The following is a 144,179-nucleotide window of genomic DNA, read 5'->3' on the forward strand; positions in this document are numbered from 1 at the left end:
TTGAGCCAATTCGTGACAATACTTATCCATTCTTGAAGAATAGAACTTACAAATGCCTCATGAGTTCAGTTCAACTGTCGTACTGCATCAGAACCCAAAATATAAGCGTGTTTTACTCCAATGTTTGTAAACAATCACCGTAGCCTTAAAACATGGTTAAAACTGTAATTTAACGTTGATATAATGTCTGGTCAGTCCTTGCATCCATAGCTTCGTCTATGAATCCGTCGATATCGCCCTTCCGCATCTGCGGTTGAAGATGGCAGAGCTTCAACGGTGTTTGTCAGACCACGAGACATCCCGAAAATCGTTTTTCTCACAAAATCTTATGTAGCGTCTGAATGGTTTGTCCTACAAACTATTATGGCCTACAAACTATTATGACCTATAAACTATTATGACCATATTATATTGTATTTATAATAACAATAACATATAACATGTATTTTCGATAGGCAATGAGTTGAAAAACTACAAACCTCAGATTTCCAACTTCCTGGTAGGATTTTTCTCAGGTTTTCGCCTGCCATATGAGTTCTGTTATACTCACAGACATCATTCAAACAGTTTTAGAAACTTCAGATTGTTTTCTATCCAATACAACTAATAATATGCATATATTAGCTTCTGGGCCTGAGTAGCAGGATGTTTACTCTGGGCACGCTTTTCATCCAAACATGAAAATGCTGCCCCCTATCCCAAACAGGTTTTAAACCTGACCTTAACCACACTGCTAACCTTGTGCCTAACCATTACCTCAGATTAAGGATAATTAACGTGGCAGGTTAGGATGACTAATGTGGCAGGTTAGGATTATTAACGTCGTAGGTTAGGATAATTAACGTGGCAGGTTAGGATAATTAACGTGGCAGGTTAGGATAATTAATGTGGTAGGAGAGCAAAATGTTTCAACAACGAGAGTTTCTATTGGACAAATTCAGGTAGTTCCCTCTCCTTATCATTTAGTGCAGGGATGGAGAATATTGATAAGGTGGGGGCCACAAAAAAATGTCAGTCATCATGAGGGGCCTCAGTGTCTCGTGGGTCTGCATACCCACATCCATACACCCCCATGGGTCAGGAGAAAACATTTTCAGATTTACAGATAATCCTACTCATGTTGCCATGGGGACATGTTGCCATAGAGTGGAGGTAAATGTTAACAGTTTTTAATATGTTAACTGATGATCAATGGGACCCACCCCGGTTGGTAATTCAACCATGCTTACTACAAGTTTAGCCGCTAGACTAATTTACCAATCTAAAAACATGCAGCTAACATGGGCTAATAGACTGACTGCTGATGCTCAACCACATTTACAAACTGCACCATGTGTTTTCTATTAATCTAACGGTCAACAGGAAGTTGAGACCCAGACTGAGTTCCAAAACAATGTTTTTATTATTATTATTGGTTGCGGGCCGCCAGTTGCACATCCCTGGTTTAGTGAAGAGACTCATGTTCTGCTTGAGTTCACTTGAGGTGCGATCAGTTTATCTCGCCCGGCGCACCGGGGTTTTCATTCTGAGAAAAGTTGTTGTGATGATTCAGCCCGGGGTTCAAAACGCGCATAGATGAGCCGGTGACGTATTTCGAGCGCATCTGCAGTTCGTCAAACAGACCACTGCCTTCCTCATCTGTCACCAGAAAGCTTTAAAGTTGACATGTGATTTAGCCCTACACTTAAATAGTTCCTACGCACATTGTTGAACGTCACATTTACTTGACGAGGCAGACTATTTTACTTATTGACAGCTATACATAATATACATAATTCCGATGTCTTCTTTCGGGAAGTGAAAGTGAGCCAGTTTCCTCAGATAATAATCACCTTAATGTGCTGTCAATCACCGATAACAATAATACCATACCTCATAGCCCTGTAGCCTATAACAATAATACCATACCTCATAGCCCTGTAGCCTATAACAATAATACCATACCTCATAGCCCTGTAGCCTATAACAATAAAACCATACCTCATAGCCCTGTAGCCTATAACAACAATACCATACCTCATAGCCCTGTAGCCTTTCTCACATCACATTGGATCTTATTGATTAGGCTAATCACTATGAATCAATACCAACGTAAATAAACCTAAAATAATCATTCTTGAACGTTTAAATAAATATTGTATTAACTTGGCGGATGTCCTAAACCCTAAATCATCTCTCTCTTTATGATGAACTAACTTCTCAAAAATACTTTTCTACATTACATTGTAAAAGAAAGCTACAAACCTCTGAAACATGTTTCTTCGACGATAACGTCCGTTACTTCCTCTACTTCCTTATACAAATATTTCCCGTTTCAACTAGTGATGGGTCGTTCGATAACGACAGGTTGTTTTTGAACGGATCTTTTTGGTGAACGTCGGTAACCGAATTGCATCGGTGAAAGAGCTGCTCATTTCGCTCCCTGGTTTACATACAGCTACGAGGTGCTTTTTGAGCTCAAAACAACGATTACCTGCAGATAAGTTACACAATAATTCTCTGAAGAGGGTGAATCCTTACTGCAGAAACAATAAATAGTGGGCCGAGCGCGTCATTCTTGTCAAGGCTTTGTAGTGCGTAAAAAACAAACAGTTGATCTAATCATTTAAATACTAGTTATTGAAAAAAAGAAAAACGCCCACTTAATTCTTTGGCCAAAACGTTTGTATTTTCCAGATGTTATGAATTTTAGTGACGTTGCCAGTTCTTGTTCCTGAATGTGTTTCGTTATTTGGTCCTCAAAACTTGAACTCGAGATTTACCCATTTGGAGATTGCAGCGTTTCCCGCAACCATATGATTGGTCGGGTAAGCTATTGCGTCATCACACTCCCTCATCTGATTGGTCGGGTAGGCGGACCTTCTTACTTTGTGGATGTGGTAACTAGTGAGCAAAGCAGATCACCACCTTTCTGAGTTTATCAACTTAATGTCGCATTCAAAACCACAGGGATCTCGGTAAAAAACTAAATCTGACTGGGAAAAATCGATTTGAACCGTCCTCTTTCTCGAGAGCTGACATCGTATTTTTCAGAGCTCCCAGTTGTTCCCAGTTGTTGTGATGGCGGCAAAAACTTTTCACATGAGCCCTTCATTTAGTTTCAATACCCATTGCCGCACGTCACTTTTACTTGCCCGAATTGACGAGAATTACTTTTATTTTTCAAAGAAACTAGTTTACGTGAAGTGAAAGAGCGCAAAGGCAATAATCACGATCATGTGCAGTCAATCTCCCACACCCTACCTACCTCATGGCCCTGTAGACTATAATATAACATTGATTCATATTGACTAGGCTGATCAATATGAATCAGCATCAATGAAAGGAAGCCTAAAATAATCATTATTGAAAGTTGAAATTAGTATTGTAATAATTTAACAATTTTGTGGATGTCTTACCCCTCTCTGCGATGGCCTAACTTCTCCGAACCACTTTTCTCCATAAAATTGTAAAAGAACGGTACAGTACAAACCTTAGAAACATTTTTCTTCTACTGATATTGTCCATTTCTTCCTTCACTTCCTTATAAATGTACTTCCTATTTCAACACAGTGGGCTGGTTCAACATGTATCAGTTTATGTTATATATTCACATTCATGTCATGTAACGTTTTCATACACTTAATGCCAGAATTCAGCCCATAAATTCATATTCTATCTGGTAAAAGTGCATTTTGTATTATTTTATATCAGGATTTGATTAAGTGATGTTTTGCAGTGCTACCAGCAGAGGGCAGTGTGACAACAACCAGGTTCGGTAGAAGGACGCAAGACGGTCATATCTGTGTTGTTATGGTAACATGATAGGATGGGTAACCAATGATAGACAATGATTCTGCAAACTCCCCCAAAATATTGATTATAATGTATAGCATATGAAGTTAAAAATATACTATTTATAATGTGAAGTTACATTGAACTAATCACACTAATCAAAGACACATTCACACACAGAGACCAACACACATTCAGAGATAGACATGCACAGACAAATACATTCCATTCCTTTTCCTGTCATTTATTGAAAATGTATTTGACAGAGGTACTTCACATCAGTCATCATTTCTGTAAATGTGACAGATTTAGCCAGCTAGCTAGTTTAACTGTAGTTCCTGGGCAGGTAGATCAACGTAGGTTGAACAGCTCCTTATATGTCATTCAGACACTCTCAAGTCATTGGTAAAGGAGTGACAGGTCACACAGCTCCTTATATGTCCTTCAGACACTCTCAAGTCATTGGTAAAGGAGTGACAGGTCACACAGCTCCTTATATGTCCTTCAGACACTCTCAAGTCATTGGTAAAGGAGTGACAGGTCACACATCTCCTTATATGTCCTTCAACCACTCAAGTCATTGGTAAAGGAGTGACAGGTCACACAGCTCCTTATATGTCCTTCAGACACTCTCAAGTCATTGGTAAAGGAGTGACAGGTTAACAGCTCCTTATATGTCCTTCAGACACTCTCAAGTCATTGGGAAAGGAGTGACAGGTTAACAGCTCCTTATTTGTCCTTCAACCACTCTCAAGTCATTGGTAAAGGGGTGACAGGTTAACAGCTCCTTATTTGTCCTTCAACCACTCTCAAGTCATTGGTAAAGGGGTGACAGGTTACACAGCTCCGTATGTCTGTCAATGGTCAATGTGTTCCAGACGTGAGGCTCTCACTGAGAAAACTGCTGATAGACTGAGATGGTTGTGTTGATATTCAGCCTCTCTCATTAACCTCTAACAGGCCAACACTGTACAATATATTCATCAAATACATTTCTGTGGTTTTAAGTTGAATGCCAAATTCTCAGAGCCAGTTTCCCAGACACATTCACAGTGAGTATGCAAATACAGTAAGTACATTCCAATAACATCACAATACATGTTTACAATATATATACAATACATGTTTACAATCTCCTCCAATAGGGTGTCATTTCAGATGGTAGTCCTCGACCCCCTCATCTCCTCCAATAGGGTGTCAGTTCAGATGGTAATCCTAGACTCTCCTCATCTCCTCCAATAGGGTGTCATTTCAGATGGTAATCTTAGTCTCCCCTCATCTCCTCCAATAGGGTGTCATTTCAGATGGTAGTCCTAGACTCTCCTCATCTCCTCCAATAGGGTGTCATTTCAGATGGTAATCTTAGTCTCCCCTCATCTCCTCCTATAGGGTGTCATTTCAGATGGAAGTTCGTTTTCTAATACTCATACTAACCACACTAACCGTACTATTTGTGACGTGATTTGAGTATATAGTATGCTTATTGGTCATAGTATGATATAGTTTAGTTTGCCAAAAGTTCCCGGATCTCGTACGTATTCGCCAAAATATTAAATTTACAAGCAGAGCACACTAATTCCGTAATTGGGCCCATAATGCAATTCTTCATGAAGTGGGCGGGGCTTCACATCGTTTTCAGATTTGAAGAAAATAGTGGAAAATATGTTGCTGAAGTCCAACGACAGCGGATACAAATTAATTGCTTTAACAAATTTTGACAAATGTTAAGAAAATGTTGAGCAATGTAAGAAAGTAATTACTTTTCAAATAAGTTACCTTACACGTAATGTTGGCTGATAATTTGCTAGCTACGCTGTCCTTACGAACCACACATCATATCATTACAGCTGTATGTACCGGTATGTTAGCTACCTACCTAACGCTACAGTAGTTGGCTACTTATACATCAAACGTGCCAGTATATTAACTACAGGCTAACTAACTACTCAACGTTTATTGACTTGATTATTCCCGTCATTCTTAGCTTAGCTAAATGGTATAGTCGTTGTGTTTTCGTAAATTCTCTCTGTTTCTACTCCGATTTCAGAGCATCTCGCCTGAGAGACCAGAGCGCAGAATAATGAATTTACGAGGCGACCAGTGTCAGACCAGTGTCAGTAAACATCGGGGGGAAAACACGTAATTAAATTGTTTCCAGCAGCACCAGAAAGCTCAAATCAACCCTACTCCTCTGTCTGAGCGTCCAGCACTCCAGATTGAATTTAATAACACACCAAAAGTCTAACAATGTGTAACTAGTAATTTGTTACGCTAACTAGCTAGCAAGAGGTTGCATAGCAACAGCATCAACTTCCGGTAGAGAAGGCAACGAGCTGGTCGGTTACAGTATACTAAAATGAACTAATAGTATGTAGTATATCCTCATTAAGTATGTAGTATACAGTATACTAAAATGAACTAATAGTATGTAGTATATAATCAATAAGTATGTAGTATACAGTATACTAAAATTAACTAATAGTATGTAGTATATAAATCATTAAGTATGTAGTATACAGTATACTAAAATGAACTAATAGTATGTAGTATATACTCATTAAGTATGTAGTATACAGTATACTAAAATTAACTAATAGTATGTAGTATACAGTATGCTAAAATGCTGAAGCAAAAGCCTGCAGACCCAGTAGCTCTCTGGGAGGAGGGTTGATATCACCAAGACCACTTTAGGTTCATACGGCATCAACTAGCATTCTGATTGGTTTACCGGCCATCAACTAGCTTTCTGATTGGTTTACCGACCATCAACAAGCTTTCTGATTGGTTACCTCACATATAAAGCAAATTTATTGGATCTTGGTCACTCCTTTTATATTCTTTATATGGTATTTCTGAACAGGTGTATTATGATCCTAGCAGACATGTGTATGAATGATCATGTATGTAACAGGTGTGTGTACAGTAAACTACCCAGAAACAGAATACATTCTCTTTAAAACTCAAACAAGAGCACTATGGAACCATTTTAGGAACCAAAAACTATATTTAATTGCTTAGAAAAATGTATAGAATTTTATTTGGAAGGCTAAGCCAGACAAAATTAAACGTGCCCATTTAAATAATGAATATGAGTTTGGGGGGCTTTAAATATTAAAGCCTTTAAACCTCTCACTAAAATCTTCACTCATACATAAATTATAATTAATTAAACCCAAAATGGTTCTCCAGTAGATTAAGAAAATCTCATCCTTTGTTTAAAAATAGCTTTTTGCCTTTATACAAATTACAACTTCTCATGTCTGACTAATTGAAAATTACATTTTGTTTAAAGTACCGCCCTTTCTTCAACAAGCCATACAAAGCTGGTTACAATTTCAGTTTTATACTCCGTAAAAGGTAGAAAAAAATAGTTCAACAAATGTAATGGTTAAACTCAAATATATTTAAGATTAATAAAAAATAAAAAAAAAAGAAATGGTATTATATTTATTTATGATATTATGAATAGAAATTGAGTTGTCACATATGCAGTTATTGAAAATATATCAGAATGTCTGTTCAATCCACATTTACAACCCACTTACTGCAGCACTACTTTAAAATGGAGGAGGCAAGTGGAAAAGGGAGAAGGTACTTGTTTGTCTGCCATATAGGGGGCAGCGTTTTCACTTTAAATGAGTGCCCAAAGTGAACTGCCTCCTACTCTGTCCCAGATGCTAATATGTGCATATGATTATTACTATTGGATAGAAAACACTCTAAAGTTTCTAAAACTGTTTGAACGATGTCTGTGAATATAACAGAACTCATATGGCAGGCAAAGCCCAAACAGGAAGTGGGAATTCTGAGGCTGGTCGATTTTCAACTCATCGCCTATTGAAATCCCAGTGGGATATGGATCTGTTTGCACTTCCTACGCCTTCCACTAGATGTCAACAGTCTGTAGATCATTGAATGAAGCTTCTACTGTCATGTTGAGTCGGATAAGAGCTGTTTGAGTCAGTGGTCTGGCAGAGTGCCAGGTCCTGGTCACGCGCATTCCAAATTATATCGACTTGCGTTCCATTATTTCTATAGACACAAAGGAATTCTCTGGTTGGAACGTTATTGAATATTTAGGATAACAACATCCTAAAGATTGATTCTATAGTTAGTTTGACAAGTTTATTCGACCTGTAATATAATTTTTTTTTTAGTTTTCGTCCGACGTTCGCCTGGACCTGCACGAGCGTTTGGATGTGTGTACTAAACGCGCTAACAAAAGTAGCTACTTGGACATAAATAATGGACATTATCAAACAAAACAACAATTTATTGTGGAACTAGGATTCCTGGGAGTGCATTCTGATGAAGATCATCAAAGGTAAGGGAATATTTATCATGTAGTTTCGTATTTCTGTTGACTCCAACGTGGCGGATAATTTTTTTTTCTGGGTATTTTTTGGACTTGGCAGTGATCTAACATAATCATATGTTGTGTTTTAGCTATAAAACATGTTTTAAATCGGACATGATGGGTAGATTAACAAGATGTTTATCTTTCATTTGCTCTATTGGACTTGTTAATGTGTGAAAGTTACATATTTTGAAAAAATATTTTTGAATTTTCCGCGCTGCCTTTTCAGCGGAAATTGTCGAGGGGTTCCGCTAGCGGAACGTGTGTCCTAGACTTAAAGATACAAATTGGCTGAAAGGAACTGGCATAATTGGAAAAATATACCAGTTTCATCTGAGGGCAAACATGTTGACAGCTGCGACAAAAAATAAATGGGAGGAGATTTTCGATTTACCAATTCCATGGCACATGGTTTATGAACTGGTACAAAAAAAACAACAACACTTAATTCAACGAGTTTTTCAATTTAAATGATTATATAAAATTATTGCCGCTTACAGAATGCTATATATATGGGGCAACAATACAACAATCTCAGCTCTGTAGATATTGTTGCGAAGAGACAGAATAAATAGATAATTTATTCTGGTATTGCCCTGATGTAGCTAGTTTCTGGTCATAGGTTCAGGAATGGTTAGAAAATCACATGCACTTAAAATGAACCTTACAAATAGCAGTGTTGGGCGATCTGGAAAACCATAGTCAATAAATAATATAATAATATAATAATACTATATAATATATACTATATAATAATATATAATATAAAATAATACTATATAATATATACTATATAATATATAATAATACTATATAATAATATATAATATAATATATAATAATACTATATAATAATATATAATATAATAATACTATATAATATATACTATATAATAATATATAATAATACTATATAATATATACTATATAATACTATATAATATATACAATATAATAATATATAATATAATATATAATAATACTATATAATATATACTATATAATAATATATAATATAATATATAATAATACTATATAATAATATATAATAACAATATATAATATATACTATATAATAATATATAATATAATATATAATAATACTATATAATATATACTATATAATAATATATAATATAATATATAATAATACTATCTAATAATATATAATAATACTCGCAGGAAAGGTTTTCATCTTCAGCTCACAATATGTGGATACTATACGATTAGAAAGATTCAAACATTGAGTAAAACATCACAGCTCAATAAAGAATATATATGGCAAATGTGTGTGTATACATGTATATGTATGTATGTGTAGTAAAAAAGCTGTGGAAAAAAACTAAGAGATGTGTCCTCTGAAGAGGGTGGTGGAGGTTGCTGCATTTTTTTGACAAAGATTTACAGCCCAGTCAGATCAGGGGTGTATTCATTAGTCACCCACAGTAGCACAGCGTTTTGAAAACAAAATAGTTGTTGCAAATAGTTGGATTTTTTTATATTTTGGACAAATTCAGGTAGGTCCCTACCCTGTTTTGGGGGGGGGGGGAAGCATTCAGGGTAATCCTAAACATTGAATAGGCGTGTTGATCTAGGAGCAGGTCTCCCCAGTCCAAATGATTCCAATTATTATTCTTATATTCAATGTTTTTACACAACACTGTGTCTCCATAACATTTGTACAGTTATTTTTGTATTTGGTACCCCAACACTGTTACTATCCATTCTACCATTAGGTTGGTACCCTAACACTGTAACTATCTATTCTACCATTAGGTTGGTACCCTAACACTGTAACTATCTATTCTACCATTAGGTTGGTACCCTAACATTGATCTGAAGCTGTGAACAAAGACAGGGATCCAGCTCCCCAAGAAGGTTAATCATCCTGGAACACAACTCAGTTCCTTTTCTCAACACCATGTCGATGATGTCACGTGCCTTCTCTGCCCTCTCAGCTATCACCTTCACTGACTCCATTTCCTCCTGGTTGATGACTGTGTGTTGCAGGAGTCTTTCCAGCAGAACATCCAGGACAGGTCCTGATACTCGTTTCACAAACTCTGTCCGTACAGAACGCAGCTGCTGCTCTGCAGAACCAGTCAGACTGATCTCAGCCGGATGCCCTGCCCCCAACACAGCACCTGAGAGAGTCAGGTTACAAAATAACTACATTTGTTCATTCACATTTCAGTCACTTAGAAACAGACTTCCTTCAAAGTGACCTACAATAAAAGCCTAAATTATATTATTGAATCTTGCATTGAGAACCTATTCTCGAACAATAACGACCTGCATCAATGAACACATCACACCACTACTGTTTCAATCATATTCGGTTCCACAGACATAGACAAAGAGGCTGGGGCATTCAGAACCAGGCTAATCTACATCAAGTCCTGGAGGAGATGTCATTGGGGCATTCAGAACCAGGCTAATCTACATCAGGTCCTGGAGGAGATGTCATTGGGGCATTCAGAACCAGGCGAATCTACATCAGGTCCTGGAGGAGATGTCTTTGGGGCATTCAGAACCAGGCTAATCTACATCAGGTCCTGGAGGAGATGTCATTGGGGCATTCAGAACCAGGCTAATCTACATCAGGTCCTGGAGGAGATGTCATTGGGGCATTCAGAATCAGGCGAATCTACATCAGGTCCTGGAGGAGATGTCATTGGGGCATTCAGAACCAGGCTAATCTACATCAGGTCCTGGAGGAGATGTCATTGGGGCATTCAGAACCAGGCTAATCTACATCAGGTCCTGGAGGAGATGTCTTTGGGGCATTCAGAACCAGGCTAATCTACATCAAGTCCTGGAGGAGATGCCATTGGGGTATTCAGAACCTAGCTAATCTACATCAAGTCCTGGAGGAGATGTCATTGGGGTATTCAGAACCAGGCTAATCTACATTAAAGTCCTGGAGGAGATGTCATTGGGGCATTCAGAACCAGGCTAATCTACATCAAGTCCTGGAGGAGATGTCATTGTTCTTGAAGACAGTCTTTTATAATCAGGACTAGTCCAGGTCCTACAGTAAACCATGTTGACTGACCCTCAAGTCATTGGTTTGTATCTCTCATGTTTACTTACTAGTTGAATGGGTGTCAGTGATGTATTGATCTGAAAGAAACAGAAATAGGTTATATCACTCTAAATAGCATCGGTCAGAAAATAACAGTTATGATTGACATATTCTCCCACCTGCTTGTAGCATATCTCTCCACGCTGTCTTCTCATCATCCCCAATTAACTCCATCTCAATGTCAACCCCTGTGTTTCCCATTATCATCTTACAACAGCTTGGTGTGGTGTCTGCAGGTAACAGCTGAATCTTCTGTAGGAGGCCATATGGTGCAACGATTGAGACAACAGAGGGAAATAGAACGATATTCTAGTTATTCACATTGTCTCTCCTGGCTGAGGATCCAAGGCCTCAGATCAGCTTGGCAAATGGCTGACAGATAGCCAGACCTCTTTCCCAGAGGAAGGCCGGGGTTTGACACCTTAGCACCCGATCATGAATTAGTCAGGAGGGAAATCTCCCGCTCTTCATTAACCTGTTAGATCTCTAGGGGCGCTATTTCATTTTTGGATAAAAAACGTTCCCGTTTTAAGCGCGATATTTTGTCACGAAAAGATGCTCGACTATACAGTTTTGGAAAGAAAACACTCTGAAGTTTCAGAATCTGCAAAGATTTTGTCTGTAAGTGCCCCAGAACTCATTCTACAGGCAAAACCAAGATGATGCATCAACCAGGAATTAGCAGAATTTCTGAAGCTCTGTTTTCCATTGTCTCCTTATATGGCTGTGATTGCGCAAGGAATGAGCCTACACTTTCTGTCGTTCGCCCAAGGTCTTAGCAGCATTGTGACGTATTTGTAGGCATATCATTGGAAGATTGACCATAAGAGACTACATTTTCCAAGTGTCCGCCTGGTGTCCTGCGTCGAATTCGGTGCGCAATTGCCAGCTGCTTCTACTTTACCATTTGATTCAGGGGAGAAAGCATGTGTCCAAGAATGATGTATCAATGAAGAGATATGTGAAAAACACCTTGATGATTGATTCTAAACAACGTTTGCCATGTTTTCAGTCGATATTATGGAGTTAATTTGGATAAAAGTTTGCGTTTTGAGGACTGAATTTTCGGATTTTTTTTGGTAGCCAAATGTGATGTATAAAACGGAGCTATTTCTAATACACAAGGAATCTTTTTGGAAAAACTGAGCATCTGCTATCTAACTGAGAGTATCCTCATTGAAAACATCAGAAGTTCTTCAAAGGTAAATTATTTTATTTGAAGGCTTTTATGTTTTTGTTAATGTTGCGTGCTGGATGCTAACGCTAAATGCTAACGCTAAATGCTAACGCTAAATGCTAACGCTAAATGCTAACGCTAAATGCTAACGCTAAATGCTAACGCTAATGCGCTAAATGCTAACGCTAGCTAGCTACTTTTACACAAATGATTGTTTTCCTATGGTTGAGAAGCATATTTTGAAAATCTGAGATGACAGTGTTGTTTACAAAAGGCTAAGCTTGAGAGATGGCATATTTATTTCATTTCATTTGCGATTTTCATAAATAGTTAACGTTGTGTTATGCTAATGAGCTTGCTGATAGATTTACACAATCCTGGATACAGGGGTTTTTTCATAGCTAAACGTGACGCAGAAAACGAAGCGATTTGTCCTAAACAAATAATCTTTCAGGAAAAACTGAACATTTGCTATCTGAGAATCTCCTCATTGAAAACATCTGAAGTTCTTCAAAGGTAAATGATTTTATTTGAATGCTTTTCTGTTTTTTTGTGTAAATGTTGCCAGCTGAATGCTAATGCTAAATGCTACGTTAGCCATCAATACTGTTACACAAATGCTTGTTTTGCAATGGTTGAGAAGCATATTTTGAAAATCTGAGATGACAGTGTTGTTAACAAAAGGCTAAGCTTGAGAGCTAGCATATTTATTTCATTTCATTTGCGATTTTCATGAATAGTTAACGTTGCGTTATGGTAATGAGCTTGAGTCTGTATTCACGATCCCGGATCCGGGATGGGGAGATCAGAAAGGTTAACAAACAAATTAATATCTTTATCTTTGTCGAAAACTATTGGAACAATATTTAAATGATAGAAATGTGAGGAATGGTCGGTGGGGATCTAAAGAATAATCATGTCATATTGTTTATTATTTTGTGATGTCAATAAAAACTTCATTATCTTTCACACTGTCAGGTTTACATCCATTACATTGTGTAGGAAATATGAAGAACAATGAAACTATTTTTGTTAAGATAGGAATGTTATATTAGTTTTCTAAGGAGATCATAGTTGTTCGTGTCCGTTGCACATAAAACTAAGCGACGCCCCCAAATGAGGTCAGAAGAGTGTGTCATTGTGATGGAACCGCCCCTTTCTGGACAGAGTGCTTAAAAGGACTGACTAAGAATTAACATATGGGACCAGCAGACGGACAGCGTGAGCTGAACGTTCCCGAAAATGGTTGGAAACTCTGAAAAAAATCAACACGAGGTGAGAAGATAACCTCCACTACGAGTCCAGAAACATTCAGTCTGCAGCTGTAACATGTGGTCCTAGAACTTTGACTAAAAGACACGAGGTGGGAAGGAAGAAATCCCATCTCAGACAATCACTGGTGCATCTCAGTCTGCTCTATTTGAACCCTCCATTACCAGAGAAGTTCTACAACTAAGAAGGACATTGTGACCTCTGGTGGACAAGCTGAGCCTTACACCGAAGCGTGAACTACAACGACCCCGCCCCTATAGAGTTGATTGGTTAAAACAGAGATACGACAAACAAAGACATCTACACCTAAATATATACATTGCATTACATTGCTTGGGGTGCTACGTACTCTGATTACTGTGAGCGTAGTTTCCAAATGTATCCAAGTGTTGACTCTCTTTTGTCTCTCCCTCTATCTTTCTCCATCCCCTTTCCTTTCCATTGTGTAAAAAGCCGTCATATCGTTTCAGTCCACTAGGGACTTTCATCTCATGTAAGTGTATTCTGTGTTATTATTTAGTTAGTTAGTAAAATAAATTAAATTAAATAAATTGGTGAATGATCAGAAAGGGTTCTTGCAGATTCAAGAGGTCTGCAACGTTCAGAATGAGACTGATATGAGGTAATGATTGATAAGTGACTTATCGAGAGACATATATCTTCTTGAGTTTAATTCAGGAGATGGTAACTCTTTAAACATCTTCCGTGGTGCCCCAATTTCCTAATGAGTTAATTGCTACATGATTCATCTTCTTTTTTTAATTTTTTTTAAATCGGGTAACAAATAAACATAGTTGATTCAATAAATAACAGTCATCACATTAATGATGATGTCACGCCATGACATATACAAAATGACAGATTCATGTCCTCAGCCTGCTAAAACTGTACCTCTGGATTGATGGAGGTGGAGAGGGGATTCTTGAGTGCAAACCAATTGTTCAGCTTTAAGGACCCGTTTGGACTTGACAGGAGAAATTCAGAATATCCTTGGGACAGCTGATTTTTCTCCCGGTCCTGAACAGCCTACAAAATGAGCAATGTAGTAGTCAGTCAGAAGAATTCACACAATTTGCAGCTAACTGAGATAAATGTTGCTCATAGTTTCTATTGTATTACACATTTTAATGTTAGTGCCTCACCTCTTTTTGACTGGAGTTTCTGAGGAGCAGGTACAGCCTTGAAATTACTGTTGACCTTTTTACTGCCAAATAGAGGATCACGTCACAGTGGACATCTACGTTCCAACAGGCGATTTTGTTCAGTACAACAGAGACCGATGAGGACTTGGGATGGAGAATCTTAGCATGGAATCTGGTGACCTCATGCACTTCCTCTAAAGACACTCCATGTTCCTCTACATGAAGAATCTTCATCTCATTCCTCAGGGAAGGTTTGGTCCCTGAACAACACAATACAAAGGAGACAGAAAGACAAAGTAAACTCAAACTCCCAGAATAGTTCAGGAAGTGAAACTCAGTTACATAGAAATAGTATTCAGAAAGACATTTCCATGTGGTTTTACCTAAACAGACAAAGTGTGGCAGATGAACTTCCTCCAGTTCACCTAACTCCATGGTGATGTCCAGCAATGGACCACCTTGTGTGTACTGCATGTCTTTCAGAAGTTGACTGTAGGGTTCCCAGTTCCTGAGGTGATACTTCAGAATGACATCTCTCTCACACAGCCAGCGGAGCCCAGACATTGTGCACTCATAACTCCCTTTGGGTGTCCTGTGCCTGAGGGCAACAACAAGATATGGTAGAGAGGGTCAATGGTCAAATGGAGAGGTTGGATTAGAAGACTATTCCCAAAGGTAATGGGGAAATACACTAGCAAGTGGAATGAAATGTTAAAAGTAGTTATTTTACCTGAACATTGTCCCTCCCTGGACAGTGGAAGTCAAGGGTTCAATCTGAAGCCAGTGTGTGGAGTCCTGAACAAGGACAAGCATGTCAGTAATACATATGGGGCGTTCTTTGGTATCTTTGGTATTTTTCTCCGGTAAAGACAATAACGATTCTCCGTCTTAAATGGTATAATTTATTTACGTATTACTAAAGTTTGATTATAAACGTTGTTTGACTTGTTTGGATAAGAATATTAGTAACGTTTGGGATTCGTTTTTGTATGCATTTTGATGGAGGGAAACTGGGTGGATTATTGACTGAAGCGCGCCAGCTAAACTGAGTTTTTATGGATATAAAGAAGGACATTATTGAACAAAAGGAACATTTTTGTGACAGAAGAAGATCATCGAAGGCATTTTTATATCGCTATTTCTGACTTTCACCTGCCTGGTTGAAATATGTTTTTCATGTGTTTGTATGCGGGGCGCTGTCCTCAGATAATCGCATGTGTGCTTTCGCCGTAAAGCCTTTTTGAAATCTGACACAGCGGCTGGATTAACAAGAAGGTTAAGCTTCATTTTTATGTATTACACTTGTGATTTTATGATTTTTTATGTTAAATATTTATAATTCTGTAGTTTGAATTTCGCGCGCTGAAATTTCACCGGCTGTTGGCCAGGTGGGACACTACCGTTTTAAACAGTCTAATGACAAAATATGAAAACAGCTACAAATCCTGCATGTCTACAAGCAGAACACAGGACTGTCTATATCCCAGTATGAATGTTTGGTCAGTACACAACCTGGCTTTGAGACTGTGTTTATATTACTAAAGCAGAACACAGGACTGTCTATATCCCAGCATGAATGGTTGGTCAGTACACAACCTGGCTTTGAGACTGTGCCTGACTCCTGCGGGTATGTAAAAGTAAGAATTGACCATATGACTTACCTCAACATGGTCACAAGTCTTACAGCTCTGAGGAATCCCTGAAGTCAAAAGTAGTTATTTAAAATGGACAATCTCATGTGATAATGAATTAATAATGATTAAATAGACTTGTAATAAAAATGAATATAAGTGAGCAACAGTCTCAGAATGTACACTCATTAAATCAAATTGTATCTGCATTGAATAAAACAGATGTAGACCTTACTGTGAAATGCTTACTTACAAGCCCTTAACCAACAGTGCAGTTTAAGGAAATAGAGTTTAGTATATTTAGTAAATATTTTCTTAAGTAAAAAATAAAGTAACATAACAATAACGAGGCCCGGTACAGGTTAGTCAAGGTCACTTGTGCATGTAGGGGTAAAGTGACTATGCATAGACGATGAATAGAGAGTAGCAGCAGTGTAAAAATAAACAGGGGGGGGTCAATGTAAATAGACCGGGTGGCCATTTGATTAATTGTTCAGCAGTCTTATAGCTTGGGGGTAGAAGCTGTTAAGGAGCCTCTTGGACGTAGACTTGGCGCTCCGGTACCGCTTGCCGTGCGGTAGCAGAGAGAAGAGTCTATGACTGGGGTGACTTGAGTCTGAACATTTTTGGGGCCTTCCTCTGACACCGCCTGGTATAGAGGTCCTGGATGGCAGGAAACTTGGCCCCAGTGATGTACTGGGCCGTATGCACAACCCTCTGTAGTGCCTTATGGTCAGACACCGAGCAGTTGCCATATCAGGCGGTGATGCAACCGATCAGGATGCTCGATGGTGCAGCTGTAAAACTTTTTGAGGATCTGAAGACCCACGCCAAATCGTTTCAGTCTCCTGAGGGGGAAAAGGTGTTGTCGTGCCCTCTTCACAACTGTCTTGGTGTGTTTGGACCATGATAGTTTGTTGGTGATGTGGACACCAAGGAACTTGAAGCTCTCAACCTGCTCCATTACAGCCCTGTCGATGAGAATGGAGGCGTGCTCGGTCCTCTTTTTCCTGTAGTCCACAATCATCTCCTTTGTCTTGATCACGTTGAGGGAGAGGTTGTTGGCCTGGCACCACACTGACAGGTCTTTGACCTCCTCCTTTATAGGCTGTCTCATCGTTGTCTCAGATCAGGCCTACCACTGTTGTATCGTCAGCAAACTTAATGATGGTGTTGGAGTTGTGCTTGGCCACGCAGTCATGGGTGAACAGGGAATACAGGAGGGGAATAAGCACGCACCCCTTAGGGGAACCGGTGTTGAGGATCAGCGGGTTGGATGTGTTGTTGTCTACCCTCACCACCTGCGGGAGGCCGTCAGGAAGTCCAGCATCCAGTTGTGGAGGGAGGCGTTTAGTCCCAGGGTCCGTAACTTAGTGATGAGCTTTGAGGGCACTATGGTATTGAACGCTGAGCTGTAGTCAATGAATAGCATTCTCACATAGGTTTTCCTTTTGTCCAGGTGGGAAAAGGCAGTGTGGAGTGCAATAGAGATTGCATCATCTGTGGATCTGCTGGGGCGGTATGCAGACTGGAGTGGGTCTAGGGTTTCTGGGATAATGGTGTTGATGTGAGCCATGACCAGCCTTTCAAAGCACTTCATGGATACCGACATGAATGCTAAGGGGCAGTAGTCATTTAGGCAGGTTACTTTCACCTTCTTGGGCACAGGGACAATGGTGGTCTGCTTGAAACATGTGGGTCTTACAGACTCAGTCAGGGAGAGGTTGAAAATGTCAGTGCAGACATTTGCCATTTGGTCTGCACGTGCTGAGTAGACGCTCTGGTAATTTGTCTGGCACCGCGGCCTTGTGAATGTTGACCTGTTTAAAGGTCTTGCTCACGTCGGCTACGGAGAGCGTGATCACACAGTCATCCGGAACAGCTGGTGCTCTCATGCATGCTTCAGTGTTGCTTGCCTCGAAGCGAGCATAAAAGGCATGTAGCTTGTCTGGTAGGCTTGCGTCACTGGGCAGCTCGCAGCTGGGTTTCCCTTTGTAGTCCGTAAGAGTTTGCAAGCCCCGTCACATACGACGAACGTCAGAGCCGGTGTAGTAGGATTCAATCTTAGTCCTGTATTGACGCTTTGCCTGTTTGATGGTTAGTCTGAGGCCATAGCGGGATTTCTTATAAACTTCCCGGGTTAGTGTCCTGCTCCTTGAAAGCGGCAGCTCTAGCCTTTAGCTCGGTGCGGATGTTGCCTGTAATCCATGGCTTCTGGTTGGGGTATGTACGTACAGTTACTGTGGGGATGACGTCCTCAATGCACTTATTGATAAAGCCAGTGACTGATGTGGTGTAGTACTCAACGCCATTGGATGAAACACGGAACATATTAGCATATAATTATCTGACATTAGTGTCACATTAATTAATGTGTGTGGAAGCAGGAAACAACATCGTTCTGGTCCATGTTTTGTAGATGTTGGGGCCTGATTTCTGGTAGATCCTAGGATGAGAGCTTAAAGGTAGAGTCAGCTAAATGATGATATACGAGCAGCACCACAGATATTGCGATGAGCAAGATGCCCGACTTCTCTCTCACACAGTCACACACAGTATCTGCCCATGTGCAAGTGTTCTCTTCACTCTCTTACAGAATGTTTGTCACGGGACCAAAACAGCAGAGAAGTTTAGCATCGTGTTACAATGTTCTTAGTTGTTGGAGAAATTCACCCACTATGCTGTTTACTTAGTGCATCTACGTCATATCGCTGACTCTACCTTTAAGTTTGTTTTCACCAAATAGATCATGATTGTGTTCCTTGCCTGGGATTCAAGTATAATGAACGCATTAAAAATATTTTCATTTTAAAACAATTAAAATCAGTTAACACTCACATTTCTCAGGTCCAGGCTTGATACAACTCTCTCCACCATGGTCTCTGGTGTTCTCAGGTCCAGACTTGATACAACTCTCTCCACCAGGGTCTCTGGTGTTCTCAGGGCCAGGCTTGATACAACTCTCTCCACCATGGTCTCTGGTGTTCTCAGGTCCAGGCTTGATACAACTCTCTCCACCATGGTCTCTGGTGTTCTCAGGTCCAGGCTTGATACAACTCTCTCCACCATGGTCTCTGGTGTCCTCAGGTCCAGGCTCGATACAACTCTCTCCACCATGGTCTCTGGTGTTCTCAGGTCCAGGCTTGATCCAACTCTCTCCACCATGGTCTCTGGTGTCCTCAGGTCCAGGCTTGGTCCAACTCTCTCCACCATGGTCTCTGGTGTTCTCAGGTCCAGGCTTGGTCCAACTCTCTCCACCATGGTCTCTGGTGTCCTCAGGTCCAGGCTTGGTCCAACTCTCTCCACCATGGTCTCTGGTGTCCTCAGGTCCAGGCTTGGTCCAACTCTCTCCACCATGGTCTCTGGTGTCCTCAGGTCCAGGCTTGGTCCAACTCTCTCCACCATGGTCTCTGGTGTCCTCAGGTCCAGGCTTGGTCCAACTCTCTCCACCATGGTCTCTGGTGTTCTCACGTCCAGGCTTGGTCCAACTCTCTCCACCATGGTCTCTGGTTTTCTCAGGTCCAGGCTTGGTCCAACTCTCTCCACCATGGTCTCTGGTGTTGGTAAAGCAGAAGGATAGACTGATTCAACTAAATACAACTTATTAAGGCTTTATAAAGCATACATTACATTTTTTTATTTTACCTTTATTTAACTAGGCAAGTCAGTTAAGAACAAATCCTTATTTTCAATGACGGCCTAGGAACAGTGGGTTAACTGCCTGTTCAGGGGCAGAACCACAGATTTGTACCTTGTCAGCTAGGGGGTTTGAACTTGCAACCTTCTGGTTACTAGTCCAACGCTCTCACCACTACGCATACAGTCTTCATAAGCAATACAACAAGAGTATAAAGGGTGATTGGACAGCTCCCTATGTAGGATGCATTACCTAAATGTGACATAACCCACCATGTCAACTTCCATAAAGTCAATACTGATGTTACAGTTCTTTAAATGTATTATTCAACCTTTATTTAACTAGGCAAGTCAATAAGATGAGAACAATAAGAAAAATATATTGTTTAAAATGGCGGCATACACCAGCCAGAACCTCCACTAACCCAGAACCTCCCCTACCCCGGAACATCCCCTACCCCGGAACATCCCCTACCCCGGAACATCCCCTACCCCGGAACATCCCCTCCAGAACCTCCCCTACCCCAGCCAGACCCTCCCCTACCCCAGAACCTCTCCTACACCAGCCAAACCCTCCCATACCTCAGACCCTCCGCTACACCAGCCAAACCCTCCCCTACCCCAGACCCTCCCCTAATCCGGACAGCGCTAGGCCAATTGTGCGCCGCCCTCACGGCCGGTTGCGATACAGCCCGGGATCGAACCCTGGTCTGCGACACTCAGGATCCCTCAGGTGGACATTGCTTATAGATGTGAAGTCACCAGGTATCATGAGTTACATTCCCGCCTAGAGATGAAGTCACCAGGTATCATGAGTTACATACCCCCCTAGAGATGACGTCACCAGGTATCATGAGTTACATTCCCCCCTAGAGATGTGAAGTCACCAGATATCATGAGTTACATTCCCCCCTAGAGATGAAGTCACCAGGTATCATGAGTTACATTCCCCCCTAGAGATGAAGTCACCAGGTATCATGAGTTACATTCCCCCCTAGAGATGTGAAGTCACCAGATATCATGAGTTACATTCCCCCCTAGAGATGTGAAGTCACCAGATATCATGAGTTACATTCCCCCCTAGAGATGTGAAGTCACCAGGTATCATGAGTTACATTCCCCCCTAGAGATGTGAAGTCACCAGATATCATGAGTTACATACCCCCCTAGAGATGTGACGTCACCAGATATCATGAGTTACATACCCCCTAGAGATGTGACGTCACCAGATATCATGAGTTACATACCCCCCTAGAGATGTGACGTCACGTGCTATGTGAGACTAGATAAAATAAATGCTTCAAAATCATCATGTTGCTCCTCAGTCCTCACCTGTAAACACATCACTAATCTAACTGTCTGTGGGTCCAACAGAACCCATTAAAACACACCACTACCACTAATCTAACTGTCTGTAGGTCCAACAGAACCCATTAAAACACACCACTAATCTAACTGTCTGTGGGTCCAACAGAACGCATTAAAACACACCACTACTACTAATCTAACTGTCTGTAGGTCCAACAGAACCCATTAAAACACACCACTACCACTAATCTAACTGTCTGTAGGTCCAACAGAACCCATTAAAACACACCACTACTACTAATCTAATTGTAGGAATGATTCCAGAGGAAACAAATGATGAAACATTGCTATGACTCACCTCTGAATGTGTTGGTCATCTATCTGACACAGGGTCACTGAGGAGGAGGAGTAAACCCCAAACCCAGGATAGAGGGGTTCAGTGAATGTGGTGTGTTCTGTGTGAAGGTGTGTCAGTGTACCAGAGGAAGACACACTATAGAAGGACAAAGTACCAGCTGACCAGTCCAGATACACTCCAACTCTGTCAGAATCAGGACCAGAGATGGATCTGCAGAATGCAGTATGGTTAAATTCATAACCACTATGAGAGCAGTATAAACACCAGGATTCCCTATTGGATCCAATCCAACTGTCATCCTCCCTTCCCTTCCTCTTCATTCCTTTGTACACCACACCAATGTCAGCCCCGGTACCATCCCTCTCCACCTCCCAGTAATAACGACCTCCAGATAAGCCTTCTCTGCAGAGAACTTGGTACAGAGAGTCAAATCTGTCTGGATGGTCTTCATAAGGCTGCTTCTCCACCACCCGTGTCACCTTTCTGTTCCCCTCAGACAGTATCAGGTTTGGGTTTTCTGTATTTGGGTCCATAGTGAGATGACAGGCATCTGTAGACAAAATGAGAGTTTAATCAAACCACATCTTCATATAAAATGTTGTTTTGTAGGTACAGAACAAGTATTGATTGGTTACTATGTTACTATAGTTCTGAATATGCAGTTAATTAGGATTGAAGAGACTTACATTTCCTCAGTCCTGATTTCAGCCAGCACTCTCCACCATGATCCACACTGTAGGAGAAACAGGTTATTGACTGACAAAGACCTAATGAAGCAGTCAACATTTAAACCATATTGTTGTGTTCTGGTGCACTATCCCAGTTCATTACTATCCTACCTACTGCATACAGAACAGAGTAAAATTCATTACTAGAGACATACAGGCATTCTATCCTACCTACTGCATACAGAACGGAGTACAATTCATTACTAGAGACATACAGGTATTATAACCTACCTACTGCATACAGAACAGAGTACAATTCATTACTAGAGACATACAGGTATTATAACCTACCTACTGCATACAGAACAGAGTACAATTCATTACTAGAGACATACAGGTATTCTATCCTACCTACTGCATACAGAACAGAGTACAATTCCAACAGGATATCAGAGATGCAGAAGAAGAGTATTCATGTGGTGATGATGTATGCTGTGTTGGAGTGCTCAGCCTGCTGAGTAAACTTCCCCTTAATTCTACCATCATGTCCTCATGTTACTGACCCTACTACACTACATACAGTATGACACAACCACTGCTCACACTATTAGGACATCTATTCTGACTTACTTCAGCTTCATCAGTTTAAATGTGGGATCCACCAGAGCAGCTGAAAGCAGTCCCCCTGCAGAGTCTCCTGGGTGATTGTAGCTCAGGTCCAGCTTTTTCAGGTGGGAGGGGTTTGACCTCAGAGCTGAAGACAGAGCAGTACAGCCCTCCTCTGAGACCAGACAGCCAGACAGCCTACAAAGAGACACACAACAGCTGTCTAGGTTGGTGTACGGGTGTCAATCATCTTGTAGGACACCAATTCATTTGTACATGACACAAATATTGTGATGAAACATCAGATTTTGAGAGTTTTTGTTTTACTAAGCTCAGTACCGATCTGAATGTAACAGCTGTACTTACCCAAGTGTGTGTAGTTTACAGTCTGGATCCTCCAGTCCAGCAGACAGCAATGTAACTCCTGAGTCCTGCAGGTCATTGTCTCTCAGCTCCAGTTGGTTCAGTTGTGAGTTGGGTGAACTCAGGACTGAGGCCAGATCTGAACAGCAACCCTCTGTCAGACCACACTGACCTAGACTAGAGGGCAGAAGAACACAAGATTAACACATGTTTAAAACATCCACATAATAACTCATACTGAAGATAATTAATTCACACTAGTGTCTGTATGTTGCAGAGTGGACTGGTTAGTCCAATACAGAGCAGCTTCACTCCTCTGTCTCCCAGGTCATTGTAGCTGAGGTCCAGTTCTCTCAGGGGGGAGGTTGGTGTCTGCAGAGCTGAGGCCAGAGTCTCACAAGATTCATATGCGAGTTTACAGCCATGCAGTCTGGAGAGAGGAGATCATCTGTTAGATATACAAGTCCTTCATTATAATGATACTGTAAACATCAACTCAATAACAGAACTTACAGTGCTCTCTTGCAGGTTCTCACTACCGGCAGCAACCTCTGATAACCTTCCTTTGACGTGTTGTATGTCTTCATGTCAAACTCCTCCAGCACCTCCTCTGACATCAGTAACAGGTAAGCCAGGGCTGAACATTGGTCAGGTTCAAGCTCTGTTTCAGAAAGAGTTCCTGAACGCAGGGAGGTCTGCATGTCTTCAACAAGAGAATTGGCACCAAGTTCATTCAGACAGTGGAACAAGTTGATGATCCTTTCTGGTGAGGATTCCTGGTTGATCTTGTCTGAAAGGTACCTGACTGTTCTGTTAACTGTTTCCTCATTGGTCTGTGTTGTACTTCCTGTCTGTGTCAGAAGGCCTCGTAACAGATTCTGATTGGACTCCAGTGAAAGACCCAGAAGGAAGCGGAGGAACAGGTCCAGGTGTCCATTCTTACTCTTCAAGGCCTGGTCCACTGCTCTCCTGTGTAAGTCCGACAACTGGATTGACTCCTTCTCTTCATCATCACTAGTGGGGGAGAAAACATTTTCCTTCTTGTCCAGACATGATTCTAAAGCATGCACTGCTGCTAGAAACTCCTGAATGCTCAGATGCACAAAGCTGTAGACCTTGTCTTGGTACACCCCAGATTCTTCTTTAAAGATCTCTGTACACAATGCTGAGTACTCTGATGCCTCTGTGACATCAAGGCCACACTCTCTCAGGTCCTCCTCATAGAAGATCAGGTTGCCCTTCTGCAGCTGTTGGAAAGCCAGCTTTGCCAGTTTCAGGATCATCTCTTTGTCTGACTGAGACAGTTCCTCGGGGTTTGTCTCTGTGGCTTTGTTGTACTTCTTGTTCTTCACAATGATTTGGATGAGAATGAAGTGTGAGTACATCTGGGTCAGAGTTTTGGGGATGTCATCCTTCTCTGCCTCTTTCAGCATCATCTCAAGGACAGTGGCTGATAACCAACAGAACACTGGCATGTGGCACATGATGTGGAGGCTCCTTGATGTCTTCATGTGCTTGATGATTTCATTGGCCAGGTTCTGATCTGTGATTTTCTTCCTGAAATACTCCTCCTTCTGTGGATCATTGAACCCTCGTACCTCTGTCACCTGGTCAACACACTCAGGAGGGATCTGATTGGCTGCTGCAGGCCTTGAGGTAATCCAGAGGAGAGCAGAAGGAAGCAGATTCCCCTTAATGAGGTTTGTCAGCAGCACGTCCACTGAGGTTGGTTTCGTGACATCACAGCATTTCTCATTGTTTTTGAAGTCTAGAGGAAGTCGACACTCATCCAGACCATCAAAAATGAAAACAGTTTTGGTTTCACCATCTTCAATGCTGTCAATCTCTTTCAGCTCTGAGAAGTAGTGGGCAAGAAGTTGCATCAGACTGTATTGGTCCTTTTTCAGGTTCAGATCACGGAAAGGAAGAGGAAACATGAAATGAACGTCCTGATTTGCTTTTCCTTCTGCCCAGTCAAGGATGACCTTCTGCACAGAGACTGTTTTTCCAATGCCAGCGATTCCTTTGGTCAGCACAGTTTTGATAGGTTTGTCTTGTCCAGGTAAAGGCTTGAAGATGTCGTTGCATTTGATTGGTGTCTCTTGTGTGGTTAGTTTCTTGGATGCCATCTCGATCTGTCTAATCTCATGTTCATTATTGAGCCCTCCACTTCCACCCTCTGTGATGTAGAGGTCTGTGTAGATGTCCTTGAACAAACTTTGATTTCCATGGTGTCCAATTCCTTCAGATATGTGTTGATACTTGTGTTTCAGTTTAGCCTTAACGTCTTGTTGGACTGTCAGCAGAGTTTGACCTGTGGGAAAACAATGAGAGTTGGGACTCATAAGTTGGTGTGTTTTATAATGGCCTTTGTACCGTTCTTTGTGATATTGTATGAAACACAGTCTTACTTCTTCTGTCCAGAAGGTTGTGTGTGATCTTTAATACATCCTCACTGTCCAAACTCTCCACTTCCTTATTGTCATCTGGCAATGGTTCCTGGCTGAAAGCAGGTGGCTGATCACTCTTCATTGATAGCAGGCTGGTTGTAGGGGACTCTGCTCTGGGCTTCTGGACACTGAACAAAACAGGGAGGCAGATCACCTCATCAATATCACATTAATACCTCATCTACTTCATTTTAACAACTATATAGTGGAACTTCTAGAAGTCCTGATGTTTCTTTTAAAGCTACAGTCTGCAATTGGTAAATCCATGTTTGGCATTTTAAATTAATTATGTAGATCTACATTCCATGTCATTTGGGAACACTTTTCATTAGTTTTCATTAGTTTGATTTTTTAAATAGTAATGTATATTTTGCAATTCATCTCTTACCTCTTTGAACTGGTGTCTTGAGTCATTTTAGAGGCAGTGGTCCCCTCCTCTCTCCCCCCAGAGAGACTCATTTTAGAGGCAGTGGTCTCCTCCTCTCTCTCCCCAGAGAGACTCATTTTAGAGGCAGTGGTCTCCTCCTCTCTCTCCCCAGAGAGACTCATTTTAGAGGCAGTGGTCTCCTCCTTTCTCTCCCCAGAGAGACTCGTTTTTGATGTAAGTCACAGCTCACTCAGCTACAATAAGAAATAACAGAACAGTATGTCTGAACATTGAAGAACCATTAACAATGACAACACTTTTATTGTCGGCTAGTCTACCTGATCTGTCTCCATAACAACAGCTAGTCTACCTGGTTGGATCCCCTGACTCCATAACAGCAGCTAGTCTACCTGGTTGGATCCCCTGACTCCATAACAACAGCTAGTCTACCTGGTTGGATCCCCTGACTCCATAACAACAGCTAGTCTACCTGGTTGGATCCCCTGACTCCATAACAACAGCTAGTCTACCTGGTTGGATCCCCTGACTCCATAACAACAGCTAGTCTACCTGGTTGGATCCCCTGACTCCATAACAACAGCTAGTCTACCTGGTTGGATCCCCTGACTCCATAACAACAGCTAGTCTACCTGGTTGGATCCCCTGACTACATAACAACAGCTAGTCTACCTGGTTGGATCCCCTGACTCCATAACAACAGCTAGTCTACCTGGTTGGATCCCCTGACTCCATAACAACAGCTAGTCTACCTGGTTGGATCCCCTGACTCCATAACAACAGCTAGTCTACCTGGTTGGATCCCCTGACTCCATAACAACAGCTAGTCTACCTGGTTGGATCCCCTGACTCCATAACAACAGCTAGTCTACCTGGTTGGATCCCCTGACTCCATAACAACAGCTAGTCTACCTGGTTGGATCCCCTGACTCCATAACAACAGCTAGTCTACCTGGTTGGATCCCATGACTCCATAACAACAGCTAGTCTACCTGGTTAGATCCCCTGACTCCATAACAACAGCTAGTCTACCTGGTTAGAGCCCCTGACTCCATAACAACAGCTAGTCTACCTGGTTAGATCCTCTGACTCCATAACAACAGCTAGTCTACCTGGTTGGATCCCCTGACTCCATAACAAGAGCTAGTCTACCTGGTTGGATCCCCTGACTCCATAACAACAGCTAGTCTACCTGGTTAGATCCCCTGACTCCATAACAACAGCTAGTCTACCTGGTTAGAGCCCCTGACTCCATAACAACAGCTAGTCTACCTGGTTGGATCCCCTGACTCCATAACAACAGCTAGTCTACCTGGTTGGATCCCCTGACTCCATAACAACAGCTAGTCTACCTGGTTGGATCCCCTGACTCCATAACAACAGCTAGTCTACCTGGTTGGATCCCCTGACTCCATAACAACAGCTAGTCTACCTGGTTGGATCCCCTGACTCCATAACAACAGCTAGTCTACCTGGTTGGATCCCCTGACTCCATAACAACAGCTAGTCTACCTGGTTGGATCCCCTGACTCCATAACAACAGCTAGTCTACCTGGTTAGATCCCCTGACTCCATAACAACAGCTAGTCTACCTGGTTAGAGCCCCTGACTCCATAACAACAGCTAGTCTACCTGGTTGGATCCCCTGACTCCATAACAACAGCTAGTCTACCTGGTTGGATCCCCTGACTCCATAACAACAGCTAGTCTACCAGGTTGGATCCCCATTAGCTGACTCAATAACACCTGGGGTCCAAACACAACTAACTAAAAGACATTATGGCACAACGCCATACGTTGTTGCTACTTTAAAAAAAGTATCCTGCTGCTCAGCCACTTTACCTATACTGATTGTATACATGTAACTAACTACCTCATCTATCACCAGTATCACTGATATGGTTATTGATATTGTTCTTCTACATACTATAGAACTACCTTATCTATCACCAGTATCACTGATATGGTTATTGATATTGTTCTACTACATATTTCTATCACATGACCCATCCACGTTGCTAGATGTGGCTGGGGGGTATGACCCTCATCTATCACCAGTATCACTGATATGGTTATTGATATTGTTCTTCTACATACTACATAACTACCTCATCTATCACCAGTATCACTGATATGGTTATTGATATTGTTCTTCTACATACTACATAACTACCTCATCTATCACCAGTATCACTGATATGGTTATTGATATTGTTCTTCTACATACTACATAACTACCTCATCTATCACCAGTATCACTGATATGGTTATTGATATTGTTCTTCTACATACTACATAACTACCTCATCTATCACCAGTATCACTGATATGGTTATTGATATTGTTCTACTACATACTACATAACTACCTCATCTATCACCAGTATCACTGATATGGTTATTGATATTGTTCTTCTACATACTATAGAACTACCTCATCTATCACCAGTATCACTGATATGGTTATTGATATTGTTCTTCTACATACTATAGAACTACCTCATCTATCACCAGTATCACTGATATGGTTATTGATATTGTTCTTCTACATACTATAGAACTACCTTATCTATCACCAGTATCACTGATATGGTTATTGATATTGTTCTACTACATATTTCTATCACTTGACCCATCCACGTTGCTAGATGTGGCTGGGGGGTATGACCCTCATCTATCACCAGTATCACTGATATGGTTATTGATATTGTTCTTTGTCAGGGTAGGTTCCTTGTTCCTTGTCAATCATTGGTTTACTGGTGAAATCAGCAATCAGACAATAACTTCTTTGAGTAAATCAATCAAACCTTTACTAATGCAACTGCAGACAGAATTTGACAATGGAAACATAGCATGTATGTTTCTGCAACCAACCAAAGGGCTGGTTAACTATATAGACTATATACCCATGATCACTCCCTAGCGGTATGATCACCTACGTCAATGTGTGTGTGTTTCCATGAGCTGACTACAGTAGCTTCTGTGAATTCATTAGCATTGTCCACTGTCACACAAGATCAACATGTCAAAACCAGACAGTGTTTACTTCTCTTTATCTAGTTTCAGTCTGACTCAGACCCAGCCTGCAAGCCCACTCTCACAACAGCCAGGGCTTATATAGACTCAGACCCAGCCTACAAGCCCACTCTCACAACAGCCAGGGCTTATATAGACTCAGACCCAGCCTACAAGCCCACTCTCACAACAGCCAGGACTTATATAGACTCAGACCCAGCCTACAAGCCCACTCTCACAACAGCCAGGGCTTATATAGACTCAGACCCAGCCTACAAGCCCACTCTCACAACAGCCAGGGCTTATATAGACTCAGACCCAGCCTACAAGCCCACTCTCACAACAGCCAGGACTTATATAGACTCAGACCCAGCCTACAAGCCCACTCTCACAACAGCCAGGACTTATATAGACTCAGACCCGGCCTGCAAGCCCACTCTCACAACAGCCAGAGCTTAACCACAAAGACTAATATAGACTCAGACCCAGCCTACAAGCCCACTCTCACAACAGCCAGGACTTATATAGACTCAGACCCAGCCTACAAGCCCACTCTCACAACAGCCAGGGCTTATATAGACTCAGACCCAGCCTACAAGCCCACTCTCACAACAGCCAGGACTTATATAGACTCAGACCCAGCCTACAAGCCCACTCTCACAACAGCCAGGACTTATATAGACTCAGACCCAGCCTACAAGCCCACTCTCACAACAGCCAGGACTTATATAGACTCAGACCCAGCCTACAAGCCCACTCTCACAACAGCCAGGACTTATATAGACTCAGACCCAGCCTACAAGCCCACTCTCACAACAGCCAGGACTTATATAGACTCAGACCCAGCCTACAAGCCCACTCTCACAACAGCCAGGGCTTATATAGACTCAGACCCAGCCTACAAGCCCACTCTCACAACAGCCAGGGCTTATATAGACTCAGACCCAGCCTACAAGCCCACTCTCACAACAGCCAGGGCTTAAACCACAAAGACTAATATAGATGCTTGTGCAATGTATAGTGGCAGCGTTTTAGACACGTAGCAACAGTATCTATTCAAAGGCCTGCAGCAAAACATATGAATCTTAAGGTCCCCTTAATCAATAATTAATTAAGATGAATCCAACATCTTCTACATACTGTATCACTGGTATGGGTATTGATATGGTTCCTTTATATACTGTGTCACTGGTATGGGTATTGATATGGTTCCTTTATATACTGTATCACTGGTATGGGTATTGATATGGTTCCTTTACATACTGTATCACTGGTATGGGTATTGATATGGTTCCTTTACATACTGTATCACTGGTATGGGTATTGATATGGTTCCTTTACATACTGTATCACTGGTATGGGTATTGATATGGTTCCTTTACATACTGTATCACTGGTATGGGTATTGATATGGTTCCTTTACATACTGTATCACTGGTATGGGTATTGATATGGTTCCTTTACATACTGTATCACTGGTATGGGTATTGATATGGTTCCTCTACATACTGTATCACTGGTATGGGTATTGATATGGTTCCTTTACATACTGTATCACTGGTATGGGTATTGATATGGTTCCTTTATATACTGGTATGGGTATTGATATGGTTCCTTTATATACTGTATCACTGGTATGGGTATTGATATGGTTCCTCTACATACTGTATCACTGGTATGGGTATTGATATGGTTCCTCTACATACTGTATCACTGGTATGGGTATTGATATGGTTCCTTTATATACTGGTATGGGTATTGATATGGTTCCTTTATATACTGTATCACTGGTATGGGTATTGATATGGTTCCTCTACATACTGTATCACTGGTATGGGTATTGATATGGTTCCTTTATATACTGGTATGGGTATTGATATGGTTCCTTTATATACTGTATCACTGGTATGGGTATTGATATGGTTCCTCTACATACTGTATCACTGGTATGGGTATTGATATGGTTCCTTTACATACTGTATCACTGGTATGGGTATTGATATGGTTCCTTTATATACTGTATCACTGGTATGGGTATTGATATGGTTCCTTTATATACTGTATCACTGGTATGGGTATTGATATGGTTCCTCTACATACTGTATCACTGGTATGGGTATTGATATGGTTCCTTTACATACTGTGTCACTGGTATGGGTATTGATATGGTTCCTTTATATACTGTATCACTGGTATGGGTATTGATATGGTTCCTCTACATACTGTATCACTGGTATGGGTATTGATATGGTTCCTTTATATACTGGTATGGGTATTGATATGGTTCCTTTACATACTGTGTCACTGGTATGGGTATTGATATGGTTCCTTTATATACTGTATCACTGGTATGGGTATTGATATGGTTCCTCTACATACTGTATCACTGGTATGGGTATTGATATGGTTCCTCTACATACTGTATCACTGGTATGGGTATTGATATGGTTCCTTTACATACTGTATCACTGGTATGGGTATTGATATGGTTCCTTTATATACTGTATCACTGGTATGGGTATTGATATGGTTCCTCTACATACTGTATCACTGGTATGGGTATTGATATGGTTCCTCTACATACTGTATCACTGGTATGGGTATTGATATGGTTCCTCTACATACTGTATCACTGGTATGGGTATTGATATGGTTCCTTTACATACTGTATCACTGGTATGGGTATTGATATGGTTCCTTTACATACTGTATCACTGCTATGGGTATTGATATGGTTCCTTTACATACTGTGTAGTATGTAATTATTTCTCTACATTGACACTTGTAATTATATCATTTATATTGACACTATCTATTTCTGATATTGCTACTATGTCAGTAACCATTTGTCTTTACAGTTTCTGCCTTCTGGAGAGACCCATCCACGTTGCTAGATGTGGCTGGAGGGTATAGCATTTCTATCACATGACCCATCCACGTTGCTAGATGTGGCTGGGGGGTATAGCATTTCTATCACATGACCCATCCACGTTGCTAGATGTGGCTGGGGGGTATAGCATTTCTATCACATGACCCATCCACATTGCTAGATGTGGCTGGGGGGTATAGCATTTCTATCACATAACCCATCAGTTTAGTGTCTGGATTAGCATCATCTAACATTTATACAATATTTATATCTGGACACTTTCTGTTGATCTGGAATTGTTCCTTATTGTAGGCTACTACTTTTAGTCTTAATCTTTACTACACTACTCACGGTTTACCACATGACCTCACATGTGAATCCTTAAACAGATGGGTGGAGCTAAGGCTTAAGAAGGTGTGAACAATGCTGAATGGGTGGAGACGAAGGAGAGCTCTCCAGTAGGTGCACCTAAACATTCGGTGGCCATTTTCTCAATGCTGGAGTTTCAACTCTCAAAGCAGAATTACTTTCCCATTGTTCCCCAAATGCAGAGTATGATACACCATTTTGTATCTCTGTTTCTGATTTTATCAAATGAAGAAAAATAACAATTTCAAATGCTGCTACATAAGACCGAATCAATCGGTCACATTTAGTTTCATGTGTTTTTTTTACCGGATTGACTATTTTTTTCTCCAAAGAAACTAGTTTACGTGATACACGTCTTCCTCCGGGAAGTGAAAGAGCCAAAGACAATAATCACGTTCATGTGAATTCAATCGCCCATACCCTACCTACCTCATAGCCCTGTAGACTATAATATAACATTGATTCAAATTGACTAGGCTGATCAATATGAATCAGCCTCAATGTAAGGAAACCTAAAATGATCATTATTGAAAGTTGAAATCAGTATTGTAATAAATTAACAAGTTTGTGATTGTCTTACCCCATAAATCACCTCTCTCTGCGATGGCCTAACTTCTCCAAAACACTTTTCTACAAACAAACAAAAGATTACCCTACATACCTTAGAAACATTTTTCTTCGACCGACAGTGTCCAGTTTTTCCTTTACTTCCTTATAAATGTACTTCATGTTTCAACACAGTGGGCGGGTTCAACAGGTATAGGTTTATGCGCACAAAGCACACGCGCAGACAGACATGCAGACAGACAGACAGACGCACACACACTCTCCTTCCCGCTAACTTTAACCCATGCGTATGCACAGTTTCTAGTGGTTGAAGTATTGCATTTCAAGAAGGCCAGTAGATTAGTATTTAGTGTAAATGTGGGATATGATGGACACGCTTATTCATAACAATAAAAAGGTTAATAACATGATGCAATCATTTACAGCTAGTGAGAAGAGAGAACATCCATTCCGTTTATCTTTGCATTTTAAAATAATTAAAAAATAGCCGTCTATTCCCTAGGCTTTTATTTATTTCGTTTCCATGATGATTGCATAAGAAATTCCTCACCTTTTCTGTGATGTTTTCATTCTCACGGGGTATCATATTATGGCCTACAACGAGGTCACCATTCGTCCCATCTCTCGTTTAATTGGACCCACTTCCCAGCAGCAAATAGATCAACTACGGTATTTCAAGCAGCCTATTTTGCTCTATGTCAGTGGTCACCAACCGGTCGATCGCGATCGCCTCGTCGATCTCCAAGGCATTTCTAGATGATCGCCAAACATTTCTGTAAAAAAACGATAAAGTCTTGTGTTTCCATTTGTATTATTAGTCTCCGGCTGTTGGTGGTCGGTGCAGACAATTCAGCCGCTGCCCTGCGCGCCGGGTAGGCAAACTGCTGCCATTTCATGTGTCTGAATGTACAAACTGTTGCCATTTCATCTGTCTGAATGTACAAACTGTTGCCATTTCATGTGTCTGGATGTACAAACTGTTGCCATTTCATCTGTCTGAATGTACAAACTGTTGCCATTTCATGTGTCTGAATGTACAAACTGTTGCCATTTATTGTGTCTGAATGTACAAACTGTTGCCATTTAATGTGTCTGGATGTACAAACTGTTGCCATTTATTGTGTCTGGATGTACAAACTGTTGCCATTTAATGTGTCTGAATGTACAAACTGTTGCCATTTAATGTGTCTGGATTTACAAACTGTTGCCATTTCATGTCTGAAGGTACAAATGTTTCCATTTAATGTGTCTGGATGTACAAACTGTTGCCATTTATTGTGTCTGGATTTACAAACTGTTGCCATTTCATGTGTCTGGATGTACAAACTGTTGCCATTTCATGTCTGAAGGTACAAATGTTTCCATTTCATGTGTCTGGATGTACAAACTGTTGCCATTTAATGTGTCTGGATTTACAAACTGTTGCCATTTCATGTGTCTGGATGTACAAACTGTTGCCATTTATTGTGTCTGGATTTACAAACTGTTGCCATTTCATGTGTCTGGATTTACAAACTGTTGCCATTTCATGTGTCTGGATGTACAAACTGTTGCCATTTATTGTGTCTGGATTTACAAACTGTTGCCATTTCATGTGTCTGGATGTACAAACTGTTGCCATTTCATGTGTCTGGATGTACAAACTGTTGCCATTTCATGTGTCTGGATGTACAAACTGTTGCCATTTATTGTGTCTGGATTTACAAACTGTTGCCATTTCATGTCTGAAGGTACAAATGTTTCCATTTCATGTGTCTGAATGTGCAAACTGCCTTCCCGGTGGGCCTGGGGAGGAAATCAAGTGCATCATGTTACCGCTGGCCAATCAGATTGCTCAGACGACCGAGTCTGCAGTAACGTAGCAGGCATAAAAGAAAGCTTCGGCAAAATTGATACTGTGAGATTTCAAATCGTTTAACACCATGATTAGAGGGAGACTGTCAGCGAATACAACAAAAAGCTGGTGTTTTTATGAGTGAGTTCATGTTAAGTTTTTACTCAGCACTGTCAACACCTTGTATTCAACACTTTTATAACCCATAAAATGCTCGTTGTTCCTATTTCCAGTCAGCGCTACAACAAGCAGTTCAGCAGTAATGAATGAGGAGGAAAGTGGATCTATAGGCCTTGTTATTATTAGCGGCTTGGGTCTTTTTTAATATCAAGCAATATTTCACTTTCTCTGTTCATAGGAGTAACAACATGAATTTGTGCAGGAGGCAGAAATAATGCGGTGCGACTCGAGTTTCGTCATCAGCTGGAAGACGGTGTCCCTTTTGGGTCAGAGTCAGTGGAGGATAGGGATAGCGGAGGGATGTTGACAGACGGACCCTCAGAGTCAGTGGAGCATAATGACATCTGATTGCATTATTTGCTTCAACTTCAACCACTAGAAAGTGTAAGGACGCCTGGTCTAAAGTCAGCGGGAGGGTTAGCACATTCTCATGTCAAGTTCACTTTTTATAAATGACAACATTTGAGTGAAAACTGGAACATGCATATTTTGTGGCATATTTTGTGTGTAGACAACGTTTACAAGTGAGGCTCCTGGTATTTTACATAGAGCAAAATTCTTGAAATAGTTGATCTATTTACTGCTGGGAAGTGGGTCCAATTAAACAAGATGGGACGAATGGTAACCTCGTGAGAATGAAACCATCACAGAAAAGGTGAGGAATTTATTATGCAATCATCATGGAAACTAAATAAATAAAAGCCTAGGGAATAGACGGCTATTTTTTTTATTATTTTAAAATGCAAAGATAAACGGAATGGATGTTCTCTCTTCTCACTAACGACAAAATTATTGCATCTTCTTATTAACCTTTTTATTGTTATGAATAAGCGTGTCCATCATATCCCACATTTACACTAAATACTAATCTACTGGCCTTCTTGAAATGCAATACTTCACTAGAAACTGTGCATACGCATGGGTTAAAGTTAGCGAGTCTGTCGTGTCTGTCTGTCTGTCTGTCTGTCTGTCTGTCTGTCTGTCTGTCGTGTCTGTCTGTCTGTCTGTCTGTCTGTCTGTCTGTCTGTCTGTCTGTCTGTCTGTCTGTCTGTCTGTCTGTAGAAAGAAAGAAAGAAAGAAAGAAAGAAAGAAAGAAAGAAAGTGTTCGTTGTCTCTTCCACCGCCGTCTTCCTGCCTACCTGTCCAGACTGTTCTCTGACCCAGACCACAAATCCATGGACACACCAACACCACTATGGAAATATACAACAAGTCTTCTCTGCAGGGCCTGACAAGTTCTGTCAGGTTGGATGATGACTGTTGCTGCACAGCTATTTTCAGGTCACGTCAGAGATGGTTGATATGGATCAAGTCCGGGCTGGTTGAGTAACTGAGAATGTGTCATGTGGAAACTGGCTCTGAGAATGGTTGTGTTGATATTCAGTCTCTCTCATGAACCCCGAACATTGCCTTCGGAAAGCATTCAGACACTAAATATATACACCACAGCATATCATTACTGTAATATATTCTACATATATACCACAGCATATCATTACTGTAATATATTCTACATATATACCACAACATATCATTACTGTAATATATTCTACATATATACCACAGCATATCATTACTGTAATATATTCTACATATATACCACAACATATCATTACTGTAATATATTCTACATATATACCACAGCATATCTTTACTGTAATATATTCTACATATATACCACAGCATATCATTACTGTAATATATTCTACATATATACCACAGCATATCATTACTGTAATATATTCTACATATATACCACAACATATCATTACTGTAATATATTCTACACATATACCACAGCATATCATTACTGTAATATATTCTACACATATACCACAGCATATCATTACTGTAATATATTCTACATATATACCACAGCATATCATTACTGTAATATATTCTACATATATACCACAACATATCATTACTGTAATATATTCTACATATATACCACAGCATATCATTACTGTAATATATTCTACACATATACCACAGCATATCTTTACTGTAATATATTCTACATATATACCACAACATATCATTACTGTAATATATTCTACACATATACCACAGCATATCTTTACTGTAATATATTCTACATATATACCACAGCATATCATTACTGTAATATATTCTACACATATACCACAACATATCATTACTGTAATATATTCTACATATATACCACAGCATATCATTACTGTAATATATTATAAATATATACCACAGCATATCATTACTGTAATACATTTAGTGTAGTCAGTCTGTTAATGTGAGGTGTTGTAAATCTAGTGTAGTCAGTCTGTTAATGTGAGGTGTTGTAAATCTAGTGTAGTCAGTCTGTTAATGTGAGGTGTTGTAAATGTAGTGTAGTCAGTCTGTTAAGGTGAGGTGTTGTAAATGTAGTGTAGTCAGTCTGTTAAGGTGAGGTGTTGTAAATGTAGTGTAGTCAGTCTGTTAAGGTGAGGTGTTGTAAATGTAGTCTAGTCAGTCTGTTAAGGTGAGGTGTTGTAAATGTAGTCTAGTCAGTCTGTTAAGGTGAGATATTGTAAATGTAGTGTAGTCAGTCCATTGAGGTGAGGTGTGTGTGTGTGTGTGTGTGTGTGTGTGTGTGTGTGTGTGTGTGTGTGTGTGTGTGTGTTAATGAGACAGATCCTATGTCAATAATCTATAAGGTCCTATGTTACTACACATTGTGTAGAGTACGTACCCTCAAATGACACCCATTTCCCTATATAGTGCACTATATTTACAGTATATCCCTGATACCTCTCTACCTTCCTCTCTCCTGCCTCCACCTCTCTATGTCTTCTCCCCTCCCCTCTCTCCTGCCTCCACCTCTCCCTGTCTCCTCCCTCCACCTCTCTCCTCCCCTCCCCCATCTCTCCCTCCACCTCCACTCTCTCCTCCCTCCCCTCTCCCTGTCTCCTCCCTCCCCTATCTCCACCTCTCCCTGTCTCCTCCCTCCACCCCCCACCTCTCCCTGTCTCCTCCCTCAACCTCTCCCTGTGTCCTCCCTCAACCCCCCTCTATCTCCTCCCTCCCTCTCTCCTCCCTCCATCTCTCCCTATCTCCTCCCTCCACCTCTCTATGTCTCTATGTCCTCTCCCTCCCTCCACCTCTCTATGTCCTCTCCCAGCAAAGTAGGCTAATTCGAGGCTTAATTCACATAAACAGCGTTTATTTTAATTTGACCTTAGGGATTTGTGTTGCATATAGAATATCATTGGTTTGTCTCTATGACGTTCAGCGGCTGTGCTACAACCTTCTATAGCCGAGGAAACAAAAACATGGACTTTGCTGGGAAAATATGTCGGACTCTGTCACTATCAATTGACCTTCGTCATTTCAACTGGCTACTAAACAACTGACTTACTTTAAATCAGTCAGGAACAAGCCATTTAGCCTATATTATTATTATTATTATAATAGGGGCCAGATTTAGCCAGCGGGCCGCCAGTTGGGGAACCATGAGTTAGGCCATCACAGAGAGAGGTGATTTAGGGGGTAATATCCGCGGAATTGTTAAGTTATTACAATACTGATTTCAACTTTCAATAATTATTATTTTAGGCTTCCTTACATTGATGCTGATTCATATTGATCAGCCTAGTCAATATGAATCAATGTTATATTATAGTCTACAGGGCCATGAGGTAGGTAGGGTGTGGGAGATTGACTGCACATGATCGTGATTATTGTCTTTGCGCTCTTTCACTTCCCGGAGGAAGACGTGTGTCACGTAAACTAGTTTTTTTGAAAAATAAAAGTAATTCTCGTCAATTTATGCCGCGTTCATAACAACAGGGACCTCGGAAAAATACGATGTAAGCGCTCGAGAAAGAAGACCGTTCACATCGATTTTTCCCAGTCGGACAAAGTAAGAAGGTCCGCCTACCCGACCAATCAGATGAGGGAGTGTGAAGACGCAAAGCTTACCCGACCAATCATATGGTTGCGGGAAACGCTGCAATCTCCAAATGGTAAATCTCGAGTTCAAGTTTTGAGAACCAAATAACGAAATACATTCAGGAACAAGAACTGGCAACGTCACTAAAATTCATAACATCTGGATAATACAAAAGTTTTGGCCCAAAAAGTAATTTGGCGTTTTCTTTTTTTCGATAACTAATATTTAAATGATTAGATCAACTGTTTGTTTTTTACGCAATACAAAGCCTTGACAAGAATGACGCGCTCGGCCCACTATTTATTGTTTCTGCAGTAAGGATTCACCCTCTTCAGAGAATTATTGTGTAACTTATCTGCAGGTAATCGTTGTTTTGAGCTCAAAAAGCACCTCGTAGCTGTATGTAAACCAGGGAGCGAAATGAACGGCTCTTTCACCGATGCAATTCGGTTACCGACGTTCACCAAAAAGATCCGTTCAAAAACAACCTGTCGTTATCGAACGACCCATCACTAGTTGAAACAGGAAATATTTGTATAAGGAAGTAGAGGAAGTAACGGACGTTATCGTCGAAGAAACATGTTTCAGAGGTTTGTAGCTTTCTTTTCTAATGTAATGTAGAAAAGTATTTTTGAGAAGTTAGTTCATCATAAAGAGAGAGATGATTTAGGGTTTAAGACATCCGCCAAGTTAATACAATATTGATTTAAACGTTCAATAATTATTATTTTAGGCTTATTTACGTTGGTATTGATTCATAGTGATTAGCCTAATCAATAAGATCCAATGTGATGTGAGCAAGGCTACAGGGCTATGAGGTATGGTATTATTGTTATCGGTGATTGACAGCACATGATTATCTGAGGAAACTGGCTCACTTTCACTTCCCGAAAGAAGACGTGCATCGGAATTATGTAAAGCTGTCATTAAATCAAATAGTATGTCTCGTCAAGTAAATGTGACGTTCAACAATGTGCGTAGGAACTATTTAAATGTTGTGTTAAATCAAATATTAAGTTTAAAGCTTTCTGACGACAGATCAGGAAGGCAGTGGTCTGTTTGGCGAACTGCAGATGCGCTCGATATAACGTCACCGGCTCATCTATGCGCGTTTTGAACCCCGGGTTGAATCATCACCACAACTTTTCTCAGAATGTAAACCCCGGTGCGCCGGACGAGATAAACGGATCGCAACTCAAATGAACTCAATCAGTACATGGGTCTATTCACTAAACCAGGGATGGGCAACTGGTGGCCCGCAACCAAGAATAAAAAACATTGTTTTGGAACTCAGTCTGGATCTCAACTTCCTGTTGAGAAAACACACGGTGCAGTTTGTAAATGTGGTTGAGCATCAGCAGTCAGTCTATAAGCCCATGTTAATAAAACTTGCAATAAACATGGTTGAATTACCAACCGGGTGGGTCCCATTGTTCATCAGTTATTGTCACGGCTTTCTTCTGTTGAAGTAGAGGCGGACCAAAACGCAGCGTGGTTATTGTGATACATCTTTAATGAATATGATAAATGAACAATATACAAAACAAGTAAAGTGAAAAACCGAAAACAGCCCTATCTGGTGTAACAAAGACAGGAACAATCACCCACAAAACCCAACACAAAACAGGCTACCTAAATATGGCTCCCAATCAATGACTAACACCTGCCTCTGATTGAGAACCATATCAGGCCCAAACACAGAAACAGACAAACTAGACATCCAACATAGAATGCCCACTCAGATCACACCCTGACCAAACAAAACATAGAAACAGACAAACAAGACATCCAACATAGAATGCCCACTCAGATCACACCCTGACCAAACAAAACATAGAAACAGACAAACAAGACATCCAACATAGAATGCCCACTCAGATCACACCCTGACCAAACAAAACATAGAAACAGACAAACAAGACATCCAACATAGAATGCCCACTCAGATCACACCCTGACCAAACAAAACCTAGAAACAGACAAACAAGACATCCAACATAGAATGCCCATTCAGATTACACCCTGACCAAACAAAACATAGAAACAGACAAACTAGACATCCAACATAGAATGCCCACTCAGATCACACCCTGACCAAACAAAACATAGAAACAGACAAACAAGACATCCAACATAGAATGCCCACTCAGATCACACCCTGACCAAACAAAACATAGAAACAGACAAACTAGACATCCAACATAGAATGCCCACTCAGATCACACCCTGACCAAACAAAACATAGAAACAGACAAACAAGACATCCAACATAGAATGCCCACTCAGATCACACCCTGACCAAACAAAACATAGAAACAGACAAACAAGACATCCAACATAGAATGCCCACTCAGATCACACCCTGACCAAACAAAACATTGAACATACAAAGCAAACTATGGTCAGGGTGTGACAGTTATCATATTAAAAACTGGTAAAACTCATAGGAAACTCAACTCATAGGAATCCCCACCCAGTTGACTACTTTTAAAATGGTTGTAGGCCTCAACCACATTCCGTTCTAAAACAGATTATATCCATGATGAGTCCTCCATCTCCAGGGCAACAGGCACAACTCCAATATAAAGTAGTTTTTTCCCCTCGTAACAACCTAACCATTACGAAACTTCTATTAGATCAAATAACGTAGCAATTTTATTTAATTTTTTTTCCATTTTTTGTTGACAAATGTCAGCTAATAAGGATCCAAGTCAAATCAAATGAATAACATATTGGGCTGTGTATCTTTAATAACATAGTGGACTGTGTATCTTTAATAACATAGTGGACTGTGTATCTTTAATAACATATTGGACTGTGTATCTTTAATAACATAGTGGACTGTGTATCTTTAATAACATATTGGACTGTGTATCTTTAATAACATAGTGGACTGTGTATCTTTAATAACATAGTGGACTGTGTATCTTTAATAACATAGTGGACTGTGTATCTTTAATAACATAGTGGACTGTGTATCTTTAATAACATATTGGACTGTGTATCTTTAATAACATAGTGGACTGTGTATCTTTAATAACATAGTGGACTGTGTATCTTTAATAACATAGTGGACTGTGTATCTTTAATAACATATTGGACTGTGTATCTTTAATAACATAGTGGACTGTTGGATACAATATAAAATCTGATTCATAAAGTCTGATTGAACTCTTTGACCTCAGACAGTAAATTTGTTGTTAATGGTTCTTCAACAATGTTCAGAAATATTGACTGTTCTGTTATTTCTTATTGCAGCTGAGTGAGCTGTGACTTACATCTAAAATTAGTCTCTCTGGGGAGAGAGAGGAGGGGACCACTTCCTCTAAAATGAGTCTCTCTGGGGAGAGAGAGGAGGGGACCACTTCCTCTAAATTGAGTCTCTCTGGGGAGAGAGAGGAGGGGACCACTTCCTCTAAAATGAGTCTCTCTGGGAAGAGAGAGGAGGAGACCACCGCCTCTAAAATGAGTCTCTCTGGGGAGAGAGAGGAGGGTACCACTGACTCTAAAATGAGTCTCTTTGGGGAGAGAGAGGAGGAGACCACTGCCTCTAAAATGAGTCTCTCTGGGAAGAGAGAGGAGGAGACCACTGCCTCTAAAATGAGTCTCTCTAGGGAGAGAGAGGAGGGGACCACTGACTCTAAAATTAGTCTCTTTGGGGAGAGAGAGGACCGGACCACTGACTCTAAAATGACTCAAGACACCAGTTCTAAGTGGTAAGAGATTACATGTAAAATATACAGTTCTATTAAAGATATAAAACTAAGGGAAAAGTGTTCCCAAATTACATAAACTGTAGGTCGATATCATTCATTTAAAAGGCCAACAATGGATTTACCAATTGCAGACTGTAGCTTTATGAAGAAACATCAGGACTTCAGAGGTTCCACTATACAGTTGTTGAAATGAAGTAGATGAGGATTTGATGTGATATTGATGAGGTGATCTGTCTCCCTATTTTCTTCAGTGTCCAGAAGCCCAGAGCAGAGTCCCCTACAACCAGCCTGCTATCAATGAAGAGTGATCAGCCACCTGCTTTCAGCCAGGAACCATTACCAGATGACAATAAGGAAGTGGAGAGTTTGGACAGTGAGGATGTATTAAAGATCACACACAACCTTCTGGAGAGAAGAAGAAAGACTGTGTTTAATACAATATCACAAAGTAGGGTACAAAGGCCCTTATAAAACACACACATTAACTTATGAGTCCCAACTCTCATTGTTTTCCTACAGGTCAAACTCTGCTGACAGTCCAACAAGACATTAAGGCTAAACTGAAACACAAGTATCAACACATATCTGAAGGAATTGGACACCATGGAAACCAAAGTCTGTTCAAAGACATCTACACAGAGCTCTACATCACAGAGGGTGGAAGTGGAGGGCTCAATAATGAACATGAGGTTAGACAGATAGAGATGGCATCCAAGAAACAAACCACACAAGAGACACCAATCAAATGCAACGACATCTTCAAGCCTTTACCTGGACAAGACAAACCAATCAGAACTGTGCTGACAAAAGGAATCGCTGGCATTGGAAAAACAGTCTCTGTGCAGAAGGTCATCCTTGACTGGGCAGAGGGAAAGGCAAATCAGGACGTTCATTTCATGTTTCCTCTTCCTTTCCGTGATCTGAACCTGAAAAAGGACCAATACAGTCTGATGCAACTTCTTTCCCACTACTTCCCAGAGCTGAAAGAGATTGACAGCATTGAAGATGGTGAAACCAAAACTGTTTTCATTTTTGATGGTCTGGACGAGTGTCGACTTCCTCTAGACTTCAAAAACAATGAGAAGTGCTGTGATGTCACGAAGCCAACCTCAGTGGACGTGCTGCTGACAAACCTCATCGAGAGGAATCTGCTTCCCTGTGCTCTCCTCTGGATAACCTCACGGCCGGCAGCAGCCAATCAGATCCCTACTGAGTGTGTTGACCAGGTGACAGAGGTGCGAGGGTTCAATGATCCACAGAAGGAGGAGTATTTCAGGAAGAAAATCACAGATCAGAATCTGGCCAATGAAATCATCAAGCACATGAAGACATCAAGGAGCCTCTACATCATGTGCCACATGCCAGTCTTCTGTTGGATATCAGCCACTGTCCTTGAGATGATACTGAACGAGGCAGAGAAGGATGAAGTCCCCAAAACTCTGACCCAGATGTACTCACACTTCATTCTCATCCAAATCATTGTGAAGAACAGGAAGTACAACAAAGCCACAGAGACAAACCCAAAGGAACTGTCTCAGTCAGACAAAGAGATGATCCTGAAACTGGCAAAACTGTCTTTCCAACAGCTGCAGAATGGCAACCTGATCTTCTATGAGGAGGACCTGAGAGATTGTGGTCTTGATGTCACAGAGGCATCAGAGTACTCAGCATTGTGTACAGAGATCTTTAAAGAAGAATCTTTGCTGTACCAAGACAAGGTCTACAGCTTTGTGCATCTGAGCATTCAGGAGTTTCTAGCAGCAGTGCATGCTTTAGAATCATGTCTAGACAAGAAGGAAAATGTTTTCTCCCCCACTAGTGATGATGAAGAGAAGGAGTCAACCCAGTTGTCTGACTTACACAGGAGAGCAGTGGACCAGGCCTTGAAGAGTGAGAATGGACACCTGGACCTGTTCCTCCGCTTCCTTCTGGGTCTCTCACTGGAGTCCAATCAGAACCTGTTACGAGGCCTTCTGACACAGACAGGAGGTACAACACAGACCAATGAGGAAACAGTTGAGAGAACAGTCAGGTACCTTTCATACAACATCAAGGAGGAATCCTCACCAGAAAGGATCATCAACTTGTTCCACTGTCTGAATGAACTTGGTTCCAACTCTCTAGTTGAAGACATGCAGACCTCCCTGCGATCAGGAACTCTTTCAGAAACAAGACTAGAACCTGACCAATGTTCAGCCCTGGCCTACCTGTTACTGATGTCAGAGGAGGTGCTGGAGGAGCTTGACCTGAAGACATACAACACAACAAAGGATGGTTATCAGAGGTTGCTGCCGGTAGTGAAAACCTGCAAGAGAGCACTGTAAGTTCTGTTATTGAGTTGATGTATACAGTATCATTATAATGAAGGAGTTGTATATCTAACAGATTATCTCCTCTCTCTAGACTGGTTGACTGTGAACTCACATATAAATCCTGTGAGACTCTGGCCTCAGCTCTGCAGACACCAAACTCCCCCCTGAGAGAACTGGACCTCAGCTACAATGACCTGGAAGACAGAGGAGTGAAGCTGCTCTGTGTTGGACTAACCAGTTCACTCTGCAGCATACAGATACTAGTGTGAGTTAAACATGTTTTATATTTTATTTCAGCGTTTTGTGTAGCGCCTGCAGGGCTGAAATATGCCAACCCCTTTGTTTACTGGTTGTGCTATCATCAGAGAATAGCTTATTTTTTAGTAAAAAATATAAACTATTGAAACCAAGACTTAAAAATAACTGATATTGGCACAAGACGGAGGGAATGTTGGAACATAACTAACGAAATTAAAGTTAGTGTAACCGATGTGAAATGGCTAGCTAGTTAGCGATGGTGCGCGCTAATAGCGTTTCAATCGGTGACGTCACTCGCTCTGAGATCTTGAAGTAGTGGTTCCCCTTAATCTGCAAGGGCCGCGGCTTTTGTGGAGCGATGGGTAACGATTCTTCGTGAGTTGTTGATGTCTGTCAGAAGTATTACAATGTAAACATACTTTAAATCTGTCTGTCTGCATATTTCATGACATGGCATAAGGGTGTTTAGAGAGAGACCCAATGAGCTGGTTGATTCTCTTCTCATCACTCATCGTGTAAAAACGTATACTAGAAATATATGAATAAATAAAGTATGTTTTTAATTAACATTGTCTAATCATGTCCTTCTGTTATTGTCTCAATGCATCTCATATTTGTTAAAGCTTTGCATATTTAACAGTGTATCGACATATCTCCTCTCTCCAGACTGGCTGAATGCGAACTCACATATGAATCCTGTGAGACTCTGACCTCAGCTCTGCAGACACCAAACTCCCCCCTGAGAGAACTGGACCTCAGCTACAATGACCTGGAAGACAGAGGAGTGGAGCTGCTCTGTGTTGGACTAACCAGTCCACTCTGCAACATACAGACACTAGTGTGAGTTAAATATCTTCAGTATGAGTTATTATGTGGATGTTTTAAACATGTGTTAATCATGTGCTCTTCTGCCCTCTAGTCTAGGTCAGTGTGGTCTGACAGAGGGTTGCTGTTCAGATCTGGCCTCAGTCCTGAGTTCACCCAACTCACAACTGAAACAGCTGGAGCTGAGAGACAATGACCTGCAGGACTCAGGAGTTACACTGCTGTCTGCTGGACTGGAGGATCCAGACTGTAAACTACACACACTGGGGTAAGTACATCTGTTTCAGTAAGGTCTGTACTGAGCTGAGTAAAACAAATACTCTGAAAATCTGATGTTTTATCACAATGTTTATGTCATGGACAAATGTATTGGTGTCCTACAAGATGATTGACACCAGTACATCAACCTAGACCGCTGTTGTGTCTCTCTGTAGGCTGTCTTGCTGTCTGGTCACGGAGGAGGGCTGTGCTGCTCTGTCTTCAGCTCTGAGGTCAAACCCCTCCCACCTGAAAGAGCTGGACCTGAGCTACAATCACCCAGGAGACTCTGCAGGGGGCCTGCTTTCAGCTGCTCTGATGGATCCCACATATAAACTGATGAAGCTGAAGTAAGTCAGAATAGATGTCCTAATAGTGTGAGCAGCGGTTGTGTCATACTGTATGTAGTGTAGTAGGGTCAGTAACATGAGGACATGATGGTAGAATTAAGGGGAAGTTTACTCAGCAGGCTGAGCACTCCAACACAGCATACATCATCACCACATGAATACTTTTCTTCTGCATCTCTGATATCCTGTTGGAATTGTACTCTGTTCTGTATGCTGTAGGTAGGATAGAATACCTGTATGTCTCTAGTAATGAATTGTACTCCGTTCTGTATGCTGTAGGTAGGATAGAATACCAGTATGTCTCTAGTAATGAATTGTACTCCGTTCTGTATGCAGTAGGTAGGATAGTAATGAACTGGGATAGTGCACCAGAACACAACAATATGGTATAAATGTTGACTGCTTTATTAGGTCTTTGTCAGTCAATAACCTGTTTGTCCTATAGTGTGGATCATGGTGGAGAGTGCAGGTTGAAATCAGGGCCGAGGAAATGTAAGTCTCTTCAATCCTAATTAACTATGTATTCAGAACTATAGTAACATAGTAACTAATCAATACTTGTTCTGTACCTACAAAACAACATTTTATATGAAGATGTGGTTTGATTAAACTCTCCTTTTGTCTACAGATGCCTGTCATCTCACCCTGGACCCAGATACAGCACACCGAAACCTGATACTGTCTGAAGGGAACAGGAAGGTGACATTGGTTGAAGAGAAGCAGCATTATGAAGACCATCCAGAAAGATTTGATTGTCGTCCCGAAGTTCAATACCCTTCAATACCCTTTAATTGTCGTTACCAAGTTCTCTGCAGAGAAGGCTTATCTGGAGGTCATTATTACTGGGAGGTGGAGATGAATGGTGACAAGGCTGTCATTGGTGTGGCGTCCAAAGGAATGAAGAAGAAGGAATGGTCCTGCTGGTTATTCTGCTCTAATGATATATATATCTTTAGACATAGTGGATGCAACATCATCTGCAGATCCATCTCTGATCCAGATACTTTTCCTGTTTCTAAGAGAGTTGGAGTGTATCTGGACTGGCCAGCTGGTACTTTGTCCTTCTATAGTGTGTCCTCCTCTGGTACACTGACACACCTTCACACAGAACACGCCAGATTCACTGAACCCCTCTATCCTGTATTTGGTATTTACTCCTCCTCCTCAGTGACCCTGTGTCAGATAGATGACCAACACATTCAGAGGTGATTCAAATTGCAATGTTTCATCATTTGTTTTCCCCTGGAATCATTTCTACAATTAGATTAGTAGTAGTGATGTGTTTTAATGTGTTCTGTTGGACCTACAGACAGTTAGATTAGTAGTAGTGGTGTGTTGTAATGTGTTCTGTTGGACCTACAGACAGTTAGATTAGTAGTAGTGGTGTGTTTTAATGTGTTCTGTTGGACCTACAGACAGTTAGATTAGTAGAGGTGGTGTGTTGGGTTCTGTTGGACCTACAGACAGTTAGATTAGTAGTAGTGGTGTGTTGGGTTCTGTTGGACCTACAGACAGTTAGATTAGTAGTAGTGGTGTGTATTAATGTGTTCTGTTGGACCTACAGACAGTTAGCTTAGTAGTAGTGGTGTGTTTTAATGTGTTCTGTTGGACCTACAGACAGTTAGATTAGTAGTAGTGATGTGTTTTAATGTGTTCTGTTGGACCTACAGACAGTTAGATTAGTAGTAGTGGTGTGTTTTCATGTGTTCTGTTGGACCTACAGACAGTTAGATTAGTAGTAGTGGTGTGTTTTAATGTGTTCTGTTGGACCTACAGACAGTTAGATTAGTAGAGGTGGTGTGTTGGGTTCTGTTGGACCTACAGACAGTTAGATTAGTAGTAGTGGTGTGTTGGGTTCTGTTGGACCTACAGACAGTTAGATTAGTAGTGGTGGTGTGTTTTAATGTGTTCTGTTGGACCTACAGACAGTTAGATTAGTAGTAGTGGTGTGTATTAATGTGTTCTGTTGGACCTACAGACAGTTAGATTAGTAGTAGTGGTGTGTTGTAATGGGTTCTGTTGGACCTACAGACAGTTAGATTAGTAGTAGTGGTGTGTTGGGTTCTGTTGGACCTACAGACAGTTAGATTAGTAGTAGTGGTGTGTATTAATGTGTTCTGTTGGACCTACAGACAGTTAGATTAGTAGTAGTGGTGTGTTTTAATGTGTTCTGTTGGACTTACAGACAGTTAGATTAGTAGTAGTGGTGTGTTGGGTTCTGTTGGACCTACAGACAGTTAGATTAGTAGTAGTGGTGTGTTTTAATGTGTTCTGTTGGACCTACAGACAGTTAGATTAGTAGTAGTGGTGTGTTTTAATGTGTTCTGTTGGACCTACAGACAGTTAGATTAGTAGTAGTGGTGTGTTTTAATGTGTTCTGTTGGACCTACAGACAGTTAGATTAGTAGTAGTGGTGTGTTTTAATGTGTTCTGTTGGACCTACAGACAGTTAGACTGTGCCTAGTTAAACGTCACCATCAGTATTGACTTTATGGAAGGTGACATAGTGGGTTATGTCACATTTAGGTAATGCACCCTACATAGGGAGCTAGTCTGTCACCCTTTATACACCCTTTGTACTGCTTATGAAGACTGTATGTATGTTATATATAGCATTTATAAGTTGTATTTAGTTTAATCACAGTCTCTCCTTCTGCTTTACCAACACCAGAGACCATGGTAGAGAGAGTTGGATCAAGTCTGGACCTGAGGACACCAGAGACCATGGTGGAGAGAGTTGGATCAAGTCTGAACCTGAGGACACCAGAGACCATGGTGGAGAGAGTTGTATCGAGCCTGAACCTGAGAACACCAGAGACCACGGTGGAGAGAGTTGTATCAAGCCTGGACCTGAGGACACCAGAGACCATGGTGGAGAGTGTTGTATCAAGCCTAGACCTGAGGACACCAGAGACCATGGTGGAGAGAGTTGGATCAAGCCTGGACCTGAGGACACCAGAGACCATGGTGGAGAGAGTTGGATCAAGCCTGGACCTGAGGACACCAGTGACCATGGTGGAGAGTGTTGTATCAAGCCTAGACCTGAGGACACCAGAGACCATGGTGGAGAGAGTTGGATCAAGCCTGGACCTGAGAACACCAGAGACCATGGTGGAGAGTGTTGGATCAAGCCTAGACCTGAGGACACCAGAGACCATGGTGGAGAGAGTTGGATCAAGCCTGGACCTGAGAACACCAGAGACCATGGTGGAGAGTGTTGGATCAAGCCTGGACCTGAGGACACCAGAGACCATGGCTTAGAGAGTTGTATCAAGTCTGGACCTGAGGACACCAGAGACCATGGTGGAGAGTGTTGTATCAAGTCTGGACCTGAGGACACCAGAGACCATGGTGGAGAGAGTTGTATCAAGTCTGGACCTGGGGACACCAGAGACCATGGTGAAGAGTGTTGGACCAAGCCTGGACCTGAGAACACCAGAGACCATGGTGAAGAGTGTTGGATCAAGTTTGGACCTGAGAAATGTGAGTGTTATCTGATAATTGTTTATGACTCAAAATATTTTTAAAGCGTTCATTGCAGTTGATTCCCAGGCAATTAACAAAATCATGATCTATTTGGTCAAAACAAAATTAAAGGTAGAGTCAGCGATATGACGTAGATGCACAAAGGTAACAGCATAGTGGGTCAGCATCTTGCTCATCACAATATCTGTGGTGCTGCTCGTACATCATCATTTAGCTGACTCTACCTTTAAGCTCTCATCCTAGAATCTATCAGAAATCAGGCCCCCAACATCTACAAAACATGGACCAGAACGATGTTGTTTCCTGCTTCCACAAACATTAATTAATATAACACTTATGTCAGATTATGGTATGCTAATGAGTGTACATTCTGAAACTGTTGCTCACTTATATTCATTTTTATTACAATTCTATTTAATGATTATTAATTCATTATTACATGAGATTGTCCATTTTAAATAACTACTTTTGCCTTCAGGGATTCCTCAGACCTGTAAGACTTGTGACCATGTTGAGGTAAGTAATAATGTCAATTCTTACTTTTACATACCTGCAGGAGTCAGGCACAGACTCAAAGCCAGGTGTGTACTGACCAACCATTCATACTGGGATATAGACAGTCCTGGGTTCTGCTTTAGTAATATAAACACAGTCTCAAAGCCAGGTGTGTACTGACCAACCATTCATACTGGGATATAGACAGTGCTGTGTTCTGCTTTAGTAATATAAACACAGACTCAAAGCCAGGTGTGTAGTGACCAACCATTCATACTGGGATATAGACAGTCCTGTGTTCTGCTTTAGTAATATAAACACAGTCTCAAAGCCAGGTGTGTACTGACCAACCATTCATACTGGGATATAGACAGTCCTGTGTTCTGCTTTAGTAATATAAACACAGTCTCAAAGCCAGGTGTGTACTGACCAACCATTCATACTGGGATATAGACAGTCCTGTGTTCTGCTTTAGTAATATAAACACAGTCTCAAAGCCAGGTGTGTACTGACCAACCATTCATACTGGGATATAGACAGTCCTGTGTTCTGCTTTAGTAATATAAACACAGTCTCAAAGCCAGGTGTGTACTGACCAACCATTCATACTGGGATATAGACAGTCCTGTGTTCTGCTTTAGTAATATAAACACAGTCTCAAAGCCAGGTGTGTACTGACCAACCATTCATACTGGGATATAGACAGTCCTGTGTTCTGCTTTAGTAATATAAACACAGTCTCAAAGCCAGGTGTGTACTGACCAACCATTCATACTGGGATATAGACAGTCCTGTGTTCTGCTTTAGTAATATAAACACAGTCTCAAAGCCAGGTGTGTACTGACCAACCATTCATACTGGGATATAGACAGTCCTGTGTTCTGCTTTAGTAATATAAACACAGTCTCAAAGCCAGGTGTGTACTGACCAACCATTCATACTGGGATATAGACAGTCCTGTGTTCTGCTTTAGTAATATAAACACAGTCTCAAAGCCAGGTGTGTACTGACCAACCATTCATCCTGGGATATAGGCAGTCCTGTGTTCTGCTTTAGTAATATAAACACAGTCTCAAAGCCAGGTGTGTACTGACCAACCATTCATACTGGGATATAGACAGTCCTGTGTTCTGCTTTAGTAATATAAACACAGTCTCAAAGCCAGGTGTGTACTGACCAACCATTCATACTGGGATATAGACAGTCCTGTGTTCTGCTTTAGTAATATAAACACAGTCTCAAAGCCAGGTGTGTACTGACCAACCATTCATGCTGGGATATAGACAGTCCTGTGTTCTGCTTGTAGGCATGCAGGATTTTACCTGTTGTCATATTTTGTCATTAGACAGTTTAATTGATAATTCACCAGCATTCCATGTAACATTGAATAAATACATTAGATGAGTTACTTTGGTTAATGGGCCAGTTTCCCAGACACAGATTAAGTCTAGTCCTGGACCTTATAGAACTTTCTATTGAAACTTCCATTGAGCATGCTTTTTAGTCCAGCACTAGACTCTATCTGTGTCCAGGAAACAGGCCCCATATGTATTACTGACATGCTTGTCCTTGTTCAGGACTCCACACACTGGCTTCAGATTGAACCCTTGACTTCCACTGTCCAGGGAGTGACAATGTTCAGGTAAAATAACTACTTTTAACATTTCATTCCACTTGCTAGTGTATTTCCCCATTATCTTTGGGAATAGTCTTCTAATCCAACCTCTCCATTGACCCTCTCTACCATATCTTGTTGTTGTCCTCAGACACAGGACACCCAAAGGGAGTTATGAGTGCACAGTGTCTGGGCTCCGCTGGCTGTGTGAGAGAGATGTCATTCTGAAGTATCACTTCAGGAACTGGGAACCCTACAGTCAACTTCTGAAAGACATGCAGTACACACAAGGTGGTCCATTGCTGGACATCACTATGGAGTTAGGTGAACTGGAGGAAGTTCATCTGCCACACTTTGTCTGTTTAGGTAAAACCATATGGAAACAGTATTCAGGAAAGACATTTCCATGTAACTGAGTTTCACTTCCTGAAATAATGAATTCATTATTCTGGGAGTTTGAGTTTACTGTGATCTGGTACTGCATATTCTTTGTGTTTTTTTAGAATAATGAATAATTCAATATTTGTCTTTCTGTCTCCTTTGTACTGTGTTGTTCAGGGACCAACCCTTCCCTGAGGAATGAGATGAAGATTCTTCATGTAGAGGAACATGGAGTGTCTTTAGAGGAAGTGCATGAGGTCACCAGATTCCATGTTAAGATTCTCCATCCCAAGTTCTCACCTATCGCTCTGATACTGAGATTACTGTCTTGGAACTTAGATGTCCACTGTGACGTGGTCCTCTATATGGCAGTAAAAAAGTCAACAGTCATTTCAAGGCTGTACCTGCTCCTCAGAAACTCCAGTCAGAAAGAGGTGAGCCACTATCACTGAAGTGACAACAGGATGTTGAAACCTACTGAAGGAAAGCTGATAGTTTGTTGAAAATCTCTAGATTACAAAGACAACGTGCAGCTCTGTGAGAAATCTATTTCTGTCTCGTTCATTTGAAGAGCCAGTAGACGGCACTCTTCCCTCTGGTCGAAGGAGAACCCAATGCCCGGGGCAGTGAAGGGGACATTGCCCTGCGTAGGGCGCTGTCTTTCAGATGGCATGTTAAACGGGTGGCCTCTCCATGGTCACTGAAGATCCCATGGCACTTATCGTAAGAGTGAGGATGTTAACCCCGGTGTCCTGACTCTCAATGGTCACTAAAGATCCCATGGCACTTATCGTAAGAGTGAGGATGTTAACCCCGGTGTCCTGGCTAAATTCCCAATCTGGCCCTCATACCATCATGGCTACCTAATCATCCCCAGCTTCCAATTGGCTCATTTTCCCCCTCTCCTCTCCCCTGTAACTCTTCTCCAGGTCGTTGCTGTAAAAGAGAATCTCTTCTCAGTCAACTTACCTGGTACACCTTTAAAATAATATCCTGGTAAAATAGGGATAGTAAAACAAAAGCAAACACATTTGTTGTTGTTGGCAAAAAATGGATTGCTCAGTGAGCTGCATGTTGTGTGAATTACGAGACTACATTGTTCTGACTGACTACTACATTGCTCATTTTGTAGGCTGTTCAGGAACGGGAGAAAAATCAGGTGTCCAAAGGATTTTCAGAATTCGTCCTGTCAAGTCCAAACGGGTCCTTAAAGCTAAACAGTTGGTTTGCGTTCAAGAATCCCCTCTCCACTTCCATCAATCCAAAGGTGCAGTTTTATCAGGCTGAGGACATGAATCTGTCATATTGTATATGAATAACTGGAATGTCATTCTATTTCACTATTTCTCTCTCTCTCTCTCTGTCTCTCTCTGTTGTCTCAATCGTTGCACCATATGGCCTCCTACAGAAGATTCAGCTGTTACCTGCAGACACCACACCAAGCTGTTGTCAGATGATAATGGGAAACACAGGGGTGGACATTGAGATGGAGTTAATCGGGGATGATGAGAGGACAGTATGGAAATCAGTGTTATCAAAAGGTAAGAAATACTGGACATGAACAGTATGTCAATCATCAATGTCCTTTTCTAACAGATGCTATTAAAGTGTTTTATGATATTTTATCTTGTTTGTTTTTCAGATGTGTACAGCAACGACTCTCATCCAACATGTAGGTTTGTTTTTGTGGACGAGGTTTATAAAATGGGTTATAGAGCTAACATCTCTTCAAGTTGGGATGAAGGACACTGATGAAGGTCTTCATGAGTCATGTTCAGTGGGGTGATGAAGGTCTTCATGAGTCATGTTCAGTGGGGTGATGAAGGTCTTCATGAGTCATGTTCAGTGGGGTGATGAAGGTCTTCATGAGTCGTGTTCAGTGGGGTGATGAAGGTCTTCATGAGTCGTGTTTAGTGGGGTGATGAAGGTCTTCATGAGTCATGTTCAGTGGGGTGATGAAGGTCTTCATGAGTCGTGTTCAGTGGGGTGATGAAGGTCTTCATGAGTCGTGTTCAGTGGGGTGATGAAGGTCTTCATGAGTCGTGTTCAGTGGTGTGATGAAGACCTTCATGAGTCATGTTCAGTGAGGTGATGAAGGTCTTCATGAGTCGTGTTCAGTGGGGTGATGAAGGTCTTCATGAGTCGTGTTCAGTGGGGTGATGAAAGTCTTCATGAGTCGTGTTCAGTGAGGTGATGAAGGTCTTCATGAGTCATGTTCAGTGGGGTGATGAAGGTCTTCATGAGTCGTGTTCAGTGGGGTGATGAAGGTCTTCATGAGTCGTGTTCAGTGGGGTGATGAAGGTCTTCATGAGTCGGGTGCAGTGGGGTGATGAAGGTCTTCATGAGTCGTGTTCAGTGGGGTGATGAAGGTCTTCATGAGTCGTGTTCAGTGGGGTGATGAAGGTCTTCATGAGTCGTGTTCAGTGGGTGATGAAGGTGTAATGATATAAATACTTACAAAGTTACTGTAAATGAGGCCTTGTCTTTGTAGAAAGTTGAATCTGTGCTTGAAATGCGATACTTGACTGAGGGACCTTCCAGCTGTTGTATGTATGGGGGACAGGTCCAATTTGACATTACGGAGTATTTTCAGTAGACTGTTGACAAAACATTACAATTAAATCCATCTGAATCCCACTATGTAACACAATAGAGAAATCCAAGGGGTATGAACACTTTTGCCAGGCTCTGTATGTTATGTAGAATAGACAATCGTGTCAGCCAGGGTAGGTGTCAATTCCAAATAAATCAGTCAATTCAGGAAGTGAACTGAAATTCCAATTCAATAACTGGAAAAGGGCATCTACTTTTTACTGTCAGTGACTTCTCAATAAACCCAATAGGAATTTCATTTTTATTTTTTGACTGACTTCAATTGGAATTGCCTACAACCCTGGAGTCAGCTCTATTCAAGAAATGACTATCAGAGGAATGGTAACTGGAGAGACTTCAAGATGTAGAAACAGCTGCTGTTAACCCTAAAACCATATTAATTTAATTGACCTCCCCTTCAGCATTAACACTCCTTGGGATTCCTGCTGAGGAGTTTCTGAAGAAACACAGGGCTGAACTCATTCAGGGAGTCAAAAACACAAATCCAATAGCAGATGTTCTGCAGTCAAAATACATGATTGGTGATGAAGAGTACTCCAGAATAAAAGCTGAAACAACTGAACAGGAGCGAATGAGAGAACTACTGAACGCAGTCCTCCCTAAAGGACCAGAAGTGATGGGAGCTTGTCTCAAAGCTCTTAGTGAACATGAACACCATCTTGTTAAGTACTTGAGTGAATCTAGGTAAGACCGGTTTCTTTTTCTCCCTCCCTTGAATATGTGGAATGATTAAATATAGGACAAATAAAAACATAGCTACCCAGATCAAAGAGAAAGTACTTTTCAGAATGGAAGCATGTTTTTGTGTTGCTGCCTGTAATAAATGTATATTTGTATAGTTCTGTCATAGGAACATCATCACATCATTATCTCAGGTGTATCATAGGACCAAATACGCAAATCATTATCTCAGGTGTATCATAGGACCAAATACGCAAATCATTATCTCAGGTGTATCATAGGACCATCATCACATCATTATCTCAGGTGTATCATAGGACCATCATCACATCATTATCTCAGGTGTATCAGGACCATCATCACATCATTATCTCAGGTGTATCAAGGACCATCATCAAATCATTATCTCAGGTGTATCATAGGACCAAATACGCAAATCATTATCTCAGGTGTATCATAGGACCATCATCACATCATTATCTCAGGTGTATCATAGGACCATCATCTCATCATTATCTCAGGTGTATATCAGGACCATCATCACATCACATCATTATCTCATAGGACCATCATCACATCATTATCTCAGGTGTATCAGGACCATCATCACATCATTATCTCAGGTGTATCGTAAGACCATCATCACATCATGATCTCAGGTGTATCATAGGACCATCATCACATCATTATCTCAGGTGTATCATAGGACCATCATCACATCATTATCTCAGGTGTATCAGGACCATCATCACATCATTATCTCAGGTGTATCAAGGACCATCATCAAATCATTATCTCAGGTGTATCATAGGACCAAATACGCAAATCATTATCTCAGGTGTATCATAGGACCATCATCACATCATTATCTCAGGTGTACCATAGGACCATCATCTCATCATTATCTCAGGTGTATATCAGGACCATCATCACATCACATCATTATCTCATAGGACCATCATCACATCCTTATCTCAGGTGTATCATAGGACCATCATCACATCATGATCTCAGGTGTATCATAGGACCATCATCACATCATTATCTCAGGTGTATCATAGGACCATCATCACATCATTATCTCAGGTGTATCATAGGACCATCATCACATCATTATCTCAGGTGTATCACAGGACCATCATCACATCATTATCTCAGGTGTATCATAGGACCATCATCACATCATTATCTCAGGTGTATCTCACTCCTCATCCTTCCCGTTTTGTAGCACCTAATCTGAAGATGCTGAGGCCTGTCTTTTAGTCTGTGGACAAAGACACTTCTCCACCTAATCTGAAGATGCTGAGGCCTGTCTCCTAGTCTGTGGACAAAGACACTTCTTCACCTAATCTGAAGATGCTGAGGCCTGTCTCCTAGTCTGTGGACAAAGACACTTCTTCACCTAATCTGAAGATGCTGAGGCCTGTCTCCTAGTCTGTGGACAAAGACACTTCTTCACCTAATCTGAAGATGCTGAGGCCTGTCTCCTAGTCTGTGGACAAAGACACTTAAATTATTGTAATGTAAATGTTTATGTTTGTGCTATTATTTTAACAAATGTCTGTGTTTTATTCATGTGCTGTTCTATAAACCAATGTGTGTTCATTAAGTGGCCGACTGTACAAATCCTCACTATCAGTAGCTGTAATTTGGCAGTAAGGCCAGACGTTGGTTTGAGAAGGAGAGATCTCAGTTTCAGTTTAGAGAGAAGAAGACTGGTGACGTGTTGGTCTGTCAAATGCTATGAACCAGTATTGGTCGGTCACATGAATGGAACAAAATGGTAATGAATCATGAATAAATGATAAATATAATATAATAATATATCTGTGTATAGCATATACAACAGACAACTGCTGGGTCTGACCAGGTAGAGATCCTGATTGATATGGGCACTATGGTTTATTGAGTTGGGTCTGACCAGGTAGAGATCCTGATTGATATGGGCACTATGGTTCATTGAGTTGGGTCTGACCAGGTAGAGATCCTGATTGATATGGGCACTATGGTTCATTGAGATGGGTCTGACCAGGTAGAGATCCTGATTGATATGGGCACTATGGTTCATTGAGTTGGGTCTGACCAGGTAGAGATCCTGATTGATATGGGCACTATGGTTCATTGAGTTGGGTCTGACCAGGGAGAGATCCTGATTGATATGTGTACTATGGTTCATTGAGTTGGGTCTGACCAGGGAGAGCTCCTGATTGACATGTGCACTATGGTTCATTGAGTTGGGTCTGACCAGGGAGAGATCCTGATTGATATGGGCACTATGGTTCATTGAGTTGGGTCTGACCAGGGAGAGATCCTGATTGATATGTGTACTATGGTTCATTGAGTTGGGTCTGACCAGGGAGAGCTCCTGATTGACATGTGTACTGTGGTACATTGAGTTGGGTCTGACCAGGGAGAGATCCTGATTGACATGTGTACTGTGGTACATTGAGTTGGGTCTGACCAGGTAGAGATCCTGATTGATATGGGCACTATGGTTTATTGAGTTGGGTCTGACCAGGGAGAGCTCATGATTGACATGTGTACTATGGTTCATTGAGTTGGGTCTGACCAGGTAGAGATCCTGATTGACATGTGTACTATGGTTCATTGAGTTGGGTCTGACCAGGGAGAGCTCATGATTGACATGTGTACTATGGTTCATTGAGTTGGGTCTGACCAGGGAGAGATCCTGATTGACATGTGTACTATGGTTCATTGAGTTGGGTCTGACCAGGGAGAGATCCTGATTGACATGTGTACTATGGTTCATTGAGTTGGGTCTGACCAGGGAGAGCTCATGATTGACATGTGTACTATGGTTCATTGAGTTGGGTCTGACCAGGGAGAGATCCTGATTGACATGTGTACTATGGTTCATTGAGTTGGGTCTGACCAGGGAGAGCTCCTGATTGACATGTGTACTATGGTTCATTGAGTTGGGTCTGACCAGGGAGAGATCCTGATTGACATGTGTACTATGGTTCATTGAGTTGGGTCTGACCAGGGAGAGCTCATGATTGACATGTGTACTATGGTTCATTGAGTTGGGTCTGACCAGGGAGAGATCCTGATTGACATGTGTACTATGGTTCATTGAGTTGGGTCTGACCAGGTAGAGATCCTGATTGTAAATGTTATTCGAACATCACATATAAGATGCAGCATTATTTGGTGAATATTTGTTGTGCATTTTGTTGTAGAGAATTCCCGCTAATACTAGCTAACAACTTACTGTGTCTGGTGGGGGGGGGTTCGTATATGTTGTACAGTGTGTGAGTGCAGAGTTGGATGGTGAGCCCTGCATTGACGTGCTGTTGTGCTGTTCCTAACAGAATACATCTCCATGACTGGTGCTACAAGTTGGAGTTCGTGTCGATGATTGATTGTTACACAACGCAAGAAGAGGACTGTTACAGTGGATGGTGTCAGATATTGAAAAAGAGGTGATAGTGTCAGATATTGAATAGAGGTGCTAGTGTCAGATATTGATAGAGGTGATAGTGTCAGATATTGAATAGAGGTGCTGGTGTCAGATATTGAAAAAGAGATGATAGTGTCAGATATTGAATAGAGGTGCTGGTGTCAGATATTGAATAGAGGTGATAGTGTCATATTGAATAGAGGTGATAGTGTCAGATATTGAATAGAGGTGATAGTGTCAGATATTGAATAGAGGTGATAGTGTCAGATATTGAATAGAGGTGATAGTGTCAGATATTGAATAGAGGTGATAGTGTCAGATATTGAATAGAGGTGCTGGTGTCAGATAATGAATAGAGGTGCTGGTGTCAGATATTGAATAGAGGTGCTAGTGTCATATTGAATAGAGGTGATAGTGTCAGATATTGAATAGAGGTGCTAGTGTCATATTGAATAGAGGTGCTGGTGTCAGATAATGAATAGAGGTGATAGTGTCAGATATTGAATAGAGGTGCTGGTGTCAGATATTGAATAGAGGTGATAGTGTCAGATATTGAATAGAGGTGATAGTGTCAGATATTGAATAGAGGTGATAGTGTCAGATATTGAATAGAGGTGATAGTGTCAGATATTGAATAGAGGTGATAGTGTCAGATATTGAATAGAGGTGCTGGTGTCAGATAATGAATAGAGGTGATAGTGTCAGATATTGAATAGAGGTGCTGGTGTCAGATAATGAATAGAGGTGCTGGTGTCAGATATTGAATAGAGGTGCTAGTGTCATATTGAATAGAGGTGCTAGTGTCATATTGAATAGAGGTGCTGGTGTCAGATAATGAATAGAGGTGATAGTGTCAGATATTGAATAGAGGTGCTGGTGTCAGATATTGAATAGAGGTGATAGTGTCAGATATTGAATAGAGGTGCTAGTGTCATATTGAATAGAGGTGATAGTGTCAGATATTGAATAGAGGTGCTAGTGTCAGATATTGAATAGAGGTGCTAGTGTCATATTGAATAGAGGTGCTAGTGTCATATTGAATAGAGGTGCTGGTGTCAGATATTGAATAGAGGTGCTAGTGTCATATTGAATAGAGGTGATAGTGTCAGATATTGAATAGAGGTGCTAGTGTCAGATATTGAATAGAGGTGCTAGTGTCATATTGAATAGAGGTGATAGTGTCAGATATTGAATAGAGGTGCTAGTGTCAGATATTGAATAGAGGTGATAGTGTCAGATATTGAATAGAGGTGCTAGTGTCAGATATTGAATAGAGGTGATAGTGTCAGATATTGAATAGAGGTGCTAGTGTCATATTGAATAGAGGTGCTGGTGTCAGATATTGAATAGAGGTGATAGTGTCAGATATTGAATAGAGGTGATAGTGTCAGATATTGAATAGAGGTGCTAGTGTCAGATATTGAATAGAGGTGCTGGTGTCAGATATTGAATAGAGGTGCTAGTGTCATATTGAATAGAGGTGATAGTGTCAGATATTGAATAGAGGTGCTAGTGTCATATTGAATAGAGGTGCTAGTGTCATATTGAATAGAGGTGCTGGTGTCAGATATTGAATAGAGGTGCTAGTGTCATATTGAATAGAGGTGATAGTGTCAGATATTGAATAGAGGTGCTAGTGTCAGATATTGAATAGAGGTGCTAGTGTCATATTGAATAGAGGTGATAGTGTCAGATATTGAATAGAGGTGCTAGTGTCAGATATTGAATAGAGGTGATAGTGTCAGATATTGAATAGAGGTGCTAGTGTCATATTGAATAGAGGTGCTGGTGTCAGATATTGAATAAAGGTGCTAGTGTCATATTGAATAGAGGTGATAGTGTCAGATATTGAATAGAGGTGCTAGTGTCAGATATTGAATAGAGGTGATGGTGTCAGATATTGAATAGAGGTGGTAGTGTCAGATATTGAATAGAGGTGATAGTGTCAGATATTGAATAGAGGTGCTGGTGTCAGATATTGAATAGAGGTGGTAGTGTCAGATATTGAATAGAGGTGATAGTGTCAGATATTGAATAGAGGTGCTAGTGTCAGATATTGAATAGAGGTGCTAGTGTCAGATATTGAATAGAGGTGATGGTGTCAGATATTGAATAGAGGTGATAGTGTCAGATATTGAATAGAGGTGATAGTGTCAGATATTGAATAGAGGTGCTAGTGTCAGATATTGAATAGAGGTGCTAGTGTCAGATATTGAATAGAGGTGCTAGTGTCAGATATTGAATAGAGGTGCTGGTGTCAGATATTGAATAGAGGTGCTAGTGTCAGATATTGAATAGAGGTGCTGGTGTCAGATATTGAATAGAGGTGCTGGTGTCAGATATTGAATAGAGATGCTAGTGTCAGATATTGAATAGAGGTGCTGGTGTCAGATATTGAATAGAGGTGCTGGTGTCAGATATTGAATAGAGGTGCTAGTGTCAGATATTGAATAGAGGTGCTAGTGTCAGATATTCAATAGATGTGCTGGTGTCAGATATTGAATAGAGGTGATGGTGTCAGATATTGAATAGAGGTGCTGGTGTCAGATATTGAATAGAGGTGCTGGTGTCAGATATTGAATAGAGGTGATGGTGTCAGATATTGAATAGAGGTGCTGGTGTCAGATATTGAATAGAGGTGCTGGTGTCAGATATTGAATAGAGGTGATAGTGTCAGATATTGAATAGAGGTGCTAGTGTCAGATATTGAATAGAGGTGCTGGTGTCAGATATTGAATAGAGGTGCTGGTGTCAGATATTGAATAGAGGTGATAGTGTCAGATATTGAATAGAGGTGCTAGTGTCAGATAATGAATAGAGGTGCTAGTGTCAGATATTGAATAGAGGTGCTAGTGTCAGATATTTAATAGAGGTGCCAGTGTCAGATATTGAATAGAGGTGCTAGTGTCAGATATTGAGTAGAGGTGCTGGTGTCAGATATTGAATAGAGGTGCAAGTGTCAGATATTGAATAGAGGTGATGGTGTTAGATATTGAATAGAGGTGATGGTGTGAGATATTGAATAGAGGTGCTGGTGTCAGATATTGAATAGGGGTGCAAGTGTCATATATTGAATAGAGGTGCTAGTGTCAGATATTGAATAGAGGTGCTGGTGTCAGATATTGAATAGAGGTGATAGTGTCAGATATTGAATAGAGGTGATGGTGTGAGATATTGAATAGAGGTGATGGTGTGAGATATTAAATAGAGGTGCTGGTGTCAGATATTGAATAGAGGTGATAGTGTCAGATATTGAATAGAGGTGCTAGTGTCAGATATTGAATAGAGGTGCTGGTGTCAGATATTGAATAGAGGTGCTAGTGTCAGATATTGAATAGAGGTGATAGTGTCAGATATTGAATAGAGGTGCTAGTGTCAGATATTGAATAGAGGTGCTGGTGTCAGATATTGAATAGAGGTGATGGTGTGAGATATTAAATAGAGGTGCTGGTGTCAGATATTGAATAGAGGTGCTGGTGTCAGATATTGAATAGAGGTGGTAGTGTCAGATATTGAATAGAGGTGCTGGTGTCAGATATTGAATAGAGGTGCTGGTGTCAGATATTGAATAGAGGTGATAGTGTCAGATATTGAATACAACCAAAAGGTTGTATTTGTCTCACTCAGTTGTGGTTTGATGTGTAAAAATGTAAACATATCTACAAATAGAGGACCATTAGGACAATTCAAGTTGATTCATCAATGACAAATATACTTCATATTAGTAGTCAATACTCACCAATAAGCCATCCGTCCTCAACAGCTCCCTCCTGTAGGCGGAGAGACAAACACTGTTCTGAAGAACGAACAAGTCGTACTTTCTACCTGGCCACCACATTCAGTCTTTTACACATAATATTACCTATCATCACCTTCACATTAAGAGTAGAAGCCTTCTCTGTTCACATAGTCTATCACCTTCACATTAAGAGTAGATGTCTTCTCTGTTCATATAGTCTATCACCTTCACATTAAGAGTAGAAACCTTCTCTGTTCACATAGTCTATCACCTTCACATTAAGAGTAGAAACTTTCTCTGTTCACATAGTCTATCACCTTCACATTAAGAGTAGAAACCTTCTCTGTTCACATAGTCTATCACCTTCACATTAAGAGTAGAAACCTTCTCTGTTCACATAGTCTATCACCTTCACATTCAGAGTAGATGTCTTCATTGTTCACATAGTCTATCACCTTCACATTAAGAGTACAAACCTTCTCTGTTCACATAGTCTATCACCTTCACATTAAGAGTAGATGTCTTCTCTGTTCATATAGTCTATCACCTTCACATTAAGAGTAGAAACCTTCTCTGTTCACATAGTCTATCACCTTCACATTAAGAGTAGAAACCTTCTCTGTTCACATAGTCTATCACCTTCACATTCAGAGTAGATGTCTTCTCTGTTCACATAGTCTATCACCTTCACATTAAGAGTAGAAACCTTCTCTGTTCACATAGTCTATCACCTTCACATTAAGAGTAGAAACCTTCTCTGTTCACATAGTCTATCACCTTCACATTAAGAGTAGATGTCTTCTCTGTTCACATAGTCTATCACCTTCACATTAAGAGTAGATGTCTTCTCTGTTCACATAGTCTATCACCTTCACATTAAGAGTAGAAACCTTCTCTGTTCACATAGTCTATCACCTTCACATTAAGAGTAGAAACCTTCTCTGTTCACATAGTCTATCACCTTCACATTAAGAGTAGAAACCTTCTCTGTTCACATAGTCTATCACCTTCACATTAAGAGTAGAAACCTTCTCTGTTCACATAGTCTATCACCTTCACATTAAGAGTAGAAACCTTCTCTGTTCACATAGTCTATCACCTTCACATTAAGAGTAGATGTCTTCTCTGTTCACATAGTCTATCACCTTCACATTAAGAGTAGAAACCTTCTCTGTTCATATAGCCTATCACCTTCACATTAAGAGTAGAAACTTTCTCTGTTCATATAGCCTATCACCTTCACATTAAGAGTAGAAACCTTCTCTGTTCACATAGTCTATCACCTTCACATTAAGAGTAGAAACCTTCTCTGTTCACATAGTCTATCACCTTCACATTAAGAGTAGAAACCTTCTCTGTTCACATAGTCTATCACCGTCACATTAAGAGTAGAAACCTTCTCTGTTCACATAGTCTATCACCTTCACATTAAGAGTAGAAACCTTCTCTGTTCACATAGTCTATCACCTTCACATTAAGAGTAGAAACCTTCTCTGTTCATATAGTCTATCACCGTCACATTAAGAGTAGAAACCTTCTCTGTTCACATAGTCTATCACCTTCACATTAAGAGTAGAAACCTTCTCTCTTCATATAGCCTAGTTGAACTCGTTTTTGGATGGTGCTCTTATGGTGATGTGGCTACTGTCTATTTCTCCATTCGTATTTGGGAACCCATTGATGGCAAAGAAACCCCTCTTAACCTGTTGCGTGTGTGAGATGCCTCTGGCTGAAAAGTTCCCCTTGCCGCCTCTACACTCTAACCACTAGGCTACCCTGCCGCCCAGTGTGTGAGATGCCTCTGGCTGAAAAGTTCCCCTTGCCGCCTCTACACTCTAACCACTAGGCTACCCTGCCGCATCTACACTCTAACCACTAGGCTACCCTGCCGCATCTACACTCTAACCACTAGGCTACCCTGCCGCCCAGTGTGTGAGATGCCTCTGGCTGAAAAGTTCCCCTTGCCGCCTCTACACTCTAACCACTAGGCTACCCTGCCGCCCAGTGTGTGAGATGCCTCTGGCTGAAAAGTTCCCCTTGCCGCCTCTACACTCTAACCACTAGGCTACCCTGCCGCCTCTACACTCTAACCACTAGGCTACCCTGCCGCCTCTACACTCTAACCACTAGGCTACCTACCTCCTCTACACTCTAAACACTAGGCTACCCTGCCTCCTCTACACTCTAACCACTAGGCTACCTGCCTCCTCTACACTCTAACCACTAGGCTACCTACCTCCTCTACACTCTAAACACTAGGCTACCCTGCCACCCTGCCACCTCTACACTCTAACCACTAGGCTACCCTGCCACCTCTACACTCTAACCACTAGGCTACCCTGCCGCCCAGTGTGTGAGATGCCTCTGGCTGAAAAGTTCCCCTTGCCGCCTCTACACTCTAACCACTAGGCTACCCTGCCGCCCAGTGTGTGAGATGCCTCTGGCTGAAAAGTTCCCCTTGCCGCCTCTACACTCTAACCACTAGGCTACCCTGCCGCCTCTACACTCTAACCACTAGGCTACCCTGCCGCCCAGTGTGTGAGATGCCTCTGGCTGAAAAGTTCCCCTTGCCGCCTCTACACTCTAACCACTAGGCTACCCTGCCGCCTCTACACTCTAACCACTAGGCTACCCTGCCACCTCTACACTCTAACCACTAGGCTACCCTGCCACCTCTACACTCTAACCACTAGGCTACCCTGCCGCCCAGTGTGTGAGATGCCTCTGGCTGAAAAGTTCCCCTTGCCGCCTCTACACTCTAACCACTAGGCTACCCTGCCGACCAGTGTGTGAGATGCCTCTGGCTGAAAAGTTCCCCTTGCCGCCTCTACACTCTAACCACTAGGCTACCCTGCCGCCTCTACACTCTAACCACTAGGCTACCCTGCCACCTCTACACTCTAACCACTAGGCTACCCTGCCACCTCTACACTCTAACCACTAGGCTACCCTGCCGCCCAGTGTGTGAGATGCCTCTGGCTGAAAAGTTCCCCTTGCCGCCTCTACACTCTAACCACTAGGCTACCCTGCCGCCCAGTGTGTGAGATGCCTCTGGCTGAAAAGTTCCCCTTGCCGCCTCTACACTCTAACCACTAGGCTACCCTGCCGCATCTACACTCTAACCACTAGGCTACCCTGCCGCATCTACACTCTAACCACTAGGCTACCCTGCCGCCCAGTGTGTGAGATGCCTCTGGCTGAAAAGTTCCCCTTGCCGCCTCTACACTCTAACCACTAGGCTACCCTGCCGCCCAGTGTGTGAGATGCCTCTGGCTGAAAAGTTCCCCTTGCCGCCTCTACACTCTAACCACTAGGCTACCCTGCCGCCTCTACACTCTAACCACTAGGCTACCCTGCCGCCTCTACACTCTAACCACTAGGCTACCTACCTCCTCTACACTCTAAACACTAGGCTACCCTGCCTCCTCTACACTCTAACCACTAGGCTACCTGCCTCCTCTACACTCTAACCACTAGGCTACCTACCTCCTCTACACTCTAAACACTAGGCTACCCTGCCACCCTGCCACCTCTACACTCTAACCACTAGGCTACCCTGCCACCTCTACACTCTAACCACTAGGCTACCCTGCCGCCCAGTGTGTGAGATGCCTCTGGCTGAAAAGTTCCCCTTGCCGCCTCTACACTCTAACCACTAGGCTACCCTGCCGCCCAGTGTGTGAGATGCCTCTGGCTGAAAAGTTCCCCTTGCCGCCTCTACACTCTAACCACTAGGCTACCCTGCCGCCTCTACACTCTAACCACTAGGCTACCCTGCCGCCCAGTGTGTGAGATGCCTCTGGCTGAAAAGTTCCCCTTGCCGCCTCTACACTCTAACCACTAGGCTACCCTGCCGCCTCTACACTCTAACCACTAGGCTACCCTGCCACCTCTACACTCTAACCACTAGGCTACCCTGCCACCTCTACACTCTAACCACTAGGCTACCCTGCCGCCCAGTGTGTGAGATGCCTCTGGCTGAAAAGTTCCCCTTGCCGCCTCTACACTCTAACCACTAGGCTACCCTGCCGACCAGTGTGTGAGATGCCTCTGGCTGAAAAGTTCCCCTTGCCGCCTCTACACTCTAACCACTAGGCTACCCTGCCGCCTCTACACTCTAACCACTAGGCTACCCTGCCACCTCTACACTCTAACCACTAGGCTACCCTGCCACCTCTACACTCTAACCACTAGGCTACCCTGCCGCCCAGTGTGTGAGATGCCTCTGGCTGAAAAGTTCCCCTTGCCGCCTCTACACTCTAACCACTAGGCTACCCTGCCGCCCAGTGTGTGAGATGCCTCTGGCTGAAAAGTTCCCCTTGCCGCCTCTACACTCTAACCACTAGGCTACCCTGCCGACCAGTGTGTGAGATGCCTCTGGCTGAAAAGTTCCCCTTGCCGCCTCTACACTCTAACCACTAGGCTACCCTGCCGCCTCTACACTCTAACCACTAGGCTACCCTGCCGCCCAGTGTGTGAGATGCCTCTGGCTGAAAAGTTCCCCTTGCCAAAAACCCGAGGATGGATTTGGATGCAGCGGTGCCAAATCTTCCAACAGATCAGATCAGACATCTCTCATTGTGTTTCCATTATCTCAGTCTGTTATAGTATTTGCACAGTAGTTGACCTTTCACACGTTCCTCTAATTTAACACATTACTGGCCTTTATATGGATGATTATCGCATCAAATGACCTGATGTGGTCAGATTATATACAGCCTGTCAAGACGTGTTGAATTCACACTGGAAATACAAATAAATTAAACAATACTGTCATTATTACTCTCACAATTTCACACATTTTCAACATACAGTATATTTTCCCCATTCTACACTTGACAAGCCGTTCCCTCATTCCACCACGCGGCACTGTTCTGTACGTACCATGGTCACGGGGCTGCACACTGTCAAGATAACGTTTATATTCATGAATCTCACACTTTTCGCGGTAATGATCCCTAGCGTGGTTCACACACAGATTATCTCCTACGTCTGATTAATTAAATGAGGCCTCAGGTAATGAATAATAATAATAATAACAACAGTAAAAAATATTCATTATTTTGAAAACAAGAAAAATCTTAAAGTGCATAAAATAAAGGAGAAAATAAAGGTGAACAAACAACACATTAGTGTGTTTGGGGGGTTTGAAACAGAATTGTATTTTAGAACACAACAGGACAGAAACAAAACTATGAGAAGACGGGAGACAAATTCAAAGGAAATTAAACCAAAGCTGGTTTGTTGTTACTAATGACCACCATGGATCACTTCCTCATTTACACATTACCCAAACAGACTCGTACCCTTCCCCCCCACCACCCAACAGACTCTTACCCTGCCCCCCAACACCTAACAGACTCGTACTCTTCCCCCCCACACCTAACAGACTCTTACCCTTCCCCCCCACCACCTAACAGACTCTTACCCTGCCCCCCCAACACCTAACAGACTCTTACCCTTCCCCCCCACCACCCAAACAGACTCGTACCCTTCCCCCCACCACCTAACAGACTCTTACCCTGCCCCCCAACACCTAACATACTCTTACCCTGCCCCCCAACACCTAACAGACTCTTACCCTTCCCCCAACACCTAACAGACTCTTACCCTGCCCCCCCAACACCTAACAGACTCTTACCCTGCCCCCCCAACACCTAACAGACTCTTACCCTGCCCCCCCACTACCTAACAGACTCCTACCCTGCCCCCCCAACACCTAACAGACTCTTACCCTTCCCCCCCGCCACCTAACAGACTCTTACCCTTCCCCCCCACCACCTAACAGACTCTTACCCTTCCCCCAACACCTAACAGACTCTTACCCTTCCCCCCAAAACCTAACAAACTCTTACCCTTCCCCCCAACACCTAACAGACTCCTACCCTGCCCCCCACCACCTAACAGACTCTTACGATTCCCCCCCACCACCTAACAGACTCTTACCCTTCCCCCCCACCACCTAACAGACTCTTACCCTGCCCCCCACCATCTAACAGACTCTTCCCCCCCACCACCTAACAGACTCTTACCCTGCCCCCCACCATCCAACGGACTCTTACCCTGCCCCCACCACCTAACAGACTCTTACCCTTCCCCCCCACCATCCAACAGACTCTTACCCTGTCCCCACCACCCAACAGACTCTTACCCTCCCCCCCACCACCCAACAGACTCTTACCCTGCCCCCCACCACCCAACGTACCCTTACCCTGTCCCCACCACTCAACAGACTCTTACCCTCCCCCCCACCATCCAACAGACGCTTACTCTTACAATTTTACATTCCTTTTCACAATGCAAATAGTAAATGGTAACAATAGACCTTTACAGGCCTTGTTACATTAACACCTATTGACAGAATTTAACCCGCAACATATTTGATGTGGATTCTGGTCTCCAGAATGGAAAATGTTGGGAACCACCGAGCTAGTCAGTCACATCTGTTTGTTAACATGATAGGAAGGGTAACCAATGATATAAAATTATTTTGCAAACCCAAAACAGACTGATTAGAATGTTTGGTATATGACTTTACATTGAACTAATCACAGTAATCAGAGATCAACTCACACACACAGTATGTACAAAGACACACAAAATACATTCATTTTAATTTACATATACTGCATGTATTTGACAGAGATTCTGCACATCAGGAATATGATGCCATTTGTGACATCTTTGGCTGATCAGTAAAGATCGAGGGTCATGCTCAGGGGGTTACCATGGAGATAGAGGAATATGTAAAGGAGTGACAGGTTAACAGCTCCTTATACAGTGCCTTGCGAAAGTATTCGGCCCCCTTGAACTTTGCGACCTTTTGCCACATTTCAGGCTTCAAACATAAAGATATAAAACTGTATTTTTTTGTGAAGAATCAACAACAAGTGGGACACAATCATGAAGTGGAACGACATTTATTGGATATTTCAAACTTTTTTAACAAATCAAAAACTGAAAAATTGGGCGTGCAAAATTATTCAGCCCCTTTACTTTCAGTGCAGCAAACTCTCTCCAGAAGTTCAGTGAGGATCTCTGAATGATCCAATGTTGACCTAAATGACTATTGATGATAAATACAATCCACCTGTGTGTAATCGAGTCTCCGTATAAATGCACCTGCACTGTGATAGTCTCAGAGGTCCGTTAAAAGCGCAGAGAGCATCATGAAGAACAAGGAACACACCAGGCAGGTCCGAGATACTGTTGTGAAGAAGTTTAAACCCGGATTTGGATACAAAAAGATTTCCCAAGCTTTAAACATCCCAAGGAGCACTGTGCAAGCGATAATATTGAAATGGAAGGAGTATCAGACCACTGCAAATCTACCAAGACCTGGCCGTCCCTCTAAACTTTCAGCTCATACAAGGAGAAGACTGATCAGAGATGCAGCCAAGAGGCCCATGATCACTCTGGATGAACTGCAGAGATCTACAGCTGAGGTGGGAGACTCTGTCCATAGGACAACAATCAGTCGTATATTGCACAAATCTGGCCTTTATGGAAGAGTGGCAAGAAGAAAGCCATTTCTTAAAGATATCCATAAAAAGTGTTGTTTAAAGAAGTTTGCCACAAGCCACCTGGGAGACACACCAAACATGTGGAAGAAGGTGCTCTGGTCAGATGAAACCAAAATTGAACTTTTTGGCAACAATGCAAAACGTTATGTTTGGCGTAAAAGCAACACAGCTCATCACCCTGAACACACCATCCCCACTGTCAAACATGGTGGTGGCAGCATCATGGTTTGGGCCTGCTTTTCTTCAGCAGGGACAGGGAAGATGGTTAAAATTGATGGGAAGATGGATGGAGCCAAATACAGGACCATTCTGGAAGAAAACCTGATGGAGTCTGCAAAAGACCTGAGACTGGGACGGAGATTTGTCTTCCAACAAGACAATGATCCAAAACATAAAGCAAAATCTACAATGGAATGGTTCAAAAATAAACATATCCAGGTGTTAGAATGGCCAAGTCAAAGTCCAGACCTGAATCCAATCGAGAATCTGTGGAAAGAACTGAAAACTGCTGTTCACAAATGCTCTCCATCCAACCTCACTGAGCTCGAGCTGTTTTGCAAGGAGGAATGGGAAAAAAATTCAGTCTCTCGATGTGCAAAACTGGTAGAGACATACCCCAAGTGACTTACAGCTGTAATCGCAGCAAAAGGTGGCGCTACAAAGTATTAACTTAAAGGGGCTGAATAATTTTGCACGCCCAATTTTTCAGTTTTTGATTTGTTAAAAAAGTTTGATATATCCAATAAATGTCGTTCCACTTCATGATTGTGTCCCAGTTTTATATATTTATGTTTGAAGCCTGAAATGTGGCAAAAGGTCGCAAAGTTCAAGGGGGCCGAATACTTTCGCAAGGCACTGTATGTCCTTCAGCCACTCTCAAGTCATTGGTAAAGGAGTGACAGGTTAACAGCGGGTCCAGCTAGGTACCTAGTGGAGGACTAACTGACCCTCCTGCTAGATAGGGGTCCAGCTAGGTACCTAGTGGAGGACTAACTGACCCTCCTGCTAGATAGGGGTCCAGCTAGGTACCTAGTGGAGGACTGACTGACCCTCCTGTTAGAAGATCCACACGTCCAGGAGGCTGCAGAAGGAGAGAAGCTGTGTGGTTGGACCTAACTGACCCTCCTGCTAGAAGATCCACACGTCCAGGAGGCTGCAGAAGGAGAGAGGCTGTGTGGTTGGACCTAACTGACCCTCCTGCTAGAAGATCCACACGTCCAGGAGGCTGTGTGGTTGGACCTTTCGTACGTGCCTTCTCTGCCCTCTCAGCTATCCCCCTTAGTGAGTCCATTTCCTCATCCCATAAAGAATCTAAGGAAGGTCAAGATGACAACGTGGTGGTGTGTATCTTTGACTAGCCTCACACAGTGACACTCAAAGTCAATCTTAAATGAATCATTATTTATTGTCAGTGAGCTGGAGAGGTTCCAACCAACTCAATGCACCATAGTACACATGTCAATCAGGGGCTATGCCTGGGGCAGCCCCAGCAGTTTTCTTATATATAGCTATACACAGACAAGTTACATTTGCATGATTTAGCATAATTAATGAATCATTACTGTTTGCTTCATTCATGTGACCGACCAATACTGGTTCATAGCATTTGACAGACCAACACCTCACGAGACTTCTTCTCTCTAAGATGAGATCTTGAAACTGAGATATCTCGTTCTCAAACCAACGTCTGGCCTTACTGCCAAATTACAGCGACTGATAGTGAGGATTTGTACAGTCAGCCACTTGCATGAACACAGAAATTAGTTTACAGAACAGCACATGAATAAAACACAGACATTTGTTAAATTAATAGCACAAACAAACATTTCCCTTAAAATCATTTAAGTGTCTTTGTCCACAGACTAGGAGACAGGCCTCAGTATCTTCAGATTAGGTGGAGAAGTGTCTTTGTCCACAGACTAGGAGACAGGCCTCAGTATCTTCAGATTAGGTGGAGAAGTGTCTTTGTCCACAGACTAGGAGACAGGCCTCAGCATATTCAGATTAGGTGGAGAAGTGTCTTTGTCCACAGACTAGGAGACAGGCCTCAGCATCTTCAGATTAGGTGCTACAAGACAGAGGATGGAGGAGAAGGGAAGAGGGAGATCAGAAACGTATGGAGAAGAAGGAGTGAGATACACCTGAGATAATGATGAGATGGTCCTATGATACACCTGAGATAATGATGTGATGATGGTCCTATGATACACCTGAGATAATGATGTGATGATGGTCCTATGATAGAACTATAATAAGACACATTTATTACAGGCAGCAACACAAAAACATGGTTCCATTCTGAAAAAGACTCTCTTTGATCTGAGTAGCTATGTTTTTATTTTACCTATATTTAATCATTCCACATATTCAAGGGAGGGAGAAAAGAAACCGGTCTTACCTAGATTCACTCAAGTACTTAACAAGATGGTGTTCATGTTCACTGAGAGCTTTGAGACAAGCTCCCATCACTTCTGGTCCTTTAGGGAGGACTGCGTTCAGTAGTTCTCTCATTCGCTCCTGTTCAGTTGTTTCAGATGTTATTCTGGAGTACTCTTCATCACCAATCATGTACTTTGACCGCAGAACATCTGCTATTGGCTTTGGGTTTTTGACTCCCTGAATGAGTTCAGCCCTGTGTTTCTGAAGAAACTCCTCAGCAGGAATCCCAAGGAGTATTAATGCTGAAGGGGGGGGGGGGGGTCAATTAAATTAATATGGTTTTAGGGTTAACAGCAGCTGTTTCTACATCTTGCAGTCTCTCCGGTTACCATTCCTCTGATAGTCATTTCTTGAACAGAGCTGACTCCAGGGTTGTAGGCAATTCCAATTGAAGTCAGTCAAAAAATAAAAATGAAATTCCTATTGGGTTTATTGAGAAGTCACTGACAGTAAAAAGTAGATGCCCTTTTCCAGTTATTGAATTGGAATTTCAGTTCACTTCCTGAATTGACTGATTTATTTGGAATTGACACCTACCCTGGCTGACACGATTGTCTATTCTACATAACATACAGAGCCTGGCAAAAGTGTTCATACCCCTTGGATATCTCTATTGTGTTACATAGTGGGATTAAGATGGATTTAATTGTAATGTTAAGTCGACTGAAAATACTCTGTAATGTCAAATTGGACCTGTCCCCCATACATACAACATCTGGAAGGTCCCTCAATCAAGTATCACATTTCAAGCACAGATTCAACTTTCTACAAAGACAAGGCCTCATATACAGTGCCTTTGTAAGTATTTATATCATTACACCTTCATCACCCCACTGAACATGACTCATGAAGACCTTCATCACCCCACTGAACATGACTCATGAAGACCTTCATCACCCCACTGAACACGACTCATGAAGACCTTCATCACCCCACTGAACACGACTCATGAAGACCTTCATCACCCCACTGAACACGACTCATGAAGACCTTCATCACCCCACTGAACACGACTCATGAAGACCTTCATCACCCCACTGAACACGACTCATGAAGACCTTCATCACCCCACTGAACATGACTCATGAAGACCTTCATCACCCCACTGAACATGACTCATGAAGACCTTCATCACCCCACTGAACACGACTCATGAAGACCTTCATCACACCACTGAACACGACTCATGAAGACCTTCATCACCCCACTGAACACGACTCATGAAGACCTTCATCACCCCACTGAACACGACTCATGAAGACCTTCATCACCCCACTGAACACGACTCATGAAGACCTTCATCAGTGTCCTTCATCCCAACTTGAAGAGATGTTGGCTCTATAACCCATTTTATAAACCTCGTCCACAAAAACAAACCTACATGGTGGATGAGAGTCGTTGCTGTACACATCTGAAAAACAAACAATCGAAAATATCATAAAACATTTTAATAGCATCTTTTAGAAAAGGACATTGATGATTGACATACTGTTCATGTCTAGTATTTCTTACCTTTTGATACCACTGATTTCCATACTGTCCTCTCATCATCCCCGATTAACTCCATCTCAATGTCCACCCCTGTGTTTCCCATTATCATCTGACAACAGCTTGGTGTGGTGTCTGCAGGTAACAGCTGAATCTTCTGTAGGAGGCCATATGGTGCAACGATTGAGACAACAGACAGACAGAGAGAGAAATAGTGAAATAGAATGATATTCCAGTTATTCATATACAATATGACAGATTCATGTCCTCAGCCTGATAAAACTACACCTCTGGATTGATGGACGTGGAGCGGGGATTCTTGAACGCAAACCAACTGTTCAGCTTTAAGGACCCGTTTGGACTTGACAGGACGAATTCTGAAAATCCTTTGGACACCTGATTTTTCTCCCGTTCCTGAACAGCCTACAAAATGAGCAATGTAGTAGTCAGTCAGAACAATGTAGTCTCGTAATTCACACAACATGCAGCTCACTGAGCAATCCATTTTTGTCAACAACAAAAAATGTGTATGCTTTTGCGATCCCTATTTTACCAGGATATTATTTTAAAGGTGTACCAGGTAAGTTGACTGAGAGGAGATTCTCTTTTACAGCAACGACCTGGAGAAGAGTTACAGGGGAGAGGAGAGGGGGAAAATGAGCCAATTGGAAGCTGGGGATGATTAGGTAGCCATGATGGTATGAGGGTCAGATTGGGAGTTTAGCCAGGACACCGGGGTTAACATCCCCACTCTTACGATAAGTGCCATGGGATCTTCAGTGACCATGGAGAGTCAGGACCCCGGGGTTAACATTCCCACTCTTACGATAAGTGCCATGGGATCTTCAGTGACCATGGAGAGTCAGGACCCCGGGGTTAACATCCTCACTCTTACGATAAGTGCCATGGGATCTTCAGTGACCATGGAGAGTCAGGAAACTGGGGTTAACATCCCTACTCTTACGATAAGTGCCATGGGATCTTCAGTGACCATGGAGAGTCAGGAAACTGGGGTTAACATCCCTACTCTTACGATAAGTGCCATGGGATCTTCAGTGACCATGGAGAGGCCACCCGTTTAACATGCCATCTGAAAGACAGCGCCCTACTCAGGGCAATGTCCCATTCACTGCCCCGGGCATTGGTTTCTCCCTCGACCAGAGGGAAGAGTGCCGTCTACTGGCTCTTCAAATGAATGAGACAGAAAAATATTTCTCACAGAGCTGCATGTTGTCGTTGTAATCTAGAGATTTTCAACAAACTATCATCTTTCCTTCAGTAAGTTTCAACATACTGTTGTCACTTCAGTGATAGTGCCTCACCTCTTTCTGACTGGAGTTTCTGAGGAGCAGGTACAGCCTTGAAATGACTGTTGACTTTTTTACTGCCATGTAGAGGACCACGTCACAGTGGACATCTTTCTTACGAGACAGTGATTTCCATATAACAGAGATAGCTGAGAACTTGGGATGGAGAATCTTAACATGGAATCTGGTGACCTCATGCACTTCCTCTAAAGACACTCCATGTTCCTCTACATGAAGAATCTTCATCTCATTCCTCAGGGAAGGGTTGGTCCCTGAACAACACAATACAAAGAAGACAGAAAGACAAATATTGTATTATTCATCCAACTAAAACACACAGAATATGCAGTACCAGATCACAGTAAACTCAAACTCCCAGAATAGTTAATTCATTCAGGAAGTGAAACTCAGTTACATGGAAATGACTTTCTGAATACTATTTCTATATGGTTTTACCTAAACAGACAAAGTGTGGCAGATGAACTTCCTCCAGTTCACCTAACTCCATAGTGATGTCCAGCAATGGACCACCTTGTGTGTACTGCATGTCTTTCAGAAGTTGACTGTAGGGTTCCCAGTTCCTGAAGTGATACTTCAGAATGACATCTCTCTCACACAGCCAGCGGAGCCCAGACACTGTGCACTCATAACTCCCTTTGGGTGTCCTGTGTCTGAGAGCAACAACAAGATATGGTAGAGAGGGTCAATCATCAAATGGAGAGGTTGGATTAGAAGACTATTCCCAAAGGTAATGGGGAAATACACTAGCAGGTGGAATGAAATGTTACAAGTAGTTATTTTACCTGAACATCGTCACTCCCTGGACAGTGGAAGTCAAGGGTTCAATCTGAAGCCAGTGTGTGGAGTCCTGAACAAGGACAAGCATGTCAGTAATACATATGGGGCCTGTTTCCTGGACACAGATTGAGTCTAGTGCTGGACTAAAAAGCATGCTCAATGGAAGTTTCAATAGAAAGTTCTTTAAGGTCCAGGACTAGACTTAATGTGTCTGGGAAACTGGCCCATTACCAAAGTAACTCATCAAATATATTTATTCAATGTTACATGGAATGCTGGGGATTTATCAATTAAAATGTCTAATGACAAAATATGACAACAGCTAAAGTCCTGCATGCCTCCAAGCAGAACACAGGACTGTCTATATCCAAGTATGAATGGTTGGTCAGTACACACCTGGCTTTGAGACTGTGTTAATATTACTAAAGCAGAACACAGGACTGTCTATATCCCAGTATGAATGGTTGGTCAGTACACACCTGGCTTAGAGTCTGTGTTTATATTACTAAAGCAGAACACAGGACTGTCTATATCCCAGTATGAATGGTTGGTCAGTACACACCTGGCTTTGAGACTGTGCCTGACTCCTGCAGGTATGTAAAAGTAAGAATTGACATTATGACTTACCTCAACATGGTCACAAGTCTTACAGCTCTGAGGAATCCCTGAAGGAAAAATTAGTTATTTAAAACGGACAATCTCATGTAATAATGAATTAATAATTATTAAATAGACTTGTAATAAAATGAATAAAACTAAGCAACAGTCTCAGCATGTACACTCATTAGCAGACCATAATCTGACATAAGTGTTATATTAATTAATGTTTGTGGAAGCAGGAAACAACATCGTTCTGGTCCGTGTTTTGTAGATGTTGGGGGTCTGATTTCTGGTAGATTCTAGGATGAGAGCTTAAAGGTAGAGTCAGCTAAATGATGATGTACGAGCAGCACCACAGATATTGTGATGAGCAAGATGCCTGACTTCTCTCTCACACAGTCACACACAGTATCTGCCCATGTGCGTGGGTTCTCTTCACTCTCTTACGGTGTGGTAGCCACGGGACCAAAACAGCAGAGAAGTTTAGCATCGTGTTACAACGCTCTTAGTTGTTGTAGAAAATTGACCCACTATGCGATTTACTTTGTGCATCTACGTCATATCGCTGACTCTACCTTTAATTTTTTGGGGACCAAATAGATCATGACTGTGTTCCTTGCCTGGGAATCAACTGTAATGAACGCTTTAAAAATATTTTGAGTCATAAACAATTATCAGATAACACTCACATTTCTCAGGTCCAGGCTTGATCCAACACTCTCCACCATGGTCTCTGGTGTCCTCAGGTCCAGGCTTGATACAACTCTCTCCACCATGGTCTCTGGTGTCCTCAGGTCCAGGCTTGATCCAACACTCTCCACCATGGTCTCTGGTGTCCTCAGGTCCAGGCTTGATACAACTCTCTCCACCATGGTCTCTGGTGTCCTCAGGTCCAGGCTTGATACAACTCTCTCCACCATGGTCTCTGGTGTCCTCAGGTCCAGGCTTGATCCAACACTCTCCACCATGGTCTCTGGTGTCTACAGGTTCAGGCTTGATCCAACTCTCTCCACCATGGTCTCTGGTGTCCTCAGGTCCAGGCTTGATACAACTCTCTCCACCATGGTCTCTGGTGTCCTCAGGTCCAGACTTGATCCAACACTCTCCACCATGGTCTCTGGTGTCCTCAGGTCCAGGCTTGATACAACTCTCTCCACCATGGTCTCTGGTGTCTTCAGGTTCAGGCTTGATCCAACTCTCTCCACCATGGTCTCTGGTGTCCTCAGGTCCAGGTTTGATCCAACTCTCTCCACCATGGTCTCTGGTGTCCTCAGGTCCAGGTTTGATCCAACTCTCTCCACCGTGGTCTCTGGTGTCCTCAGGTCCAGGTTTGATCCAACTCTCTCCACCATGGTCTCTGGTGTTGGTAAAGCAGAAGGATAGACTGTGATTAAACTAAATGCAACTTACACAGGCTTTATATAGCATACATACAGTCTTCATAAGCAGTACAAAGTATGTATAAAGGGTGACAGACTAGCTCCCTATGTAGGGTGCATTGCCTAAATGTGACATAACCCACTATGTCAACTTCCATGAAGTCAATACTAATGGTGACATTACAGGTGACATTGCATAGCCCTTAGTGAGGTGAAGTCACCAGGTATCATGAGTTACATTCCCCCCTAGAGATGTGAAGTCACCAGGTATCATGAGTTACATTCCCCCCTAGAGATGTGAAGTCACTAGGTATCATGAGTTACATTCCCCCCTAGAGATGAAGTCACCAGGTATCATGAGTTACATTCCCCCCTAGAGATGTGAAGTCACTAGGTATCATGAGTTACATTCCCCCCTAGAGATGTGAAGTCACCAGGTATCATGAGTTACATACCCCCTTAGAGATGTGAAGTCACTAGGTATCATGAGTTACATTCCCCACTAGAGATGTGACGTCACCAGGTATCATGAGTTACATACCCCCTAGAGATGTGACGTCACAAGGTATCATAAGTTACATTCCCCCCTAGAGATGAAGTCACCAGGTATCATGAGTTACATAACCCCCTAGAGATGAAGTCACCAGGTATCATGAGTTACATACCCCCCCTCCCTAGAGATGTGAAGTCACCAGGTATCATGAGTAATATACCCCCTAGAGATGATGTCACCAGGTATCATGAGTTACATTCCCCCCTAGAGATGAAGTCACCAGGTATCATGAGTTACATACCCCCCTATAGATGTGAAGTCACCAGGTATCATGAGTTACATTCACCCCTAGAGATAAAGTCACTAGGTATCATGAGTTACATTCCCCCTAGAGATGAAGTCACCAGGTATCATGAGTTACATACCCCCCCTAGAGATGAAGTCACCAGGTATCATGAGTTACATAACCCCCCTAGAGATGTGATGTCACCAGGTATCATGAGTTAAATACCCCCCTAGAGTTGTGAAGTCACCAGGTATCATGAGTTACATTCCCCCCTAGAGATGTGAAGTCACCAGGTATCATGAGTTACATACCCCCTTAGAGATGTGAAGTCACTAGGTATCATGAGTTACATACCCCCTAGAGATGTGACGTCACCAGGTATCATGAGTAACATACCCCCCTAGAGATGAAGTCACCAGGTATTATGAGTTACATACCCCCCCTAGAGATGAAGTCACCAGGTATCATGAGTTACATACCCCCCTAGAGATGTGATGTCACCAGGTATCATGAGTTACATACCCCCCTAGAGATGTGATGTCACCAGGTATCATGAGTTACATTCCCCACTAGAGATGTGAAGTCACTAGGTATCATGAGTTACATTCCCCCCTAGAGATGTGAAGTCACCAGGTATCATGAGTTGCATACCCCCCTAGAGATGAAGTCACCAGGTATCATGAGTTACATTCCCCCCTAGAGATGTGATGTCACCAGGTATCATGAGTTACATTCCCCCCTAGAGATGTGACGTCACCAGGTATCATGAGTTACATTCCCCCCTAGAGATGATGTCAACAGGTATCATGAGTTACATTCCCCCCTAGAGATGTGACGTCACCAGGTATCATGAGTTACATTCCCCCCTAGAGATGATGTCACCAGGTATCATGAGTTACATTCCCCCCTAGAGATGATGTCACCAGGTATCATGAGTTACATTCCCCCCTAGAGATGAAGTCACCAGGTATCATGAGTTACATTCCCCCCTAGAGATGATGTCAACAGGTATCATGAGTTACATTCCCCCCTAGAGATGTGACGTCACCAGGTATCATGAGTTACATTCCCGCTAGAGATGTGATGTCACCAGGTATCATGAGTTACATTCCCCCCTAGAGATGTGACGTCACCAGGTATCATGAGTTACATTCCCCCTAGAGATGTGATGTCACCAGGTACCAGGTAGTGGTTAGAGAGAGAATGACTTTACAGAGGGGATGTTTAACAGACTGAAATTAAATAGAGGACATGAATCTACTAACACATTAATACACACCACTACTACTAATCTAACTGTCTGTAGGTCCAACAGAACACATTAAAACACACCACTACTACTAAGCTAACTGTCTGTAGGTCCAACAGAACACATTAAAACACACCACTACTACTAATCTAACTGTCTGTAGGTCCAACAGAACCCAACACACCACTACTACTAATCTAACTGTCTGTAGGTCCAACAGAACCCATTAAAACACACCACTACTACTAATCTAACTGTCTGTAGGTCCAACAGAACACATTAATACACACCACTACTACTAATCTAATTGTAGGAATGATTCCAGAGGAAAACAAATGATAAATCATCGCTATGACTCACCTCTGAATGTGTTGGTCATCTATCGGACACAGGGTCAATGAGGTGTAGTCGGAGGAGTACATTATAAACCCAGGATAGAGGGGTTCAGTGAATGTGGTGTGTTCTGTGTGAAGGTGTGTCAGTGTACCAGAGGAGGACACACTATAGAAGGACAAAGTACCAGCTGGCCAGTCCAGATACACTCCAACTCTGTCAGAATCAGGACAAGTATCTGGTCGACTGTATCTGATGACTCCATTATGGTAAAAGTTATAAGCACTATCATAGCAGACTAAACACCAGGACTTCCTATTGAGTCCAATCCTACGGTCAATCTTCCCTCCCTTCCTCTTCATTCCTTTGTACGCCACACCAATGAAAGTCCCGTCACCATCCCTCTCCACCTCCCAGTAATAACGACCTCCAGATAAGCCTTCTCTGCAGAGAACTTGGGGATGATCCAATCTGTCTGGATGGTCTTCATAATGCTGGTCCTCCACCACCTGTGTCACCTTCCTGTTCCCCTCAGACAGTATCAGGTTTGGGTGTGCTGTATTTGGGTCCAGGGTGAGATTACAGGCATCTGTTGACAAACGGAGAGTTTAATCAAACCACATCTTCATATAAAATGTTGTTTTGTAGGTACAGAACAAGTATTGATTAGTTACTATGTTACTATAGTTCTGAGTATTCAGTTAATTAGGATTGAAGAGACTTACATTTCCTCGGCCCTGATTTCAGCCTGCACTCTCCACCATGATCCACACTGTAGGAGAAACAGGTTATTGACTGACAAAGACCTAATAAAGCAGTCAACATTTAAACCATATTGTTGTGTTCTGGTGCACTATCCCAGTTCATTACTATCCTACCTGCTGCATACAGAACGGAGTACAGTTCATTACTAGAGACATACAGGTATTCTATCCTACCTACTGCATACAGAACAGAGTACAGTTCATTACTAGAGACATACAGGTATAGTATTCTACCTACTGCATACAGAACGGAGTACAATTCATTACTAGAGACATACAGGTATTCTATCCTACCTACTGCATACAGAACAGAGACATACAGGTATTCTATCCTACCTACTGCATACAGAACAGAGTACAATTCCAACAGGATATCAGAGATGCAGAAGAAGAGTATTCATGTGGTGATGATGTATGCTGTGTTGGAGTGCTCAGCCTGCTGAGTAAACTTCCCCTTAATTCTACTATCATGCCCTCATGTTACTGACCCTACTACACTACATATGACACAACCGCTGCTCACACTATTAGGACATCTATTCTGACTTACTTCAGCTTCATCAGCTTATATGTGGGATCCACCAGAGCAGCTGAAAGCAGTCCCCCTGCAGAGACTCCTGGGTGATTGTAGCTCAGGTCCAGCTCTTTCAGGTGGGAGGGGTTTGACCTCAGAGCTGAAGACAGAGCAGCACAGCCCTCCTCTGTGACCAGACAGCCAGACAGCCTACAGAGAGACACAACAGCGGTCTAGGTTGATGTACTGGTGTCAATCATCTTGTAGGACACCCATACATTTGTCCATGACACAAACATTGTGATGAAATATTAGATTATTTGTTTAACTCAGCTCAGTACCGACCTGAATGTAACAGCTGTACTTACCCCAGTGTGTGTAGTTTACAGTCTGGATCCTCCAGTCCAGCAGACAGCAGTGTAACTCAGCTCAGTACCGACCTGACTGTAACAGCTGTACTTACGCCAGTGTGTGTAGTTTACAGTCTGGATCCTCCAGTCCAGCAGACAGCAGTGTAACTCAGCTCAGTACCAACCTGACTGTAACAGCTGTACTTACCCCAGTGTGTGTAGTTTACAGTCTGGATCCTCCAGTCCAGCAGACAGCAGTGTAACTCAGCTCATTACCGACCTGACTGAAACAGCTGTACTTACCCCAATGTGTGTAGTTTACAGTCTGGATCCTCCAGTCCAGCAGACAGCAGTGTAACTCCTGAGTCCTGCAGGTCATTGTCTCTCAGCTCCAGTTGTTTCAGTTGTGAGTTGGGTGAACTCAGGACTGAGGCCAGATCTGAACAGCAACCCTCTGTCAGACCACACTGACCTAGACTAGAGGGCAGAAGAGCACATGATTAACACATGTTTAAAACATCCACATAATAACTCATACTGAAGATATTTAACTCACACTAGTGTCTGTATGTTGCAGAGTGGACTGGTTAGTCCAACACAGAGAAGCTTCACTCCTCTGTCTCCCAGGTCATTGTAGCTGAGGTCCAGTTCTCTCAGGGGGGAGTTTGGTGTCTGCAGAGCAGAGGTCAGAGTCTCACAGGATTCATGTGTGATTTTACAGTCAACCAGTCTGGAGAGAGGAGATATGTTGATACACTGTTAAATATGCAAAGATTTAAGAATAATGTTATTCATTAAGACAATAACAGAAGGAAATTATTAAACAATGTTAAAAACATACACATACTTACTATATACAAAATATATAAACACACAGTGGATACTGAAGATTACGGACATATTCAATCAATCCTTATCCCAGTCTGCTGTTCCCACATGCTTCAAGAGGGCCACCATTCTCCCTGTTCCCAAGAAAGCTAAGGTAACTGAGCTAAACGACTACCGCCCCGTAGCACTCACTTCCGTCATCATGAAGTGCTTTGAGAGACTAGTCAAGGACCATATCACCTCCACCCTACCTGACACCGTTGACCCACTTCAATTTGCTTACCGCCCAAATAGGTCCACAGACGACGCAATCGCAACCACACTGCACACTGCACACTGCCCTAACCCATCTGGACAAGAGGAATACCTATGTGAGAATGCTGTTCATCGACTACAGCTCAGCATTTAACACCATAGTACCCTCCAAACTCGTCATCAAGCTCGAGACCCTGGGTCTCGACCCCGCCCTGTGCAACTCGGTACTGGACTTCCTGACGGGCCGATCCCAGGTGGTGAGGGTAGGCAACAACATCTCCCCAATAACCTCACACTCAATGTCAACAAAACAAAGGAGATGATTGTGGACTCCAGGAAACAGCAGAGGGAACACCCCCCTATCCACATCAATGGGACAGTATTGGAGAGGGTAGTAAGTTAAGTTCCTCGGCGTACACATCATGGACAAACTGAATTGGTCCACCCACACAGACAGCGTCGTGAAGAAGGCGTAGCAGCGCCTCTTCAACCTCAGGAGGCTGAAGAAATTTGGCTTGTCACCAAAAGCACTCACAAACTTCTACAGATGCACAATCAAGAGCATCCTGTCGGGCTGTATCACCGCCTGGTACGGCAACTGCTCCGCCCACAACCGTAAGGCTCTCCAGAGGGTAGTGAGGTCTGCACAACGCATCACCGGGGGCAAACTACCGGCCCTCCAGGACACCTACACAACCCGATGTCACAGAAAGGCCATTAAGATCATCAAGGACAACAACCACCCGAGCCACTGCCTGTTCACCCCGCTATCATCCAGAAGGCGAGGTCAGTACAGGTGCATCAAAGCAGGGACCGAGAGACTGAAAAACAGCTTCTATCTCAAGGCCATCAGACTGTTAAACAGCCACCACTAACATTGAGTGGCTGCTGCCAACACACTGACTCAACTCCAGCCACTTTAATAATGGGAATTTATGGAAATTGATGTAAAATATATATCACTAGCCACTTTAAACAATGCTACTTAATATAATGTTTACATACCCTACATTATTCATCTCATATGCATACGTATATACTGGACTCTATATCATCTACTGCATCTTTATGTAATACATGTATCACTAGCCACTTTAACTATGCCACTTTGTTTACATACCCTACATTACTCATCTCATTTGTACATACTGTACTCGATACCATCTACTGCATCTTGCCTATGCCGTTCTGTACCATCACTCATTCATATATCTTTATGTACATATTCTTTATCCCTTTACACTTGTGTGTATAAGGTAGTAGTTCTGGAATTGTTAGGTTAGATTATTAATTGGTTATTACTGCATTGTCGGAACTAGAAGCACAAGCATTTCGCTACACTCGCATTAACATCTGCTAACCATGTGTTTGTGACAAATGCATTTGATTTGATTTGAGATATTGAACTCACACTAGTGTCTGTATGTTGCAGAGTGGACTGGTTAGTCCAACACAGAGCAGCTCCACTCCTCTGTCTCCCAGGTCATTGTAGCTGAGGTCCAGTTCTCTCAGGGGGGAGTTTGGTGTCTGCAGAGCTGAGGCCAGAGTCTCACAGGATTCATGTGTGATTTTACAGTCAACCAGTCTGGAGAGAGGAGATATGTCGATTAGAGGTTGGCCGATTAATTAAGTTTTCATAATCAGTAATCAGCATTTTTGGATGCCGATTATGGCCGATTAAATTGCAATCCATGAGGAGACCGCGTGGCAGGCTGACCACCTGTTACACAAGTGCAGCATCAAAAGGACCTTGTTGCTGCAAGGAGCCAAGGTAAGTTGCTAGCTAGCATTAAACTTACCTTATAAAAAACAAACTACACATGGTTGATGATATTACTAGGTTAGGCGTTGCATATAATCAATGCGGTGCCTTATAATTTATCATTGAATCACAGCCTACTTCCCCAAACGGCTGATGATTTAACAAAAGCGCATTGCCGAAAAAAGCACAATCGTTGCACAAATGTACCATAAACATCAATGCCATTCTTAATCAATACACAGAAGTATATATATTTTTTAAACCTGCATATTTAGTTGAAAGAAATTCATGTTAGCGGGCAATATTAACTAGGGAAATTGAGTCATTTGATAGAGCAGTCTGACTGAGCGGTGGTAGGCAGCAGCAGACTCGTAAGCATTCATTCAAACCCCTTTACTCCGTTTCCCGGCAGCTCTTCGCAATGCTTGACGCCGTTTATGACTTCAAGCCTATCAACTCCTGAGATCAGGCTGGCGATACTAAAGTGCCTATCAGAACATCCAATAGTCAGAGGTACAAAATTGTCCAATTAATCGGTTTCTGCTTTTTTTGGTCCTCCAATATTCGGTATCGGTGTAAAAATCATAATCGTTTGACCACTAATGTCGATACACTGTTAAATACGCAACGCTTTAAGAATAATGAGATACATTAAGACAATAACAAAAGCGCACATGATTCACCAATGCTAAAAACATACTATCTCACTCAAGATATTCTCAACCTTAGTTTGATATATTTATCACATTGTATGTATGTTTCTGCATATTTACCAAGATGTTCAACTAATGTAAAAAACCTAACACATAATAACTACAAATATATAAACACTATAAAGGCAGTGGATACTGAAGATATTGAACTCACACTAGTGTCTGTAAGTTGCAGAGTGGACTGGTTAGTCCAACACAGAGCAGCTCCACTCCTCTGTCTCCCAGGTCATTGTAGCTGAGGTCCAGTTCTCTCAGGGGGGAGTTTGGTGTCTGCAGAGCTGAGGTCAGAGTCTCACAGGATTCATATGTGAGTTCACAGCCAGCTAGTCTGGAGAGAGGAGATAATCTGTTAGATAAACAAATCCTTCATTATAATGATACTATATACATCAACTCAATAACAGAACTTACAGTGCTCTCTTACAGGTTCTCACTACCGGCAGCAACCTCTGATAACCTTTCTCTGATGTGTTGTATGTCTTCAGGTCAAACTCCTCCAGCACCTCCTCTGACATCAGTAACAGGTAGGCCAGGGCTGAACATTGGTCAGGTTTTAGTCTTGTTTCTGAAAGAGTTCCTGAATGCAGGGAGGTCTGCATGTCTTCAACTAGAGAATTGGCACCAAGTTCATTCAGACAGTGGAACAAGTTGATGATCCTTTCTGGTGAGGATTCCTGGTTGATCTTGTCTGAAAGGTACCTGACTGTTCTTTTAACTGTTTCCTCATTGGTCTGTGTTGTACTTCCTGTCTGTGTCAGAAGGCCTCGTAACAGATTCTGATTGGACTCCAGTGAGAGACCCAGAAGGAAGCGGAGGAACAAGTCCAGGTGTCCATTCTCACTCTTCAAGGCCTGGTCCACTGCTCTCCTGTGTAAGTCAGACAACTGGATTGACTCCTCCTCTTCTTCATCATCAGTAGGGACTGCTTTGGGGGAGAAAACATTTTCCTTCTTGTCCAGACATGATTCTAAAGCATGCACTGCTGCTAGAAACTCCTGAATGCTCAGATGCACAAAGCTGTAGACCTTGTCTTGGTACAGCCCAGATTCCTCTTTAAAGATCTCTGCACACAATGCTGAGTACTCTGATGCCTCTGTGACATCAAGGCCACACTCTCTCAGGTCCTCCTCATAGAAGATCAGGTTGCCCTTCAGCAGCTGTTGGAAAGCCAGCTTTGCCAGTTTCAGGATCATCGCTTTGTCTGACTGAGACATTTCCTTTGGGTTCGTCTCTGTGGCTTTGTGGTACTTCTTGTTCTTCGCAATGATTTGGATGAGAATGAAGTGTGAGTACATCTGGGTCAGAGTTTTGGGGACTTCATCCTTCTCTGCCTCTTTCAGCATCATCTCAAGGACAGTGGCTGATATCCAACAGAAGACTGGCATGTGGCACATGATGTGGAGGCTCCTTGATGTCTTCATGTGTTTGATGATTTCATTGGCCAGTTTCTGATCTGTGATTTTCTTCCTGAAGTACTCCTTCTTCTGTGGATCATTGAACCCTCGTACCTCTGTCATCTGGTCAACACACTCAGGAGGGATCTGATTGGCTGCTGCAGGTCGTGAAGTTATCCAGAGTAGAGCAGAGGGAAGCAAATTCCCCTTGATGAGGTTTGTCAGCAGCACGTCCACTGAGGTTGGCTTCGTGACATCACAGCACTTCTCATTGTTTTTGAAGTCTAGAGGAAGTCGACACTCATCCAGACCATCAAAAATGAAAACAGTTTTGGTTTCACCATCTTCAATGCTGTCAATCTCTTTCAGCTCTGGGAAGTAGTGGGAAAGAAGTTGCATCAGACTGTATTGGTCCTTTTTCAGGTTCAGATCACGGAAAGGAAGAGGAAACATGAAATGAACGTCCTGATTTGCTTTTCCCTCTGCCCAGTCAAGGATGACCTTCTGCACAGAGACTGTTTTTCCAATGCCAGCGATTCCTTTGGTCAGCACAGTTCTGATTGGTTTGTCTTGTCCAGGTAAAGGCTTGAAGATGTCGTTGCATTTGATTGGTGTCTCTTGTGTGGTTTGTTTCTTGGATGCCATCTCTATCTGTCTAACCTCATGTTCATTATTGAGCCCTCCACTTCCACCCTCTGTGATGTAGAGGTCTGTGTAGATGTCTTTGAACAAACATTGATTTCCATGGTGTCCAATTCCTTCAGATATGTGTTGATACTTGTGTTTCAGTTTAGCCTTAATGTCATGTTGGACTATCAGCAGAGTTTGACCTGTAGGAAAACAATGAGAGTTGGGACTCATAAGTTTGTGTGTGTGTTTTATAAGGGCCTTTGTACCATTCTTTGTGATATTGTATGAAACACAGTCTTACTTCTTCTGTCCAGAAGGTTGTGTGTGATCTTTAATACATCCTCACTGTCCAAACTCTCCACTTCCTTATTGTCATCTGGTAATGGTTCCTGGCTGAAAGCAGGTGGCTGATCACTCTTCATTGATAGCAGGCTGGTTGTAGGTGACTCTGCTCTGGGCTTCTGGACACTGAACAAAACAGGGAGACAGAACACCTCATCAATATCACATCAAATCCTCATCTACTTCATTTTAACAACTGTATAGTGGAACTTCTAGGCCTGATGTTTCTTATAAAGCTACAGTCTGCAATTGGTAAATCCATTTTTGGCCTTTTAAATGAATGATGTACAGTCATGGCCAAATGTTTTGAGAATTAATATTAATTTTCACAAAGTCTGCTGCCTCAGTTTGTATGTTGGCAATTTGCATATACTCCAGAATGTTATGAGGAGTGATCAGATGATTTTCAAAGTCCCTCTTTGCCATGCAAATGAACTGAATCCCCCAAAAACATTTCCACTGCATTTCAGCCCTGCCGCAAAAGGACCAGCTGACATCATGTCACTGATTGTCTTCTTAACACAGGTGCGAGTGTTGATGAGGATAAGGCTGTAGATCACACTGTCATGCTGATTGAGTTTGAATAACAGACTGGAAGCAACCCTCAAAATGAGGGTTGTGCTTGGAATCATTGTTCTTCCTCTGTCAACCATGGTTACCTGCAAGGAAACACGTGCTGTCATCATTGCTTTGCACGAAAAAAGGGATTCACGGGCAAGGATATTGCTGCCAGTAAGATCGCACCTAAATCAACCATTTATCGGATAATCAAGAGCTTCAAGGAGAGCGGTTCAATTGTTGTGAAGAAGGCTTCAGGGCTCCCAAAGTCCAGCAAGCGCCAGGACCGTCTCCTAAAGTTGATTCAGCTGTAGAATCGGGGCACCACCAGTACAAAGTTTGCTCAGGAATGGCAGCAGGCAGGTGTGAGTGCATCTGCACGCACAGTGAGGTGAAGACTTTTGGAGGATGGCCTGGTGTCAAGAAGGGCAGCAAAGAAGCCACTTCTCTCCAGGAAAAAAGTCAGGGACAGACTGATATTCTGCAACAGGTACAGGGATTGGACTGCTGAGGGCTGGGGTAAAGTCATTTTCTCTGATGAATCCCCTTTCCGATTGTTTGGGGCATCCAGAAAAAAGCTTGTCCGGAGAAGACAAGGTGAGCGCTACCATCAGTTCTGTGTCATGTCAACAGTAAAGCATCCTGAGACCATTCATGTGTGGGGTTGCTTCTCAGCCAAGGGAATGGGCTCATTCACAATTTTGCCTAAGAACACAGCCATGAATAAAGAATGGTACCAACACATTCTCTGAGAGCAACTTCTCCCAACCATCCAGAAACAGTTTGGTGACGAACCATGCCTTTTCCAGCATGATGGAGCACCTTACCATAAGGCAAAAGTGATAACTAAGTGGCTCGGGGAAGAAAAAACAGATCAATATTTTGGGTCCATGGCCAGGAAACTCCCCAGACCTTAATCCCATTGAGAACTTCTGGTCAATCCTCAACAGGTGGGTGGACAAACAAAACCCCACAAATTCTGACAAACTCCAAGCATTGATTATGCAAGAATGGGCTGCCATCAGTCAGGATGTGGCCCAGAAGTTAATTGACAGCATGCCAGGGTGGAATGCAGAGGTCTTGAAAAAGAAGGGTCAACACTGCAAATATTGACTCTTTGCATCAACTTCATGTAATTGTCAATAAAAGCCTTTGACACTTATGAAATGCTTGTAATTATACTTCAGTATTCCATAGTAACATCTGACAAAAATATCTAAAGACACTGAGGCAGCAGACTTTGTGAAAACTAATATTTGTGTCATTCTCAAAACTTTTGGCCACGACTGTAGACCTACATTTGATATAATTTGGGAATACTTTTCCCTTTAGTTTTATATCTTTAAGAGAAATGTATATTTTACATTTAATCTCTTACCACTTAGAACTGGTCTCTTGTGTCATGTATTGTCATGTTGTGTCCTGTTCCTGTTCTTTCTCTTCACCCTGTCTCCCTCTGCTGGTCGTATTAGGTTACCTTTTCTTACCCTCCTTCCCCCAGCTGTTCCTTGTCTCCTCTAACTACCTCGTTCACCCCTTTTCCCACCTGTTCCCTTTTTCCCTCTGATTAGGTCTCTATATCTCTCTCTGTTCCTGCTTCTGTCTTTGTCGGATTCTCGTTTGTGTTTCTCATGCCTGAACCAGACTATCGTCGTGTTTGCTGCAACCTTGTCCTGTCCTGTCGGAATCTGCCGGTTCATCTAACCTTGTCCTGTCCTGTCGGAATCTGCCTGTCCATCTGAGCCTACGTGTGTTTCGTCATTAAAGAAACTCTGTTTTGTTAATTCGCTTTTGGGTCCTCATTCACGCACCTGACAGAAGAATCCGACCAAGAATGGACCCAGCGACTTCGGATCCTCTCCACTCAGCCGTCGAGATCCAGGGAGCGATGCTAGGCAGACACGAGCAGGAATTGTCTGCTGCTCGACATGCCGTTGAGACCCTGGCCGCCCAAGTCTCCAACCTCACAGAACAGGTTCACCATCTCCGCCTCGATCCACCGGCCACTTCCAGGGCTTTCGAATCTCCGGAGCCCAGAATCAATAACCCGCCGTGTTACTCTGGGGAGCCCACTGAATGCCGCTCGTTCCTCACCCAGTGTGATATTGTGTTTTCTCTCCAGCCCAACACTTACTCCAGGAGCACTGCTCGTATCGCCTACGTCATATCTCTCCTTACTGGACGGGCTCGTGAGTGGGGCACGGCAATCTGGGAGGCAAGGGCTGAGTGTACTAACCAGTATCAGGACTTTAAGGAGGAGATGATACGGGTTTTTGATCGGTCTGTTTTTGGGGAGGAAGCTTCCAGGGTCCTGTCTTCCCTATGTCAAGGTAATCGATCCATAACAGACTACTCTATTGAGTTTCGCACTCTTGCTGCCTCCAGTGACTGGAACGAGCCGGCTTTGCTCGCTCGTTTTCTGGAGGGTCTCCGCGCGGAGGTAAAGGATGAGATTCTCTCCCGGGAGGTTCCTTCCAGCGTGGATTCCTTGATTGAACTCGCTATTCGCATAGAGCGACGGGTTGATCTTCGTCACCGAGCTCGTGGAAAGGAGCTCGCGTTCTCCGTTGCCCCCCTCTCCGCATCACTACCATCTTCCTCTGCCGGCTCGGGTGCTGAGCCTATGCAGCTGGGAGGTATCCGCATCTCGACTAAAGAGAGGGAACGGAGAATCACCAACCGCCTCTGTCTCTATTGCGGTTCCGCTGGTCATTTTGTCACTTCATGTCCAGTAAAAGCCAGAGCTCATCAGTAAGCGGAGGGCTACTGGTGAGCGCTACTACTCCTGTCTCTCCTTCAAGATCCTGCACTACCTTGTCGGTCCATCTACGCTGGACCGGTTCCTCAGCTTCCTGCAGTGCCTTGATAGACTCTGGGGCGGAGGGCTGTTTTATGGACGAGACCTGGGCTCGGGAACATGACATTCCTCTCAGACAGTTAAGGGAGCCCACGGCCTTGTTCGCCTTGGATGGTAGTCCTCTCCCCAGGATTCAGCGTGAGACGCTACCTTTAACCCTCACTGTCTCTGGTAATCATAGCGAAACCATTTCTTTTTTAATTTTTCGTTCACCTTTTACACCTGTTGTTTTGGGCCATCCCTGGCTAGTTTGTCATAATCCTTCTATTAATTGGTCTAGTAATTCTATCCTCTCCTGGAACGTCTCTTGTCATGTGAAATGTTTAATGTCTGCTATCCCTCCTGTTTCCTCTGTCTCTTCTTCACAGGAGGAGCCTGGTGATTTGACAGGGGTGCCGGAGGAATATCACGATCTGCGCACGGTGTTCAGTCGGTCCAGGGCCACCTCTCTTCCTCCACACCGGTCGTATGATTGTAGTATTGATCTCCTTCCGGGAACCACTCCCCCCCGGGATAGACTATACTCTCTGTCGGCTCCCGAACGTAAGGCTCTCGAAGATTATTTGTCTGTAGCTCTTGACGCCGGTACCATAGTCCCCTCCTCCTCTCCCGCCGGAGCGGGGTTCTTTTTTGTCAAAAAGAAGGACGGGTCTCTGCGCCCCTGCATAGATTATCGAGGGCTGAATGACATAACAGTAAAGAATCGTTATCCGCTTCCTCTTATGTCTTCAGCCTTCGAGATCCTGCAGGGAGCCAGGTTTTTCACTAAGTTGGACCTTCGTAACGCTTACCATCTCGTGCGCATCAGGGAAGGGGACGAGTGGAAGACGGCGTTTAACACTCCGTTAGGGCACTTTGAATACCGGGTTCTTCCTTTCGGCCTCGCTAACGCTCCAGCTGTCTTTCAGGCGTTAGTCAATGACGTCCTGAGAGACATGCTGAACATCTTTGTTTTCGTTTACCTTGACGATATCCTGATTTTTTTCACCGTCACTCCAGATTCATGTTCAGCACGTTCGACGTGTCCTCCAGCGCCTTTTAGAGAATTGTCTTTTTGTGAAGGCTGAGAAGTGCACTTTTCATGCCTCCTCCGTCACATTTCTCGGTTCTGTTATTTCCGCTGAAGGCATTAAGATGGATCCCGCTAAGGTCCAAGCTGTCATTGATTGGCCCGTCCCTAAGTCACGCGTCGAGCTGCAGCGCTTTCTCGGCTTCGCGAACTTCTATCGTCGTTTCATCCGTAATTTCGGTCAGGTGGCAGCTCCTCTCACAGCCCTTACTTCTGTCAAGACGTGCTTTAAGTGGTCCGTTTCCGCCCAGGGAGCTTTTGATCTCCTCAAGAATCGTTTTACATCCGCACCTATCCTTGTTACACCTGACGTCTCTAGACAGTTCGTTGTCGAGGTTGACGCGTCAGAGGTGGGCGTGGGAGCCATTCTTTCTCAGCGCTCCCTCTCTGACGACAAGGTCCACCCTTGCGCGTATTTTTCTCATCGCCTGTCGCCGTCGGAACGTAACTATGATGTGGGAAACCGCGAACTGCTCGCCATCCGCTTAGCCCTAGGCGAATGGCGACAGTGGTTGGAGGGGGCGACCGTTCCTTTTGTCGTTTGGACTGACCATAGGAACCTTGAGTACATCCGTTCTGCCAAACGACTTAATGCGCGTCAGGCTCGTTGGGCGCTGTTTTTCGCTCGTTTCGAGTTCGTGATTTCTTATCGTCCGGGCTCTAAGAATACCAAGCCTGATGCTTTATATCGTCTCTTCAGTTCTTCAGTAGCCTCCACTGACCCCGAGGGGATTCTCCCTGAGGGGCGTGTTGTCGGGTTGACTGTCTGGGGAATTGAGAGACAGGTAAAGCAAGCACTCACTCACACTCCGTCGCCGCGCGCTTGTCCTAGGAACCTTCTTTTCGTTCCCGTTCCTACTCGTCTGGCCGTTCTTCAGTGGGCTCACTCTGCCAAGTTAGCCGGCCACCCTGGCGTTCGGGGTACGCTTGCTTCCATTCGCCAGCGTTTTTGGTGGCCCACCCGGGAGCATGACACGCGTCGTTTTGTGGCTGCTTGTTCGGTCTGCGCGCAGACTAAGTCCGGTAACTCCCCTCCTGCCGGCCGTCTCAGGCCGCTTCCCATTCCCTCTCGACCGTGGTCTCACATCGCCTTAGATTTTATCACCGGACTGCCTTCGTCAGCGGGGAAGACTGTTATTCTTACGGTTGTCGATAGGTTCTCTAAGGCGGCTCATTTTATTCCCCTTGCTAAGCTTCCTTCTGCTAAAGAGACGGCACAAATCATCATCGAGAATGTTTTCAGAATTCATGGCCTTCCGTCAGACGTCGTTTCGGACAGGGGTCCGCAATTCACGTCTCAATTTTGGAGGGAGTTTTGCCGTTTGATTGGGGCTTCCGTCAGTCTCTCTTCTGGCTTTCACCCCCAGTCTAACGGTCAAGCAGAACGGGCCAATCAGACTATTGGTCGCATCTTACGCAGTCTTTCTTTCGTAACCCTGCGTCTTGGTCAGAACAGCTCCCCTGGGCAGAATACGCCCACAACTCGCTTCCTTCGTCTGCGACCGGGCTATCTCCTTTTCAGAGTAGCCTCGGGTACCAGCCTCCGCTGTTCTCATCTCAGTTCGCCGAGTCCAGCGTCCCCTCCACTCAGGCTTTTGTCCAACGTTGCGAGCGCACCTGGAAGAGGGTCAGGTCTGCACTTTGCCGTTATAGGGCGCAGACTGTGAGAGCTGCTAATAAGCGTAGAACTAAGAGTCCTAGATATTGTCGCGGTCAGAGAGTTTGGCTCTCCACTCAGAACCTTCCCCTTAACACAGCTTCTCGCAAGTTGACCCCGCGGTTCATTGGTCCGTTCCGTATTTCTCAGATCATTAATCCTGTCGCAGTGCGACTTCTTCTTCCGCGATATCTTCGTCGCGTCCACCCGGTCTTCCATGTCTCCTGTGTTAAGCCCGTTCTTCGCGCCCCCGCTCGTCTTCCCCCCCCCCCATCCTTGTCGAGGGCGCACCTATCTATAGGGTCCGTAAGATTTTGGACATGCGTCCTCGGGGCCGTGGTCATCAGTACCTAGTCGATTGGGAGGGGTACGGTCCTGAGGAAAGGAGTTGGGTTCCCTCTCGGGACGTGCTGGACCGTTCGCTGATCGATGATTTCCTCCGTTGCCGCCAGGTTTCCTCCTCGAGTGCGCCAGGAGGCGCTCGGTGAGTGGGGGGGTACTGTCATGTATTGTCATGTTGTGTCCTGTTCCTGTTCTTTCTCTTCACCCTGTCTCCCTCTGCTGGTCGTATTAGGTTACCTTTTCTTACCCTCCTTCCCCCAGCTGTTCCTTGTCTCCTCTAACTACCTCGTTCACCCCTTTTCCCACCTGTTCCCTTTTTCCCTCTGATTAGGTCTCTATATCTCTCTCTGTTCCTGCTTCTGTCTTTGTCGGATTCTCATTTGTGTTTCTCATGCCTGAACCAGACTATCGTCGTGTTTGCTGCAACCTTGTCCTGTCCTGTCGGAATCTGCCGGTTCATCTAACCTTGTCCTGTCCTGTCGGAATCTGCCTGTCCATCTGAGCCTACGTGTGTTTCGTCATTAAAGAAACTCTGTTTTGTTAATTCGCTTTTGGGTCCTCATTCACGCACCTGACATCTTGAGTCATTTTAGAGTCAGTGGTCCCCTCCTCTCTCTCCCCAGAGAGACTCATTTTAGAGGCCGTGGTCTCCTCCTCTCTCTCCCCAGAGAGACTCATATTAGATGTAAGTCAAAACTCACTCAGCTACAATAAGAAATAACAGAACAGTCAATATTTCTGAACCTTGTTGAAGAACCATAAACAATGACAACACATTTACTATCTGTGGTCAAAGAGTTCAATCAGCGACTTCATATTGTATCCAACATACACAGTCCACTATGTTATTAAAGATACACAGTCCACTATGTTATTAAAGATACACAGTCCACTATGTTATTAAAGATACACAGTCCACTATGTTATTAAAGATACACAGTCCACTATGTTATTAAAGATACACAGTCCACTATGTTATTAAAGATACACAGTCCAATATGTTATTAAAGATACACAGTCCACTATGTTATTAAAGATACACAGTCCACTATGTTATTAAAGATACACAGTCCACTATGTTATTAAAGATACACAGTCCACTATGTTATTAAAGATACACAGTCCACTATGTTATTAAACATACACAGTCCACTATGTTATTAAAGATACACAGTCCACTATGTTATTAAAGATACACAGTCCACTATGTTATTAAAGATACACAGTCCACTATGTTATTAAACATACACAGTCCACTATGTTATTAAAGATACACAGTCCACTATGTTATTAAAGATACACAGTCCACTATGTTATTAAACATACACAGTCCACTATGTTATTAAAGATACACAGTCCACTATGTTATTAAAGATACACAGTCCACTATGTTATTAAAGATACACAGTCCACTATGTTATTAAAGATACACAGTCCACTATGTTATTAAAGATACACAGTCCAATATGTTATTCATTTGATTTGACTTGGATCCTTATTAGCTGACATTTGTCAACAAAAAATTGAATTACTAAATTGCTACGTTATTTGATCTAATAGAAGTTTCGTAACGGTTCGGTTGTTGCGAGGTGAAAAAACAACTTTATATTGGAGTTGTGCCTGTTGCCCTGGAGATGGAGGACTCATCATGGATATAATCTGTTTTAGAACGGAATGTGGTTGAGGCCTACAACCATTTTAAAGTAGTCAACTGGGAGGGGATTCCTATGAGTTGAGTTTCCTATGAGTTTTACCAGTTTTTATAGAAGGAAACAAAATAAACTGAACATTAATTATGATGGTTTTATTTTATTTTTGTTTTGGAATCAATGATTATAGTTGTAGTTTTTCAAATGGAGGAAAATTGACCAGTTTTTAATATGATAACTGTCACACCCTGACCATAGTTTGCTTTGTATGTTCTATGTTTTGTTTGGTTAGGGTGTGATCTGAGTGGGCATTCTATGTTGGATGTCTTGTTTGTCTGTTTCTGTGTTTGGCCTGATATGGTTCTCAATCAGAGGCAGGTGTTAGTCATTGTCTCTGATTGGGAGCCATATTTAGGTAGCCTGTTTTGTGTTGGGTTTTGTGGGTGATTGTTCCTGTCTTTGTTACACCAGATAGGGCTGTTTTTGGTTTTTCCGCATTTCTTGTTTTGTATATTGTTCATTTATCATATTCATTAAAGATGTATCACAATAACCACGCTGCGTTTTGGTCCGCCTCTCCTTCAACAGAAGAAAGCCGTGACAATAACTGATGAACAATGGGACCCACCCCGGTTGGTAATTCAACCATGTTTATTGCAAGTTTTATTAACATGGGCTAATAGACTGACTGCTGATGCTCAACCACATTTACAAACTGCACCGTGTGTTTTCTCAACAGGAAGTTGAGATCCAGACTGAGTTCCAAAACAATGTTTTTTATTCTTGGTTGCGGGCCACCAGTTGCCCATCCCTGGTTTAGTGAATAGACCCATGCACTGATTGAGTTCATTTGAGTTGCGATCCGTTTATCTCGCCCGGCGCACCGGGGTTTTCATTCTGAGAAAAGGCGTGCTGATGATTCAACCCGTGGTTCACAACGCGCATAGATGAGCGGGTGGCGTTATATCGAGCGCATCTGCAGTTCGTCAAACAGACCACCGCCTTCCTCATCTGTCGTCAGAAAGCTTTAAACTTAATATTTGATTTAGCCTCACATTTAAATAGTTTATATGCACATTGTTGAACTTCACATTTACTTGACGAGACAGACTATTTGATTTAATGACAGCTTTACATAATTCCGATGCACGTCTTCTTTCAGGAAGTGAAAGTGAGCCAGTTTCCTCAGATAATAATCACCTTAATGTGCTGTCAATCACCGATAACAATAATACCATACCTCATAGCCCTGTAGCCTTTCTCACATCACATTGGATCTTATTGATTAGGCTAATCACTATGAATCAATACCAACGTAAATAAGCCTAAAATAATCATTCTTGAACGTTTAAATCAATATTGTATTAACTTGGCGGATGTCCTAAACCCTAAATCATCTCTCTCTTTATGATGAACTAACTTCTCAAAAATACTTTTCTACATTACATTAGAAAAGAAAGCTACAAACCTCTGAAACATGTTTCTTCGACGATAACGTCCGTTACTTCCTCTACTTCCTTATACAAATATTTCTTGTTTCAACTAGTAATGGGTCTTTCGATAACGACAGGTTGTTTTTGAACGGATCTTTTTGGTGAACGTCGGTAACCGAATTGCATCGGTGAAAGAGCCGTTCATTTCGCTCCCTGGTTTACATACAGCTACGAGGTGCTTTTTGAGCTCAAAACAGCGATTACCTGCTGATAAATTACACAATAATTCTCTGAAGAGGGTGAATCCTTACTGCAGAAACAATAAATAGTGGGCCGAGCGCGTCATTCTTGTCAAGGCTTTGTATTGCGTAAAAAACAAACAGTTGATCTAATCATTTAAATACTAGTTATCGAAAAAAAGAAACACGCCCACTTAATTCTTTGGCCAAAACTTTTGTATTTTCCTGATGTTATGAATTTTAGTGACGTTGCCAGTTCTTGTTCCTGAATGTGTTTCGTTATTTGGTCCTCAAAACTTGAACTCGAGATTTACCCATTTGGAGATTGCAGCGTTTCCCGCAACCATATGATTGGTCGGGTAAGCTAATGCGTCATCACACTCCCTCATCTGATTGGTCGGGTAGGCTGACCTTCTTGTGGTAACTAGTGAGCAAAGCAGATCACCACCTTTCTGAGTTTATCAACTTAATGTCGCATTCAAAACCACAGGGATCTCGGTAAAAAACTAAATCTGACTGGAAAAATCGATTTGAACCGTCCTCTTTCTCGAGAGCTGACATCGTATTTTTCAGAGCTCCCAGTTGTTCCCAGTTGTTGTGATCGCGGCAAAAACTTTTCACATAAGCCCTTCATTCAGTTTCAATACCCATTGCCGCACGTCACTTTTACTTGCCCGAATTGACGAGAATTACTTTTATTTTTCAAAGAAACTAGTTTACGTGAAGTGAAAGAGCGCAAAGACAATAATCACGGTCATGTGCAGTCAATCTCCCATACCCTACCTACCTCATAGCCCTGTAGACTATAATATAACATTGATTCATATTGACTATGCTGATCAATATGAATCAGCATCAATGAAAGGAAGCCTAAAATAATCATTATTGAAAGTTGAAATTAGTATTGTAATAATTTAACAATTCTGTGGATGTCTTACCCCTCTCTGTGCGATGGCCTAACTTCTCCGAACCCCTTTTCTCCATAAAATTGTAAAAGAACGGTACAGTACAAACCTTAGAAACATTTTTCTTCTACTGATATTGTCCATTTTTTCCTTTACTTCCTTATAAATGTACTTCCTATTTCAACACAGTGGGCTGGTTCAACATGTATACGATTATATTATAGATTAATATTTATGTCATGTAACGTTTTCATACACTTAATGCCAGAATTCAGCCCATAAATTCATATTCTATCTGGTACAAGTGCATTTTGTATTATTTTATATCAGGATTTGTTTGAGTGATGTTTTACAGTGCTACCAGCAGAGGGCAGTGTGACAACAACCAGGTTCGGCAGAAGGACGCAAGACGGTCATATCTATGTTGTTATGGTAACATGATAGGATGGGTAACCAATGACAGACAATGATTCTGCAAACCCTCCCCCCAAAATATTGATTATAATGTATAGCATATGAAGTTAAAAAAAAAGACTATTTATAATGTGAAGTTACATTGAACTAATCACACTAATCAAAGACACATTCACACACAGAGACCAACACACATTCAGAGATAGACATGCACAGACAAATACATTCCATTCCTTTTCCTGTCATTTATTGAAAATGTATTTGACAGAGGTACTTCACATCAGTCATCATTTCTGTAAATGTGACAGATTTAGCCAGCTAGCTAGTTTAACTGTAGTTCCTGGGCAGGTAGATCAACGTAGGTTGAACAGCTCCTTATATGTCATTCAGACACTCTCAAGTCATTGGTAAAGGAGTGACAGGTCACACAGCTCCTTATATGTCCTTCAGACACTCTCAAGTCATTGGTAAAGGAGTGACAGGTCACACATCTCCTTATATGTCCTTCAACCACTCAAGTCATTGGTAAAGGAGTGACAGGTCACACAGCTCCTTATATGTCCTTCAGACACTCTCAAGTCATTGGTAAAGGAGTGACAGGTTAACAGCTCCTTATATGTCCTTCAGACACTCTCAAGTCATTGGGAAAGGAGTGACAGGTTAACAGCTCCTTATTTGTCCTTCAACCACTCTCAAGTCATTGGTAAAGGGGTGACAGGTTAACAGCTCCTTATATGTCCTTCAACCACTCTCAAGTCATTGGTAAAGGGGTGACAGGTTACACAGCTCCGTATGTCTGTCAATGGTCAATGTGTTCCAGACGTGAGGCTCTCACTGAGAAAACTGCTGATAGACTGAGATGGTTGTGTTGATATTCAGCCTCTCTCATTAACCTCTAACAGGCCAACACTGTACAATATATTCATCAAATACATTTCTGTGGTTTTAAGTTGAATGCCAAATTCTCAGAGCCAGTTTCCCAGACACATTCACAGTGAGTATGCAAATACAGTAAGTACATTCCAATAACATCACAATACATGTTTACAATATATATACAATACATGTTTACAATCTCCTCCAATAGGGTGTCATTTCAGATGGTAGTCCTCGACCCCCTCATCTCCTCCAATAGGGTGTCAGTTCAGATGGTAATCCTAGACTCTCCTCATCTCCTCCAATAGGGTGTCATTTCAGATGGTAATCTTAGTCTCCCCTCATCTCCTCCAATAGGGTGTCATTTCAGATGGTAGTCCTAGACTCTCCTCATCTCCTCCAATAGGGTGTCATTTCAGATGGTAATCTTAGTCTCCCCTCATCTCCTCCAATAGGGTGTCATTTCAGATGGAAGTTCGTTTTCTAATACTCATACTAACCACACTAACCGTACTATTTGTGACGTGATTTGAGTATATAGTATGCTTATTGGTCATAGTATGATATAGTTTAGTTTGCCAAAAGTTCCCGGATCTCGTACGTATTCGCCAAAATATTAAATTTACAAGCAGAGCACACTAATTCCGTACTTTGGGCCCATAATGCAATTCTTCATGAAGTGGGCGGGGCTTCACATCGTTTTCAGATTTGAAGAAAATCGTGGAAAGTATGTTGCTGAAGTCCAACGACAGCGGATACAAATTAATTGCTTTAACAAATTTTGACAAATGTTAAGAAAATGTTGAGCAATGTAAGAAAGTAATTACTTTTCAAATAAGTTACCTTACACGTAGTGTTGGCTGATAATTTGCTAGCTACGCTGTCCTTACGAACCACACAGCATATCATTACATCTGTATGTACCGGTATGTTAGCTACCTACCTAACGCTACAGTAGTTGGCTACTTATACATCAAACGTGTCAGTATATTAACTACAGGCTAACTAACTACTCAACGTTTATTGACTTGATTATTCCCGTCATTCTTAGCTTAGCTAAATGGTATAGTCGTTGTGTTTTCGTAAATTCTCTCTGTTTCTACTCCGATTTCAGAGCATCTCGCCTGAGAGACCAGAGCGCAGAATAATGAATTTACGAGCCGCTCAACACCCGTTGAATATGACCAGTGTCAGTAAACATCGGGGGGAAAAAGCGTAATTAAATTGTTTCCAGCAGCACCAGAAAGCTCAAATCAACCCTACTCCTCTGTCTGAGCGTCCAGATTTAATTTAATAACACACCCAAAGTCGAACAATGTCTAACTAGTAATTTGTTACGCTAACTAGCTAGCAAGAGGTTGCATAGCAACAGCATCAACTTCCGGTAGAGAAGGCAACGAGCTGGTCGGTTACAGTATACTAAAATGAACTAATAGTATGTAGTATATAATCAATAAGTATGTAGTATACAGTATACTAAAATTAACTAATAGTATGTAGTATATAAATCATTAAGTATGTAGTATACAGTATACTAAAATGAACTAATAGTATGTAGTATATACTCATTAAGTATGTAGTATACAGTATACTAAAATGAACTAATAGTATGTAGTATACAGTATACTAAAATGCTGAAGCAAACGCCTGCAGACCCAGTAGCTCTCTGGGAGGAGGGTTGATATCACCAAGACCACTTTAGGTTCATCCGGCATCAACTAGCATTCTGATTGGTTTACCGGCCATCAACTAGCTTTCTGATTGGTTTATCGACCATCAACAAGCTTTCTGATTGGTTACCTCACATATAAAGCAAATTTATTGGATCTTGGTCACTCCTTTTATATTCTTTATATGGTATTTCTGAACAGGTGTATTATGATCCTAGCAGACATGTGTATGAATGATCATGTATGTAACAGGTGTGTGTACAGTAAACTACCCAGAAACAGAATACATTCTCTTTAAAACTCAAACAAGAGCACTATGGAACCATTTTAGGAACCAAAAACTATATTTAATTGCTTAGAAAAATGTATAGAATTTTATTTGGAAGGCTAAGCCAGACAAAATTAAACGTGCCCATTTAAATAATGAATATGAGTTTGGGGGGCTTTAAATATTAAAGCCTTTAAACCTCTCACTAAAATCTTCCCTCATACATAAATTATAATTAATTAAACCCAAAATGGTTCTCCAGTAGATTAAGAAAATCTCATCCTTTGTTTAAAAATAGTTTTTTGCCTTTATACAGATTACAACTTCTCATGTCTGACTAATTGAAAATTACATTTTGTTAAAAGTACCGCCCTTTCTTCAACAAGCCATACAAAGCTGGTTACAATTTCAGTTTTATACTCCGTAAAAGGTAGAAAAAAATAGTTCAACAAATGTAATGGTTAAACTCAAATATATTTAAGATTAATTTTAAAAAAAAAACATTCTTTATGAATAAAAAAAAAATTGTATTATATTTATTTATGATATTATGAATAGAAATTGAGTTGTCACATATGCAGTTATTGAAAATATATCAGAATGTCTGTTCAATCCACATTTACAACCCACTTACTGCAGCACTACTTTAAAATGGAGGAGGCAAGTGGAAAAGGGAGAAGGTACTTGTTTGTCTGCCATATAGGGGGCAGCGTTTTCACTTTAAATGAGTGCCCAGAGTGAACTGCCTCCTACTCTGTCCCAGATGCTAATATGTGCATATGATTATTACTATTGGATAGAAAACACTCTAAAGTTTCTAAAACTGTTTGAATGATGTCTGTGAATATAACAGAACTCATATGGCAGGCAAAGCCCAAACAGGAAGTGGGAATTCTGAGGCTGGTCGATTTTCAACTCATCGCCTATTGAAATCCCAGTGGGATATGGATCTGTTTGCACTTCCTACGCCTTCCACTAGATGTCAACAGTCTGTAGATCATTGAATGAAGCTTCTACTGTGATGTTGAGTCGGATAAGAGCTGTTTGAGTCAGTGGTCTGGCAGAGTGCCAGGTCCTGGTCACGCGCATTCCAAATTATATCGACTTGCGTTCCATTATTTCTATAGACACAAAGGAATTCTCTGGTTGGAACGTTATTGAATATTTAGGATAACAACATCCTAAAGATTGATTCTATAGTTAGTTTGACAAGTTTATTCGACCTGTAATATAATTTTTTTTTTAGTTTTCGTCCGACGTTCGCCTGGACCTGCACGAGCGTTTGGATGTGTGTACTAAACGCGCTAACAAAAGTAGCTACTTGGACATAAATAATGGACATTATCGAACAAAACAACAATTTATTGTGGAACTAGGATTCCTGGGAGTGCATTCTGATGAAGATCAAAGGTAAGGGAATATTTATCATGTAGTTTCGTATTTCTGTTGACACCAACATGGCGGAGAATTTATTTTTCTGGTTGCTTTTTGGACTTGGCGGTGATCTAACATAATCATATGTTGTGTTTTAGCTATAAAACGTTTTTAAATCGGACATGATGGGTAGATTAACAAGATGTTTATCTTTCATTTGCTCTATTGGACTTGTTAATGTGTGAAAGTTACATATTTAAAAAAAATATTTTTGAATTTTCCGCGCTGCCTTTTAAGCGGAATGTTGTCGCTAGCGGAACGTGTGTCCTAGACAGGTTAAAGATACAAATTGTCTGAAAGGAACTGGCATAAATGGAAAAATATACCAGTTTCATCTGAGGGCAAACATGTTGACAGCTGCGACAAAAAATAAATGGGAGGAGATTTTCGATTTACCAATTCCATGGCACATGGTTTATGAACTGGTACAAAAAAAAACAACAACACTTAATTCAACGAGTTTTTCAATTTAAATGATTATATAAAATTATTGCCGCTTACAGAATGCTATATATATGGGGCAACAATACAACAATCTCAGCTCTGTAGATATTGTTGCGAAGAGACAGAATAAATAGATAATTTATTCTGGTATTGCCCTGATGTAGCTAGTTTCTGGTCATAGGTTCAGGAATGGTTAGAAAATCACATGCACTTAAAATGAACCTTACAAATAGCAGTGTTGGGCGATAATAATATAATAATACTATATAATAATTGTATATAATATATATATAATAATATATAATATAATATATAATAATACTATATAATATATACTATATAATATATACACTATATAATAATACTATATAATAATATATAATATATTATATAATATATACTATATAATAATATATAATATATTATATAATATATACTATATAATAATATATAATATATAATAATACTATATAATAATACTATATAATAATACTATATAATAATACTATATAATAATACTATATAATAATACTATATAATAATTGTATATAATATATATATAATAATATATAATAATACTATATAATATATACTATATAATATATACACTATATAATAATACTATATAATAATATATAATATAATATATAATATATACTATATAATAATATATAATATATTATATAATATATACTATATAATAATATATAATATATAATAATACTATATAATAATACTATATAATAATACTATATAATAATACTCGCAGGAAAGGTTTTCATCTTCAGCTCACAATATGTGGATACTATACGATTAGAAAGATTCAAACATTGAGTAAAACATCACAGCTCAATAAAGAATATATATGGCACATGTGTGTGTATACATGTATATGTATGTATGTGTAGTAAAAAAAGCTGTGGAAAAAAACTAAGAGATGTGTCCTCTGAAGAGGGTGGTGGAGGTTGCTGCATTTTTTGACAAAAGATTTACAGCCCAGTCAGATCAGGGGTGTATTCATTAGTCACCCACAGTAGCACAGCGTTTTGAAAACAAAATAGTTGTTGCAAATAGTTGGATTTTTTTATATTTTGGACAAATTCAGGTAGGTCCCTACCCTGTTTTGGGGGGGGGGGGGGGAAGCATTCAGGGTAAAACATTGAATAGGCGTGTTGATCTAGGAGTAGGTCTAACCAGTCCATATGATTCCAATTATTATTCTTATATTCAATGTTTTTACACAACACTGTGTCTCCATAACATTTGTACAGTTATTTTTGTATTTTGGTACCCCAACACTGTTACTATCTATTCTACCATTAGGTTGGTACCCTAACACTGTAACTATCTATTCTACCATTAGGTTGGTACCCTAACACTGTAACTATCTATTCTACCATTAGGTTGATACCCCAACACTGTAACTATCTATTCTACCATTAGGTTGATACCCCAACACTATAACTATCTATTCTACCATTAGGTTGGTACCCTAACATTGATCTGAAGCTGTGAACAAAGACATTGGTCCAGCTCCCCAAGAAGGTTGATCATCCTGGAACACGACTCAGTTCCTTTTCTCAACACCATGTCGATGATGTCACGTGCCTTCTCTGCCCTCTCAGCGATCACCTTCACTGACTCCATTTCCTCCTGGTTGATGACTGTGTGTTGCAGGAGTCTTTCCAGAAGACCATCCAGGACAGGTCTTGACACTCGTTTCACAAACTCCGTCCGTACAGAACGCAGCTGCTGCTCTGCAGAACCAGTCAGACTGCTCTCAGCCGGACGCCCTGCCCCCAACACAGCACCTGAGAGAGTCAGGTTACAAAATAACGACATTTGTTCATTCACATTTCAGTCATATAGAAACAGACTTCATTCAAAGTGACCTACAATAAAAGCCTAAATTATATTGTTGAATATTTGCATTGAGAACCTATTCTCGAACAATAACGACCTGCATCAATGAACACATCACACCACTACTGTTTCAATCATATTCGGTTCCACAGACATAGACAAAGAGGCTGGGGCATTCAGAACCAGGCTAATCTACATCAGGTCCTGGAGGAGATGTCATTGGGGCATTCAGAACCAGGCTAATCTACATCAGGTCCTGGAGGAGATGTCATTGGGGCATTCAGAATCAGGATAATCTACATCAGGTCCTGGAGGAGATGCCATTGGGGTATTCAGAACCAAGCTAATCTACATCAAGTCCTGGAGGAGATGTCATTAGGGCATTCAGAACCAGGCTAATCTACATCAAGTCCTGGAGGAGATGTCATTGTTCTTGAAGACAGTCTTTTATAATCAGGACTAGTCCAGGTCCTACAGTAAACCATGTTGACTGACCCTCAAGTCATTGGTTTGTATCTCTCATGTTTACTTACTAGTTGAATGGGTGTCAGTGATGTATTGATCTGAAAGAAACAGAAATAGGTTATATCACTCTAAACAGCATCGGTCAGAAAATAACAGTTATGATTGAAATATTCTCCTACCTGCTTGTAGCATATCTCTCCACGCTGTCTTCTCATCATCCCCGATTAACTCCATCTCAATGTCCACCCCTGTGTTTCCCATTATCATCTTACAACAGCTTGGTGTGGTGTCTGCAGGTAACAGCTGAATCTTCTGTAGGAGGCCATATGGTGCAACGATTGAGACAACAGAGGGAAATAGAATGATATTCCAGTTATTCACATTGTCATGACTGGCTGAGGATCCAAGGCCTCAGATCAGCTTGGCAAATGGCTGACAGATAGCCAGACCTCTTTCCCAGAGGAAGGCCGGGTTTTGACACCTTAACACCCGGTCATGAATTAGTCAGGGGGGAAATCTCCCGCTCTTCAGGAATACCTTTGTCCTCCAGGAAACTTTTCCCGCCAAAACTATAAAAACTTCATTAACAAACAAAGGAATATCTTTATCTTTGTCGAAAAAGAGTGACTATTGGAACAATATTTTAATGATAGAAATGTGAGGAATGGTCGGTGGGGGGGGGATCTAAAGAATAATCATGTCATATTGTTTATTATTTTGTGATGTCAATAAAAACTTCATTATCTTTCACACTGTCAGGTTTACATCCTTTACGTTGTGTAGGAAATATGAAGAACAATGAAACTATTTTTTGTTAAGATAGGAATGTTATATTAGTTTTCTAAGGAGATCATAGTTTTTCGTGTCCGTTGCACATAAAACTAAGCGACGCCCCCAAATGACGTCAGAAGAGTGTGTCATTGTGATGGAAACGCCCCTTTCTGGCCAGAGATCTTAAAAGGACTGACTAAGAATTAACATATGGGACCAGCAGACGGACAGCGTGAGCTGAACGTTCCCGAAAATGGTTGGAAACTCTGAAAAAATCAACACGAGGTGAGAAGATAAACCTCCACTACGAGTCCAGAAACATTCAGTCTGCAGCTGTAACATGTGGTCCTAGAACTTTGACTAAAAGACACGAGGTGGGAAGGAAGAAATCCCATCTCAGACAATCACTGGTGCATCTCAGTCTGCTCTATTTGAACCCTCCACTACCAGAGAAGTTCTACAACTAAAAAGGACATTGTGACCTCTGGTGGACAAGCTGAGCCTTACACCGAAGCGTGAACTACAACGACCCCGCCCCTATAGAGTTGATTGGTTAAAACAGAGATACGACAAACAAAGACATCTACACCTAAATATATACATTGCATTACATTGCTTGGGGTGCTACGTACTCTGATTACTGTGAGCGTAGTTTCCAAATGTATCCAAGTGTTGACTCTCTTTTGTCTCTCCCTCTATCTTTCTCCATCCCCTTTCCTTTCCATTGTGTAAAAAGCCATCATATCGTTTCAGTCCACTAGGGATTTTCATCTCATGTAAGTGTATTCTGTGTTATTATTTAGTTAGTTAGTCAAATAAATTAAATTAAATAAATTGGTGAATGATCAGAAAGGGTTCTTGCAGATTCAAGAGGTCTGCAACGTTCAGAATGAGACTGATATGAGGTAATGATTGATAAGTGACTTATCGAGAGACATATATCTTCTTGAGTTTAATTCAGGAGATGGTAACTCTAAACATCTTCCGTGGTGCCCCAATTTCCTAATGAGTTAATTGCTACATGATTCATCTTCTATTTTTAGAAATTTCTTAATCGGGTAACAAATAAACATAGTTGATTCAATAAATAACAGTCATCACATTAATGATGATGTCACGCCATGACATATACAAAATGACAGATTCATGTCCTCAGCCTGCTAAAATTGTACCTCTGGATTGATGGAGGTGGAGAGGGGATTCTTGAGTGCAAACCAATTGTTCAGCTTTAAGGACCCGTTTGGACTTGACAGGAGAAATTCAGAATATCCTTGGGACAGCTGATTTTTCTCCCGGTCCTGAACAGCCTACAAAATGAGCAATGTAGTAGTCAGTCAGAAGAATTCACACAATTTGCAGCTAACTGAGATAAATGTTGCTCATAGTTTCTATTGTATTACACATTTTAATGTTAGTGCCTCACCTCTTTCTGACTGGAGTTTCTGAGGAGCAGGTACAGCCTTGAAATTACTGTTGACCTTTTTACTGCCAAATAGAGGATCACGTCACAGTGGACATCTACGTTCCAACAGGCGATTTTGTTCAGTACAACAGAGACCGATGAGGACTTGGGATGGAGAATCTTAGCATGGAATCTGGTGACCTCATGCACTTCCTCTAAAGACACTCCATGTTCCTCTACATGAAGAATCTTCATCTCATTCCTCAGGGAAGGTTTGGTCCCTGAACAACACAATACAAAGGAGACAGAAAGACAAATATTGTATTATTCATCCAACTAAAACACAAAGAATATGCAGTACCAGATCACAGTAAACTCAAACTCCCAGAATAGTTCATTCATTCAGGAAGTGAAACTCAGTTACATAGAAATAGTATTCAGAAAGACATTTCCATGTGGTTTTACCTAAACAGACAAAGTGTGGCAGATGAACTTCCTCCAGTTCACCTAACTCCATGGTGATGTCCAGCAATGGACCACCTTGTGTGTACCGCATGTCTTTCAGAAGTTGACTGTAGGGTTCCCAGTTCCTGAGGTGATACTTCAGAATGACATCTCTCTCACACAGCCAGCGGAGCCCAGACACTGTGCACTCATAACTCCCTTTGGGTGTCCTGTGTCTGAGAGCAACAACAAGATATGGTAGAGAGGGTCAATGGTCAAATGGAGAGGTTGGATTAGAAGACTATTCCCAAAGGTAATGGGGAAATACACTAGCAAGTGGAATGAAATGTTAAAAGTAGTTATTTTACCTGAACATTGTCCCTCCCTGGACAGTGGAAGTCAAGGGTTCAATCTGAAGCCAGTGTGTGGAGTCCTGAACAAGGACAAGCATGTCAGTAATACATATGGGGCGTTCTTTGGTATCTTTGGTATTTTTCTCCGGTAAAGACAATAACGATTCTCCGTCTTAAATTTTATAATTTATTTACGTATTAGGGTACCTAAAGTTTGATTATAAACGTTGTTTGACTTGTTTGGATAAGAATATTAGTAACGTTTGGGATTTGTTTTTGTATGCATTTTGATGGAGGGAAACTGGGTGGATTATTGACTGAAGCGCGCCAGCTAAACTGAGTTTTATGGATATAAAGAAGGACATTATTGAACAAAAGGACCATTTGTGACAGAAGAAGATCATCGAAGGCATTTTTATATCGCTATTTCTGACTTTCACCTGCCTGGTTAAAATATGTTTTTCATGTGTTTGTATGCGGGGCGCTGTCCTCAGATAATCGCATGGTGTGCTTTCGCCGTAAAGCCTTTTTGAAATCTGACACAGCGGCTGGATTAACAAGAAGTTAAGCTTTATTTTGATGTATTACACTTGTGATTTTATGATTTTTTATGTTAAATATTTATAATTCTGTAGTTTGAATTTCGCGCTCTGAAATTTCACCGGCTGTTGGCCAGGTGGGACACTACCGTTTTAAACAGTCTAATGACAAAATATGAAAACAGCTAAAAATCCTGCATGCCTACAAGCAGAACACAGGACTGTCTATATCCCAGCATGAATGGTTGGTCAGTACACACCTGGCTTGGAGACTGTGTTTATATTACTAAAGCAGAACACAGGACTGTCTATATCCCAGTATGAATGGTTGGTCAGTACACAACCTGGCTTTGAGACTGTGCCTGACTCCTGCAGGTATGTAAAAGTAAGAATTGACATTATGACTTACCTCAACATGGTCACAAGTCTTACAGCTCTGAGGAATCCCTGAAGTCAAAAGTAGTTATTTAAAATGGACAATCTCATGTAATAATGAATTAATAATGATTAAATAGACTTGTAATAAAAATTAATATAAGTGAGCAACAGTCTCAGAATGTACACTCATTAGCAGACCATAATCTGACATAAGTGTTATATTAATTAATGTTTGTGGAAGCAGGACAACATCGTTCTGGTCCATGTTTTGGAGATGTTGGGGTCTGATTTCTGGTAGATCCTAGGATGAAAGCTTAAAGGTAGAGTCAGCTAAATGATGATGTATGAGCAGCACCACAGATATTGTGATGAGCAAGATGCCTGACTTCTCTCTCATACAGTCACACACAGTATCTACCCATGTGCGTGGGTTCTCTTCACTCTCTTACAGTGTGGTAGTCACGGGACCAAAGCAGCATAGAAGTTTAGCATTGTGTTACAACGCTCGTAGTTGTTGTAGAAAATTGACCCACTATGCTGTTTACTTTGTGCATCTACGTCATATTGCTGACTCTACCTTTAATTTTTTTTTGACCAAATAGATCATGATTGTGTTCCTTGCCTGGGAATCAACTATAATGAACGCTTTAAAAATATTTTCATAAACAATTATCAGATTCAAATCGTATCTGCATTGAATACAACAGTAGTAGTAGACCTTACTGTGAAATGCTTACTTACAAGCCCTTAACAAACAGTGCAGTTTAAGGAAATAGAGTTTAGTATATTTAGTAAATATTTTCTTAAGTAAAAAATAAAGTAACATAACAATAACGAGGCACGGTACAGGTTAGTCAAGGTCACTTGTACATGTAGGGGTAAAGTGACTATGCATAGACAATGAATAGAGAGTAGCAGCAGTGTAAAAATAAACAGGGGGGGGGTCAAAGTAAATAGACCGGGTGGCAATTTGATTAATTGTTCAGCAGTCTTATAGCTTGGGAGTAGAAGCTGTTAAGGAGCCTTTTGGACCTAGACTTGGTGCTCCGGTACTGCTTGCCGTGCGGTAGCAGAGAGAAGAGTCTATGACTTGGGTGACTTGAGTCTAAACATTTTTGGGTTCTTCCTCTGACACCGCCTGGTATAGAGGTCCTGGATGGCAGGAAACTTGGCCCCAGTGATGTACTGGGCCGTATGCACAACCCTCTGTAGTGCCTTATGGTCAGACACCGAGCAGTTGCCATATCAGGCGGTGATGCAACCGATCAGGATGCTCGATGGTGCAGCTGTAAAACTTTTTGAGGATCTGAAGACCCACGCCAAATCGTTTCAGTCTCCTGAGGGGGAAAAGGTGTTGTCGTGCCCTCTTCACAACTGTCTTGGTGTGTTTGGACCATGATAGTTTGTTGGTGATGTGGACACCAAGGAACTTGAAGCTCTCAACCTGCTCCATTACAGCCCTGTCGATGAGAATGGAGGCGTGCTCGGTCCTCTTTTTCCTGTAGTCCACAATCATCTCCTTTGTCTTGATCACGTTGAGGGAGAGGTTGTTGGCCTGGCACCACACTGACAGGTCTTTGACCTCCTCCTTTATAGGCTGTCTCATCGTTGTCTCAGATCAGGCCTACCACTGTTGTATCGTCAGCAAACTTAATAATGGTGTTGGAGTTGTGCTTGGCCACGCAGTCGTGGGTGAACAGGGAGTACAGGAGGGGAATAAGCACGCACCCCTTAGGGGGACCGGTGTTGAGGATCAGCGGGTTGGATGTGTTGTTGTCTACCCTCACCACCTGCGGGAGGCCGTCAGGAAGTCCAGCATCCAGTTGTGGAGGGAGGCGTTTAGTCCCAGGGTCCGTAACTTAGTGATGAGCTTTGAGGGCACTATGGTATTGAACGCTGAGCTGTAGTCAATGAATAGCATTCTCACATAGGTTTTCCTTTTGTCCAGGTGGGAAAAGGCAGTGTGGAGTGCAATAGAGATTGCATCATCTGTGGATCTGCTGGGGCGGTATGCAGACTGGAGTGGGTCTAGGGTTTCTGGGATAATGGTGTTGATGTGAGCCATGACCAGCCTTTCAAAGCACTTCATGGATACCGACATGAATGCTAAGGGGCAGTAGTCATTTAGGCAGGTTACTTTCACCTTCTTGGGCACAGGGACAATGGTGGTCTGCTTGAAACATGTGGGTATTACAGACTCGGTCAGGGAGAGGTTGAAAATGTCAGTGCAGACATTTGCCATTTGGTCTGCACATGCTGAGTAGACGCTCTGGTAATTCGTCTGGCACCGCGGCCTTGTGAATGTTGACCTGTTTAAAGGTCTTGCTCATGTCGGCTACGGAGAGCGTGATCACACAGTCATCCGGAACAGTTGGTGCTCTCATGCATGCTTCAGTGTTGCTTGCCTCGAAGCGAGCATAAAAGGCATGTAGCTCGTCTGGTAGGCTTGCGTCACTGGGCAGCTCGCAGCTGGGTTTCCCTTTGTAGTCCGTAAGAGTTTGCAAGCCCTGTCACATACGACGAACGTCAGAGCCGGTGTAGTAGGATTCAATCTTAGTCCTGTATTGAGGCTTTGCCTGTTTGATGGTTAGTCTGAGGCCATAGCGGGATTTCTTATAAGCTTCCCGGGTTAGTGTCCTGCTCCTTGAAAGCGGCAGCTCTAGCCTTTAGCTCGGTGCGGATGTTGCCTGTAATCCATGGCTTCTGGTTGGGGTATGTACGAACAGTCACTGTGGGGATGACGTCCTCAATGCACTTATTGATAAAGCCAGTGACTGATGTGGTGTAGTACTCAACGCCATTGGATGAAACACGAAACATATTAGCATACAATAATCTGACATTAGTGTCACATTAATTAATGTTTGTGGAAGCAGGAAACAACATCGTTCTGGTCCATGTTTTGTAGATGTTGGGGGTCTGATTTCTGGTAGATTCTAGGATGAGAGCTTAAAGGTAGAGTCAGCTAAATGATGATGTACGAGCAGCACCACAGATATTGCGATGAGCAAGATGCCCCACTTCTCTCTCACACAGTCACACACAGTATCTGCCCATGTGCAAGTGTTCTCTTCACTCTCTTACAGAATGTTTGTCACGGGACCAAAACAGCAGAGAAGTTTAGCCTTGCTCTCCAATGTTCTTAGTTGTTGGAGAAATTGACCCACTATGCTGTTTACTTTGTGCATCTACGTCATATCGCTGACTCTACCTTTAAGTCATAATCATGATTGTGTTCCTTGCCTGGGATTCAAGTATAATGAACGCTTTAAAACTATTTTCATTTTAAAACAATTAAAATCAGTTAACACTCACATTTCTCAGGTCCAGGCTTGATACAACTCTCTCCATCATGGTCTCTGGTGTCCTCAGGTCCAGGCTTGACACAACTCTCTCCACCATGGTCTCTGGTGTTCTCAGGTCCAGGCTTGACACAACTCTCTCCAACATGGTCTCTGGTGTTCTCAGGTCCAGACTTGATACAACTCTCTCCACCATGGTCTCTGGTGTCCTCAGGTCCAGGCTTGATACAACACTCTCCACCATGGTCTCTGGTGTCCTCAGGTCCAGGCTTGATACAACTCTCTCCACCATGGTCTCTGGTGTCCTCAGGTCCAGGCTTGATACAACTCTCTCCACCATGGTCTCTGGTGTTTGTAAAGCAAAAAGATGTGAATAAACTAAATACAACTTATAAAGGCTTTATATAGTATACATAGTCATAAGAACTATAAAGGGTGTATAAAGGGTGACAGACTAGCTCCCTATGTAGGGTGCATTGCCTAAATGTGACATAACCCACTATGTCACCTTCCATAGAGTCAATAATGATGGTGACATTACAGGTGACATGCTTATCTTGATGAAAGCCCCTAGAGATGTGAAGTCACCAGGTATCATGAGTTACATTCCCCCCTAGAGATGAAGTCACAGACTAGCTCCCTATGTAGGGTGCATTGCCTAAATGTGACATAACCCACTATGTCACCTTCCATAAAGTGATGATGGTGACATTACAGGTGACATTTAATTAGGCAAGTCAGTTCAGAAAAAAAATCTTATTTACAACGACTGCCTACACCGGCCAAACCCTCCCCTAACCCGGATGACGCTGGACTAATTGTGCGCACCCCTATGGCACTCTCAATCACCGCCGGATGTGATAAAGCCCGGGATCTAACCCGGGTCTGTAGTGACACAGCTGTTTAAGGTACTGCATGTCAGTGCTATATGTGTCACTAAAATATCTTCAATATGCGCCTCGGAATGGGATAAGGACGCGCGCAGTTGCGTCCCCGACGTGTCGGTATTCACTTGTAGCCTGTGAGAATGACTCGATGACATGACTGAGGGTCATGTGAGTGAGAGGTAGTTCTGCACGCAGCCGGGAGAATTGAATTATAATTATAATACTCACCCAAGGGCACAACGGCCACTGGCCGACAAAAAGGCATGGATGTTTTTTCAGGGCGCATTACCCGGGAAATTAGAGAAATGATCAAGTGCTTGTCAATTTGTGAATGAGAGACTGATGAAGTGTGTCAACACATGAGACTTTTTAGAGTCGCATCATGCAGCCTTAGAATGTATTAACAATCTAAACATACAGCCCAACGTTTGTATCACAACAAAAAGTAGAATAAATATATTAATAATAATAATAATAATAATAATAATATGTAAATTAAGCAAATAGGACTTCCTGTTTCTTTGTTAACCGCTCAACACAGAATAGGACTTCCTATTGTGATGGTGTAGGTAGACTATATTACATGGATTTATTGTGACGGTGTAGGTAGACTATATTACATGGATTTATTGTGATGGTGCAGGCTATATTACATGGATTTATTGTGATGGTGTAGTTAGACTATATTACATGGATTTATTGTGATGGTGTAGACTATATTACATGGATTTATTGTGATGGTGTAGACTATATTACATGGATTTATTGTGATGGTGTAGGTAGACTATATTACATGGATTTATTGTGATGGTGCAGGCTATATTACATGGATTTATTGTGATGGTGTAGACTATATTACATGGATTCATTGTGATGGTGTAGGTAGACTATATTACATGGATTTATTGTGATGGTGTAGACTATATTACATGGATTTATTGTGATGGTGTAGACTATATTACATGGATTTATTGTGATGGAGTAGGTAAACTATATTACATGGATTTATTGTGATGGTGTAGGTAGACTATATTACATGGATTTATTGTGATGGTGTAGACTATATTACATGGATTTATTGTGATGGAGTAGGTAAACTATATTAGATGGATTTATTGTGATGGTGTAGGTAGACTATATTACATGGATTTATTGTGATGGTGTAGACTATATCAAATGGATTTATTGTGATGGAGTAGGTAGACTATATTACATGGATTTATTGTGATGGTGTAGGTAGACTATATTACATGGATTTATTGTGATGGTGTAGACTATATTACATGGATTTATTGTGATGGAGTAGGTAAACTATATTACATGGATTTATTGTGATGGTGTAGGTAGACTATATTACATGGATTTATTGTGATGGTGTAGACTATATTACATGGATTTATTGTGATGGTGTAGGTAGACTATATTACATGGATTTATTGTGATGGTGTAGGTAGACTATATTACATGGATTTAATGTGATGGTGTAGGTAGACTATATTACATGGATTTATTGTGATGGTGTAGGTAGACTATATTACATGGATTTATTGTGATGGTGTAGGTAGACTATATTACATGGATTTATTGTGATGGTGTAGACTATATTACATGGATTTATTGTGATGGTGTAGGCAGACTATATTACATGGATTTATTGTGATGGTGTAGGTAGACTATATTACATGGATTTATTGTGATGGTGTAGACTATATTACATGGATTTATTGTGATGGTGTAGACTATATTACATGGATTTATTGTGATGGTGTAGACTATATTACATGGATTTATTGTGATGGTGTAGGTAGACTATATTACATGGATTTATTGTGATGGTGTAGGTAGACTATATTACATGGATTTATTGTGATGGTGTAGACTATATTACATGGATTTATTGTGATGGTGTAGACTATATTACATGGATTTATTGTGATGGTGTAGACTATATTACATGGATTTATTGTGATGGTGTAGACTATATTAGATGGATTTATTGTGATGGTGTAGGTAGACTATATTACATGGATTTATTGTGATGGTGTAGGTAGACTATATTACATGGATTTATTGTGATGGTGTAGGTAGACTATATTACATGGATTTATTGTGATGGTGTAGGTAGACTATATTACATGGATTTATTGTGATGGTGTAGACTATATTACATGGATTTATTGTGATGGTGTAGGTAGACTATATTACATGGATTTATTGTGATGGTGTAGGTAGACTATATTACATGGATTTATTATGATGGTGTAGGTAGACTATATTACATGGATTTATTGTGATGGTGTAGGTAGACTATATTACATGGATTTATTGTGATGGTGTAGACTATATTACATGGATTTATTGTGATGGTGTAGACTATATTACATGGATTTATTGTGATGGTGTGGGTAGACTATATTACATGGATTTATTGTGATGGTGTAGGTAGACTATATTACATGGATTTATTGTGATGGTGTAGTTAGACTATATTACATGGATTTATTGTGATGGTGTAGACTATATTACATGGATTTATTGTGATGGTGTAGACTATATTACATGGATTTATTATGATGGTGTAGGTAGACTATATTACATGGATTTATTGTGATGGTGTAGGTAGACTATATTACATGGATTTATTGTGATGGTGTAGACTATATTACATGGATTTATTGTGATGGTGTAGACTATATTACATGGATTTATTGTGATGGTGTGGGTAGACTATATTACATGGATTTATTGTGATGGTGTAGGTAGACTATATTACATGGATTTATTGTGATGGTGTAGTTAGACTATATTACATGGATTTATTGTGATGGTGTAGACTATATTACATGGATTTATTGTGATGGTGTAGGCTATATTACATGGATTTATTGTGATGGTGTAGACTATATTACATGGATTTATTGTGATGGTGTAGGTAGACTATATTACATGGATTTATTGTGATGGTGTAGGTAGACTATATTACATGGATTTATTGTGATGGTGTAGACTATATTACATGGATTTATTGTGATGGTGTAGGTAGACTATATTACATGGATTTATTGTGATGGTGTAGGTAGACTATATTACATGGATTTATTGTGATGGTGTAGGTAGACTATATTACATGGATTTATTGTGATGGTGTAGACTATATTACATGGATTTATTGTGATGGTGTAGACTATATTACATGGATTTATTGTGATGGTGTAGACTATATTACATGGATTTATTGTGATGGTGTAGACTATATTACATGGATTTATTGTGATGGTGTAGACTATATTACATGGATTTATTGTGATGGTGTAGGTAGACTATATTACATGGATTTATTGTGATGGTGTAGACTATATTACATGGATTTATTGTGATGGTGTAGACTATATTACATGGATTTATTGTGATGGTGTAGACTATATTACATGGATTTATTGTGATGGTGTAGACTATATTACATGGATTTATTGTGATGGTGTAGGTAGACTATATTACATGGATTTATTGTGATGGTGTAGGTAGACTATATTACATGGATTTATTGTGATGGTGTAGGTAGACTATATTACATGGATTTATTGTGATGGTGTAGGTAGACTATATTACATGGATTTATTGTGATGGTGTAGGTAGACTATATTACATGGACTTATTGTGATGGTGTAGGTAGACTATATTACATGGATTTATTGTGATGGTGTAGGTAGACTATATTACATGGATTTATTGTGATGGTGTAGGCTATATTACATGGATTTATTGTGATGGTGTAGGTAGACTATATTACATGGATTTATTGTGATGGTGTAGGTAGACTATATTACATGGATTTATTGTGATGGTGTAGGTAGACTATATTACATGGATTTATTGTGATGGTGTAGGCTATATTACATGGATTTATTGTGATGGTGTAGGTAGACTATATTACATGGATTTATTGTGATGGTGTAGGTAGACTATATTACATGGATTTATTGTGATGGTGTAGGCTATATTACATGGATTTATTGTGATGGTGTAGACTATATTACATGGATTTATTGTGATGGTGTAGACTATATTACATGGATTTATTGTGATGGTGTAGGCTATATTACATGGATTTATTGTGATGGTGTAGACTATATTACATGGATTTATTGTGATGGTGTAGGTAGACTATATTACATGGATTTATTGTGATGGTGTAGACTATATTACATGGATTTATTATGATGGTGTAGGTAGACTATATTACATGGATTTATTGTGATGGTGTAGGTAGACTATATTACATGGATTTATTGTGATGGTGTAGGCTATATTACATGGATTTATTGTGATGGTGTAGACTATATTACATGGATTTATTGTGATGGTGTAGGTAGACTATATTACATGGATTTATTGTGATGGTGTAGACTATATTACATGGATTTATTGTGATGGTATAGGTAGACTATATTACATGGATTTATTGAACTCTTACCTCGTAGAACTGGTGTCTTGAGGCAAACTATTTTTAGAGGCATTGGCCCTCTCTTCACTCTCAGAATACTTCCTCTTAGGGGCAGTGCCTCTCTCCTCGCTCTCCCCAGACAGACTCATTTTAGAGGCAGTGGTCTCCCTCTCTCTCTCCCCAGATGTGACTCGTTTTAGAGGCAGTGGTCTCTTTCTCTCTCTCCCCAGATGTGACTCGTTTTAGAGGCAGTGGTCTCCCTCTCTCTCTCTCTCTCCCCAGAGAAACTTGTTTTCAATGTAAGTCACAGCTCACTCAGCTACAATATGAAAGAAGAGATTAACAGTCAATATTTCTGAACATTGTTGGAAGTACCATTAACAATGACAAGACTTTAACCGTCCATGGTCACAGAGTTCACACAACGACATCACCTGCTAAATTAAATTACCTTCATAACAGCATTTGTCAGTTAAAATGTAACAATCAGGGGTTGGAACTGAAATGATTTTTCAATTGTTTAGTTCTGAACAGAACCCTATTGTTTTGGTTCCGTTCCACTGTTTAGACCCAGCAGAATGTAGTTCTGAACAGAACCTTATTGTTTTGGTTCCGTTCCACTGTTTAGACCCAGCAGAATGTAGTTCTGAACAGAACCTTATTGTTTTGGTTCCGTTCCACTGTTTAGACCAGCAGAATGTAGTTCTGAACAGAACCTTATTGTTTTGGTTCCGTTCCACTGTTTAGACCAGCAGAATGTAGTTCTGAACAGAACCATATTGTTTTGGTTCCGTTCCGCTGTTTAGACCAGCAGAACGTAGTTCTGAACCGATTCAAACCAACAAAACTTAATTCTATATATCGTTCCTTTTTTAAACTTCTGAAAATCTATTTTTATTTTATTTATCTCTACATTAAATAACTTCACCAATCAGTGCTGACAGAGCAGCTTGCTAAGGAGCGGGCCAGATATATAAATGCATTTGGACTGTATGGGCGCAAGTCGAGACTGACATTTAGCCTGTGGGGGAAAGAGTGAGAGGAGGCTGGAGGAGGAGGCGGGGGCTTGAAACGCTGGCCATCTTGTTATGTCATACTATTTATTAAAAACAATATATTCATATGGTTTTTGAACATTATTTATTTGCAAACACAACTGGTAATAACCACTTGGTTATGAACGCAGCATAATGCCCGATGTCCATCAGATGTATATGAGGCTTTATTTTGCGGGATGTTTATGTAACAGTATATAACTTTAGACCGTCCCCTCGCCCATACCCAACGTAGCTAAAGACGAATGGTGCGTTTGCTGACAATCATTTTTTATTTATTTTACAAAGCAAGTCAGTTAAGAATAAATTCTTATTTTCAATTAACTGCCTTGTTCAGAGGGCAAGAACGACAGATTTGTACCTTGTCAGCTCGGGGGTTTGAACTTGCAACCTTCCGGTTGAACTTGCAACCACTAGGCTACCCTGCCGCGCCAATCATTGAACACATCAGCTCACGTTAAATCGAGTGCACCTGAAGTGAGCAGAACGGGACCATCGCCTTTCTGATCTGCGTAACCAGAACGCTCCCAATCTTAAACTTTTAACACGTCATTTAGCCCGATATTATATTTTAATATTTAACTATCGGTAGTTCATTTTCCTTTTGTTGCATGTCACTTTCACTTGCTCGACTTCTTTAGGAATCAGCATAAGCCTAAAACGATCACTATTGAAAGTTGAAATCAGTATTGTAATAACTTTCCAATTCTGCGGATGTTTTACCACCTAAAACACCGTTCTCTTGAATAGTCTTAACTTATCTATATTCAATTTGTAAAAGAACGCTACAAACCTTAGAAACATTTCTTTTCGACTGATCCGTGTCCATTTCTTCCTGTACTTCCGTATAAATGTATTTCCTGTTTCAACACAGTGTGCGGGTTCAACAGGTATAGGTTTATAGTATATGTTTATATTTATGTCATGTAAAGGCTTAATACACTTAATGCAAGTTTTCAGCCCATAAATTCATATTCTATCTGGTAAGAATGTTTTTTTTATTTTATTTCATGATATCATTTAGTGATGTTTTGCAGTGCTACCAGAAGAGGGCAGTGTGATAACAACAATGTTTGGCAGAAAAGACAATAGACGGTCATATCTGTGTTGTTATGGTCAATCAATCAAACAATCAATAAATTCGACTTATTTATAAAGACCTTTTTACATCAGCTGATATCTCAAAGTGCTGTAACATAAACCCAGCCTAAAACCCCCAAACAGCAAGCAATGCAGGTGTAGAAGCACGGTGGCTAGGAAAAACTCCCTAGAAAGGCAGGAACCTAGGAAGAAACCTAGAGAGGAACCAGGCTCTGAGGGGTGGGCCAGTCCTCTTCTGGCTGTGCCTGGTGGAGATTAGAAACCTAGAGAGGAACCAGGCTATGAGGGGTGGCCAGTCCTCTTCTGGCTGTGCCTGGTGGAGATTAGAAACCTAGAGAGGAACCAGGCTCTGAGGGGTGGGCCAGTCCTCTTCTGGCTGTACTGGGTAGACCAGAGGAACCAGGCTCTGAGGGGTGGGCCAGTCCTCTTCTGGCTGTGCCTGGTGGAGATTAGAAACCTAGAGAGGAACCAGGCTATGAGGGGTGGGCCAGTCCTCTTCTGGCTGTGCCGGGTAGAGAGGAACCAGGCTATGAGGGGTGGCCAGTCCTCTTCTGGCTGTGCCCGGGTGGAGATTAGAAACCTAGAGAGGAACCAGGCTATGAGGGGTGGCCAGTCCTCTTCTGGCTGTACCGGGTGGAGATTAGAAACCTAGAGAGGAACCAGGCTCTGAGGGGTGGCCAGTCCTCTTCTGGCTGTGCCGGGTGGAGATTAGAAACCTAGAGAGGAACCAGGCTATGAGGGGTGGCCAGTCCTCTTCTGGCTGTGCCAGGTAGAGAGGAACCAGGCTATGAGGGGTGGCCAGTCCTCTTCTGGCTGTGCCGGGTAGAGAGGAACCAGGCTCTGAGGGGTGGGCCAGTCCTCTTCTGGCTGTGCCGGGTGGAGATTAGAAACCTAGAGAGGAACCAGGCTATGATGGGTGGGCCAGTCCTCTTCTGGCTGTGCCGGGTGGAGATTAGAAACCTAGAGAGGAACCAGGCTCTGTGGGGTGGCCAGTCCTCTTCTGGCTGTGCCGGGTGGAGATTAGAAACCTAGAGAGGAACCAGGCTCTGAGGGGTGGGCCAGTCCTCTTCTGGCTGTGCCGGGTAGAGAGGAACCAGGCTATGAGGGGTGGCCAGTCCTCTTCTGGCTGTGCCGGGTGGAGATTAGAAACCTAGAGAGGAACCAGGCTCTGAGAGGTGGGCCAGTCCGCTTCCGGCTGTGCCGGGTGGAGATTAGAAACCTAGAGAGGAACCAGGCTCTGAGGGGTGGGCCAGTCCTCTTCTGGCTGTACCGGGTGGAGATAAGAGTACATGGCCAAGATGTTCAAACATTCATAGATGCCCAGCGGGTAAAAGTGACATTGAACTAATCACACTTATCAACGATAGACTGACACACACATAAATACATTCCATTCCTTGTCCTGTCATTTATTGAAAATGTATTTGACAGAGATACTTCACATCAATCATCATTTCTGTAAATGTGACAGATTTATGTGACATTTGAATGTGTAAATGTGACAGATTTAGCCAGCTAGCTAGTTTAACTGTAGTCCCTGGGTAGGTAAGATAACAGTCTGGACGGTGGTTATACAGAGAAATCCTTGATGAAAACCTGCCCCAGAGCACTCAGAACCACAGACTGGGGTGAAGGTTCACCTTCCAACAGGACAATGACCGTAAGTGTAACCGATGTGAAATGGCTAGCTAGTTAGCGGGGTGCGCGCTAATATCGTTTCAGATTGGTGATGTCACTCGCTCTGAGACCTTGATGTAGTTGTTCCCCTTGCTCTGCAAGGGCTTTTGTAGAGCGATGGGTGATGATGCTTCGTGGGTGTCAGTTGTTGATGTGTGCAGAGGGTTGCTGGTTCGAGCACAGGTAGGGGCGAGGAGAGGGACGGAAGCTATACTGTCACAGAAGCACACGGCTTAGACAACACAGAAGTGGCTCCGGGAACCAGTCTTTGAATGTCCTTCAGTGTCGCAGCCAGAGCCTGGACTTGAACCCGATCGAACATCTCTGGAGAAACCTGAAAATAGCTGTGTAGCGACGCTCCTCATCCAAACTGACAGAGCTTGAGAGGATCTGCAGAGAAGAATGGGAGAAACTCCCCCAAATACAGGTGTGCCAAGCTTGTAGCGTCATACACAAGAAGGCTCGATGCTGTAACCGCTTCAACAAAGTACTGAGTAAAGGGTCTGAATACTAGTTTTTAGTTTCTTTATAAATTTGTATAAATGTCTAAAGACCTGTTTTTGTGATGTCATTATGGGGTGTTGTGATGTCATTATGGGGTATTGTGATGTCATTATGGGGTATTGTGATGTCATTATGGGGTGTTGTGATGTCATTATTGGGGTATTGTGATGTCATTATGGGGTATTGTGATGTCATTATGGGGTATTGTGATGTCATTATGGGGTTATTGTGTGTAGATTGATGAGAGGAGAAAAATTATTGAATCCATTTTAGAATAAGGCTGTAACGTAACAAAATGTGGAAAAAGTCAAGGGGTCTGAATACTTTTGCGAAGGTGCTGTAACTCTCATGTTTACTTACTGGTTGAATGGGTTTCAGTGATGCATTCATCTGAAAGAAACAAAAACTAGATTATATCACACTAAGTAGCATCTGTCATATAAAAAAAAAAAAACACAGTTGTGATTGACATCTGCTCCTACCTACGCGATACAACGTCTTTCTGTCCTCTCATCATCCCTGTGATGACTTTGTCTTTAGACAACGTTGGAGCCGTCAAGTCTGCGTCTGCGTCTTGTGGTCGTGTCATGTCATGAAAGTCACACAACACGTTAGAAGTTCAGAACCAGGAAGTGTAGTCTATATAGTACAAATCGTAACTCTCAAATTATAAATAATTAGAAGCAACGAGGATAATCTAAATCGGCCTAATAGAGTTGTAGAATAAAAAACACAGTGTTCCACTTGTACCTTTTAAAAAAAAATAAAAAAATTTAACAGGAACACCAAGGCTGTCATTAGTGTTGAACAGGAACACCAAGGCTGTCATTAGTGTTGAACAGGAACACCAAGGCTGTCATTAGTGTTGAACAGGAACACCAAGGCTGTCATTAGTGTTGAACAGGAACACCAAGGCTGTCATTAGTGTTGAACAGGAACACCAAGGCTGTCATTAGTGTTGAACAGGAACACCAAGGCTGTCATTAGTGTTGAGCAGGAACACCAAGGCTGTCATTAGTGTTGAACAGGAACACCAAGGCTGTCATTAGTGTTGAGCAGGAACACCAAGGCTGTCATTAGTGTTGAACAGGAACACCAAGGCTGTCATTAGTGTTGAACAGGAACACCAAGGCTGTCATTAGTGTTGAACAGGAACACCAAGGCTGTCATTAGTGTTGAACAGGAACACCAAGGCTGTCATTAGTGTTGAACAGGAACACCAAGGCTGTCATTAGTGTTGAACAGGAACACCAAGGCTGTCATTAGTGTTGAGCAGGAACACCAAGGCTGTCATTAGTGTTGAACAGGAACACCAAGGCTGTCATTAGTGTTGAGCAGGAACACCAAGGCTGTCATTAGTGTTGAACAGGAACACCAAGGCTGTCATTAGTGTTGAACAGGAACACCAAGGCTGTCATTAGTGTTGAACAGGAACACCAAGGCTGTCATTAGTGTTGAACAGGAACACCAAGGCTGTCATTAGTGTTGAACAGGAACACCAAGGCTGTCATTAGTGTTGAACAGGAACACCAAGGCTGTCATCAGTGTTGAACAGGAACACCAAGGCTGTCATTAGTGTTGAACAGGAACACCAAGGCTGTCATTAGTGTTGAACAGGAACACCAAGGCTGTCATTAGTGTTGAACAGGAACACCAAGGCTGTCATTAGTGTTGAACAGGAACACCAAGGCTGTCATTAGTGTTGAACAAGAACACCAATGCTGTCATTAGTGTTGAACAGGAACACCAAGGCTGTCATTAGTGTTGAACAGGAACACCAAGGCTGTCATTAGTGTTGAACAGGAACACCAAGGCTGTCATCAGTGTTGAACAGGAACACCAAGGCTGTCATTAGTGTTGAACAGGAACACCAAGGCTGTCATTAGTGTTGAACAGGAACACCAAGGCTGTCATTAGTGTTGAACAGGAACACCAAGGCTGTCATCAGTGTTGAACAGGAACACCAAGGCTGTCATCAGTGTTGAACAGGAACACCAAGGCTGTCATTAGTGTTGAACAGGAACACCAAGGCTGTCATCAGTGTTGAACAGGAACACCAAGGCTGTCATCAGTGTTGAACAGGAACACCAAGGCTGTCATCAGTGTTGAACAGGAACCCCAAGGCTGTCATCAGTGTTGAACAGGAACACCAAGGCTGTCATCAGTGTTGAACAGGAACACCAAGGCTGTCATCAGTGTTGAACAGGAACACCAAGGCTGTCATTAGTGTTGAACAGGAGCACCAAGGCTGTCATTAGTGTTGAACAGGAACACCAAGGCTGTCATCAGTGTTGAACAGGAACACCAAGGCTGTCATTAGTGTTGAACAGGAACACCAAGGCTGTCATTAGTGTTGAACAGGAACACCAAGGCTGTCATTAGTGTTGAACAGGAACACCAAGGCTGTCATTAGTGTTGAACAGGAACACCAAGGCTGTCATTAGTGTTGAACAGGAACACCAAGGCTGTCATGTGTACTGTAACAACTGTGTAGTCTATACTTTGGACCCTAGCCAGGGGCACATCTCAAACATAATTTACAGGTGAAGCATTTGTGTTAAGTGAGTCCGCCAGATCAGAGGCAGTAGGGATGACCAGGGATGTTCTCTGTTTAGTGAGTCCACCAGATCAGAGGCAGTAGGGTTGACCAGGGATGTTCTCTGTTTAGTGAGTCCTCCAGATCAGAGGCAGTAGGGATGACCAGGGATGTTCTCTGTTTAGTGAGTCCTCCAGATCAGAGACAGTAGGGATGACCAGGGATGTTCTCTGTTTAGTGAGTCCTCCAGATCAGAGACAGTAGGGATGACCAGGGATGTTCTCTGTTTAGTGAGTCCTCCAGATCAGAGGCAGTAGGGATGACCAGGGATGTTCTCTGTTTAGTGAGTCCTCCAGATCAGAGACAGTAGGGATGACCAGGGATGTTCTCTGTTTAGTGAGTCCTCCAGATCAGAGGCAGTAGGGATGACCAGGGATGTTCTCTGTTTAGTGAGTCCTCCAGATCAGAGGCAGTAGGGATGACCAGGGATGTTCTCTGTTTAGTGAGTCCTCCAGATCAGAGGCAGTAGGGATGACCAGGGATGTTCTCTTGATAAGTGTGTGAATTAGACCATTTTCCTGTCCTGTTGTAATGCCACAAGTACATTTTGCGTGTCAGGAAAAATGTATGGAGTAAAAAGTACATTATTTTCTTTAGTAATGTAGTGAAGTAAAAGTTGTAAAAAATATAGTTAAAGTAAAGATACCCCCCAAAAAACAACTTTAGTACTTCTAAGGATTTTTACACCACTGAGCATAACCTACAGACAACAAACACAATTGCGTTTATCGATGGCAATGTGAACACACAGAGACACCGTGACGAGATCCATCACCTCATGTTTCACACTGATAATGCACAGCCCCACGTCACAAGGATCTGGACAGAATTCCCGGAAGCTGAAAACGTCCCCAGTTCTGTGTCATGTAGACTGGGTGTCACCGAAAGGTTGCTGGGTCGAATCCCGAGCGGACAAGTACCCTGAACAAGGCAGTTAAACCCACTGTTCCACGTTAGGCCATCATTGTAAATAAGACTTTGTTTTTAACTGACTAGCCTAGTTAAATAAAAGGTTCAATTGAAAAAAAAGTTTTTAAATCTTTGTAAGTTTCTACAACATGCAACAGGTATGAAATGGCTAGCTAGTTAGCGGGTGGTGCACGCTAAACAGCGTTTCAAAATCAGTGACGTCACTCGCTCCGAGACCTTGAAGTTGTTGTTCCCCCCTTTGCTCTGCAAAGGGCCGCCCGCGGCGTTTGTGGAGCGATGCGTAACGGTGGCTGTTGTCGATGTGTGCAGAGGCCAAGGTTGGGGCGAGGAGGGGAGAGGACCGGAAACTAAAACTGTTACAGGTCTCAGAGCGAGTGACGTCACCGATTGAAACGCTATTAGCGCACCGCCCCGCTAACTAGCTAGCCATTTCATACCCGTTACACGCAGGCTTTCCATTCACATTCATCAGATTCATTCAAGTAAGTAAAAATCGACATTCTATTTAGCAAAACCATGATTAAAAATAAAAATTATATTCTTGATTTGATTGAGTGATGTTTTGCAGTGCTACCAGCAGAGGGCAGTGTGAGAACAACAATCAGGTTCGGCAGAAGGACTCTAGACGTTTCTTATCTGTGGTAATAACATGGTAGAATGTAACCAATAATGATTTGGATTTTATTTATTTTTTTAAAACAGACTAATTATACATTTATAGCACGATGTACATTAATGAAAATATAAGTTTAAGGAAAGAGAAAAAGCATTTTAATACAAATGGTTTATTATTATTATACATTATTGATCCATCCCTGGGTAGGAGAGAGACGGGGAGAGAGAAACCGGGGTGGGAGAGAGGGAGACGGGGGGAGAGAGGAGAGAGACGGGGAAGAGAGAAACCGGGGTGGGAGGGAGGGAGACGGGGGGGGGGGGAGAGAGACGGGGAAGAGAGAAACCGGGGTGGGAGAGAGGGAGACGGGGGGGGAGAGGGAGACCGGGGTGGGAGAGAGGGAGATGGGAGGAGGGAGATGGGGAGAGAGAAACCGGGGTGGGAGGGAGGGAGATGGGAGGAGGGAGATGGGGAGAGAGAAACCGGGGTGGGAGGGAGGGAGATGGGAGGAGGGAGATGGGGAGAGAGAAACCGGGGTGGGAGGGAGGGAGATGGGAGGAGGGAGATGGGGAGAGAGAAACCGGGGTGGGAGGGAGGGAGACCGGGGGGGGGGGGGGGGGGGGAGAGACGGGGAAAGAGAAACATGGGGTGGGAGAGAGGGAGACGGGGGGAGGGAGATGGGGAGAGAGAAACCGGGGTGGGAGGGAGGGAGATGGGAGATGGGGAGAGAGAAACCGGGGTGGGAGGGAGGGAGACCGGGGGGGGGGGGGGGGGGGAGAGACGGGGAAAGAGAAACATGGGGTGGGAGAGAGGGAGACGGGGGGAGGGAGATGGGGAGAGAGAAACCGGGGTGGGAGGGAGGGAGATGGGGGGAGAGAGGAGGGAGATGGGGAGAGAGAAACCGGGGTGGGAGAGAGGGAGATGGGAGGAGGGAGACGGGGAGAGAGAAACCGGGGTGGGAGGGAGGGAGATGGGGGGAGAGAGGAGGGAGATGGGGAGAGAGAAACCGGGGTGGGAGAGAGGGAGATGGGAGGAGGGAGATGGGGAGAGAGAAACCGGGGTGGGAGGGAGGGAGATGGGGGGAGAGAGGAGGGAGATGGGGAGAGAGAAACATGGGGTGGGAGAGAGGGAGACGGGGGGGAGAGAGGAGAGAGATGGGGAGAGAGAGAAACCGGGGTGGGAGAGGGAGACGGGGGGAGAGAGAGACGGGGAGAGAGAAAACCGGGGTGGGAGAGAGGGAGACGGGGGGAGAGAGAGACGGGGAGAGAGAAACCGGGGTGGGAGGGAGGGAGACGGGGGGAGAGAGAGACGGGGAGAGAGAAACCGGGGTGGGAGGGAGGGAGAGAGAGGGAGACGGGGGGAGAGAGAGACCGGGGGGAGAGAGACGGGGAGAGAGAAACCGGGGTGGGAGAGAGGGAGACGGGGGGAGAGAGGAGAGAGAGACCGAGTTGGGAGAGAGGGAGACGGGGAGAGGGAGATGGGGAGAGAGACCGGTGGGGTGGGGGGGAGACAAGGAGAAGGGGAAGGGAAAACAGAGGAAGGTGAAAGGCATGTTCTATGTAGATTGGGGGAAGAGAAAGGGAGGATTGGGGGAAGAGAAAGGGAGGATTGGGGGAAGAGAAAGGGAGGATTGGGGGAAGAGAAAGGGAGGATTGGGGGAAGAGAAAAGGAGGATTGGGTGGAAGGCATTCAGGCATCCTGTCAAATCAGTTGAGGAGAGGGTGGAAGGCTTTGGGGCATACTCAGGTGAATTGAGACAGAGGAGAGTTGGAGAGGAGACAACTGTCCTCAGACAGGTGAGAGAGAGGAGCGGAGACAGACGGGTGTGTGTTTATTTGTGAGTGTTGACCAGCTCCTCCAGTTTGGCCTGATTGGACCCTGAGAACTCCTCCACCTGGAACACAACAACCAATCAAATCAGTTATTCAACAAATCAACAAATAAATTAACCAATCAATGAATCAAATCAGTTATTCAACAAATCAACCAATCAACAAATAAATGAATCAATCACCTAACCAATCAATGAATCAAATCAGTTATTCAACAAATCAACCAATCAACAAATAAATGAATCAATCACCTAACCAATCAATGAATCAAATCAGTTATTCAAAAAATCAACCAATCAACCAATCAATGAATCAAATCACTTATTCAACAAATCAAACAACCAACAAATAAATGAATCAACCAATGAATCAACCAATGAATCAACCAATTGTATGTATAAGTAGAGTCAGCGATGCACGAAGTAAACAAACAATATGGGAATAATGGGGTCCGTTTCCACAACAAACGAAAAGATGTGAAGCGCCAGGAAACTTCTCTGCCGTTTCCTGTCCCGTAGCTCAACCTCATATCTCCGAGTCTCAGTTTCAATAGAGCTTCTTACAGCAGAATGTGTCACAACGTGGTTTAAGATTAGGAACTGCTGACTGTCTCTTTAAGACTACCAGCAGACTCCTCCTACCTTACTACCAGCAGACTCCTCCTACCTTCTAGTTAAAATGAGGAACTGTCTCTTTAAGACTACCGGTAGACTCCTCCTACCTTCTAGTTAAAATTAGGAACTGTCTCTTTAAGACTACCAGCAGACTCCTCCTACCTTCTAGTTAAAATTAGGAACTGTCTCTTTAAGACTACCAGCAGACTCCTCCTACCTTCTAGTTTAAATGAGGAACTGTCTCTTTAAGACTACCAGCAGACTCCTCCTACCTTCTAGTTAAAATGAGGATCTGTCTCTTTAAGACTACCAGCAGACTCCTCCTACCTTCTAGTTAAAATGAGGAACTGTCTCTTTAAGACTACCAGCAGACTCCTCCTACCTTCTAGTTAAAATGAGGAACTGTCTCTTTAAGACTACCGGCAGACTCCTCCTACCTTCTAGTTAAAATTAGGAACTGTCTCTTTAAGACTACCAGCAGACTCCTCCTACCTTCTAGTTAAAATGAGGAACTGTCTCTTTAAGACTACCGGCAGACTCCTCCTACCTTCTAGTTAAAATGAGGAACTTTCTCTTTAAGACTACCAGCAGACTCCTCCTACCTTCTAGTTAAAATGAGGAACTGTCTCTTTAAGACTACCAGCAGACTCCTCCTACCTTCTGGTTAAAATTAGGAACTGTCTCTTTAAGACTACCAGCAGACTCCTCCTACCTTCTAGTTAAAATTAGGAACTGTCTCTTTAAGACTACCAGCAGACTCCTCCTACCTTCTAGTTAAAATGAGGAACTGTCTCTTTAAGACTACCGGCAGACTCCTCCTACCTTCTAGTTAAAATGAGGAACTGTCTCTTTAAGACTACCAGCAGACTCCTCCTACCTTCTAGTTAAAATTAGGAACTGTCTCTTTAAGACTACCAGCAGACTCCTCCTACCTTCTAGTTAAAATGAGGAACTGTCTCTTTAAGACTACCAGCAGACTCCTCCTACCTTCTAGTTAAAATTAGGAACTGTCTCTTTAAGACTACCAGCAGACTCCTCCTACCTTCTAGTTTAAATGAGGAACTGTCTCTTTAAGACTACCAGCAGACTCCTCCTACCTTCTAGTTTAAATGAGGAACTGTCTCTTTAAGACTACCAGCAGACTCCTCCTACCTTCTTCTGGTTCTTGTAGAAGTGGAATGTTGGCATACACTTGATGTCACAGAAACTGGCCACATCCTGGAGAAAGGGAGGAGGGGGAGACGGAGGGGGAGGAGGGGGAGACAGAGAGGGAGGAGGGGGAGACAGAGAGGGAGGAGGGGGAGACAGAGAGGGAGGAGGGGGAGACAGAGAGGGAGGAGGGGGAGACAGAGAGGGAGGAGGGGGAGACAGAGGGAGGAGGGGGAGACAGAGGGAGGAGGGGGAGACAGAGAGGGAGGAGGGGGAGACAGAGACAAGGACAGAGAGGGAGGAGGGGGAGACAGAGAGGGAGGAGGGGGAGACAGAGGGAGGAGGGGGAGACAGAGAGGGAGGAGGGGGAGACAGAGACAAGGACAGAGAGGGAGGAGGGGGAGACAGAGACAAGGACAGAGAGGAAGGAGAGAGAGACAGAGAGGGAGGAGGGGGAGACAGAGAGGGAGGAGGGGGAGACAGAGGGAGGAGGGGGAGACAGAGGGAGGAGGGGGAGACAGAGGGAGGAGGGGGAGACAAGGACAGAGAGGGAGGAGAGAGAGAAACAGAATGAGAGAGAGGGACAGAGAGATAGAAGGAGAGTGAGGGAGGAGAGAGAAACAGAACGAGAGAGAGAGAGAGGCAGAGAGATAGAAGGAGAGCGAGGGAGGAGAGAGAAACAGAACGAGAGAGAGAGAGGGACAGAGAGATAGAAGGAGAGCGAGGGAGGAGAGAGAAACAGAACGAGAGAGAGAGAGGGACAGAGAGATAGAAGGAGAGCGAGGGAGAGATGAGAGAGAGAAAGGGAAGGGCCAGAGAACCAAGAGCAACAGAGAAAAAGAGAGAGAAAGGACAGAGACAAGTTAGTTACATCAGACCAGTGTTGCTGTAAAGGCTGTGATTAAGGGCAGATGGCTGATCCCAGATCTGTTAATACTGTTGCTGTATGGATAAAGGCTGTGATTAAGGGCAGATGGCTGATCCCAGATCTGTTAATACTGTTGCTGTATGGATAAAGGCTGTGATTAAGGGCAGATGGCTGATCCCAGATCTGTTAATACTGTTGCTGTATGGATAAAGGCTGTGATCATGGGCAGATGGCTGATCCCAGATCTGTTAATACTGTTGCTGTATGGATAAAGGCTGTGATCATGGGCAGATGGCTGATCCCAGATCTGTTAATACTGTTGCTGTATGGATAAAGGCTGTGATTAAGGGCAGATGGCTGATCCCAGATCTGTTAATACTGTTGCTGTATGGATAAAGGCTGTGATTAAGGGCAGATGGCTGATCCCAGATCTGTTAATACTGTTGCTGTATGGATAAAGGCTGTGATCATGGGCAGATGGCTGATCCCAGATCTGTTAATACTGTTGCTGTATGGATAAAGGCTGTGATCATGGGCAGATGGCTGATCCCAGATCTGTTAATACTGTTGCTGTATGGATAAAGGCTGTGATCATGGGCAGATGGCTGATCCCAGATCTGTTAATACTGTTGCTGTATGGATAAAGGCTGTGATCAGATGGCTGATCCCAGATCTGTTGCTCACCGGTGCGTCGTCCACGTCAACCTTCAGGAAGACCACACTCTGATAATTCTCAGACAGACCCTGGAGAGAGAGAGAGACAGAGACAGAGAGAGACAGAGAGACACAGAGAGAGATACAGAGAGACAGAGAGAGAGACAGAGATAGAGAGAGACAGAGAGACACAGAGACACAGAGAGAGAGACAGAGACAGAGAGAGAGAGACATAGACAGAGAGAGAGAGAGACAGAGAGACACAGAGAGAGAGACAGAGAGACACAGAGAGAGAGACAGAGAGACAGAGAGAGAGACAGAGACAGACAGAGAGAAAGAGACAGAGATAGAGAGAGAGAGACAGACAGAGAGACAGACAGAGAGAGAGACAGAGACAGACAGAGAGAAAGAGACAGAGATAGAGAGAGAGAGACAGACAGAGAGAGACAGAGACAGAGAGACAGAGAGAGACAGACACAGAGGATGAGGATCGAGAGAAGAGGGGAGGGGAGGAAGACCGGAGGACAGAGGATGAAGAGAAAAGAGGATTTAGAGAAGAAGAGGGAAATTAAGTCAGATAATTTTAACTCCACATCCCGTTCCTCCACATCCCATTTCAAAGCGGACCAACACTCCAACACCCAGTAGAAAGTGCAGTAAGTATCTCCTATTTAAATTCAAGGTGGATTAGGTCACCTTGAAGAAAGGAGCGATGCTCTGACAGGGGCCGCACCACGTGGCTGTGAAGTCCACCACCACCAGCTTATCTCCTGCCTCCTCCAGGGCCTTGTCGAAGCCCTCCTGGGAAACACACACACACACACACACACACACACACAGACACACACACAGACACACACACAGACACAGACACAGACACAGACACAGACACAGACACAGACAGACACAGACACAGACACAGACACAGACACAGACACACACACACACACACACACACACACAGACAGACACAATGTCAAAACACACCATAACTAGTATGGTACTTCAATACATTTATTGCCAACAGATCTCTGAAAGTGTGTCGGGGTGTGTTTGTGTAATCACTGTTATAGTGGGTCTACTGGCTCTGTTATAGAGGGTCTACTGGTTCTGTTATAGTGGGTCTACTGGTTCTGTTATAGAGGGTCTACTGGTTCTGTTCTAGCGGGTCTACTGGTTCTGTTATAGTGGGTCTACTGGTTCTGTTCTAGCGGGTCTACTGATTCTGTTATAGCGGGTCTGTTATAGTGGGTCTACTGGTTTTGTTATAGAGGGTCTACTGGTTCTGTTATAGAGGGTCTACTGGTTCTGTTATAGTGGGTCTACTGGTTCTGTTATAGTGGGTCTACTGGTTCTGTTCTAGAGGGTCTGCTGGTTCTGTTCTAGAGGGTCTGCTGGTTCTGTTATAGAGGGTCTACTGGTTCTGTTATAGAGGGTCTACTGGTTCTGTTATAGCGGGTCTACTGGTTCTGTTATAGAGGGTCTACTGGTTCTGTTATAGTGGGTCTACTGGTTCTGTTATAGAGGGTCTACTGGTTCTGTTATAGAGGGTCTACTGGTTCTGTTATAACGGGTCTACTGGTTCTGTTATAGAGGGTCTACTGGTTCTGTTATAGCGGGTCTGTCATAGAGGGTCCACTGGGTCTGTTATAGCGGGTCTACTGGTTCTGTTATAGCGGGTCTACTGGTTCTGTTATAGAGGGTCTATAGGTTCTGTTATAGCGGGTCTGTTATAGCGGATCTACTGGGTCTGTTATAGCGGGTCTACTGGGTCTGTTATAGCGGGTCTGTTATAGCAGGTCTACTGGGTCTATTATAGTAGGTCTACTGGTTCTGTTATAGAGGGTCTGTTATAGCGGGTCTACTGGTTCTGTTATAGCGGGTCTGTTATAGCGGGTCTGTTATAGAGGGTCTACTGGTTCTGTTATAGTGGGTCTACTGGGTCTGTTACAGCAGGTCTACTGGGTCTGTTATAGCAGGTCTACTGGGTCTGTTATAGAGGGTCTACTGGTTCTGTTATAGAGGTTCTGTTATAGCGGGTCTACAGGTTCTGTTATAGCGGATCTACAGGTTCTGTTATAGAGGGTCTACTGGTTCTGTTATAGAGGGTCTACTGGTTCTGTTATAGAGGGTCCACTGGTTCTGTTATAAAGGGTCCACTGGTTCTGTTATAACGGGTCTACAGGTTCTGTTATAGAGGGTCTGTTATAGCGGATCTACTGGGTCTGTTATAGCGGGTCTGTTATAGCAGGTCTACTGGGTCTATTATAGTAGGTCTACTGGTTCTGTTATAGAGGGTCTGTTATAGCGGGTCTACTGGTTCTGTTATAGCGGGTCTGTTATAGCGGGTCTGTTATAGCGGGTCTGTTATAGAGGGTCTACTGGTTCTGTTATAGTGGGTCTACTGCGTCTGTTATAGCGGGTCTACTGGTTCTGTTATAGCGGGTCTGTTATAGCGGGTCTGTTATAGAGGGTCTACTGGTTCTGTTATAGTGGGTCTACTGGTTCTGTTATAGAGGGTCTGTTATAGTGGGTCTACTGGTTCTGTTATAGCAGGTCTACTGGGTCTGTTATAGCAGGTCTACTGGGTCTGTTATAGAGGGTCTACTGGTTCTGTTGTAGAGGGTCTGTTATAGCGGGTCTACTGGTTCTGTTATAGCGGGTCTGTTATAGAGGGTCTACTGGTTCTGTTATAGAGGGTCTACTGGTTCTGTTATAGCAGGTCTTCTGGTTCTGTTATAGTGGGTCTACTGGTTCTGTTATAGAGGGTCTGTTATAGTGGGTCTACTGGTTCTGTTATAGTGGGTCTACTGGTTATGTTATAGAGGGTCTACTGGTTCTGTTATAGAGGGTCTGTTATAGTGGGTCTACTGGTTCTGTTATAGCGGGTCTACTGGTTCTGTTATAGAGGGTCTACTGGTTCTGTTATAGAGGGTCTACTGGTTCTGTTATAGAGGGTCTACTGGTTCTGTTATAGAGGGTCTGTTATAGAGGGTCTACTGGTTCTGTTATAGAGGGTCTGTTATAGAGGGTCTACTGGTTCTGTTATAGTGGGTCTACTGGTTCTGTTATAGAGGGTCTACTGGTTCTGTTATAAAGGGTCTGTTATAGAGGGTCTACTGGTTCTGTTATAGCGGGTCTGTTATAGAGGGTCTACTGGTTCTGTTATAGAGGGTCTACTGGTTCTGTTATAGTGGGTCTACTGGTTCTGTTATAGAGGGTCTACTGGTTCTGTTATAGAGGGTCTACTGGTTCTGTTATAGCGGGTCTACTGGTTCTGTTATAGCGGGTCTACTGGTTCTGTTATAGAGGGTCTGTTATAGCGGGTCTACTAGTTCTGTTATAGCGGGTCTGTTATAGAGGGTCTACTGGTTCTGTTATAGCGGGTCTACTGGTTCTGTTATAGAGGGTCTACTGGTTCTGTTATAGAGGGTCTACTGGTTCTGTTATAGCGGGTCTACTGGTTCTGTTATAGCGGGTCTACTGGTTCTGTTATAAAGGGTCTGTTATAGAGGGTCTACTGGTTCTGTTATAGCGGGTCTGTTATAGAGGGTCTACTGGTTCTGTTATAGCGGGTCTACTGGTTCTGTTATAGAGGGTCTACTGGTTCTGTCATAGTGGGTCTACTGGTTCTGTTATAGAGGGTCTACTGGTTCTGTTATAGTGGGTCTACTGGTTCTGTTATAGAGGGTCTACTGGTTCTGTTATAGAGGGTCTACTGGTTCTGTTATAGCGGGTCTACTGGTTCTGTTATAGCGGGTCTACTGGTTCTGTTATAGAGGGTCTGTTATAGCGGGTCTACTAGTTCTGTTATAGCGGGTCTGTTATAGAGGGTCTACTGGTTCTGTTATAGCGGGTCTACTGGTTCTGTTATAGAGGGTCTACTGGTTCTGTTATAGAGGGTCTACTGGTTCTGTTATAGCGGGTCTATTGGTTCTGTTATAGCGGGTCTACTGGTTCTGTTATAGCGGGTCTACTGGTTCTGTTATAGAGGGTCTGTTATAGCGGGTCTACTAGTTCTGTTATAGAGGGTCTACTGGTTCTGTTATAGCGGGTCTACTGGTTCTGTTATAGAGGGTCTACTGGTTCTGTTATAGCGGGTCTACTGGTTCTGTTATAGCGGGTCTACTGGTTCTGTTATAGCGGGTCTACTGGTTCTGTTATAGAGGGTCTGTTATAGCGGGTCTACTAGTTCTGTTATAGAGGGTCTACTGGTTATGTTATAGCGGGTCTGGAGCCTTTTAATCCAAGACAACTATTAGCTACTATAAGTACCACAGACACTAATACGAGCATCCATCCTGGTTCTTATACTAGGTAGAGTCAACATGTTAACAGTCATGTCTCTGGTTCTTATTCTAGGTAGAGTCAACATGTTAACAGTCATGTCCCTGGTTCTTATACTAGGTAGAGGAGAGAGTCAACACATTAACAGTCAGGTCCCTGGTTCTTATACTAGGTAGAGGAGAGAGTCAACATGTTAACAGCCATGTCCCTGGTTCTTATACTAGGTAGAGGAGAGAGTCAACACGTTAACAGTCCTGTCCCTGGTTCTTATACTAGGTAGAGGAGAGAGTCAACACATTAACAGTCATGTCTCTGGTTCTTATACTAGGTAGAGGAGAGAGTCAACACGTTAACAGTCATGTCCCTGGTTCTTATACTAGGTAGAGGAGAGAGTCAACATGTTAACAGTCATGTCTCTGGTTCTTATACTAGGTAGAGGAGAGAGTCAACACGTTAACAGTCATGTCTCTGGTTCTTATACTAGGTAGAGGAGAGAGTCAACATGTTAACAGTCATGTCCCTGGTTCTTATACTAGGTAGAGGAGAGAGTCAACACGTTAACAGTCATGTCTCTGGTTCTTATACTAGGTAGAGGAGAGAGTCAACACGTTAACAGTCATGTCTCTGGTTCTTATACTAGGTAGAGGAGAGAGTCAACATGTTAACAGTCCTGTCTCTGGTTCTTATACTAGGTAGAGTCAACACGTTAACAGTCATGTCTCTGGTTCTTATACTAGGTAGAGTCAACATGTTAACAGTCATGTCTCTGGTTCTTATACTAGGTAGAGGAGAGAGTCAACATGTTAACAGTCATGTCTCTAGTTCTTATACTAGGTAGAGTCAACATGTTAACAGTCATGTCTCTGGTTCTTATACTAGGTAGAGGAGAGAGTCAACACGTTAACAGTCATGTCTGTGGTTCTTATACTAGGTAGAGGAGAGAGTCAACACGTTAACAGTCATGTCTGTGGTTCTTATACTAGGTAGAGGAGAGAGTCAACATGTTAACAGTCATGTCCCTGGTTCTTATACTAGGTAGAGGAGAGAGTCAACATGTTAACAGTCATGTCTCTGGTTCTTATACTAGGTAGAGGAGAGAGTCAACACGTTAACAGTCATGTCCCTGGTTCTTATACTAGGTAGAGTCAACACGTTAACAGTCATGTCTCTGGTTCTTATACTAGGTAGAGGAGAGAGTCAACACGTTAACAGTCATGTCTCTGGTTCTTATACTAGGTAGAGGAGAGAGTCAACAAGTTAACAGTCATGTCCCTGGTTCTTATACTAGGTAGAGGAGAGAGTCAACACGTTAACAGTCATGTCTCTGGTTCTTATACTAGGTAGAGGAGAGAGTCAACATGTTAACAGTCATGTCTCTGGTTCTTATACTAGGTAGAGGAGAGAGTCAACATGTTAACAGTCATGTCTCTGGTTCTTATACTAGGTAGAGTCAACATGTTAACAGTCATGTCTCTGGTTCTTATACTAGGTAGAGGAGAGAGTCAACATGTTAACAGCCATGTCCCTGGTTCTTATACTAGGTAGAGGAGAGAGTCAACATGTTAACAGCCATGTCTCTGGTTCTTATACTAGGTAGAGGAGAGAGTCAACATGTTAACAGTCATGTCTCTGGTTCTTATACTAGGTAGAGGAGAGAGTCAACATGTTAACAGTCATGTCTCTGGTTGTTATACTAGGTAGAGGAGAGAGTCAACATGTTAACAGTCATGTCCCTGGTTCTTATACTAGGTAGAGGAGAGAGTCAACACGTTAACAGTCCTGTCCCTGGTTCTTATACTAGGTAGAGGAGAGAGTCAACAAGTTAACAGTCATGTCTCTGGTTCTTATACTAGGTAGAGGAGAGAGTCAACACGTTAACAGTCATGTCTGTGGTTCTTATACTAGGTAGAGGAGAGAGTCAACATGTTAACAGTCCTGTCCCTGGTTCTTATACTAGGTAGAGGAGAGAGTCAACATGTTAACAGTCATGTCTCTGGTTCTTATACTAGGTAGAGGAGAGAGTCAACACGTTAACAGTCATGTCCCTGGTTCTTATACTAGGTAGAGGAGAGAGTCAACATGTTAACAGTCATGTCTCTGGTTCTTATTCTAGGTAGAGGAGAGAGTCAACATGTTAACAGTCATGTCTCTGGTTCTTATACTAGGTAGAGGAGAGAGTCAACATGTTAACAGTCCTGTCTCCGGTTCTTATACTAGGTAGAGTCAACATGTTAACAGTCATGTCTCTGGTTCTTATACTAGGTAGAGTCAACATGTTAACAGTCATGTCCCTGGTTCTTATACTAGGTAGAGGAGAGAGTCAACACGTTAACAGCCATGTCTCTGGTTCTTATACTAGGTAGAGGAGAGAGTCAACACGTTAACAGTCATGTCCCTGGTTCTTATACTAGGTAGAGTCAACATGTTAACAGTCATGTCTCTGGTTCTTATACTAGGTAGAGGAGAGAGTCAACATGTTAACAGTCAGGTCCCTGGTTCTTATACTAGGTAGAGGAGAGAGTCAACACGTTAACAGTCATGTCTCTGGTTCTTATACTAGGTAGAGGAGAGAGTCAACACGTTAACAGTCCTGTCTCTAGTTCTTATACTAGGTAGAGGAATTTTATTTTATTTAAACCTTTATTTAAACTAGGCAAGTCAGTTAAGAACAAATTCTTATTTACAATGACGCCCCCCCCCCTGTGCCAAACCAGGACGACGCTGGGCCAATTGCGCGCCACCCTAGGGGACACCCAATCACAGCCGTGATGTGATGTGATGCGGCCTGGATGTGTGATATTAAAGACCAATGTGAAGGGAGGCAGAGTGACAGAAACCAACAGATTGATCGGTAGGAACGAAGGTCACGAGGAAGTGAAAGCCTGTCAGTGATGCTGAAGGGGTTTTTGCCTCAACAGAAAGGATTCCTTAGCTTTCAAATGTTCAAGAGAATTTTTCCCATAACACACTGCAGCGTTTTAAATGCTAAAGAATGGGACTTGTAGCTGCTCAGTGGAAAGGAAATGACAAGACGTGCCAAGTGTGGAGGAACACGTGGTTACAGTGAATGAGGAAGCATGGGAAGGTTAAGTGCTGTAATTGTGGGGGAAGAACACAATGCAGTATTTGGTGGATGCCAGGTACAGAGAGAGGCTTGAGAGGCTCAGAGGGACTCAGAGAGGCTAGAGGGACTCAGAGAGGCTAGAGGGACTCAGAGAGGATAGAGGGACTCAGAGAGGATAGAGAGGATAGAGGGACTCAGAGAGGATAGAGGGACTCAGAGAGGATAGAGAGGCTCAGAGAGGATAGAGAGGCTCAGAGATGATAGAGAGGCTCAGATATATATAATCATGAATTACGGTGGCGCAGAGGTCTAAGGCTCTGCATCTCAGTGCTAGAGGCGTCACTACAGAGCCTGGTACGATTCCAGAGTAGAGCAGAAGTTGTAAGAGTGTATAGCATTGGGGAAAGTAGTAGTATGTGTTAATTGTAAGGGTGCCCATGGAGCTGGGGATCAGAAACGTCCCGTGTGAGAGAGAGACAGGTTGAGGTTTCCAGGATCAGAGACGTCCTGTGTGAGAGAGAGACAGGTTGAGGTTTCCAGGGTCAGAGTAGAGCAGGAGTTGTCATATGTTGAGGCAGTGAAGAAAGTAGAAGAAGATGGGTCAAGAGGGAGATGATCCTGAGAGGAGTGGTGTGAGAAGTAGATTTGTACCAGTACAGAGGGAGGGATCCTGAGAGGAGTGGTGTGAGAAGTAGATTTGTACCAGAACAGAGGGAGGGATACTGAGAGGAGTGGTGTGAGAAGTAGATTTGTACCAGAACAGAGGGAGGGATACTGAGAGGAGTGGTGTGAGAAGTAGATTTGTACCAGTACAGAGGGAGGGATACTGAGAGGAGTGGTGTGAGAAGTAGATTTGTACCAGTACAGAGGGAGATGATCCTGAGAGGAGGGGTGTAGTAGATTTGTACCAGAACAGAGGGATAAACCAACAAGTGATATATATATATATTATATATGTATATATGTTTCAGTAAGATTGGACTTTTATCATTTATACTTATTTTCCACCATAATTTGCAAATAAATTCATTAAAAATCCTACAATGTGATTTTCTGGATTTTTTTTTCTCATTTTGTCGGTCATAGTTGAAGTGTACCTATGATGAAAATTACAGGCCTCTCTCATCTTTTTACGTGGGAGAACTTGCACAATTGGTGGCTGACTAAATACTTTTTTGCCCCACTGTATATATATAGCTATAAATAGATGGATAGATATTTATAGCTCTATCTATCTATATATATATAGCTATCAACTGTACTGCAGGGAGGGATCGTAAGTCACAGAGAATAGAGGTTCTGGTGGCAGCTGCAGAGAGGTACTGAGATTTGACGTCAGGGTGTGTTGAGCGGTGGTGGTGTCCTGTCTTTTCAGGCTGTTGGCCTGAGGTACGACTAGATGGTTATAATTAGTGGAGTAGGGTGGGGGGGTTTAGTGTAGGGTTAGATGGTAGGGTATTTAAATAGTGGAGTAGGGTGGGGGGGTTTAGTGTAGGGTTAGATGGTAGATGGTAGGGTATTTAAATAGTGGAGTAGGGTGGGGGGTTTAGTGTAGGGTTAGATGGTAGATGGTAGGGTATTTAAATAGTGGAGTAGGGTGGGGGGTTTAGTGTAGGGTTAGATGGTAGGGTATTTAAATAGTGGAGTAGGGTGGGGGGTTTAGTGTAGGGTTAGATGGTAGGGTATTTAAATAGTGGAGTAGGGTGGGGGGTTTAGTGTAGGGTTAGATGGTAGGGTATTTAAATAGTGGAGTAGGGTGGGGGGGTTTAGTGTAGGGTTAGATGGTAGATGGTAGGGTATTTAAATAGTGGAGTAGGGTGGGGGGGTTTAGTGTAGGGTTAGATGGTAGATGGTAGGGTATTTAAATAGTGGAGTAGGGTGGGGGGGATTAGTGTAGGGGTAGATGGTAGGGTATTTAAATAGTGGAGTAGGGTGGGGGGTTTAGTGTAGGGTTAGATGGTAGATGGTAGGGTATTTAAATAGTGGAGTAGGGTGGGGGGTTTAGTGTAGGGTTAGATGGTAGGGTATTTAAATAGTGGAGTAGGGTGGGGGGTTTAGTGTAGGGTTAGATGGTAGATGGTAGGGTATTTAAATAGTGGAGTAGGGTGGGGGGTTTAGTGTAGGGTTAGATGGTAGATGGTAGGGTATTTAAATAGTGGAGTAGGGTGGGGGGTTTAGTGTAGGGTTAGATGGTAGATGGTAGGGTATTTAAATAGTGGAGTAGGGTGGGGGGGTTTAGTGTAGGGTTAGATGGTAGATGGTAGGGTATTTAAATAGTGGAGTAGGGTGGGGGGGTTTAGTGTAGGGTTAGATGGTAGATGGTAGGGTATATAAATAGTGGAGTAGGGTGAGGGGGTTTAGTGTAGGGTTAGATGGTAGATGGTAGGGTATTTAAATAGTGGAGTAGGGTGGGGGGGTTTAGTGAGTGTAGAGTTAGATGGTAGGGTATTTAAATAGTGGAGTAGGGTGGGGGGTTTAGTGTAGGGTTAGATGGTAGATGGTAGGGTATTTAAATAGTGGAGTAGGGTGGGGGGTTTAGTGTAGGGTTAGATGGTAGATGGTAGGGTATTTAAATAGTGGAGTAGGGTGGGGGGTTTAGTGTAGGGTTAGATGGTAGATGGTAGGGTATTTAAATAGTGGAGTAGGGTGGGGGGGTTTAGTGTAGGGTTAGATGGTAGATGGTAGGGTATTTAAATAGTGGAGTAGGGTGGGGGGGTTTAGTGTAGGGGTAGATGGTAGGGTATTTAAATAGTGGAGTAGGGTGGGGGGGATTAGTGAGTGTAGAGTTAGATGGTAGGGTATTTAAATAGTGGAGTAGGGTGGGGGGGTTTAGTGTAGGGTTAGATGGTAGATGGTAGGGTATTTAAATAGTGGAGTAGGGTGGGGGGGTTTAGTGAGTGTAGAGTTAGATGGTAGGGTATTTAAATAGTGGAGTAGGGTGGGGGGTTTAGTGTAGGGTTAGATGGTAGATGGTAGGGTATTTAAATAGTGGAGTAGGGTGGGGGGGTTTAGTGTAGGGTTAGATGGTAGATGGTAGGGTATTTAAATAGTGGAGTAGGGTGGGGGGGTTTAGTGTAGAGTTAGATGGTAGGGTATTTAAATAGTGGAGTAGGGTGGGGGGTTTAGTGTAGGGTTAGATGGTAGATGGTAGGGTATTTAAATAGTGGAGTAGGGTGGGGGGGTTTAGTGTAGGGTTAGATGGTAGATGGTAGGGTATTTAAATAGTGGAGTAGGGTGGGGGGTTTAGTGTAGGGTTAGATGGTAGATGGTAGGGTATTTAAATAGTGGAGTAGGGTGGGGGGGTTTAGTGTAGGGTTAGATGGTAGGGTATTTAAATAGTGGAGTAGGGTGGGGGGTTTAGTGTAGGGTTAGATGGTAGATGGTAGGGTATTTAAATAGTGGAGTAGGGTGGGGGGTTTAGTGTAGGGTTATATGGTAGATGATAGGGTATTTAAATAGTGGAGTAGGGTGGGGGGTTTAGTGTAGGGTTAGATGGTAGATGGTAGGGTATTTAAATAGTGGAGTAGGGTGGGGGGTTTAGTGTAGGGTTAGATGGTAGATGGTAGGGTATTTAAATAGTGGAGTAGGGTGGGGGGGTTTAGTGTAGGGTTAGATGGTAGATGGTAGGGTATTTAAATAGTGGAGTAGGGTGGGGGGTTTAGTGTAGGGTTAGATGGTAGATGGTAGGGTATTTAAATAGTGGAGTAGGGTGGGGGGTTTAGTGTAGGGTTAGATGGTAGATGGTAGGGTATTTAAATAGTGGAGTAGGGTGGGGGGTTTAGTGTAGGGTTAGATGGTAGGGTATTTAAATAGTGGAGTAGGGTGGGGGGGTTTAGTGTAGGGTTAGATGGTAGATGGTAGGGTATTTAAATAGTGGAGTAGGGTGGGGGGGTTTAGTGTAGGGTTAGATGGTAGATGGTAGGGTATATAAATAGTGGAGTAGGGTGGGGGGTTTAGTGTAGGGTTAGATGGTAGGGTATTTAAATAGTGGAGTAGGGTGGGGGGGTTTAGTGTAGGGTT

The 144,179-nt window shown here is 42.5% G+C and overlaps 8 protein-coding genes and 1 long non-coding RNA gene across 10 annotated transcripts in view; 1 reads left to right on the forward strand and 8 right to left on the reverse strand.

Annotated features, from left to right (window-relative positions):
• Window positions 1-9,943: 9,943 nt before the first annotated feature.
• On the reverse strand, window positions 9,944-19,408 carry LOC118936813 (NACHT, LRR and PYD domains-containing protein 1 homolog). Its single transcript, XM_036934182.1, has 9 exons — window positions 19,277-19,408; window positions 16,469-16,506; window positions 15,538-15,602; window positions 15,191-15,405; window positions 14,808-15,067; window positions 14,557-14,691; window positions 11,336-11,468; window positions 11,225-11,254; window positions 9,944-10,275 (listed from the first exon to the last, which is right to left on the reverse strand). Exons 3-9 carry the CDS (start codon window positions 15,543-15,545, stop codon window positions 9,944-9,946), a joined length of 1,113 nt encoding a protein of 370 aa, XP_036790077.1. The 5' UTR covers window positions 15,546-15,602; window positions 16,469-16,506; window positions 19,277-19,408.
• Window positions 19,409-19,892: 484 nt separating this feature from the next.
• On the reverse strand, window positions 19,893-33,206 carry LOC118966662 (NACHT, LRR and PYD domains-containing protein 3-like; the record flags this gene model as incomplete). Its single annotated transcript, XM_036989404.1, has 10 exons — window positions 33,045-33,206; window positions 26,216-26,448; window positions 25,789-25,955; window positions 23,891-25,691; window positions 23,634-23,807; window positions 23,381-23,554; window positions 23,039-23,212; window positions 22,427-22,473; window positions 21,741-22,290; window positions 19,893-19,992 (listed from the first exon to the last, which is right to left on the reverse strand). Coding segments are annotated over exons 2-10 (3,348 nt in total), but the record flags the coding sequence as incomplete, so codon positions are not given.
• A 9,950-nt stretch (window positions 33,207-43,156) lies between these two features.
• LOC110510686 (NACHT, LRR and PYD domains-containing protein 12-like) lies at window positions 43,157-55,940 on the forward strand. Its single transcript, XM_036934170.1, has 16 exons — window positions 43,157-44,991; window positions 45,075-45,248; window positions 45,908-46,081; window positions 46,161-46,334; window positions 46,501-46,674; window positions 47,120-47,166; window positions 47,303-47,879; window positions 49,346-49,711; window positions 50,144-50,157; window positions 50,639-50,676; window positions 52,233-52,297; window positions 52,422-52,636; window positions 52,829-53,085; window positions 53,784-54,192; window positions 54,294-54,323; window positions 55,666-55,940. Exons 1-14 carry the CDS (start codon window positions 43,160-43,162, stop codon window positions 53,964-53,966), a joined length of 4,290 nt encoding a protein of 1,429 aa, XP_036790065.1. The 5' UTR covers window positions 43,157-43,159; the 3' UTR covers window positions 53,967-54,192; window positions 54,294-54,323; window positions 55,666-55,940.
• Window positions 55,941-72,632: 16,692 nt separating this feature from the next.
• LOC118936812 (NACHT, LRR and PYD domains-containing protein 1 homolog) lies at window positions 72,633-77,230 on the reverse strand. Its single transcript, XM_036934179.1, has 8 exons — window positions 76,666-77,230; window positions 76,319-76,533; window positions 75,878-76,134; window positions 74,844-74,978; window positions 74,580-74,712; window positions 74,449-74,478; window positions 73,027-73,309; window positions 72,633-72,696 (listed from the first exon to the last, which is right to left on the reverse strand). Exons 1-8 carry the CDS (start codon window positions 76,812-76,814, stop codon window positions 72,690-72,692), a joined length of 1,209 nt encoding a protein of 402 aa, XP_036790074.1. The 5' UTR covers window positions 76,815-77,230; the 3' UTR covers window positions 72,633-72,689.
• A 76-nt stretch (window positions 77,231-77,306) lies between these two features.
• LOC110528616 (ribonuclease inhibitor) lies at window positions 77,307-85,319 on the reverse strand (the record flags this gene model as incomplete). The annotated part of the gene is made up of 8 exons (XM_036989405.1): window positions 77,307-77,325; window positions 78,567-78,617; window positions 81,028-81,589; window positions 81,726-81,772; window positions 82,315-82,488; window positions 82,932-83,105; window positions 83,185-83,358; window positions 85,123-85,319. Coding segments are annotated over 8 exons (1,398 nt in total), but the record flags the coding sequence as incomplete, so codon positions are not given.
• A 1,274-nt stretch (window positions 85,320-86,593) lies between these two features.
• Window positions 86,594-98,624, reverse strand: LOC118936809 (NLR family CARD domain-containing protein 3-like). The gene is made up of 5 exons (XM_036934173.1): window positions 98,153-98,624; window positions 95,612-95,740; window positions 90,489-90,502; window positions 88,512-88,678; window positions 86,594-88,410 (listed from the first exon to the last, which is right to left on the reverse strand). Exons 2-5 carry the CDS (start codon window positions 95,711-95,713, stop codon window positions 86,594-86,596), a joined length of 2,100 nt encoding a protein of 699 aa, XP_036790068.1. The 5' UTR covers window positions 95,714-95,740; window positions 98,153-98,624.
• A 7,178-nt stretch (window positions 98,625-105,802) lies between these two features.
• On the reverse strand, window positions 105,803-113,950 carry LOC110528613 (NACHT, LRR and PYD domains-containing protein 1 homolog). The gene is made up of 9 exons (XM_036934185.1): window positions 113,898-113,950; window positions 110,614-110,651; window positions 109,681-109,745; window positions 109,334-109,548; window positions 108,890-109,149; window positions 108,639-108,773; window positions 106,875-107,007; window positions 106,764-106,793; window positions 105,803-106,178 (listed from the first exon to the last, which is right to left on the reverse strand). Exons 3-9 carry the CDS (start codon window positions 109,686-109,688, stop codon window positions 105,847-105,849), a joined length of 1,113 nt encoding a protein of 370 aa, XP_036790080.1. The 5' UTR covers window positions 109,689-109,745; window positions 110,614-110,651; window positions 113,898-113,950; the 3' UTR covers window positions 105,803-105,846.
• A 29-nt stretch (window positions 113,951-113,979) lies between these two features.
• LOC118936815 lies at window positions 113,980-121,132 on the reverse strand. Of its 2 annotated transcripts, none has more exons than XR_005034260.1 (3): window positions 121,064-121,132; window positions 119,246-119,534; window positions 113,980-114,037 (listed from the first exon to the last, which is right to left on the reverse strand). It is a non-coding gene; the product is annotated as an uncharacterized LOC118936815 (long non-coding RNA). The 2 variants fall into 2 exon arrangements; XR_005034261.1 differs by lacking the exon at window positions 113,980-114,037 and adding an exon at window positions 114,074-114,133.
• Window positions 121,133-129,521: 8,389 nt separating this feature from the next.
• LOC110512820 (thioredoxin-like) overlaps window positions 129,522-144,179 on the reverse strand; it is a 17,822-nt gene continuing 3,164 nt past the window's right edge. The window contains exons 2-5 of the mRNA XM_036934186.1: window positions 133,505-133,609; window positions 132,839-132,898; window positions 131,290-131,355; window positions 129,522-129,585 (exon numbers count right to left, since the gene is read on the reverse strand). Coding sequence (XP_036790081.1) covers window positions 129,523-129,585; window positions 131,290-131,355; window positions 132,839-132,898; window positions 133,505-133,609 — 294 coding nt within the window. The 3' untranslated portion in view covers window position 129,522. The remainder of the gene's footprint in view (window positions 129,586-131,289; window positions 131,356-132,838; window positions 132,899-133,504; window positions 133,610-144,179) is intronic.

Source organism: Oncorhynchus mykiss, chromosome 10 (assembly GCF_013265735.2).
Source record: "Oncorhynchus mykiss isolate Arlee chromosome 10, USDA_OmykA_1.1, whole genome shotgun sequence".
Taxonomy (NCBI): domain Eukaryota; kingdom Metazoa; phylum Chordata; class Actinopteri; order Salmoniformes; family Salmonidae; genus Oncorhynchus; species Oncorhynchus mykiss.

What these genes read in the sequence shown, in the direction of transcription:
- LOC118936813 (XM_036934182.1), bottom strand. An exon ending in GCCACACTTTGTCTGTTTAG is followed by an intron (nt 15,068 to 15,190) that starts GTAAAACCACAT and finishes TGTGTTGTTCAG; the next exon opens with GGACCAAACCTTCCCTGAGG. An exon ending in CCACCTCCATCAATCCAGAG is followed by an intron (nt 11,469 to 14,556) that starts GTACAGTTTTAG and finishes GGCCTCCTACAG; the next exon opens with AAGATTCAGCTGTTACCTGC.
- LOC110510686 (XM_036934170.1), top strand. Translation starts at nt 43,160, where the DNA reads ATGAGTCCCAACTCTCATTGTTTTCCTACAGGTCAAACTCTGCTGACA. An exon ending in TGTAAACTACACACACTGGG is followed by an intron (nt 46,335 to 46,500) that starts GTAAGTACATCT and finishes GTCTCTCTGTAG; the next exon opens with GCTGTCTTGCTGTCTGGTCA. An exon ending in GAAACTCCAGTCAGAAAGAG is followed by an intron (nt 53,086 to 53,783) that starts GTGAGCCACTAT and finishes CTCATTTTGTAG; the next exon opens with GCTGTTCAGGAACGGGAGAA.
- LOC118936812 (XM_036934179.1), bottom strand. Translation starts at nt 76,814, where the DNA reads ATGCTTTTTAGTCCAGCACTAGACTCAATCTGTGTCCAGGAAACAGGC. An exon ending in CAGGGAGTGACGATGTTCAG is followed by an intron (nt 76,534 to 76,665) that starts GTAAAATAACTA and finishes TGTTGCTCTCAG; the next exon opens with ACACAGGACACCCAAAGGGA. An exon ending in CCACGTCCATCAATCCAGAG is followed by an intron (nt 74,713 to 74,843) that starts GTGTAGTTTTAT and finishes GGCCTCCTACAG; the next exon opens with AAGATTCAGCTGTTACCTGC.
- LOC118936809 (XM_036934173.1), bottom strand. Translation starts at nt 95,713, where the DNA reads ATGAGTCTCTCTGGGGAGAGAGAGGAGGAGACCACGGCCTCTAAAATG. An exon ending in CAACCTTCTGGACAGAAGAA is followed by an intron (nt 88,411 to 88,511) that starts GTAAGACTGTGT and finishes GTTTTCCTACAG; the next exon opens with GTCAAACTCTGCTGATAGTC.
- LOC110528613 (XM_036934185.1), bottom strand. An exon ending in GCCACACTTTGTCTGTTTAG is followed by an intron (nt 109,150 to 109,333) that starts GTAAAACCACAT and finishes TGTGTTGTTCAG; the next exon opens with GGACCAAACCTTCCCTGAGG. An exon ending in CACTGACACCCATTCAACTA is followed by an intron (nt 106,179 to 106,763) that starts GTAAGTAAACAT and finishes TGACTCTCTCAG; the next exon opens with GTGCTGTGTTGGGGGCAGGG.